General features: G+C 34.4%; 7 protein-coding genes across 8 annotated transcripts; 5 read left to right on the forward strand and 2 right to left on the reverse strand.

The window, feature by feature from the left end:
* Positions 1 to 1,230: 1,230 nt before the first annotated feature.
* On the reverse strand, positions 1,231 to 50,702 carry LOC100369459 (putative ATP-dependent RNA helicase DHX40). Its single transcript, XM_085502375.1, has 17 exons — positions 50,534 to 50,702; positions 48,055 to 48,201; positions 44,986 to 45,104; positions 43,233 to 43,466; positions 19,101 to 19,299; positions 15,467 to 15,566; positions 14,081 to 14,167; positions 13,093 to 13,164; positions 12,507 to 12,617; positions 10,999 to 11,079; positions 7,351 to 7,508; positions 6,594 to 6,708; positions 5,837 to 5,945; positions 4,246 to 4,413; positions 3,224 to 3,310; positions 2,583 to 2,736; positions 1,231 to 1,717 (listed from the first exon to the last, which is right to left on the reverse strand). Exons 1-17 carry the CDS (start codon positions 50,700 to 50,702, stop codon positions 1,608 to 1,610), a joined length of 2,220 nt encoding a protein of 739 aa, XP_085358501.1. The 3' UTR covers positions 1,231 to 1,607.
* Positions 24,325 to 25,452, forward strand: LOC144349461 (tachykinin-like peptides receptor 99D). Its single transcript, XM_085502616.1, has one exon. It carries the CDS (start codon positions 24,325 to 24,327, stop codon positions 25,450 to 25,452), a length of 1,128 nt encoding a protein of 375 aa, XP_085358742.1.
* Positions 31,095 to 39,527, forward strand: LOC144349462 (uncharacterized). The gene is made up of 4 exons (XM_085502617.1): positions 31,095 to 31,395; positions 33,984 to 34,639; positions 36,981 to 37,278; positions 37,700 to 39,527. Exons 1-4 carry the CDS (start codon positions 31,110 to 31,112, stop codon positions 38,380 to 38,382), a joined length of 1,923 nt encoding a protein of 640 aa, XP_085358743.1. The 5' UTR covers positions 31,095 to 31,109; the 3' UTR covers positions 38,383 to 39,527.
* On the forward strand, positions 40,416 to 43,307 carry LOC144349464 (microfibril-associated glycoprotein 4-like). Its single transcript, XM_085502373.1, has 2 exons — positions 40,416 to 40,714; positions 41,766 to 43,307. Exons 1-2 carry the CDS (start codon positions 40,456 to 40,458, stop codon positions 42,443 to 42,445), a joined length of 939 nt encoding a protein of 312 aa, XP_085358499.1. The 5' UTR covers positions 40,416 to 40,455; the 3' UTR covers positions 42,446 to 43,307.
* A 302-nt stretch (positions 50,703 to 51,004) lies between the features above and the next one.
* On the forward strand, positions 51,005 to 83,673 carry LOC100369608 (uncharacterized). 2 transcript variants are annotated; one of them, XM_085502371.1, is made up of 22 exons: positions 51,005 to 51,175; positions 56,030 to 56,120; positions 64,019 to 64,155; positions 65,981 to 66,020; positions 66,500 to 66,657; positions 67,855 to 67,972; positions 68,754 to 68,774; positions 69,510 to 69,578; positions 70,104 to 70,388; positions 71,144 to 71,280; positions 72,032 to 72,279; positions 72,670 to 72,797; positions 74,021 to 74,227; positions 74,692 to 74,770; positions 75,532 to 75,672; positions 76,017 to 77,032; positions 77,366 to 77,538; positions 77,692 to 77,937; positions 78,454 to 78,651; positions 78,840 to 78,930; positions 79,496 to 79,738; positions 80,564 to 83,673. In XM_085502371.1, the coding sequence occupies exons 1-22, from the start codon at positions 51,138 to 51,140 to the stop codon at positions 80,669 to 80,671; spliced, it is 3,972 nt and encodes a 1,323-aa protein (XP_085358497.1). In that variant the 5' UTR covers positions 51,005 to 51,137; the 3' UTR covers positions 80,672 to 83,673. The 2 variants fall into 2 exon arrangements, with proteins under 2 accessions (XP_085358497.1, XP_085358496.1); XM_085502370.1 differs by lacking the exon at positions 68,754 to 68,774 and having other exon boundaries at positions 56,030 to 56,141.
* A 1,198-nt stretch (positions 83,674 to 84,871) lies between these two features.
* Positions 84,872 to 88,658, forward strand: LOC102801438 (transcription elongation factor, mitochondrial-like). Its single transcript, XM_085502368.1, has 4 exons — positions 84,872 to 84,984; positions 86,330 to 86,815; positions 87,254 to 87,400; positions 88,223 to 88,658. The coding sequence occupies exons 1-4, from the start codon at positions 84,946 to 84,948 to the stop codon at positions 88,649 to 88,651; spliced, it is 1,101 nt and encodes a 366-aa protein (XP_085358494.1). The 5' UTR covers positions 84,872 to 84,945; the 3' UTR covers positions 88,652 to 88,658.
* A 590-nt stretch (positions 88,659 to 89,248) lies between these two features.
* LOC100372214 (cytochrome c oxidase assembly protein COX19-like) lies at positions 89,249 to 101,487 on the reverse strand. Its single transcript, XM_002733310.4, has 3 exons — positions 101,293 to 101,487; positions 97,226 to 97,337; positions 89,249 to 90,760 (listed from the first exon to the last, which is right to left on the reverse strand). The coding sequence occupies exons 1-3, from the start codon at positions 101,369 to 101,371 to the stop codon at positions 90,679 to 90,681; spliced, it is 273 nt and encodes a 90-aa protein (XP_002733356.1). The 5' UTR covers positions 101,372 to 101,487; the 3' UTR covers positions 89,249 to 90,678.
* Positions 101,488 to 101,717: the final 230 nt, after the last annotated feature.

A 101,717-nucleotide genomic window follows, 5' to 3' on the forward strand; every position in this document is an offset into this window, starting at 1 on the left:
GCCCATGGCTTTCGTTGCGTATGGAAGTTATTTTCATGAGTGATGCGGTGTATCCTGCGGCCATACTTTCACGAGCAAAGCGAGTGAAAGTACAGCAGAATACACCGCATCTCGTATTCGCATGTTCAAGCATCCATTTTGTTTTGTTTTTTTGTACATTATAGGTCATACAATGCACATGTAACAGTTTTACAGAGTGTACAGATGATTAGGCTCAATTAGACTTGGAAGTCCTCTAGATGGTTTTCTTCTAAGCTGTTACCTTTAATGAATGTCTTCCATTGTCCTCCAGTTAATTTATTAGTGTAGCCTTGTAATGTACATGACAGCATGTAGTCTGAGTTAGAGAAATTTACTCACTGTTATCACTATATATTCATGTAGCTGTAGAACATAATTCTCACTGTAAAAGCTTCTAAAATCGGGTGAAATTTTAGCTTTTTAGTCTAGCTAAAACAATGAGACAGGCTGTATGTTTACATATATATAATATGTATGTCATGTCATTTGTGTCATGGGTGAAGCTGAACAGCTGGCTGTTGGTATATCCATCAACTCTGCATGGAGTGGTTACTTCTGATCTTATTACTACGAGGCTCTTGGTCTTGGCTTTTTGACTTTTTCACCTAGGTGTTTCTATTTATATTGTATTGACCCACGCTATGAATGCCAACTTCTTTATTGCAGTTCTCCATACTAGTCGGTACCACAACCGATTATTTTTATGACTGGTGAAGTATGGTATTCCTCTAACTCTTCACAATGGTTCAAAGCAACAAAGTAGCAATACTATCTTAAATGTTCAACTCTCTTGTAAAGGGAAACATGAGCTGTGCCGCACTGTCCCATATAAGTTATGGGAACTATCAGGTTTGCTGAGGCTTTTTACTATGGCATAGCCTTTGATCATGTGCTGGTGGTAGGTCAATGGAACTCACACATTTGTTTCATACTACTTGAAAGATCCCTTTGACAGTACTGATATTCGCAGGGAAGGATCATCTCTCACAACTATTTGCTTGCAGCATTAACCTACATTGTGTTTGTATCTAATTTTTAAGACCATTTAAGAATTTGCAGGGCGCTTTTCCTCTGCTCCTTTGTTGGTCTTGATATATAATTTTACTTTGGACAACCTTGTATATAGATTGTCTAGGTTAAATTATGACAACACCAATGCCATACATAAGGAGGCAAATGAGAATCTGCTGCTTGATCAACTGAACTATGTTATTTTGTACATGCACATATAACTTTATTCAATGTAAGAAATATATATTGCACTTTATTGCACTTCAGTAAAAAATCTACATTCCAGATTCTCAGTAAATGTAGTATAAATAAATCGTGATGGAATGTGATTTCCTATGTTGAGCAAAATGTTCACTTGTAATGGCCAAACACTGGTTTAAAAAAATCATTGGACATTGACTTGCTACTATCAATTATACCTTTCTGAATGCCTGAATATGGCCCTGAAATAATGAGATATGTGGCCCACAAGTAGCTTACACATTGGAGTCTCCATCAGAAGCACCTTTATCTAACAATTCTGCTATCATCATCATATAATTGAATTCTCTTAACCAACAACCACATGTACTCTCTCACTGATTGCCAGATAGTTGCATTTGTTTTCTCTCCAAATATCGTCTTCTTGCCTCTGCAATGGATGAATCAGTGTTACGTCTGCTTACCTTTGGAGCAATACTGACATCTACACAGTGGGAGAACAAAATAGATTGAAAAGTTAAAAATAGATTATATTTCATAAAACATTGAAATGTGTGATTATTTTAGATATACATACAGGAAAGTTGACATAATTAACGACCCCAAAACAGTAATATGGTTCTAAATAACTAACTAAAGGGTTTGAATGTATTTAATGAATAACCCATGAAAATATTTTAACATAGAATAACATATTGATCAGAACAAGTCATTGTCAATGACATAGTCCCTGTTCACATTACAGACATGAAATTTACATGACCTGATGTGTTTAAACTGGATTGGTCCAGGCATGTATCAAATATGGCTACATAGAACTGCATTCAATAAAACAAGATGACCACCAGTCAACCATTTACGATTTACGGTGGTAACAAAAATGTATGTAGATTTGACTGATGTATGTGTGAAGTTTCAACTTGATAAGCCCAGGCATGTTGGATATATGAAACCGGGTCATTTTGAACTTGATCCGAAAAATACAAAGATGTTCATCAATGTCCTATTGTGTTCAACATATGTACCAAGTTTAAACCAAATCTGTTCACACACAACAGAGATCTGGTTCCTGATTGGTAAAAATATGTGATTTTTATGTATTTTTAGCATTAGAATGGCTGGTATTTGAAACAAATACATGTGCATATGTCCGATACAATGTCTGATTTATGTATGAAGTTAATCGGCCAAAGCATGAGTGAGATATAGCTGGATACAAATGAACATGCAAAAACACAGACACATAAACCAATGTCTGAACGGGGACTGAATATTAGATTACATTATCTGCTGTACAAAAATGTATGTATAATATGTAATGCAAGGCATGAGCAGTGCTAATCAGAGACATTTTTTCTTACTTTCTGCGGTTAAATTCATTTCAATAGTATCATTTGTTTTTTCTGAGGTCTCTTTATTTATCATTTTCAAGCAACCGCTAAGTGCATAGACATCAAGTTCATGCAGTCTTGGCAGCAAATTTTTTACCCATTCATATCGGATCTGCAACAGAAAAGTATAGTTAAATTACCATACCAGCAACTACAGTAAAAAAAAATACCGAAAAAGAATCATAAATCTTCTGGCTAACCCTACAACTTCAAACAGTCAAACCAAAGTACAATACAAGAATCATATTCATTGGCCACACTACAACTTCAAACTCTAGCCATTCTGGGCGATATACTACTACAGTCTAATCAAAGTATCATACACATACAACATATTCGCAATCCACATACAACTTCAAACTCTACTGATTAGAGAAGTTGCCTGTACACAGTCAAAACAAAGTACCGGCCATACAAGAACCATAACCAACTGGCCAAATTTACAACTTCAAACTTCAATCAGAGAAGTACTATACAAGAATCATAACTTGTACCCATAAAATATTGCTTACCTAAGTATTAAATCATAAACCAATACAGGATCAGCTTGTTTATTAAGAACCCAGATGTTAAAAGTGAAAACATAAAAAGTAACTCACTGGACATACTGTACGGATATAAACTTTACTTGTCCACACAACTTCATAAAATATTAACCAGTCCAAATCTTCCTCTTTATCGAACAGCTTGTATACAAATCAGAAAAAAAAAAAAAAAAATTAATTAAAGTATAGACAAAATTTGAAACCTATCAAATTGATATACATGAAAAAGTTGATAAACATAAATGTCAATGACATTTTTATACGACACACTTTGGATTAATTTTTAATATAGTTGAATTAACTTTTTATATAGTTGCGATATGAACTCAATTAAAACATGTTCCTATATAGGGTTGCGTTTTAATTGGAGTTTAATTAAACTCAATTACAATGCAATTCAACGTAGAATTGCGTTTTAATTAAGTTTAATTAAATAAAAGTTGAATATCCCGAGACTGAACATAGAAATGTTTGCAAAGCTTTAGTAAAGGGGGGTAGATATAGTACAACTATATTAATATAAATTGAATCATACCTCCCCCCCCCTTTACTAAACCTAAGCTTTGCAAACATGACTTAAATTCGATTAAATATTAATATAAATCATGAAAATAGTGAGGTCGTCACAATGTAGGTCCTGTCGTTACAATTCAGTGTAAAGTTAAATTGAAGACGTCACAATGTTGGTACCATACACACACACACACACACAAAACACATTGGATTAACTTTTAATATAGTTCAATTAACTTTTAATATAGTTGTGAAATCAACTCAATTAAAATGTGTTCCTATATAGGGTTATGTTTTAATTGGAGTTTAATTAAACTCAGTGGTACAATTATATTAATATTAATATAAATTGAACATACCTTCCCCTTTACTGAACCTAAGCTACGCAAACTTGACTTAAATTCGATTAAATATTAATATAAATTATGAAACATTGTGAGTCCCCATGTGTGAGGCTCCACTTGTACAAAAGGTTCCACTTTGTTGGTATGTAACCAGACCACTGGCTCTACTTCTATACAAATACACACACAAGTCATTGTAATCATTACATAGTAACTCACAAGAGATGAGGGGTGAATAAATACACCAGTTCCATGTCCATCCATTGTCTGGAATCCTCTCCCAACTGTGCGTTTCCTAGCAGCATTACAGAAATATCCACAACATAGTGCTTTTCTTAATTTCTCACTTTCTGAACCTGTACTGGTAATTTTCTGAAAACTGGAAGACTACATGGATGAAAAATTAACACAATTGCTGTTATAGGTTTATTAGTGAATATATTTACTGTTTGAATATTGGTCTTTTTTCCTAAATGATGATCTGTTACCGGAATATCCTTTTGCTGCAAGGTTTGACCGCCATTGATAAGGCCACAGACAGTTTGTTATCAAATCAAAAATGGTGATACAGGTGATGTAGGCCATCAGATATCTCACTGTAGTACTTTCTCATACAGAGTTTAAATGCTGTTTAAACTGTCAAACCTTGTTCAGAGAATGAGAAAGGCCCACTGAATCACATGACTTTTAGCCAATCAACAGCACACTGACTGTGCATGTGAAAAGAGCAGCAATTTCAAGATTGAAGTAGAGATCTGAAAATTTTCTATCCAGATTCAAGTTTTAATAACGCATTTAATGATGGTTTGGGGACTTCGCAAGCTGCTCATATCACTCAAGATTGTAGTTGAGCAATTTATTGTAATTTAACACTTACTTTCCATCTAACATCTAACTTTAATAAGTAGGCACAGCCCCCCACTGTCACGGTCTACATTTAACGTCTACAGAAGTCCTCGCTACCTAACCCTACCACAGCACAAGCTGCATCCACATCTGTAGGCATAGCCCCTGCTGTGTTTACCTCTGACCTCTACATGCAGCCCTCAGTTCCCATACACACTGCTGCCCTCACTGCATCAATATCTAAGCTAAGCAGTCTCAGCCCCTGCTGTGTCTACGTTTTAACATGTTATATACTGTACATTAGGTCTGTAATATCATAAATATATAGATATTAATGCCATAACTAACAAGTAAATAATGTGCGCAGGTAACACATGCATAACAAGAAAACAGTTTGGCATTTATTCACTGGAAAGGGCTATATGCTTAGGAATTTGTAAACACAAATAGGTAAACTCAGCTGATAAAACAGATTTGTTGGGTTGTCTTATTGTAAATTCTATATAGGGACTACTTTCTTCCTGTTGCTTCTCCTTATAGGTTTACAAAATGATTTGTGCCATTTTATGGACTTGTGCAATATATACCAGGGTACCATCCCTTTACTTAGTGGGAGAGTCGGTATCCGTAAAATGTAGGTAGAATGCTGCTCACGAGTCACATTTGCGCATATTTCAGTGCATATGGTAGCAATATTGTGTGTCAAAATTATTCGTTTTAGTATTAGTGAACAGTAAGTATGTGAACACTTTTTTCATTCACTGTCAATCTGTATTTTGAGAAAAAGTGTAAAATATATGCATAAAATGCCATTTTAGCAGCATTTTCCATAGACCACAATAAAAACACAGTTATATTATAAAAACCCACTAAAAGTATTGGAAATTACAATACTTTTACTTCTGCGTAGCATTCTACCTGAGAGGAAACAGAATTTTAAATTATGTAATAAATTGTAACTGACCTCTGTTTGCCGCTTCAGTATTTCTTGTAACTGTTGACAGATACTGGATGCCATTTTAACAGCTCTCCAGTGAATGTAATGATCCCGACACCATCGAGCAGGAGAATCACTGCAAACAATAACATTATTTATTTATTTACTTCTTAATTTATTCAATCATTTATTTACTTAACATCCATTAGAATGGATGATACAATGCACACAAAAAACAAGACAAAAGAGGAAAGAAAAAAATCAATTAATAAAAATGAAAATGGCAGAAAATCCTAAGATTTGGAAGGTCATTAACTGACATCAATATCTTGGCGTTGTTGCTGTCTAGGTTCAAAACAGATTCACAAATATTGGCCTAAAGGAATTGACAGGGATTTATTGCTGAATTTGTCATCATGGTTTATTTTTTTGAAATTTGTGAATATTTTAATTGTCATCATTTTCAAAACAAATTATAATGTTAAAGAAATTTATTTGTTTACCAGCAGCACCGTCTATTTGTTTTTGATGCAAATGCAATAATTAAAGCGACAACAATTTTATAATTCAGTGACGTGGAAACAATATATGCACAAATTTGAGGACATGTTCGATGAAATTATGTTTCCTATTAGAAACTCATTTATGAATAAAGAGGAAGCATGCCAAAATATTTTTTTATTTATATTTTTTTTATTTATTTATTTTTTTTCATTATTCATTATTTTATATGCCAAAATATTAAGTAATGTCAGATACGCACATTGACCGTTGTCTTTCTCACCTACTATTACACTGTTGGTAAATGTAAAGCAATGTAGCAAAGTCGTTGACACCACCAGCTATCTCTCCAAGAGTTCTGTGACAGTTAGTAGCAGCAACTTGTTTTTTCTCATCACCTATATTGAAAAATATCAACATATTTAAAGCATCATGCAGTCGTTGCACAGCATGGCATTTTGGAAATGTTTTGGAAATCTATTTCCATGAACAGTGATGAATATTTCCAACATAGCAGTATTTGTTAAAGGCAGTATCGTAAAATCTGTATTAGAAGCCACATCCCATTCTTTTTGAATAATTGAGAACCAAAAATTCATCATTTCTCATATGTGTAGATGCTCACTAATAGAAACCGCATCTCCTCAATTGCATTGTATCATTTCAATACGAGCCACGGTTTCTAATACAGATTTTACAGTATTGTCCCATCACCTTTGCTTCATGGATTACCCTGACCCATGATGTTATTTGTATTAACCAGCTCTACGAAAAAGTGATATCAGGTTACCATATAACCTTACGTTATTTAACAAGAAATCAAAGTATGTGCTTTGCATGAATACTTTGAGATCATGAATAAGGCAACATAGCAAATGTACATAGTTTCATCACATCTCAGCCAAACTTTTCATGTAAATAAACAATGTATTTTGCATGCGTTGTGTACGTCGCTATGAGTATCGAACAGGGCGCGGCACGATGACTACCGTCCTTTAATGTGTTGTCAATTGTAGATAACAGATTGATGATCGTCTTACCTGGCCTAATGAATACACTTTCAACTGATAACATAGCAGCAATAGGTAGCATTACATCGGAACATCCTAGCATACCAGAATATATAACAGATCTGGATAATCCAGGAGGTAATGGATAATCTACCATATGATGACCTAATCCAGTAATACAACCATCCCTAAAACAGCAAAATACAATTCTATAAATAAATCTGGATAATACGCTAGATAATGGATAATCAACCATATGATGTCCTAATCCATTAATATGACCATCCCTAAAACAGCAAAGTACAATTTTATAAATAAATCTGGATAATCCGCTAGATAATAGATAATCTACCATATGATGTCCTAATCCATTAATATGACCACTCCTAAAACAGCAAAGTACAATTCTATAAATAAATCTGGATAATCCGCTAGATAATGGATAATCAACCATATGATGTCCTAATCCATTAATATGACCATCCCTAAAACAGCAAAGTACAATTCTATAAATAAATCTGGATAATACGCTAGATAATGGATAATCAACCATATGATGTCCTAATCTATTAATATGACCATCCCTAAAACAGCAAAGTACAATTCTATAAATAAATCTAGATAATCCACTAGATAATGGATAATCAACCATATGATGTTCTAATCCATTAATATGACCACTCCTAAAACAGCAAAGTACAATTTTATAAATAAATCTAGATAATCCACTAGATAATGGATAACCAACCATATGATGTCCTAATCCATTAATATGACCACTCCTAAAACAGCAAAGTACAATTCTATAAATAAATCTAGATAATCCACTAGATAATGGATAATCAACCATATGATGTCCTAATCCATTAATATGACCACTCCTAAAACAGCAAAGTACAATTCTATAAACACAAAAAGTCAAGCATCAATTAATACAGCACATATTGCTGTATAAATAAACAAATACAATGAAATTCAAAATAGTCAACACTTGAGGGCAGCATAACATCAAGTGTTATACCATGCAGTGCATTATGTTTTTGAGGCAATTAATTTCATTATTTTCATGTCCTTTGAAATTATTTTAAACATTAAAGCATCAATTACTGTAAAATACTTTATTTCCACTTGGAATTAATTTTCGCTATTTTCGCCGAAGGATTGATTCGGTAAAAATAAAGTCCAGCGAATGTATCTTTTTCCCTATATTTTAAATTCAAACACCCAAAAAGTATTTTCAGCGAAAATTAAATCCAGCTAAAATAAAGTATTTTACAGTAACTGGTATACTATGTAATTGGATGGACATAAAGCACATACAAAAAGCCACAAATACAAAAAAAATCATCTAATAATACGGATTTTCAATGCAAAATGCCTATACCTTGTGGTACCTTCAAGCGGAAATTTGATTCTATTACATAAAATTTCAAAGTCATTTAAAATGATAATGTGTTTGTTGAAACAGTGATTCATTTAGAATATAGTAAATCTCTGAAAAACATTGTTTTATTGACGTACTATGTGTACTATGGAACAAAACAACATCAACACCGAGCACAGCCATCCATTTATGTCACAGCACTTCGTTGATAGAGGGCGCTATAGGAAATACATCTTATACAGTAAAAGATTCTGAATTGCATAGATGTGTCTATCTTCGGGGGCGGACATCCGGGCATTTTCAACGCCTGGCAACCCGCGGCGGTGAAAACAAAGGCCCAAAACTCGCAGAAAACAGTACTTTGGGATGATTGTTGAGACTCCCCTGAACAGTGTAACAAGATTAGCCCTACGTGTGTAACATATATAAATTTGGTTGTTCGGGATTACTTCAAAGTTGAGTTTGTGTTGTTTTCTCGAATTTTCACCGGCTCGACCGGCGTTCCACAGCAGCGCGCACAGAGCCCATAGAAATGCATGGTACAGTGGTGCGCGTCTTAGCAACGTGGAACGTCTGTGACGTAGCTCCGCCCCCGAGGATTCAGTATTTCCTAACTTAGACTTAGATTAAAAAACTCTTCTAATTTATTAACCCAAGATTTAAGAAGGTTGGAATAAATATCTTTTTATCACAAACACATTTATTTCCAGTGATTTCTCTGTCTCATACTTGTTCTAGTCTCAATAGATCTTGTTGGTCTGCAAGCACAAGTTAATGGAATTTTGTTTTGATTAATCATGAAGATGATAATCATTTATGTTTAGTGACAGTTAGAGCGGAAGATATAGAAGCCATTTTATGTAAAATTTCCATTACACATCAATAAAAGATTTATTTTTGTAATTGTTAGCGAATAGTGCCTTGAAACGTATGTGATGTTTCATTTTGATAACACTTTTATAACGATTTTATTTTTATTGCAACTATCAGATATGCATAGCAACCACACAGGAAATATGTACACGATATCAACATGGTCGAGTTTATAAAAATAGACAACAGTGTATGAAAGATTAATTTTATATTATATTCTTGTTGTCATAACCCATACCAATAGCAAACAGCTCTAAATAAAATTTTCTCAGAACAATTATCCATTGTTATTGAATACAATAGTATTGTCATTTTGGCCATGCTGCTATAGGCCAACCCACTGTGATTTCATATATTTACACTTTTGCTGACTAGCTTGCAAATGTCTAATAACAAATGTCACTTACCAATCATCCATACCTAGCGATCTGATATGACAACACTGTCCGCATGTTGTTTTTTAACAGGAACACATTATATATATTTAATAACAATGAATAACGCCGCTATTTTATCTTCCAAAATGAAGGACCAGTTCTTGCCGACCAGACACGCACATAAAACAAGTGTAACGATCTACGGCTTGAAAGCAAATCCTTGCTACGCAGCATTTATATTTTTATTTGCCCATGCAAAGATTTAGTCGCTATATAACTCAATCTTATATTTACAAAGAATGGTTAAGCATAGTTTGGCAATTTGGTATTTTGTACTCATTATCATAAAACATACTTTTTTCGTGTTATCTGTAAAAGAGCATTTCACCAAATTTTTAATGTATTTGCATTCAAAGCTAAAGCTTTTTTGTTAGACTTCAGCAAAATATGGATTTGAGGATTAAGTACTTGCAAAATGAAGTTCACATTCATCGGTATATTTCGATTTAATCTAATAAATATGGCAGTTTAAGCCTAATTCTAATTTTGAACTACTGAGCATGTTACAGCACATATTGGAAAGTGCAAAGCATTGTGGGATATAACTTGTATATCCATTGTATATGATAACAAATTATTAACTCACTGGAAACTCATTCAATTAAATGTAATTTTTTTTAAATGATATTAAGTACCGGGGGGGGAAGGGTATTAAAAATATTAAGATTTATATCAAAAATAATATATTATTTTTGATTTGAATCTTAGTATTATCCTATGTTGCCTAGCAAAATTATGCAATTTAAACCATTGCAAAAATGTCAATTTTGACCATTATTGAATACATATCACACTCTTATTTCATGGGGCAATTCGCGTCTTATTTCACATTCCCAACATTTGTCACTGTCAAGTATTAGCAAAATGCTACCAACTAGTACCACATGTAATCATAGATAAAACAAAACAATAGCGTATTCTCAAATATGATGGATGATAATATAAACTAGAAAAAAAAAACTCATCCAGAGGATGGATACTTACTTATTTATTGCTTCAAAGTAATAGAGTTGACGTAAAGCTTCTAAAAGCATTCTTTCCTCGGGTGGATCAAGATAATGAAATCTATAAAGCATGAGAAGCTCATTAACCAAGACAGATTGATGATACGCTTACCACATGCTGTGATGTGTTCAGGTATGGAAGCTTTGTAAGTACAAAGTAATAACATAGAAACAAAGTAATAAAACAGCAAACAGAATATATCATATACAGTCAAACCTGTGTAAAATGACCATGTTTAGGCAGTCTCAAGGCATAACGTATGAGCAACATGCATATAATGATGACCTGTCGTATACGTGACCACCCTTTCTGCAGTATACTTGCAGATTCACCTTCGTTTAGAGAATAAGTCAATTTATTCGATTTCAATTTTGGTCAACTCAAATAAATGTGGCTTTGTTGCAACAGTACCATTTAATTTTCTGGCAATCAAAATATAAATACCGGTAATCCAATTGTAATACAAAGACTACCTGTCTATAAAGGCCATTTTTAATGAAGTTCTTGTGTGATCGCTATACATATATATATGACTGGAAAAAAAATTCTTCAATACAAGTACACAGGATAAAACACTACAATATTGTAGTACAATTAAAATTAGAATGCAAGATAAAAATCGATGTACTTAATGCATGTTGCACCAAAAACCTGTACTCATGATTTCCATTAAAAAAGCACACTGTATTGTGGAAAACCAATGTTTATCAACACAAATGTCGCTCATACAGTGTGATGACCACTGCCCTTTCATATTGTTTCCTTAATTTTAACAACCAATATCTCAAAGGTATATCACAAGATTTTGCACAAAATTATGACATATATACACAAGCATCAGCAATTGTTTTTCTGTTGTACTAGAGTATTTAATTTAGCAGATTTTGCTTATTAGGAAAAATAGCGAAGTTAAAAACCAATTAATGCACTTACATAATTATTCTACCAAAACATCATCCTCTAAAAAGATAACCATAAAATTATGGTGATAGATTATATTTCAATTTTTAAAATATTGCAATCTTGCCATGACCTTTGTGGAATATCTTCTTCCTGTTTGCCAAGCTAAACTGATTCATATTTGGCTCCGAAAAGTAGTATACAAATGTAGTTACAGCCACCATGGCCAAAACCTACTGTAAAACATGTTAAAAAAGCGACATGCAATTTTAGCAAATTGTGGTAAAATGACATAATAGCGAAATGTTGATTTAGTGAATGTCTATTGTCATTGTTGCCAAAACAAATGCGCAGTTATCACCTCCATAAAAACAACAAAAAACTGTCAAGTTCCGGATTACTGTATACAAATCCTCAAGCCTTGGCCATTTTGAATTTATAATAAAGTCATTAGCGACATCTTGAATTAGCCAATCAGGTTTCTCGCTAAATTCGCTAAAAGACATGCTCGCGAAAAAGACATGTTTTACAGTATTTGACCTTAGCGGAATATATGCAACATATATATATAATAGCAGAATACTTACTGTAATACATTATGTATACCCATACACTTCAACTTGAGTACCACCGAAGTGAGACTGGTACGCTGTATTTCAGGAATCATATTTTCAATCATAGTGTTTTTATAAAAACCTCTAAATGAGACCAAAAAAAAATCATTTATTGAATACTCTTAAGCTATTTAAAACATAAATTGTTACATATTTGGGATCCATATGCCATATAGTTACAATTATGTAGTTTGAAATAGAAAGTAAGAGATAATACAATTAAATATTCAAATTTTCAACAAATTGAATTTAATAAGTGAATTTCCAATGTGATATTTTTATCATATTCAATTAAGTTATCTCACAATGTAGATATCCTCAGTAACTTAGTAGAGTGAAATCTAATTTCCTCTCCCAACAGACATTGCACATTTGCTCAGAAACACATTCAGATAGGCAAGATTTGAATTTATCTCCCATAATTCATGAACATATGCTCAGTAGTTCAAAATTTAAATTCAGCTCAGAAATCTTCAAACTTCTGTAGGTTACAGTGGCAAACAAATTTACAAAAAAACATATATCGGTAGCTTATTATTATTCTGCAGTTGGTACTTACTTTGTATAAAGTCTATAACATTTACCAGGAGCAGTTCTTCCAGCTCTACCAGTTCTCTGAATGGCTTCTGATCTGTCAATGAAATAACCACAAAGAGAATGTAATTTGAATATCATAACTACGAACCATTGAAATTCTATTATTTAATGTGGTTTGTATGTTGCAACTTGAAAAATGATTTCAAAACCTTAAAGTCGTAGTGCGGTTTGTTGAAAAGTCTAAAATATTTAATATAAAAGCTCTGCTGTCTTTGAAGTGTATTTCTCAAAACATGATGAGATATTAACAATTTGTTAATAGAGTTGCAATATTACAATTATTAGGTTTTTGCCATGCCAATTACAATTGTTATCATTTTGTTACAAATCTTATGGAAGTCAGCCCATGAACTCCACATATCAGAGTAATTGAACTGGTAGTTTTTAAAAGGTCCAAAATAGCATTTTTTACCCAAAATGACAAAAATATTCGGTAAAAATAGAGAATTGAATATATCTTCACAAAATGAACAAATCTGATAGCTGTCCACTTAAGGATCAAAAGGTTTTTGATGGAGTGATGATGAATAGCTCCGCTCTGTAATCTTCAATGACAGTAAGGCTAATGGTTTCTATAGAATGGATTTTGTGATGTAATTGTTGGAGACAAATGCCATTCATTCACAAGAATGTAATTCTGTATGAATTTATAAAGTGGTTGAAATAAATGAACAGGGCTGAAAGGGTGAATTTATGTGGAATCTGTAAATACAAAAACCATGTCACGAAACTTGGACGTTAACCCACAAAATATTTATTGTTCGCTATTTCAACTGCTAAGCAAATTCTTTTGAATCAATGTGAATATATAATGATTACTGTACCAATAGAATTTATTGTTCTTATGTGAAATTGAAATACTTTGAATATATGCTCAAAAATATATACAAAAATATTTAAAAAATGTAATTTGCGTAAACATAATGCTTTTACAGTACCATAATCTTTACCTGGATATTGGTACTACTTGCAAAGCATCTAATCCAGTCCTTGGATTATATGCCAACTGTTTAACAAATCCACAATCAACAACATATCTATAAACAATGAAAAAAAATATCATGATTTATTATAATAATAATATACATGTATGTAATATAACAGAATCATATGCTGCATGTATAAAAAAAAATATAGAAACAAAAGAGTTCAGTGACGACTTTATTTTTACATTACACTTTGAAGCTGGAGTTTCAATTTATGATTTCAATTTTTAAATTCTTCAAGTAAAACCTACATATTTGTTTGTTGCCGCAGTATTGTGTTGTTATTTTCTGGTTAAACATTTTGTCAAAATTATGAGTTTATGCATGGTGATGAGTCTGAAGTGAAGAGGTGAAGTGTTTTAAATGTTTAATTGCAATCAGTATTAATAAGAACATGTGAAAGTGTAACTTGTATGAATTCAAATCATGTAAATTAATTAATTAATCAATCAATAAATCAATAACATGTATATCTCAGCCTACAAATCAGAACAGGCATACATTACATAGTCCCTGTGAGTTATATAATATATTATATAAGTTTGAACACGAACAGTCAGGACATGTCAGAAACATAGAACAGCATTAATAAAAACAAAATGGCTGATCTGAAAAACAAAATAACATCAAATAAAGTCTGACAATGTTCAAGTATGTATGTACCAAGCTTGAACAATAATCAACCAAGACCAAGATCAGGTTCCGGAATGGCAGAAATGCTTGACTTTAATGACTTTTTGCTGCCATACCGTACCACCATCTAGAATCTGATCGCAAACGAATATACCAGCTACATTATGTGTGTCAAAATATACGTTATATATTTAAAGTTTCAAGCATTATCTGTCAAGTCATCTAAGAAATAAAGCTCTGGAACTGTATTCATTAAAAACAAAACAACCACCATTTGGCCATTTTCAATTAGTTATTAAAAACAAAATGATGTACATCAAGGTGCCACTATGTCCAATGTCTCTATAAAAAGGTATGGTTCGAAAACAGCATTCATTACAATAAATTTTTAATTTGATTAGAAAATCCAAACGACATGCATCAAGGCCTTATATTGTGCAATGTATATATAAGGTTTAAACAAATTCTGCCCATACACAAGCAAGACCAAACAATGCTTGATTTTGATGATTTTTTAATAACAAAAATTGCCGCCATTCGGCCATTTTGGATCGAATCATGAAGCGAATTGACATGAATATGCAATATGTGATCGATACAGGCATGTCAGAAATACAGGTTATTACATACCTACAGACACACACAGACACATGCAAATATTTTCGAACTTATTCCAAATGTAGACTAAAGAAACAAAAGTAGAATACACATACTGACCTTATACCATCAATTGTCAAAGACGTGCCAGCTATATTTGTTGCTACAACACATTTTCTAACCCAAGGATCAGCTGGTGAAAATATCCTCTTTTGTATTTCTGTGTATAGAATAAATAAAAATTCCTAATGTCATAAAACTTAATATATAGAATAAAGATGATAACACAGATATGATATACATTTAAACAAAGTTGCAGAAGAATATTTTTAATGATTGAAAAAGTAACTGTAATTGATAGTATCCTGCCCGGACAGTAAAAGATATTGATTTGTATCCTGCCCGAACACCAAATCATACATCAATGGAAAGAAACATACTATGAAACTTAAATTATGATGCTCATAAAATGACCTGACTATTAAACTAACAGAATTCAATCATAAATAGCAATCAATCTCTAAAAAAAACATTTCTCAATACTCTATTAAAAGTAATTTATTTTCTAGAGACCAATTTGTTATTTATTTCAAAAACCTTTAAGTTGCATTTCCATGATGTATTATTATATAGAACACATGAACCCAGTGATTATTATGATCACCATGAAAATAATAAAATTAGTTGGTTTGGCAGCAAATTTGTATGTTTGCATTATTGCTAAATTTCAGGATGATTCTGTTGGATAAACAGAGAGCAGTGAGAGGTTTTAGTATATCATACAAAAAGGGAATTTAACTTTAAGACTCACATGAATGAAAGTACTTAAATGGTCATAAAAATTGTTTAGTTCCTCCATTAACGATATAAAGCTATGTGAAAGCGGAGGAATTCTTTGATTATTGATTAGGTGTTATACTGAAACCACGATGTTGTCTCTAGAGTAGATGTATCAACTGATATAATACTTGGTACAAGGTATTTAGTCAGGTAATCGATCAACCATAAAGTCAGTGTTAATCATGTGTTTAATGGACTTCAGTGTAAATCAACCTTGTCTGCTGGAGAGTTCAAGATCGAAATCATTAGTAATGCGCATGTCTGACTTCTGATATATTAACCTATATATATGCAATCAGTTCAATGGCACACAAGGGAAAACATGAAATAGCAGTTCAATTGGTAAAATTTAAATGTACTTGCTATGTATGTCCTGCCCGTTTGTGAAAGACTGTTTACCATTCACACGTAGACATAATATAACTTCTTCCCCCAGCTCTCCAGAAACAAAACTGTATGCAATTTAGGGAGCATTTCAAATTTGAACACGATTGGTTCTGATAAGTTTAGATATTCATTCAAATGCATGGACGGATTAGTAACCACAGCAGAAATCTAATCAATCAAACTGAGTCTGGTAAATCGTAATTGTATTGCAATTAAAAGTCAATGAGAATCGATCCTAGTAAGGCTTAGGTAATCAAATTCACCAATTGGTTGTGAATATAAAGAGTGATTCAACATAATGAATGTAACATAACATAAGGGATGGATTTTTACAGCATACAGAAAGCAGTATATTACTTTTTTTCCATCCCCTCCCCCTTTGAAGTGGCTAGGGAATTAAATGGCATTCATGAAGACAACATTTCACGAAAGTCACTGCAATCTGTGTCGTACAACCCAAAAAATTCCACGATTTTCACTGACTCACGAAAACTTGTCTCTCGTGGGATTAAAAATGGTTCAAAATTCAAAATGATCACAGAAGAGAACTACATTTTTTTTGTAATTCTTTTTAAATGCCACACAAGACAAAATAAGACTAATAAAATCCAAGAGAGGTTATTATGTTTTGATTTAAGGTAGCGAGACTATTATTTGTGTTGAAAATTACAATTTTCACATTTATTTATTAATTGATGAAATGCACTATAAACTTTCATCTGATAAAGTCAACATAATCTAGAATGTCATGTAAGTTGGTTAAAATGTAGATTTTCTGAAGGGAAGCAGGCAGCTTCAGTAGTGTTTTCCAAAATCAACAACACAGGTTTAATCTGTGTGCCTATAAGTTTCAAAGATTAACTCAAGACAAAGCAATGGTGGGATGTGTTATCAGTGGCTATCTGAAACACAATGAGTGTTTCCAAACATTTGAGTTGTTTGTCTCCGCCTCTGTTTATTTCACAGATTAGTCATTTGCATATGAATGTGTCAGACACAAGGTCACACAGCCACTGAAAACAATCATTGATTTGGGTGTTTTCATCTGCCGATTTTATCGAATTATAGCTACCCCATTCCTTTATTTTTTGGTTTCCAATAGCCTTATACATTTGAATGCCCCTACAACACGTTAAAACAGACCTTGATGTGAAAACAAATCGCTTGTGCTGATAAACAAGCTTGAAATCTTTGCTGTGACTTCATCGACGTTTTCTAGGAGTTTATGTTTTTCAAAATACAAGGTCTTTAACGAAAAATAACGTATACTTATTGTCGTCGGATTAACACCAAATTTTCACAGCTCTAAGGTTACAATGAGAGGAACTTGATTGTGTCCAGACAAACTATTTCATGGTTTATTTACCAATGTGTTGTGGTTTGACTTGGGGGCAATGTGAAATTAAAATTCAGGACACTACTTTTCAAAACGCATTGCTTGAATAAAACTGACCAGACACATTCAATTTACCAAACTATTGAACAACTAGGAAAAGTGAAAAAAAAAAAAACTTCTTATCACCAGCATAAATGCGTAATTATTTTTTTTACAAAAAAAGTAATTTTTCACTTTTGATTAAGTAATGCAACGTAGAATGCAGATACGGGCATGACAAACACGCCTTTGTAAAGCTTGAATGAAGTCTGGCGATTCAAAAAATATATACTTTCCTAGGTATATTTGTAGTCATTGGTCACAATTAGAAGATGAAAACAAGCATGCAAATAATAGTCCCGCTACCATAAGGTTTTACACCTGATAGTGTAATTGTACATCTCAGGTTCAGATGTATGAAGATTACAAACAAATCAACTTTGATTTTATATACTAAAGTATAATAAAATTATAAGCAAAAGACATGTTGATCATCAGAAAGCAGGAAATAGTGTGATGTTGATGTTCAATAAGTGAAATAATATATATTAAACTCTTGCTCACTGTCCGATTCATTAAAATGGCCATGGTTGTCACAACAAGCGATGTAATTTACACTCATTTTGTACGTCACTACAAGTCCCATATCAAATAAGACATGGTGCGATAACCATCGCCCTTTAACCTTTTCACCACCAGACTTTCTCACCCAAATTTTTCTGCACTTTTTTGTTTATATTCTTCAATATTTCTGCAAATGAACCCTAATTTTGGAGCCAACAGACAAAATTTGAGTCAATTTTAAGTTTTTACTCAAAAAATTTGGCCATATTTGTCCTATCTCAAAAGGAAAGTGCAGACTATAAACTGGACCATTCTGTGAATTTGTGATGAAAATAGGGAACCGGTGGTGAAAAAGTTAATAAATACTGTACTATTTGATGTTCATGATGTAATAATAGGATTAAAATAGCAAATTCATTTTTCAGCCATCTTAAGGAACTGTTACATATGCATAGCTTAACATCCTAACCCCAAGAGTGGTAATTTACCATCACAAGATCATCAAAGCTCACTAATCCATGGGTTAACAAAATATGAAAACATTGATTAAAAAGTATTTCATCTTAAACACTTAATGTATCCACCTACCAGTAGGCATTGATCCATAAACTGGTAATATTAATAATGCTTTGACACTGCTATCATGTACATCATATTCATAATCCAGTCTTTCCGATTTCTTAAACAAAGCATCACATGCTTTCTCTATTTCTGCTTGTCCAGTCAAGAAAACTAATATGTCACCCTGGGTTTGGTCAAGATGAATGTCCATTACAACATCCACAACCTAACGCATGGATTAATAAGAAAGTAGACAAGGATGATTAATGACACGGTAATACCAGTATCATACTTTTCATGTGCATGGCCAACTAGTATCCTACTTTTCATGTGCATGGCCAACTAGTACCCTACTTTTCATGTGCATGGCCAACTAGTATACTAATTTTTCATTTGCATGGCCAACAAGTATTCTACTTTTCATGTGTATGGCCAACTAGTACCCTACTTTTCATGTGCATGGCCAACTAGTATCCTATTTTTCATGTGCATAGCCAACTAGTATCCTAATTTTCATGTGCATGCCCAACTAGTATGTTACTTTTCATGTGCATAGCCAACTAGTATCCTAATTTTCATATGCATGGCCAACTAGTATCCTAATTTGCATGTGCATAGCCAACTAGTATCCTATTTTTCATGTGCATGGCCAACTAGTATGTTATTTTTCATGTGCATAGCCAACTAGTATCCTAATTTTCATGTGCATGGCCAATTAGTACTCTACTTTTCATGTGCATAGCCAACTAGTATCCTAATTTGCATGTGCATAGCCAACTAGTATCCTACTTTTCATGTACATGGCCAACTAGTATCGTATTTTTCATGTACATGGCTAACTAGTATCCTACTTTTCATGTGCATGGCCAACTCGTACCTACTTTTCATGTGCATGGCCAACTAGTACCCTACTTTTCATGTGCATGGCCGACTAAGTATCCTACTTTTCATGTGCATGGCCAACTAGTATCCTATTTTTCATGTGCATGGCCAACTAGTAACCAACTCTTAATGTGCATGGCCTACTAGTATCCTAATTTTCATGTGCATAGCCAACTATTATCCTACTTTTCATGTGCATGGCCAACTCGTACCCTACTTTTTATGTGCTTGGCCAACAAGTATTCTAATTTTCATGTGCACAGCCAACTAGTATCCTAATTTTCATGTGCATAGCCAACTATTATCCCACTTTTCATGTGCATAGCCAACAAGTACCCTACTTTTCATGTGCATCACCAACTAGGATCCTACATTTCATGTGCATGGCCAACTATTATCCTACTTTTTATGTGCATGGCCAACTAGTACCCTACTTTTCATGTGCATGGCCAACTAGTACCCTACTTTTCATGTACTTGGCCAACTAGTACCCTACTTTTCATGTGCATGGCCAACTAGTACCCTACTTTTCATGTGCATGGACAACTAGTATCCTACTTTTCATGTGCATGGCCAACTAGTATCCTACTTTGCATGTGCATGGCCAACTAGTACCCTACTTTTCATGTACTTGGCCAACTAGTACCCTACTTTTCATGTGCATGGCCAATTAGTATGCTACTTTTCATGTGCATGGCCAACTAGTATCCTACTTTTCATGTGCATAGCCAACTATTATCCCACTTTTCATGTGCATAGCCAACAAGTACCCTACTTTTCATGTGCATCACCAACTAGGATCCTACATTTCATGTGCATGGCCAACTATTATCCTACTTTTTATGTGCATGGCCAACTAGTACCCTACTTTTCATGTGCATGGCCAACTAGTACCCTACTTTTCATGTACTTGGCCAACTAGTACCCTACTTTTCATGTGCATGGCCAACTAGTACCCTACTTTTCATGTGCATGGACAACTAGTATCCTACTTTTCATGTGCATGGCCAACTAGTATCCTACTTTGCATGTGCATGGCCAACTAGTACCCTACTTTTCATGTACTTGGCCTGATAGTACCCTACTTTTCATGTGCATGGCCAATTAGTATGCTACTTTTCATGTGCATGGCCAACTAGTATCCTACTTTTCATGTGCATGGCCAACTAGTATCCTACTTTTCATGTGCATGGCCAACTAGTATCCTACTTTTTATGTGCATGGCCAACTAGTATCTTACTTTTCATGTGCATGGCCAACTAGTATCCTACTTTTCATGTGCATGGCCAACTAGTATCCTACTTTTCATGTGCATGGCCAACTAGTATCCTACTTTTCATGTGCATGGCCAACTAGTATCCTACTTTGCATGTGCATGGCCAACTAGTACCCTACTTTTCATGTACTTGGCCAATTAGTACCCTACTTTTCATGTGCATGGCCAACTAGTACCCTACTTTTCATGTGCATGGCCAACTAGTACCCTACTTTTCATGTGCATGGCCAACTAGTATCCTACTTTTCATGTGCATGGCCAACTAGTACCCTACTTTTCATGTACATGGCCAATTAGGATCCTACATTTCATGTGCATGGCCAACTATTATCCTACTTTTTATGTGCATGGCCAACTAGTACCCTACTTTTCATGTGCATGGCCAACTAGTACCCTACTTTTCATGTACTTGGCCAACTAGTACCCTACTTTTCATGTGCATGGCCAACTAGTACCCTACTTTTCATGTGCATGGACAACTAGTATCCTACTTTTCATGGGCATGGCCAATTAGTATGCTACTTTTCATGTGCATGGACAACTAATATCCTAATTTTCATGTGCATGGCCAACTAGTACCCTACTTTTCATGTGCATAGCCAACTAGTACCCTACTTTTCATGTGCATGGCCAACTAGTATCCTACTTTTCATGTGCATGGCCAACTAGCATCCTACTTTTCATGTGCATGGCCAACTAGTATCCTACTTTTTATGTGCATGGCCAACTAGTATCTTACTTTTCATGTGCATGGCCAACTAGTATCCTACTTTTCATGTGCATGGCCAACTAGTATCCTACTTTTCATGTGCATGGCCAACTAGTACCTTACTTTTCATGTACTTGGCCAACTAGTACCCTACTTTTCATGTGCATGGCCAACTAATATCCTAATTTGCATGTGCATGGCCAACTAGTACCCTACTTTTCATGTGCATGGCCAACTAGTACCCTACTTTTCATGTGCATGGCCAACTAGTACCCTACTTTTCATGTGCATGGCCAACTAGTATCCTACTTTTCATGTGCATGGCCAACTAGTACCCTACTTTTCATGTACATGGCCAATTAGTATGCTACTTTTCATGTGCATGGCCAACTAGTACCCTTCTTTTCATGTGAATGGCCAACTAGTATCCTACTTTTCATGTGCATGGCCAACTAGTAGCATGATTTTCATGTGCATGGCCAACAAGTATCCTACTTTTCATGTGCATGGCCAACTAGTATCTTACTTTTCATGTACATGGCCAACTAGTACCCTACTTTTCATGGGCATGGCCAATTAGTATGCTACTTTTCATGTGCATGGACAACTAATATCCTAATTTTCATGTGCATGGCCAACTAGTACCCTACTTTTCATGTGCATAGCCAACTAGTACCCTACTTTTCATGTGCATGGCCAACTAGTACCCTACTTTTCATGTGCATGGCCAACTAGTATCCTACTTTTTATGTGCATGGCCAACTCGTACCTACTTTTCATGTGCATGGCCAACTAGTACCCTACTTTTCATGTGCATGGCCAACTAGTATCCTACTTTTCATGTGCATGGCCAACTAGTAACCTACTTTTCATGTGCATGGCCAACTAGTATCCTACTCTTCATGTGCATGGCCAACTAGTATCGTGATTTTCATGTACATGGCCAACAAGTATCCTACTTTTCATGTGCATGGCCAACTAGTACCCTACTTTTCATGTGAATGGCCAACTAGTATCCTACTTTTCATGTGCATGGCCATCTAGTAGCATGATTTTCATGTGCATGGCCAACAAGTATCCTACTTTTCATGTGCATGGCCAACTAGTAACCTACTTTTCATGTGCATGGCCAACTAGTATATTACTAATCCTAGCTATGACCTAAAAGTTAACATTGATGGAAGTAGACGTACACTGATGGACTTTGCCATGATGCAACAATTGAGGATTCCACAATTACATTAAAATGTGATTCTAATAGAGCAAATAGGTATATATGTTCAACTGAGCAATTACAATTTACTACTTATTTGGTGAAAGGAAATCATTCGTTCATTCATTCACTCGCTCGCTCGCTCATATTGATGGTCATTCAAACTACATGTACATACACAAGTCAAAATAAATGAAATGTTGAGTTTGATGACTGACAATCAATGTCCAGCATACTTCAATGATGTACGTAAACTCAATGAAATATGTATGATAGCCTGAATATATATACACAGTATATACCCTCACAATTCAATAAGCAAAAGAGTAAGAGGAGCGTTACCATGGTATCCACCATCCCAACATTGAAAATTCCAAATGTTTACTCACACAGAAAAAATACATATGATGTGACGTTCAAATTGTTATTATTTTGCAATTTCATTTGATTTTATCAAAAATGGCTGCCAGTCAGCCAAAAATAAATTGATGTGCCAAGGTAAACTCTATTAAAAGTATTATGTTCTAAATCAGTGTAGTACATCTTTGATCAAACGATGTCTGAAAAGAAAAAACATTGGATTCACTCATGGACAGGCGTGTTGATGAACAGAATATAACCTAATGAGAACATATAATTGTCAAAATCGATTGTCAGCATTATTTCAACACTTGATTACCCGATACATTTGTGCAGCTACTGAGTCAAGTAGGTATGTTTAGAAAACACGTTAAAGAGGAAAGACTCATCTAACTGACATGAAAATAAATTATCAGCGGTAATAGGAAGTATAATTAGACCACCTGGCAAGAATATTGAATTGATTGCGAAGCGGTCTTTCAGGTAAAGCTTTTATTGTAACACTCTGACCACAATGCTTCTGGGGTACTTTGATTCATTATGCTCATCACCATGAGTAGTGCACATCTACTGCGTCAGCCTACTGCGTCAGCCTACTGCGTGCCAAATACATCATCATGGTTAGACGATCCGAACAGGATATGGACAAAAGGAAACATGCTGAGTCTGCAAATCATGAGCACACTCACTTTCCTGTTTTGACGCTTTTATAACGCTGTTGAGATGTGGAGACACCCATTTCAGCTTGAGCATCTCAAAAGCTGTGACATACAGGATATATATTCTCTCATGTGGGTGGATTGATCAAATAATGGTGGTGATTCTGGCTAACGATCTACATCAAGGTATGGATATCACAACATTACGCTACATGTACGAGGCAATGAACATGAGCAACGCCACAGCAGCCAACAGTACCGCTGAGGATCAGACGTTACATCAACATTTGATACCCGCTTATGTTTACATAACAGAGCTAGTTCTCGGAATCATAGGCACATTAGGAAATGCTCTTGTTATTGTGGTGGTTTTGAACGCCAGAAGAATGAAAACACTGACAAATTACTTGATATTGAACTTGGCTGTAGCCGACTTGTTGACTTCTATGCTGTTAATATTCAATCGGTATATGATGCATGTAATATCACCTGATATTCCCGCAGGGATTTCCGGGCAGTTCTACTGCCGCCTGTATTACAGCGCGCAATTCTTCTGGGCGACTATCAAGGCATCAACTTTCAATCTGATGCTAGTAACCTTCGAACGATATTTCGCTTTAGTGAACTCCCTGACGTACAGAGAGTATTTCACTAAATGTAAAGTATTGATCATGGTTGCAATATCATGGGCATCCGCCTGTATCCTAGAATTGACATTCGCCATTTTTCACCGATACCATCAAGGGGAGTGCCAACTGTTCAAGTGGCCGTCTGCAATCTGGGGAATGGTTTTTGGGACATTAAATTTCATCATAACTTACTTCATACCAGTCATATTCATGACGTGGGCTTACTTTAGAATTATTTCCAGTTTGAAATCCAGGGCTAGAGATTCAAATCCATCAGGGCAGACAAGAGCTAAAGCCAGGAGGCGTGTCATTAAGATGCTACTGTTGGTAATGCTAGCATATATCATATGCTGGACACCGAATAAATTTCTTTTTTTACTGCATAATTTGGGAGCTTCTGTTATATACATCTCTGATTACTATAATGTTTTTGTATTACTAGCATTTGCGAATTCCATATTGAACCCATTTATTTATGTTTTCAAATACAAACAGTTTCGTCAGAGTTTTCTCGGCATGTTTTATCACTGTGTACCAAATGTGGATCAGGACAGTGTGAACCAACCAAATGAGATACCTCTGGAATCTATGTCGTTAACATTACTTGCACAAGCTAATCAGCGAATGTTGCAAAACTTAAACGAAAAATAGCAACAGAGCAATTTGTAATACAAGATGATGAAATTATTAAATTTTGTATTTTTTACTCATTTCGAATGGTGGGAATATATGATCAAAATATATAAGGAATTTTACAATAATTTGCGAGATAAATTTAAACGTCAAAACAGTTTCTATCAAAAGACAATCATAATAATCGTTACCTAATATTTCATATAGTCATTTTGGGTCTCATACTGAATTGTTTATTATATTACCATATATTATATTACTGTTAATGTTCATTCATATATTTCTCTATCTTTCTTACATATTTTTAATTGTGTAAATTAACCATGATGTTTGTACCCCTAGCTACAAATCATGAAATTTTTTTTTTTCAAATTCCAAAAAAAAAAATAAAAAAAAATAAAAAAAAAGCTGAGACGCATACTTTTTTATAAAATGATGTGCGTGATAACCAGAAACATATTTTCTGGGCCAAAGAGACTTGGCATTCAAGTTAAACTGTCCAATAGATGGTCACAATTAGCTATAAGAATATAATTATTTATTTTGTGATTTGTTTTTGACGATAAAAAAATTGTTAGTCAAATAAAATTCACAGCTATCTTGGTAAGACTTAAACAAGTGTTTTATCATTGTTTAACTGAAATCATCTACTATGGAATACTCTATTTTCAGTTGGAATTAATTTTCGCTAATCTCGCTGAACGAATGATTCAGTGAAAATAAAATCCAGCAAATATACATTTTTCCTATATTTTACATTCAACTTGTCAAAAATCAGTGAAAATAAATTCCATACAAAACACCAAAAATGTATGTTCAGTGAAAATTAATTCCAGCTAAAATAAAGTATTTTACAGTATATTCATCTATATGTAATGTAATATGAACACATAACCTGCTGACCCATGTTATTTTCCCTACCCATGGAGGCTTACAGCAGACAATGCGTTAAAGTATAGTGGCTGTCATACAGCACACATTCAATATGTGTCCCATAAATGATAAATCTATTATCTCTTATAGAAGACAGGTCTAAACACAAAAAAAGTACAATAATTGGATCATTCAAATTTGGCCATAGACATACCTCTTTCATTTATCACAGCGCATACACTACTACAGTAATAACGATTTTAATTTCGTCTGGGGAATTTAAAAATGTATGTAATTTACAATTATCTTAAATAATCAAGAAAAAAATTTCTGGTTATTAAATGACAATAGTTTCCATGTAACAGTCATGTTTTAAGGCCAAAATAGATAATACAGTATAGGAATAATATATCTTGAAAAGCGAAGAGCTAAGATATCTAGGCAATAGCTTTTGATATCTCTGTGAATTTAAATCCCTGAATAATAAAATATTGGAATATTATATTTGAATATACAATGTACAAGGTAATTTTCACAATATGAATACAATCAAAACATATCATTAATTGTCACCAACATTTTTCAAATACAGTGCCTGTGTCTGTTGAAATATATTTTAAACATCAAACATATTTTATTCAATTTTTTGTCTGATTTTTTTTACATTTATTGAATCTACCAACTGTCTTAATAAATTATCATAAAACTGTAATAGCCTACATTTCTGCTTATAAATGTAGATAGAAAACTGCATGTATGTGTAATTGTCTGAATATGTGAATTACCCCTGAGCAGACTAAGTGTTTGATGTAGAAGTGTTGTAATCTCACTTGATTGATAGTGACACTGTACAGTATATACATCCAGTTTATCCCTAAGGAGGTAGTTACTCTGACAGCAGGGATTCCACAGCAACCTTCCTACAGAAACCTTGTATGTTTTAGTAATATGCTGCTTTACTCCTGCGTAACTGATTTCTTTACTGGAATAAAGTTTGACTGCGCATAAAAAAGTGAAATATTTATTTCTATTACACAATACACCACATTGATGTATAATGATCAATTTTACTGATCAATTTTTCACTTTAATTGTTTACTTGTATGTATTGCAAATATCATGTCAAATTTTCCTCTGTACAATAAACAAATACAGTTATGTTACATTGTTGTTTATTTTTATCAGAAATGTAAGATTCAATCAAGTATACATGTACATGTGAGATTCATTCATTGATTCATTCATTCATTTATTTATTTATTTATTTATTTATTTATTTATTTATTTATTTATTTATTTATTTATTTATTTATTTATTTATTTATTTATTTATTTAATATTCGTTCATTCAACTATTGTCAATTATTTATCATACTGGGAAATTGCTAGATTAAATGTGATTTTTTTGAAAATTAGGATTCATATCAATAAATAATTTATTATTTTTTCATACAATATGAAATGGAGCACAATTTTGTGATATGAAACAAATAAATAATAAAAACCATAGCAAAAATTCAAATTATGACATTTTTCCATAACATTTGGGACTATAGTCTCGAAAAATCTTGTCTGGTGACCCCAATTTTCTTATCATTTTCGATATCCTGATGAAATGAAAGTATAATAGAGCTCCTTCATAAGTGTTTTTTTTCCAGGAAAAATTGATGCTAGATGATAAGACCAACTAATCAATCATACCACAAGGTTCACAGTAGCAGATCAGTTGTAAACTAAATATGGTCATGAGTGTTGATATCAGGCAGTGACACTCTTTGGTTATCAATGAGTACACATACAAACTTGATAAACAAAATATAAACAAAAGTACAATTATTCTCTGTATCAATTTTCATTTAGAAAAGAATTCCTGTGATCTGAGAGAAATGAAAGCACATGATGTAAAATTATGGAATATTTAAAATGAATTCAAAATTTAAGAAGACTGAGACTCGTATAAATCGCCCAGTGGTATGGTACTTAAGATCTGTGGAATAACTGAAAATTGGCTAATTTATTTTAATAATTAATATGCACGATTTCAACCTTAAACTAATCACTTCTAGGGATTACCCCCTGAGTACTTATATATCAAGTTTCTATGAAATCTGATGAGCTGTTATTGAGATCTATGGAAAAGCTAAAAATATGCTAATTCACACAAATTACACAATTAATATACCCAGATTTCAACCCAAAATCAAAGAAAGCTTAGAAAGAACAGAAGGAATACATAATTTACTATATTAGAATCACATCTCCAATACAAATAAAACGTAACCTGCATTTATTACATGCAAAATCACTAAAGTATGTCTAATTTTGACCACAGACTTTGACACTTATATGTAAGAATGTGTGTTTCTCAAAGAGCAAATACAGCATTTAAAAATATAACTGCAAGCAGTGGTCAAGGTGGTTCCAAGAAGCTAATATGGTATAACAATTATAAATATTTAATAAAATCATGACCATATGTGATGACTTAATATTTTCGTCATAAATCTTGTCCAACAACACAATTATCTGCAACAGTGCTTAAGATATTTAGTTAAGCATACTATTGGGGTCACTGTATATATTAATCTGATACATTAGTCATATCACTTGTATGATGTCTACAATACTGCACTGGTTGCATGTCAGTATCCACAACAGTTCCTTAAATATTACAGGTATGCATATTAATGACATTGCATGACTATATATCATGGTCATTTAATATGTTAGTCATATTGATGCCTTCATTACACCACTGGTTGAATGTCACTATCTGCAGCAGTGCTTAATACATTAGAACAAGTCATTGAAAATGACACAGTCCCCGTTAAGTTCTCTTTGTGCTCGTCATATTAAAGCAGAGGGGTTGTCGCGAGCGTGTCCTTGAAACTTGAGTTCCAAGTGGTGTATACAACAGATTGTTTATTTACATCAAAACATGTGTTCCGTGTAGTAATAATATGGCCAAAAATATAAACAGTCGTTATTCAGCCATCTTTGATCTGATTATGAAACACACTGATATGTATTATGTATGTGCCAAATACGAATGAAAATGGTACATAAATTATGGAAATATAGTAGTAAGGCCAAAAAGTCAGATGGCTGTCAATCGGCCATCCTTGACCAGATTTTGAAACAAATTGTCATGGACATGCATCCTAACATGTATAAAGTACATGTATGTGCCAAATTTGAACGAAAACTGACAGAGCACGTCCAAGATACCGCATAAAAAAACAAAAACAAGATGCCTGCCAGTCGACCATCTTTGATCCAATTGCAAACTAAATCGTCATGGACATGTATCCTAACATGTATAATCTATGTACCAAGTTTGAATGACAACTGACAAAGCATGTCCAAAATACAACATTTTCAAAAAACAAGATGGCTGCTAGTCAGCCATTTTGAATCGAATCGCTAAACCACTGCATGTGCATATGTCCCACATAAGGTACTAGGCACATGCAAAGAATGAACGGAATCGGTCCACAGGATTCTGAAATATGACGTTGCATAGACTGACGCACGTACAGACGGACACTCGAACAGTCGGACGAACAGACTCAGGAACTCACCGACAGTCGGGGACATGTATCCTAACATGTATGATCTACGTACTAAATTTGAATGAAAACTGACAAAGCATGTCCAAAATACAACATTTTCAAAAAACAAGATGGCTGCCAGTCGGCCATCTTTGATCCAATTGTGAAATAAATCATCATGGACATGTATCCTAACATGTATAATCTATGTACCAAGTTTGAATGAAAACTGACAAAGCATGTTCAAAATACAACATTTTCAAAAAACAAGATGGCTGCCAGTCGACCATTTTGAATCGAATCGCTAAACCACTGCATGTGCATATGTCCCACATAAAGTACTAGGCACATGCAAAGAATGAACGGAATCGGTCCAAGGGATTCTGAGATATGACTCCGGACAGACGCATGGACAGACGGACGGAGATCGAATTATAAGTCCCCGTTTTCGAACTTCGTCCGAACGGAGACTAATTATGCATATTAATCAGGTCACATGGCCATATAAGGTCATCTGATGTGTTAGTCATATCTCTGGTCTGATGCCTTCATCATAGCATTGGTTGCATGTCATTACCTACAGCAGCGCTTAATACACTACATGTATGCATAATAATTAGGTCACATGACCATATATGGTCATCTGATACATTAGTCATACATGTATTTCTTGTCAAGTGCCTCCATTATAGCACAAATTGCATGTTCTTATCTGCAACAGTGCTTGAAATATTACAGTTATGCATTGATTTCAACCCTTAAGTATTTAGATCTGTGGTTATCCAACATCACCGATGAACCAAGTTTTATTGAAATTTGAGTACTCATATATTAGTTTAATCTCAATAGAATTTTATATCGAGACACAAGTTAATAAAATAAATCTGCCAAATTAGCCACTTAATTAGAACAGATTTGCCCCAAAAACTAATAAGATATTGGATTTTGGTGATATTATACATTTGTGTATCATGTTTTATCTCATTTAAATTATATTGCATCAGTATGCAGATTCAAAAATCTTAAATTTTTCAATTATGTAAACAAGCTGCTTAATTAGCTCGGCAGTTGATTCCAAGTCTAGAAAATTATATTCTTGACTTCTGAAGCTAAAAGCAGTAAGGAAACAAAGTAAAACAGGTCATTGTTTGATACAAAAAGGACTGAAAGAATGAATAAACCTTTTGTTACGTCCAGGATATATTAACATGCACTTCCTCATTGGAAATTACACCACAAAGACCTTTCAACATGGAACGTGCACCAAGTACAACAGTAGTTTTCATACTAATACTGGCTGTATCAGTTTACACACAGCCTACATTTGTGAATCAGAAAAACTGGATTGCTATGCGAAGCCAACACCTTGGACATACTAGTAGGTGCGTTTATACATTGGTTCTTCCGGCTCTAGATGAGATGTGTGTAGCGCAAAGTAACTCAGCTGTCCAAGAACTATTGAATAGAGTAACTCAACTAGAAAGTGGGTCACAATCCAAAACAGGAGAAAACAACACAACCAAACACCTACCACAAGGTGAGTGTAAAATACAGGTTGCTGGAGGTCTCGTACGGATAAACCATTTGGGGTTCTCTGGCCATCAACTCCAAACAAAATTGTTGGTATATATTTTTCTTACAGGTATGAGAGTGCCTATCTACCAAATATGGAAGCTCCTATTGACTCTCTTAATAAATGTTTGTATCTTTGGTCCTCACGTAGTCTGAGTCTAATTGGCAAAATTCAAATTATTAAATCACTGGTTATTCCAAAATTTCTCTATATATTTAATCTCATAATTGTCAAAATGGCGGATATTAAAAAAATAAATAATAAACTTCATAAATTTATTTGGAAAGGCCCAGACAGAATTGCACGTAACACTTTGATTGGGGATGTTGGCCAGGGAGGTCTAAATATGCTGGACATTTTTGTTCTTTATCACGCTTTCAGAGTTAAATGGACCCAGCGCTTTCTTAATTCAAAAATTAATCATCCCTGGAAACTTTTTTTATCACACTATCTGCTTCCCCTTGGTGGTTCATTAATTGTTAGATGTAATTATAAAATTGAGCTATTACCTGTTACTTTACCCCTTTTCTATCACAGTCTATTGTGCAGTTGGTGGAAATTACAATCCCAGCATCAAGTTCAAACAGTTGCTCACAATATAATTTGGAATAACGCCAACATTCTCATTGATAACAAGAGTGTGTGTGTTATATAGATTTCATTTTAAAGGGCATTGTCTATATCTCGGACCTTTATATTTCAAATGGGAAAATATTGGGCACAACTACAAGAAATTGGGTTTACTCCTAGACAATATCTCCTTTGGCACTGCATAATTTCCACTATACCACTAGAATGGAGAGGCTGTACTCCCTTTTTTGTTTGACCAGAATTGCCTATTGGTTTGTACATTAACAACATATTTTGTCCATTGAATATGGTAACATGTAAAGTAATACGGAATGCTCTTTCATCTCTTTATTTTATTCCACCAAAATGTAAAACTTATTTTCAGCAGTTGTTTCAATTAAATGAAATTAAGTAGGAAATTATTTTCAAGTTACCATTTAGAATTACCATTGAAACAAAACTCCAGTGGAAACTAAATCATAACGTTTTATTTACGAATACTACTTTTTTCACCGTATGAGACCTCCTCTCGTCACCTCTAGCCTTTGTTCTTTTTGTCATAATAGCACATTTATTCGTTACATGCAACTATGTTACTTACTGTCTTTTGGACATCAATATGTAATAGATGGGGTGAATTTTTAAATACCCCAGACACTTTCACAGATATTAGATTTTTGCTGGGCGATGATCAGTTCTCAAGTTTATTGAACCGTATCATTATTATAACTAAACAAATTATTTATTCCTGTAAATTAAATGGCACTTCACCTTCATTTCGTAAGGTGCAAAAAAAGTTATGGAAACAAAAGAAATGGAATATTGTATATGTAGTAAAAATATCACTATCGAATTGTTTCAGGTGAAGTGGAGAAACTTTACCTAATGTTGGTTTGTGCATCTTACAATCCACAATTTTTTATTACAATTGGAGTTACTTGGTAATCTGTCTTCATTATTTATTTTTGTTTTGTTTTCTTTTTTTTTTGTAAATTACCGGGTACTGTTTATTTTTGTAATTTTTTGTTTATGGGTAATAAAAAATATTTATCAAAAAAATACAAAAAAAAATACAGAATTCTGCTATATTTTTATTTAATTAATCACTTGACATCCATTGGAATCGATAATAATGGAAACAATGCACATTATAACAAGGCGAAGTATAACAAAATAACGAAATATAACAAAGCAAAAAACACACACTAAAAAAAAAACGGGGGTAAAATAGCTTTCACCATATCGGAACTACTTACACTATTTTCATTATCCAATTCCCAATTTGTTCGTAATCACTTACACATTGTCAACTGACAATTTAGTATCCTTTTATGTAATAATTACAGTACTATAAATTTGCATTATATGAAAACCACTAGGAAAGTCCATGTATGTAAGGGGGTCTGAAAACTAATGTGAGACTCACCAAATGTTGATTATTGCGAGTTAGTTTTTATACCCCCTTACATACTGTAAAGGGGTTAATTATTCACTTGGTTTTAATTTTGCTTATTTCACTGACTGGAAAATGCGCTAATTTAAAACCCAGTCAATATGTAAAATTTAGCATAGAACACATTATCTAAATGATAAAACCGTGATTTCAAACTCACTGAATATGCCTGAAATGGTAAATCAGCGAAATTTAAACCCAGTGAAAATTAGTCATTTTACAGTACCTCAAAAGTCACCTGGATCAACTCCCAATCTTAAAGTAGTATTGTGTCATGAAGTATTAATTGTTTTTTTACAAAAACTGAAAATAGTTGCACTGAATTTTGGGTGGAAAAACATCTAGCAGTCAAAGGGTTATAGGAGGCATGGACTGGTTAACTTGATCCTCCAAATCTACCTCTGCACTTATACAGTACCGGTACTGTGCATTTAGGTGAGATTTTTGGAGACAGATATGTTCTAAATCCAGAGACATACTCAGAAACCCTGGTGGCATATTCAAATTACCTTTAATGTAATGTTTTCAGATTGTCAAGATGCCTACATTCAGAATGGAAGCTCATTAGATGAAGGAGTGCATATGATCCAACCTGATCCAGACTCGGAACCATTCCCAGTCTACTGCCAAGTGACCGAGACAGGAATATGGACAGTTATACAGAGGAGACAAGACGGTTCAGTGGATTTTGATCGGGAGTGGCAAAGCTACAAACTGGGATTTGGAGACCTAAATGGTGAACATTGGCTAGGAAATGAGAAGATATATCGATTGTTAAAAGGAGGTCAGTACAGACTCCATGTCGATTTAGAAGATTGGAATGGAGCAAAGAGATATGCCGATTATACTTTTATTGAAATAGCGAATGAAACTACACAATATACATTATCAGTTGGTGGATTCTCCGGGAATGCTGGAAATTCGCTCGGTTATCATGATGGAATGAAATTCAGCACAAAAGACCATGACAATGACAACTCCATACACTGCTGTGCATGTAATCATGACGATGATATTCCAGGTTCTGGAGGATGGTGGTATAATGATTGCCATAATTCCAAATTGAATGGAAATTATTATGTGAATGGGACGTATAATGGTGATTATTTGTATGGTATTGAATGGTATACATGGCATGGTCATAATTATTCACTCAAATACACAATGCTGAAAGTCGCAAAAGTTTAATTTAATGCTTTAAAGTCCACCACATGCATTCAATGTATTAAATAACAAAATTATCTTTTGTTTTAAAAGTTTTACATAATTATCAATTTAGATACAAGTCATAATTTTTTTACTCAGTATGATATATATTTTTTTGGAGAAAAATAGTTTGAAATTATGCAAAAATGGGCTGTTTTGGAACTATTTTTTTAAAACATTATTTCATAAAAATTAATAGTATTCATCATAATTCTGGACAACCATAAGTGACATTTCACAACTACATATGATATTTTCACCATATGTACCCACAAAAAATGTTGGTGTATGGTGAAATATGATAGCAAATGGTAAATTGCCATTTTCATGGGTGTATAACACATTTTGTAGTTCAGTGACCATTTTTTTTTTATTCTGGAATTTGTGAGTAACAGCATAAAATAAAACCATTTGTTAAAAGTCAAAGAAACTGACACTTAGTATGATATCCAACTATACCAGAACCTAAATGCCAAGTCTAAATTTTTTACCTTTCACAAAATTAACCAACATAGTGTTCACATATTTTTGATAAAAAAAATTATCAGGAACTGCAGGCAATGAGAAATTATCTTAATTTGATTCAAAATTCAGAAAAAAAGTCATAGAAAAATACATCAAAATGTAGAACCAATATTAATTGAAAACAGTAATAGATGAAGCAGTGTATACAAATTTATTCCAGCTACCATATGTAATAATTATGTTACAAAGGTAGGTATTACTATTATAGTACCAGACTGATTTCCTGTCACTTCCCTGCAAGAAAATGCCACAGCAAATAAAATACTTTCTGTTCCTATTTAGTGTCTTCATGATATTAAAATTATATAAACTGTTGTGTTTGTTTTTTGTGCCAAGTTTCAACAAAATTGGTAAAAGTCTGACTGAGAATGAAATTTTAAAAAGTCACCAGTTAACCATTTTCACGCTAATACTTGAGGTAGTTCACTGCCTTTAAAATCACATAGTCAGAAATCGTCAAAATCCAGCAAGAAGGATGTACAAGTAGAACTTAATTGGTGTAAATCCTCCAGCTGCACTCCTAGTAGTGGGTACGACATACTAAGCGATTAGTGTGGTAGTACGAGGCCCAACATTTCCAACCTTTACACATAATGATTTCTCCATTTCATTTCATTTCAAATTGTTGATGGTTGACGAACGGACAATCACCTACCATATATATGACAGGGAAGCTAATAAAACTGATAAAGGTCAACCCAATGCATGTGCGCTATCAATATCAGCCATGTAGACGAAATAGTGTTTATAGAAATAGTCATTTAAGCATTTTTATAGTTTTTGGTAGCTAATTTGCATAATTTTTGGCAGATTGACTTCCTACATTTGTGAACCCATCAGGGCAGCTCCACAACAAACGGTTCAGCAGTTTTTGAGAAGAAGTCGCCCACACCCATCCAAACAACTCAAGACGACGGACACAGCAACATTGGTATAGTAGAGCGAGGGTCTGTTCTATTTTGTGACAGGAAATGACCATTGGGGATATATTTCAAGTTTGAATTAAATGGTAAATGCAAAGCTGAATGAAAAAAAAGACATTATTTGCAGTCTATTTTTGACCAAAAACTTTACCTAAAATACCCCTGAATGTGCATGCGCCACTGTACATGACACAAATCAATTTGTCCACGAAATTTGTTTTCAAATCAGACAGACTGATGCACAGACAGAACCAAATCCATGAGCCCAGTCTGTGCTGCAGACTAAAAATAACAAAAAAGGACCCTATTTTTTAATATAAATGCCCCAAAATACCCCTTTAGTATACATGAATCAGAAAATTAAAAAGTGCCTGAGTAATACTTGGTAAATCCATGTGTACCAAGTTTGAATGAGATATGGCCCCATTATAATCGTTCATCCAGGCACATTCGTGTCCACCAGGGTATTATTACACTGTATTACAATTTGAATAAAGAAAAGATAATTATTGTCCTTGGTAAAGACTCAGAGAATTCCATCTTTCATCATAAAGTATCTGAAATTGAATTTGTTTTTAGGGGTGTACGTACTGCACTAACCTCTAAACTTTTTTTCAGCCGTTGAGTCCCCTCACAGCACAACTGCCAGGCGTGATTATTCAAATAGCTTACGCGCAAAAAATCACAAGCTGTCATTGAACTTTCAAAACAAAAAGGCAACATGCAAAACATTATAAGCAAACCATGCCCTACTACGTCACTAAAATACCCCTACTGACTTGACAGTTTTGAGGTTCAATCAACTGATTGATAGCCCATAAAACAAAGTTCACATCTGGCAACTAGAGACTGTAATTCTATAATCTAATCAGAGAATACTAAAAAGCCAAACTAAAAAGATGCTGTGTAATCGCCTCTTCATTGTTCTGTTGTTTTTAACTGATAATGCATTTTCTCAACAAGACGGTCATACTCCCTTCAATGTAGACTGCACGAAGACATTCACGCTACCAGAGACTGGCAAGTCTTGTGCCAATAGATCAAGCTTCACCAATGAGCACAAACTACTGAACACACTAGCAATTCTAGAACATAGCCTGGATCAACTGCATGAGACAGTGAGTGATATACCAGTAACACATTCTGTGACACCTACAGCATATCCAAGAGGTGAGATTCATCCTTATTATTTACTGTAAAACAAAACTGTAAAAAATACTGTAAACAAAATATTTTTTTACTGGTATTTAATTTCACTATTCTGATGCCTTGAGCAATTTCATTAAGTTTTAAGTTCACAAACTGGCAGGGAAACAATGAATTCTATTGTTATTTTACATGTTCATGTAAATTTAACTAGCAAAATTAATAACCAGCTAATAAATAATGTGTTTTATATATATATATATTATATATCCTGCATGGGAGAGGACAAACACTAAAAGCAACATTTCTATTTTGAATGTGGTATTTGACTCAAAATTCATCATTTATAAACCCACTTTAACACATAAAATTACATATTAATATGCAGTGATTGTTTTATTACTGATTACTCCTGATATCTCATATCTACATGATTTACTTTCAGACTGCCAGCATGCACATTCTTTGAATGGCCAATCTCTTGTCGAAGGGATACATATGATCCAACCCGAGGACTATCCCGAACCATTCCCAGTCTACTGCCAAGTCACTGACAACGATGTATGGACAGTTATACAGAGAAGACAAGACAGTACAGTTTCATTTGCAAATGAATGGCAAGCTTATAAATTCGGTTTTGGGTACATAAATGGCAATCATTGGCTGGGAAATGAGAAAATATTCTACCTTTTGCGGGCTGGGCGGTACAAATTACGTATTGATTTAGGTGACTGGTCGAATAACAAAACATATGCTGAATATGAATTCATGCAAATAGGAAATGAAGCCTCAGAATATACTTTATTAGTTGGACAGTATTTTGGAACGGCTGGGGACTCTTTCAGTTACCACAATGCCATGAGATTCAGTACTAAAGACAATGATAACGATAGAACTAGCCATTGCTGTGCATGTAATTCAGGTACATCAAGTCATGGCCGCGGTGGTTGGTGGTATGATAATTGTCACCAAGCTAATCTGAATGGCATGTACTACACTAGTAACAATGGCAAGTACAATGGTGGCTATTATAGTGGTATGGAATGGTACCATTGGCATGGACATTATTATTCACTCAAAGAAACTACAATGAAAGTGCAACGAGTACATCCATGCTGGGATGATTAAAGAAATATAACTTTCACAAAAGACAAATTAACAACCCAAATGATACTTAACTCATAGCATATGGTCATTTATATTTGATTCCACTATAGCCCCTCACTAAATATTTTAGCGTCTACACTACAATAGTTCATATTTTACACATTAATGACACAGTCATTAGTAGTGTTCACACTAGACAAAGTACAGGCTAATATTTAAGCTGATTTAGGCTTATCTCACATGTTTGCATTTCGGCTGGACCCAATTGCGTCCACGCACTGGGAGGACAAGTCCTTAGCACGGGCCATCAGTCGGTGACCCTTGTTAAGCTGCTGTTTCGAAAAATCACATCATTTCTAATTTAGCTTGCATATCCTGGTAAGCATTTGTTCTGTTCAAGATTTCACTGTCTTTCTATATCCCAGTGGAGCTTTTGTCTCTTCATCGCTCCAGTTTTTGTGAGGGAACGAAGTTTCGTACACACTGAGCTTGGTTGTCATTTTGGAAATGAGAACGCTGCATATATTTGATCACATGCATAATATTCACATCCAAAGGTCGTCAAAGAGGGTGCTTAGCCCCGTGCTAAGCGTTCACGCTAAGGAACTTGACCTTTTAGCTCGTGCTAAGGAGCTGTGCGTGAACGCAACTAATATACTGTTATATAGGTCATCGCACTTGTTTACATTTTCCATGCATACATGAGCGCAGCGACTGCTTGGCAAGAACCGGTCTTTCACATCCAAAGATAAAACAATAGTGTTGCTTGCTGCTGTTGTTTTATATACACATGTATTTGTCCTTGTCAATAAAACAACTCACAGGCAACGTTGTCGCAACAGATCGCAAGTGCTGATCAGTAAGTGACATTTGTTATCAGACATTGGCATGCTGGTAAAGTAAAGGAATGACGTAACAGTATGTGTTTGTAGTCAATTAAACAACACAGAAGATGCCATGTCATTTAAAGTCACATGTTATTATTTTCTTACCATTTTCAATCACTCAAAGGCATGTTAAGCATTAATAAAATTATTATTATAAGAATTACTGCCAGTAATTCACTAGTGGATTTATCAGCAGTTTTTTTTAATATTATTCATGTTTAACATTTTTTCTTATGTACTTTTACATTTTATATTAAAGTGTTGTCTGGTTTCTTCATATCTATTATTTGTGGTGTATTAGTATTCACAAAACAAAACAAATGCCATTATGTACCAGTATTTCATATTTAGTATCTGACATATGTTATCATTCTGAGCATCTGGTGTGGAAATACATCCACGCTATCAACATCAAAAACTGTACCATACCCCTATCCCAAATTCAGCATTTATATTTTGTCAATTAATATCACCTACTATATCTTATATTTGGACATAGCTGTATGTCATTGCTGTACATTATCAGACCATAGTGTATTACTACTGCATTCCATCAACCCTGATTCAATCTGCATACAATTTTTAAGTTAAGTTTAGGACATAAAAATCAAAATCATATTAAGAATATACAAATTTTTTGGGGGCACATATTAATGAAAATTAACTTTTTATATTCTATAGAATTTATCAGTATATCTAATTCTTCTATGAGAATTAACAACCCACATTGTTGTGATGACTAAATTTGCACATTCCCAGTCAAATATGAACAAGTTTTAGTACATCTTTAAATGCTTACCTATTATCTACATTTTAAGACGTCAAAAAACTGGTCAGAAGTTTTTCAATCACACATTAATAAACAGAGCACTTTACACATGAAGCATGTATCAACTTAAAACACTTAGCGAATATTTCAAAAGAAAATAGGATGTACAGAAAATTTGATTTCTCAGTCAGATGGTATATATTACCGGATAAAGTGATTAAATTTTTGGCATAAACATTTACAAACCATTCATCATCACAGTCTGACATACACTATTGACACCAATTGCTTTCTCATAAAAAAGTTCCCATAAATAAGTTAACGTAGTTCCTGGTATGATCCAAACAAAATATCCTGTTTCTGCAAAAAGTCAAACAGTAAGCTAAACATGTGGGACTTAAGTACAAACATCTGGAAGCTGAGACAGACTCCATAGCCATGTTGTTGTTCTCATTCACTCTTCTATCGTTTTGTGGGTTTGTTACTTTACAGCAAGTATTAGATAGGAATCATGACTTTCAGACTCCTGGCGGAAATGTTTGTACTTATACGTTTATTGTACCACAAGGACAGGCCCAACAGAGATGTGAAAACACATCAAGCTTGGAACTTCAAAATAAACTAACTAGAGTGGAAAATATTCTATACAACGTGCGGTCAGCTATCAATCGACAGAATTCTGCAAGATATCCTCAAGGTAAACAATATTACATTCTAAAATAACAGAAATTCACCATTCAATATGATGTAGCGTTTTTTTTGTTTATTCGGTTTCTCATGTATTTTCTGCATTGTATATCAGTTGCCTTCATATACGGTAACTATGACTAAGAGAAAACAAAGTAAATCGGCAAACAAGACAAGATGTCATTTTAAATATCATAAGAAGACCCACTCTAACTTTTCTCTGACAATTGGTCAAATGGTTGAACTTGTTACCTTTGTATGGCTATTGTTTGCATGGGGGCAAAATTCTTCCTTCTACACAGGGATTCAATTTCAACTTTTGTGTGGGAAACAAATCAATAAAAAAGTCAGGTCTTGACGAAGGCCACGCAGGTGAATGCCGAGAAGTCCCTTGAGGCAACATATATATTCTTCACCATTTCAATCAGTCTGAGGCATTTTTTACAAATTTAGCCCTTGAAATTTAGGCACCCTCAGAAAACCTAAATGTAAGTCTTGCAAAGAAGTCACAAAAAAGTCTAGGTGTATCAAATGGTAAACGACGTACCAGGTTAGGACATGGTTACTTATGAGCTTTGTCACAAGTGCTAGGTACGAACAATATTACTCAAAACCAAATACATGTCAACTATGAAGCCATACAAAAATGATGTTTCTTGTATAGTTGCTATGGACATGATTCTGGTTGCAAGGGAACACACCTACCAATCATTTCTTATCAATGTTGCCAAAATTCTAAGAACGTATGTCAGACTAAAGTCAACAAATTGGTCTTGGTCATTTAATTAATTACCTTGCATAATAATTAGTAAATTAACAAAATAAATATAATAGGATGAGTGTACAACACAAAACCTCATAAAATAAAATCTCGTAACAGTTTCCAGAAATGCATACGAGTCAGCAGGCACTTTTGGCATACAAAACATTACAGTGATAACAGTAAATATATACAACTTGAACACGTTGAAATTTTACAGTTAATTGAATATTGTCAGATTCAAAAAATACAATAGCCACAGTGTTTTTTATAGAACAGAATCATTTTTCCTTTATTTCAGACTGTGAGCATGCATACATACTTAATGGTGATACTCTAGTAGAAGGGGTACATCTGATCCAACCTACAGATTACCCAGAACCATTCCCAGTCTACTGCCAAGTGACTGACACTGGAGTATGGACGGTTATACAGAGAAGACAAGATGGTTCGGTTAATTTCTTCAATGAATGGGAAACATACAAATACGGATTTGGTTACATAACCGGTGAACACTGGTTGGGAAACGAGAAAATTCATTATCTGGTTCGTGGAAGCAAATACAAGCTACAAATCGACCTAGAGGACTGGACTGAAACCACCAAATATGCGAAATATGATGCGTTTCAAATTGGCAGCGAAGCAACTAAATATCTTTTAATACTAGGAAAATATTCAGGTAATGCTGGTGACTCGTTGGGTTACCACAACCTACTTAAATTCAGTGCAAAAGACCAAGACAATGACGGTATCAGTTCCTATTGTTGTGCATGTACATCAGGTTCTAAGCGATACGGACGAGGTGGATGGTGGTATAAGTCCTGTCATCAAGCAAATTTAAATGGCATATACCATTCACAGACTAGTACTTATTCTACCAGCTATCAATATGGCATTGAATGGTATGCATGGCATGCACACAGAGTATCACTCAAAAAGACATTAATGAAGGTCCAAAGAGCACAGTCATGTTGGCTGTAGATAATCTTAAATACTTGTAATCAAATGTTTGTAATCTCACCAATAATGGTGTCTAGTTATAGGCGATATTCACATGTTAGTAGTTCAAGTTTCACTCATAAGAACAATACTAGCCCAACTATGAATGTTTTCAATGTGAGAGCGCCACCTAGAGCATGAAACATAGTTTTCAGTGCTTTTGTTTTTAATGTGATACATTCTTTGACAAGCTTGCAAAAATATTCATTTATCAGTTTTTTCGTGCTACCATTATCATAAGTTTTACACATTCTAGATATCCATTATAGGGATATGAGTAGTAGTCTTTAATACATGTGACATCAAGCCAAAATTACCTTTGTAGTAGAAAATGAGTAAACACATAGTGATATGTCATGTAACATGGAATATGATTAGATATATATTTATTTTTATCAAAAACAAATTCCAGCTGCTTGTGTGCTGTTATCCCATACATGTTCATTTGGTACCACAAAGGAATTACTCAGTATTACATGAATTATAAAATATGGGAAGACAAAAAAAAAAACTTATGCTCATTTCAAACAGCTGGTACTTATATACTGTATAACCATTTATTTTCATTGGCGTTTAATTTTACTGAGTTCTAAATTCACGGACTTGGTAGAGAAACAATGACTATTATTGTCAATTTAAATGTTCATGAGGATTTAATTTAGCATATTTTACTTATCAGCGAAAATACAAAATTAAAAAAAGCAAATGTTTAATACGTTTACAATAGTTTATCTTGTATTGTAGATGAGATCATGCAAATTGTACAAACCTTTGATGCATAATGTGGATTCTTCACATCCTCTTCATTTATTAAATTACAATAAATACTTTTCACTGGATACAATCTACCAGGGATGTTGATTATCTCACAGTCGTTGAAAAAAGCTGAGAACCTTCCAGCATCCAGCGTTGCAGACATAACAATTACCTTCAATGAGTATTTTCGCTTTGAGTTGATTTTGTTGTTGATAAATAGTTCTTTCATCAACCCAAACAAAATATCCTGCAAGAAAAAAAAAATCACATATGGAGATGTATCCTTGACTGCGGGCTGAAGTCATGTTTTTCAACTTCGTTGTGAAAGCCTATGGGGATCTTATGCGCTGAGGTACAGTTATTAAAACAAAACTGTCGCTGAGGAAAGCATGATGAAACCCACTGGTGAAACATGATTGGTTGATTTACTTTATTCTGTTGGTAACGTTGTGAGTTCAAATTTTAGAATACGGACACAAATATTTGTTTACATTGATTTCAAAATGTTTAGATCTGAAATGAACATGATTTTATTCAGCATATCATCACTAATATTTCATAGCGTTGTTCGTTTCACAACAGCCAGATGTTTTATGGTCATGAATAGAGCATAAACTACTGCAATATATTAACTATATGGGCGCATTAATTCTTCCCACCAACAATTAGTTGCAACATATTTCTATGCAATTTTCTGTCGTTTTTCCAATAAATTTAGACCAAGTGACCAGGTTCTGATTACAATTTTTTTGAGAAATTATAATGCATGTTTAATTTTGTGAATGGCGCTAAACGTTGACTGTATCGAAAGGTTTAAAGTGGAACATTCCAAGCCCAGGGTTTGCACCAAAGAATCATGGGACACTATTGTTCATGTTATTTGCAAAGTTAATCTATGCGCCCATAATATCATATCACGAAAAGGTCAAAAGGTTTTTCCTTGTGTTATTACGCTCGAGAAGAAGGGAACGACGATCGATTAATCAAGATTTCAAAGAGCAAGAAATCACCAAATTGTTAGATCGAACGAGACCAAGAAATTATCGGTTCATGTTCACGCTATTCGTGTGTATGACTAACGCAACAATAGACCCAGCAACCCGAGCGATTTGGACTTGACAATGCAGAAATAACTGGTGGGAAGAAATAGGATATCAGTAATCTAGTTTCTTCGACTGACCAGTTCGACATTCGACTTGTGACCTCTGATGCCATCTTGCGTAATGTCAAGCAAGTAATGTCAAAATAAGTCGGTGATAGAGCACGTTTGGCCGTCATATTGTATTCACACAGCACATTCTATTGTGCAAGAGCCAGTGTGACATCAGCGTTTAGGATCTGGTTCACCCCTTTTAGGATGATGTTGAAAACGCCAACGCCACAACAGCGTATTCTGTTCACACACATTTTAACAACGTTCTCAAATAAAAGGCGTTGGGACAACGGCTTATTTCGTCTAGTGAGAACACCACTTATGTGCGAGTTGATTCAATAAAGCAAATATAATCTGATTATGATGTGTTGACTCAGGGACACACAAAACATCAAAAAAAAAAACATGGAGTTTTCACGACAGACTAAGAAATATCAATACGCAAACAAGTGATTAGGTGGCATATAACAGCATTACAAAATTATATATTCTGACACATCAAATAAAGTAGTCTCAAAAATGTCGAAATAATATACAAGACATCGGTATTAACTGTTTTCGTCACTGTCTCATGAAATTAAAGCATTTTTAATACAATGCTTTCCATACATACCGTATCTAAACTTCTTTCATGAGCTTCATCCAAAACAATGACACTATATTTAGAAAGTTCTCTATCTTCTAAAAATTCTCGCAACAAACATCCATCAGTCATGTATTTTATCCTAGTTTCTGAAAATGAATCAGTACCATATGTTGAGTCTAAAGTGATTAAACATGCATGTTAAGGTGTGCCAAAGTGATGTGGATAATTTGCATATGAGGTGAGCGAGGTGGTGATCGATTATTTTGCCTTGATAATTTATTATTTTGATTCAATGAAATTCACACATAGTAGTTAGTAGAGTACTAGTAACTAGAAAAGCTCTGAGGAAAAAAGCTGCAGTAATGATTGTCAATAATAAATAAATTGATTTCAGTATTATATGTGCTCATAATGTAAAAAAAATATGCCGTCACTCTATAAACATTTGTAAAAATAAAGTACATGGCCCTTTACAGCCGTTCTGAGAATTATTCGGACAGTCAGTTAGCAATATATCTTGGAACTTTGCAAAACACTTGGGTTTTTCCAATCTAGACTTGATGGTGCCATTGTACTGGCACGCCCACAATTGGAATCATTCCATTATCTTGCAAGATGCGGGTGAAACGCAGTTTTCAAAACGAGATACGTTGGTTACAATATATTAACAGGTTATATGTTGTATATGCATTCAAAGTGCTATTGACTCCCGTGTGCGAAGCACAAAAAGGGAGTCTTTGCAGTTAGTGTGTCTGTATGTGTGTGTGTGTGTATGTGTGTGTGTGTGTGTGTGTGTGTGTGTATGTGTGTCCGTCTGTTCCACTGATATCTCAAGAACCATACATCAGTTTTTGATGAAACTTGGTGCATAGATGCTCTGGGCCAATGCGCAGATTTGATTAGGTTTTGGTAAAAATCCATGCATATTAATTACCTAATTTGCATGATAATTAGCTGATTTTTAGCTGTTCCATGACTGTTCCACTGATATCTAAAGAACCACTCATTGGATTTTGATGAAACTTTGCACACAGATGCTCCAAACTAATGCGCAGATTTGATTAGTTTTGGGTAAAAATCTATGCAATATTAATTACCTAATTTGCATAATGATTAATCAATTTTTGGCTTTTCCACTGATATCTCAAGTACTAATCATCACATTTCAATAAAACTTGGTACATAGATGTCATAGGACACTGCACAAACCTGATAGTTTTTAGGGTAATATCAGTATATATTAATTAGCTAATTTGCATAATTAATTAATTTTCAGCTTTTGATATTTCAAGTAGTAATCATCACATTTCAATGACACTTGGTACATAGATGTCATAGGACACTGCACAGACCTGATAGTTTTTAGGGTAATATGAATACATATTAATTATCTAATTTGCATAATTAATTAATTTTCAGCTTTTGATATTTCAAGTAGTAATCATCACATTTCACCGACACTTGGTACATAGATGTCATAGGACACTGCACAGACCTGAAAGTTTTTAGGGTAATACGAGTACATATTAATTATCTAATTAGCATAATTAATTAATTTACAGCTTTTGATATTTCAAGTAGTAATCATCACATTTCAATGACACTTGGTACATAGATATCATAGGACACTGCACAGACCTGATAGTTTTTAGGGTAATATGAGTACATATTAATTACCTAATTTGCATAATTAATTAATTTTCAGCTTTTGATATTTCAAGTAGTAATCACATTTCAATGACACTTGGTACCTAGATGTCATAGAACACTGCACAGACCTGATAGTTTTTAGGGTAATATGAGTACATATTAATTACCTAATTTGCATAATTAATTAATTTTCAGCTTTTCATATATCAAGTAGTAATCATATTTCAATGAGACTTGCTACATAGATCTTCTAGGATTATGCAGACACCTGATTAGTTTTAATTGGATATTAATTACCTAATTTGCATAATGTTCCACTGATATATAAAGAACCACAAATTGGATTTTAATGAAACTTTTAAAGAGAACTATGTAGAAACCCAATTAGTTTTTGGTAAATATTTATGCTTATTAATCACCTAATTAACATAATTAATTAACACCGATATCTCAATTACTGATCATCACATTTGAATAAAATTTGGTACATAAATGCTCTAGGACAATAGACAGGCCTGATTAATTTTGATTAATATTAATTCTCTAATTAGCATAATAATTCATATTTTTTTGTTCTGTTCTGTTCATATTAGTTACCTGATTTACATAATTAGTTTTCAGCTTTTCCATCAATATCTCATGTACAAGTAATTTTGAATTAATTTTTAATGTGTCTTCAATACTCTCAGCACACAGGAGTTCTTTCTAAGCTTTCTTTGATTTTAAATTGTTAAAACCATCCGAGTCCAACTGACATAGCGCATTTTACAAAACAACTCCCGAGTGTTGAGTAATAATGAACTAGTCGTTGGCGGGAAGGCTCAAAGTAAAGATTCTTAGCGGGACGCGCTGCAGTTTCGCAACAGTTTTGGGCCAAACTAAAAGTTGTTTTTACATTACTGGTGCATTATGTATCAAATTCAGATTTTATACCGAGGTGGGAGAGTACAGTACATCAGGGATACATGGATGGAAAACTTGATTATAACGGTTTGATGGGCTTTGTCAAATCAAAAGTGCCTTCCTTGAGCGAATCACTTTTTCAACTGCAGTTTGAAAAAGACGGAGTATAACAACCGTTATTATGTCTAGTCCATTTTTGTAACAGGTACAACTGACTAAAATGAGCGAGAGGTTGACATTTTTCGACAGATTTAAGCAACACCCAACTTGTGATTTTCAAAATTACTGAAAATAATTACAATATAATTATAAAAAAATAAAGAATGGTTGCTGTAAACGCACGCTAGATAATACTTGCTATTCACCAAGCCGACAAATAGTAATCCCAAACCATGTGCCCGTCACTCAAGTGGCGCCGACAAGTCTAGATTGGGCAAAGACCAAAGTGTTTTGCAAAGTTGCAAGTCATTTTGCTAACTGACTGTCCGAATAATTCTCAGAACGGCTGTAAATATATTACAGACTGTAGACTGGTGTAATTACCTTGAGAGGTACAATCATCAAACCGTACTTGATAACCAACTTTTTCTCCTACTTCACACCTCATTTCCTCTGCAACTCGTGAAGCAACTGATACAGCAGCGACCCTTCTTGGCTGGGTTATACCTATCAATCCGTGCTTTCCATAGCCTACAAACATGTTTTTAGAGAAACATTAAACATAATAGCAGGGTTTTAAATAAAGAGAGGCTAATGCTTTTAGCAATGTTCCCTTAGAGAGCGACAAAACTCTAGGATTTTATGTTACATTCATACTATCTGATGCCTCTGGATAAAGTATAATTAAACTAGCAGCCTGTCCGCTATCAATGTACATTACAATTAAAGAACTGAAGATATCATGAGAAAATGAACAATATGTATAGTACCGGGTATTAAAGCAATCAGACTTTTTACAACTTTTTAACAAAAATATTCATTAAAATTAGATAATTGAAGAACAAAATCATCACGAAATGAACAAACCTGAGAGAGGACTACCTGTAGTAACTATGTAGTATATATAATATCAAAGCAATTAGACTTGCTTAGAATTAGAATGTTTGAAGTTCTAGTGATGAATCAGAAGTCAGTGTTGATGTGGACAGACTGAAATGCAGAGAATAGTGTTCGTGCCAATTGCCAGTTGATGCCAACTGTACTGGAGTACATTTGTTGCCAAAGAAATATCGGGATTAGATTTTTTGTGGTGACAACCCCTTGGTTTAAGACATAGCAAAGAAAAACATAGATTACAAGTGAAAGCATGCATGTCCAAGTTATCACAATTCAAACAAACAAGATGGCCGCCAGTTGGCCATATGTGATCAAATTGCAAATTGAATTGACATCTACATGTATCCATTTATGACATGCTAAATATCAATGAAAATGATACATGGGTGACAGAGATAAAGTAATATAAACAAAAATATAAACAGCCGTTATTCGACCATCTTTGATCTGATTATGAAACAAACTGACATGTATGATGTATGTGCCAAATACGAACGGTGACAAATTACCACGAAAAGAACTCACATTCTTTGAGAGTACTAGTACTTGTGATAAAATAGTTGTCAGACCACAAGACACGCAAGACCACAATCAAACAGCATTGTTTTACCAATCAAAGATGTGTGAAAGTATGCCCATTGTTTATAATCTGAACCCAATACACCAACTACAACATGAATCATTTCCTGTATTGAAACTATTGTAAATTCTCGTACAAAGAATCATGGCAGATATTAGGAGTTCTTACTACATTTCATGATAGAAGTGTGGCCAATTCAGTGTATTCACAAAAGCACCATGTTCGATTCAAATTAGTGAAAATGTTTTCTGGCAGAGAAAACAACATAATTCAACCATCAGTAAGATGCCATATAGACTACTAGCACTTGATAGGGGATAGGGTTATGACAAAACAAATGTAATATATACATTTAACATTGCAATTATTGTTTATTTGCCTCTACTGTCGATTGTAAGTTTATATGATGGTACTAGCTGTATTAACACATTGGTTGTTATGATCAGCGCACTACCAATTTGCATAATATCGCAGCATTCTTGTAATAACATGATATTTTAAATGGTCGCGTCCCTTCACGAATTAACATGGGAAGAATTGTGCAGGTGTGACTATTCAGGGTGCTGACAATGGCCGTCTGTTAAATTGTTAAGACGATGTATAAGTAAATAAAGAAAACCTGCTTATAAACAGATAACAAAAGGTTAGTTTATTGACCATCTCCGTTGGATAACAGTGATTGAAAAAAGTTTATTCACAAAGACACCTTTACTTTTTTCTTGCCTGTCTTCATATTGTAGGTTTTCATGGAAATCAATAATGTTCAAGTAATAATCTTATAAACTTGAAGTAAAATCAGTACTATTACTAAGATATTCACAGTTGTAAATTGTCTAAAAGTAGACAGGTTTTAGGGCTTAGAAAAGTGAAATGTGCTGGTTTACTGGTTCTCTCATCAGAGGTATAGACTGTATGCCGATTGGAGACATTAGGAGAATCTTTGTTTCAGGCCCATACTACTGTGAAATGCTTTATTTTAGCTGGAATTAATTTTCACTGAAAAGACTTTTTGGGTGTTATGTATGGAATATATGTTCACTGATTTTTGATGAGTTGAATGTAAAATATAGGAAAGGTACATTCGCTAGATTTTATTTTCACTGAATCATTCCTTCAGCGAAAATTAATTCCAAGCGAAAATAAAGTACAATGTAGTTAGATTGGGGTTTAATTTGGTTATGCAGAGCGCCCCCACACGGATTACGACCAAGGAGTATTGGTAAATATTAGAGCAGATTTTTTGATAAATTATATCACGTTAATCAAAGTAATGATATACTGATTTGATGATTTGCTGTATCAGTAACGCGTGCGTTTACGTTAATCACAGATGCATGTCTATGGCCAATATGTCAAGCGCACAGTTTCACATTCTCAGATTCGTACCTGCTTTATAGAGGAACTGGGGAAGTTGTGTCGTTTTTCCGCTACCCGTTTCACCAATAATGACTAGACACAGATTGTTTTCCACTGCTTTCAAAATATCTGATCTGAATTTCTCAATAGGAAGATTTGTTTGAAAACTTGTTTTCATTTTCGACTTTTCCGCCGCCATGTTGAAAAGTCGTATGTGTGTTCCAAATTTGTTAGCTCCAGATTTTTAAAAAAGTAGTTCTGTGCATGGAAACGATGAGACGTTTAACTATTATTGATTCGTCCGCACATATGGCGAATGGTCGTCAAGCGTGTAGTAATACTCTTGTTTATTAATTTTATTATTTGTCAAAGTACTTTAAACGTAGATAAAATAGCAATAACTAAAAATATTTGAACACAGACAAATTTTAACTTCTGTTTGACCGATTACTTCTGAGTACTATTTTTCTTAAGCTACCCTGGCGTAGTTACTCATTGTTATGAGCAGCTGTTAGAAGTCCCAATGTCCTCAACAACAAACAGTAATCGGGGAAGCAACCACCTTGTGTGGTAATACCTTTTGGAATCAGACTATATATACGTGCATAAATGTCTTGAATTATTCGAGATAAAAATGTCGAAAGAAGTCGTGAAATCAACGGCTAGGAAACTGTGAGTATTCGTTCTTGTTATCTTAACCTTGAAACTGTTGTGGATCTGTGGTTAAAAGTGGACTGAGATTGTACGTAGTACGATGGAGCCTTTCCTCGCCATGAGCACATTCTGAACTTGCTCCATGCTACGTAGGTGTCATAATCTAGCCATTTTATCTAGGAGTTTGGCACGACATTGTTATAAATGGCGTTTTCAAACTTTATCTCTCACACGTCATTATATTTTATGACACTTTCAGTTTCACGAGCAGACCTTCGTTTTTTTATGCCTTTGATAAAAGGATGTTTGTTCCCTCTGGAATTCGAACTCATACTATTGAGGCTCAATTGGAGATTTAAGTTTGGATGCTTTGAAAATAAACTGACTTCGTCTTTATTAGGGTATTGTGAGACAGTTGACTTAAAAAGGATGGCCCAGAAATTTGAAAAGCAAATACCAACCAAATTCTGACAGCTTAGTGACTTCCGTTTACCACTGTTAGTGTTACTGGTATATTAGGAAGAGTAAGTATATATTGGTCGTTAGTGTTCATAGAACCATGGAACTAAAACATGATAGAACTGTTCTTCTTTATCTCTTGATCTTAATATGCCATTCTCTATCCAAAAATTATTAAATTACTTTTAATTTTAAATTGTGACATTTGTCAATAGAATGATGATAAAATAAGTAACAGCTACCTGGTTGAGTCTTGATGAAATGCTTGTTACATTTCCTGTCAGCATCACTATACTGTAAAACTATTTATTTTCACTATTTTAGAAGTCTGAGTCTTTTCACTGGGTTCAAATTCACGACAGATGAACAATAAGTTCTATTGTTATTCTATTGGATACAATTAGCAGATTTACCTATCAGCGAAAATAGCTAAATTAAAAAATTGTAGATATTTCTCTTTTTTAATAGACCCTTCAATTTCCTCACAGCTGTAGAGGGACTGTGGTTTAATCTCAGACAACTAACAGACCGGCAACATGGCGTTTTCTATTGAAGTAATGCTGCCACGCTTGTTTAGGTTATCAATTCTTATATCTAGTAAACGTTGCGAAACACCGGATATTCTGCACACTTCTCACAAAATAACACAAGATCAATTCATATTCCAATCAACTATCGCAGGACATAGCTAATTCTTATTACCTCCATGACCACACCGGAATTCGAAAATCAATTTTATGGAAGAATCCAGTGAATCTGAGGACGGTAGTTATGAACAACGCATTTATCACTTACTAATAACACACCCCCAGTTTTTATCGATAACCGGATTACGCTGATACACTGAGGGATATCATGTATATGACACCAGCTATCCCATGTTTCAGCACCCCTCAACACAGAAACACACAAAGTGGTATGATCACTCGAAATGCAGCGATATGCCCTTTCCGAAAAAATGTCAAAAACCTTCCGCAAAATCATTATATATTCAAAAACTATTTGAGGTATATACTAAGACATTCAGTTACTTGTAACTCGCCTACATGTTGGCCGATTCTTAAAATTCTTATACAGCTGCAAAGGTCAAAATGTTCAGAACGCATCTCCTGTTTTGAAAATGTCTAGATCCGTTTTTACAGAGAAATAAGCAATTTCCGAAGAAGCGCGAAGTGTACAGAATATCTATGTTTGGTAAACTTTGACAGTGTCTATGTCAATATTGCTGAGCTTGGCACACATAGAATATACAACTAAGGCGATTAACACCTTAAACAATAGGCGTTGCCAGTTTGTTGTATTAGTAGTCTGAGGTTTAATAGGACATCCAAATCTCACTACAGGTTTATTTCCTGGATTAATATAACAATGGCAAACAAAAGACAGATGCGTTAGGTAAACTTCTAATAGTGTCCCATAACTCCCTGGTGCAATCCCTAAGATTGACAGCTCCCCCTTTAAAAATTACGTTTGGATACATAATCCATGGTTTGGAATTCTAGGTGGTACAACTCTCTAACAAAAAGGAGCAGCAACAACACAATGGCTTCCCATTCATTATCTACTGATACTTTGTATGTACTACAAAACCGTCAGTGTTCTCCCATGTCCGCAACAACTCAAAACTATTTAGTTAGGTCATAAGGGCATGTCAGTGTCAAAAGTCTTTTATTCCAGATAAATTACAAATGGTCTTAGAAGGACTCAAAAGTTACGTGAACAAAGTAACAGTTGTGTCATGAAATTAGTTTTACTAGTACATTGTACGCCCTTAAGATTTATTGATCTTAAAACAACATCATGTATGGTTCTTGGGGTACGGTATGAATAAGCCAATAATGAAACACACTATAACAGTGTTGGATATCAAATAGAAATTCATTATATAATTCTACTAGTAATTGTACTAATTGTAAGTGAAAATTGCTAACAATTCAATGCCACGTTGCTTTTGGCGCAACTGTAAACCGCTTCAGTTTAATTTTGTGCGGGACATACAAGTTTTTTGAATCAGTGATATTCATTAATATTTGCAGTGTAAATATTTCACTGAGGTCCTGAAGTTACATGGGATCACACTGATTTTCACGAATGCCATTGTATCATCAATCATATATTTTAAATGATTTATAATTCTTCCACTAGAATGCTTTGCTGCTGTAACTCTAAATGTACTGGGTTCTGGTCATCATTCTTTTGCATTGTTGGCCTGATTGAATACATATAACAATGCAACCCTTACTTTTTATAAATGATAATTGGCATACTTGTTGTTGAAACTAAATTAATTTAGTGTTGTGTGTATATCAACAAAATAGTTCCACCCAAGTGCCTGCCAACCAACCAATTGGAGGGGATACAACACATGTTTCTAGACTATATTATTATAATATAGATATAGAGCTTTTTAGCTCTATGCTTCAACTAAATACATGTAATTTAGTTAACCCACAAAATCATTATATGTACCAGAGAGAATGGGATCTATTTCTGAAACTATAAAAAAGGCACTCATCATTATTGCAACACTCCCAGAAAGCTGTATAATGTGTTTTTGCTTATTCTACCACCACCTATGGAGAAATGTGATACAGTGAAGTCACAGCTAGTGGTCTCAGTCAATGCTGTACCTACCATATCAGACTTACATGATAGTATAGGCATGAACATTTTATAGTGCATGGGTACAAACTGTGTTGCCATGGCTACTTTATGTGTCGCTGTCAACAGATGATCTGCCAGCGTGCGAAGGTTGTGTTGGTAGCTGACAGTTGCATAGTGTTGTGCTGTGCAAAGGAATGGACAATTAGTGGTTTTCTTATAACATAGAACTACCGGTATAAATGGTTTATAGTTCCATGCTTATAATAAATGGAACTCTTGACCCTAAATGGAAAGTCACTTTGGGAGGAAGTTATGTTAAGTTGGGTTTATTAATTTGATGGTAACCAATCATGCAGTACTGTAAAATACTTTATTTTACCTGGAATTTAATTTTTGCTGAAAAGACTTATTTGTTTTGTATTGATTTTATTTTCACTGTTTTATTAACAGTTCAATCAAAAATATACGAAAAATGCTGGATTTTATTTTCACTAAATCATTCCTTTGGCGAAAATAGTAACAATTAATTCCAAGCGAAAATAAAGTATTTTACAGTACATCATGCATGTGGTGCTTTACCGTATACAAACTTTGACATAATAGTTTGACACAAATGACAGAGTAAACTGTGCCCAAACATTATTGTAACTGTAATCTTTTCAATGAATGTTTATATCAGATGTTGTCTTAGGAGAATAATGAGACAGGGGGAAAGATAAGCATTAGTTTATATCATTGATTTTTTTAAATAAGCACTTATTGCAGACCCCAGGTTATTGAGAGGTTCTCCTCTATGGTGCTTGTAGCCGATCAATGTCATATCTCGCCTAAAAGGTTAAATAATGTAGTAGTTTGTTTTTAACATTTCTTATCTGCAATTCGATTATCTAAGCTCTTGGCTACAAACAAACACTGCTATTATTTTATTTATTTATGGCATTATAATCTGTTTTCCTACAGCTTTATATCTTCAGATTAGTCACTTTGAAAAGACCATTTGTTTCAATTTCCTGTGCTATTATTGCATATAGCTATAGAGTCATTGTTAAAACTGCCAACAGTCAAGTGTGAGATTTATTGCATTATACCGTATTGTAATTGAGTTCATTGCAGTTGTAAGGAGGTTAGTTCTTACTGCAATTCATAAGTATGCACTTGAGTGGCAGTCATGAGCAAGTGATGGTAAACATTTAAACGAAAATCAAATTGATTGGGTGTAATTTTAACTATGCAGTTGTCTTTATGTGTGTTCTATTGGTTTCTGCCCACCAGCATATACATATAGCTATAGGGCTCAAATGTAAATGTGGTTGAAATAATTTATTACCGTAATTTGCTCTATTAGAAAATGTATATGTACAAATGTATATACAAATCAGTGATCACAATGCAACGTAAATTACAGAGGTGTTTCTATGGTAAAAATAAGTAAAATTTTAATGATTCAGTATACAACAAATGTGATTTTATTTTTATATACGCTGCTATTGAAGATGCTTGTAATAGAGCAAATACAATATATGTATAATTTTATCATGCTGCATATTCTAGATAAAATAATTTTAAAATAAATTTGCATACACTAGTATTTTGCATATGGAAGCCATATCAAACACAGCACTGTATGACACAATTTGTCTCTTTCTTGTAATCGATGCGAGTCAATTTGTATTGATTTCTGCTAAATTCATCAAATACAAGAATAACACTCTTTTGTTTTATTATTGATTTACTTTGTCATGGAGACATACAGTAGTCAGCTCTATGTAACATTATATCATCAACTTTTATATTTCTTTTTTTTTTCAGAAAATATTATATGGAAATTAAAAGATTAGAAGATGGATTTGATTTATCGGGTCCTGAGTTACCACGACAACATTACCCAGCAAAGAAGCCAGTAAGTGAGCGTAGGAAAGCGGTAAGCTAAGAATTACAATATATCTGACATGCATGGTGCACTTTGGTGTATAAACAAAGATATGATTTTATTCGTTTGGCGAGCCGAGAAATAAACTCTAAAATGCTACGACTGGAATTTGATTTAAAAATTCAAAAAGTAATTCTTAGCATTATTACTGTCTTTGCCATATTGTTCTGAACACCAAAACAGCAACATTGTCAGCTGAGTTGCTGATTGGTTTGTTATGCACGTCTCAAGATCGTTACATGATTAGAACTGTTTAGTCCAACCACATTTACGTTCGGCTGAATCCTCTCATTCACGAGCATTATGACATGCACCAGTCTCACTATGGACCGTGTTCTGACATTTCCTACTCTGTTAGTACATACATTTTAGTTGGATAACTTTGCCATTTATTATATACAAATTTATACGATTGAATGGAATAAATTGAAAGGCAATCGCATCGTGATCTTCTATTTTTATTCAACATGTCTGGGTCCCCCTATATTAGATTGACCTTTCCTGTTGAAGTTGGTTTAAACGTAACGATCTCCAGGCACGCATAGCAAACCAGTCAGCAACTGAGCAGGCAATGTTGCTGTTTTGATATTCGGAACAATATGGCGATGACAGTAATTTTAAGTAATAATTAATAGAATTCCTTTTTTTATTATTTAATACTGTAGTTAATTTAATTGCGTTAGAGTTTTGTTCTTCAGCGCCTTATGCACAGAATATGCATATTTTGTTACGGTACATGTTATATACATTTTTATAATGAGTTGATATACATTTACTAAAATTTGCAATTTTTATCATCACAGTCATATACTGGAAAATTATCAAACCCAAATCTCCCAAAAAATTTACAAATAAAACCAATTTGCGTAGAGCTGTGGCACATTCTGTATCACTTCTGTGAAGAACACTGCAGATGGTTTCATTTCAATTCCCGGTCAATTTCATATCTTTTATTAAACAATTTTTACAATTAATTTACAAGTATTCATTATCATTTTATAACTATTGTTTTTGTTTGTTTGTTTGTTGAAAGTTTGAGTCTGGTAAAACCACCATGGTCAAAGATGCCTGGGGAGACCACTGCAATTTATGTACCGTAGTTAAATAATTACTATCATCTATTTTCTTCATTGTCCATGATTTGAAGATTTTTAGACAATGTTGTAGGACCCAAGTGGTATTTTCATTGTTGCAAAATTTTCACTTACTGGCTAATATTTGTCTTGTTTGAAATTACGGTGGTTTGCAGTAATATATTGTAAAATACTTTATTTTAGCTGGAATTAATTTTCGCTGAAAAAATTTTTTTGGGTGTTTTGTATGGAATTTATTTTCACTGATTTTTGATGAGTTGAAGGTAAAACATAGGAAAATAGGTATATTCACTGAATTTTACTTTCACTGAATCATTCCTACAGCGAAAATAGCGAAAATTAATTCCAAGTGAAAATAAAGTATTTTACAGTAATCTGTCACAAATTTCATCCCTAGACCTGTTCGTAATTTGACTACTTGACTACTATTGTGTTCATAGTGACTGTATTATTTTCCTAAAAGTCAATTTGACTTCCTGTTTAAAGAATCGCTGTAAAATTTTCACTACTACCAAATTTCCCAGAAAATGAGTTTCACAAAATTAATGTTTGTTTAATGTGTTTTTATGAGATTCCATTATGTGACCTTTTACAATATGGCTTTATTTTATGCGGTTGCTCACAAAATCTAGATAAAAAAGAGTAGGCATGGTCACTGAACTGAAAATCGACCACCTGTGTTCAAGTAAATTATGTAACAAAACAAAAAATGTAATATTTTAATCACTTCTATTTAATAGGTTGTATGCTGCTCTTGTATAGCTATAAATTACACTTAAATTATACTATATGATATGGGGTTTAATTTCATTATTTTTTTCACTGAGAAAATCCAGCAAATTAAAACCTGAGTGCTATCTCATAATAATTGAGTGCATTTATGCAAAGTCACATGACTCAGTGAAATATTAACTGGTACAAAATATCTAACATTTTACCAAATTTCCTAAAACTTGCTTTTCACAAAATTAAAAACAATTCAGAGTACTGATAAATTTGTATCGAAAATGGTGTTTGATTCTGGTATCTACTGTTGGCATGGCAATTCAATCACAGTGATAACACTTCAAAACTATGAAAATAATTATGATATTTAATTCTTGGTCACTGTGTCACTGGTAGCATTACATGGACATACTTCATAGTAGTCATGGTTACAGGCTGTTACTTTGTTGTTCAAAGAATGCCAAATCCATTAAAATAATTCACTCCTGATGTCCTGTCATCTAGTTATTGGTGCATAATTGGCATATGGAGCCAACATATAAATGACTACATATTTTATCTATTGTTGATGTCTTAGCATTTCAACAATGTGGTGATTTTTTAGCGGAAGTCAAATATTGCGACTCATGATTATGATGATTTTTGTTAATCCAACAGTTATTGCAGTCACAACGCCAAACATACGCCCAGAAAATTTGTTTTCCATCATCATACACATCAGATAAAATTGTGTGTGACACAAATTTGTTAGATTTTTAGAAGAAAAAAAAATATTTTTTTTATGAAAATAACAATATTAAAAATAAATTAATGCATGTTCACCAATTCTGAAAAACAAATCAAGCAAAAACTTGTTCTGGGACGTTAGTAAACAAGTTCATTGTTTACCAATAACTATGCGTGTTTGTCCCAAAAAAAATTGATTTGGATACAGCAAAGAATTCCTTTCTTTGCTCATAGAGCCTTGGGTCTATGCTTTACTCTAGTTTGTTTTTGCCTTTGTGATATATATATTAATAAAGTTAGGTATGCAATTTCTACAAATAAAGGCACCTGTTGAGATGTACCTGCTCTCAATCTATTTATAAGTTGTTTTACTCTCATAATTAATTTATAATGAGTTATAAATACAGAAAATGTATTTTATTTACAAAAAAAAAAAATTTCCTATACTATACCACTATCTATACCCATTCCATTTTATTTAAAATTAAGGTATACCAGTACTGTGCAAGGCTTAGTTTTTAACATGGTTTTATTTTCATTCATTTTGCTGATATCTTCTTAACATTTAAGCTTCTACAGTATTAAGCTACATTTAGGTAGTTAGTACGCAGTAACACTATTTAGTTTTGTGCTGTTAAACATTGTTTCATTGTAGTACACACCTTAAAGTAAACTTACAATGTGTGGTATTACTGTTGACATAGTTTGAGTGAAGTGTAAGTTGCTAAGGTTCCTTTTATTTGATAGTACATGGTACAATACCTAATCATTGGTGGCCACCAGCCTTGACTTAATAGTTCATTCAGAGCTTGGAATTTTTATATTTATATTTAATTCTCTATATTTAAAAACCAATTATTTTAGTATTCATCCAGTGGCGAATTTAGAAAGGGATGTAGGAAGTGCGCATCTCCTCTAAAATTGTTGTTATGCAGATATATTCCACAATACAGAGCGACAATGATGTCATTGTAAAGGTACACCAACTCTTACTCAGCATGTTGCATCCACTTCTGCATCTATTCAGATCTCTCGGGTAACTACATGTAGTTATGATATTATATAGCATCAATAGGAGACAGATTCTGCAATTATGAATATACATGAGGGAGAATAATCGAAAAATGTTTGTATTGACACATGTATACAGACATAGCATTCAGTCCAAACAAATTATGTTAGCTTACTAATTGCCATCAATTAACATATTATATGAGGTCATTTAATCCTAGCAACAACAGTTGCTAAGTTATACAGTAGTATTTGATATATTCTAAAATTTTGCTAGATTGCTTTGTAAATATTCCTTCTCAATCGGCTACACCCACCCTAATTGATACTCAAAGATGCTAATACATTGTATTTAATTTTGTGTTCATACCTATTCACATTTCATTTAAAATTTGGTCACCGTTTGAGGTCATGTTCACATCTATCTCATCGCAGGGTTTGAACACTATCTATATTTACACATCAAGTTTTTCAACAGTGGGTTAAAATGAACTCTGAACGCCACAATTTGCTACCTGTGTGATCACAGTATAACTATCCCTATCTGCATGAAGCAACAACAAATTGGGTGTAATATTTTGGGGGGGGGGTACAGCATTTGGAAGTCAACTAAGGCAGATTCTTTGACCTCAAAGCATAGATTTATTGGTATATTTTCATGGTAGAACTGACAAGTTTCAGATACACTGGCTGATGGCTGAAAATGATAAATACTGTTCAAAATGGCAAATATTTAGATAGCAACAAATTTCTCTTCGGGTCTTCAAGACTGCATATTATATTAATAATTCCCTGGTGGTTCATTCAAACAAATATGGCAGAAAGGAATAAATCAAAATTGTCATGACTTCATAAATAATGATAATTTTTATTGAATTGTATTCTTATTTGAATCTTGATAAATTAAATTAGTAAAATAAAAAAAAAACAGAACAAAATAATTGGGTAAAACCTAATATTTTCATGGACCTTATTACCTATAATTGGCTCATAAAAAGACTGTACAATTTTCACTATCTTGCTTATGTACTGTAAACTGTATATTTTCACGCTTAGAAATTTTGGAGATTCCAAGATTTTATGGCATTCACAGAATTTGTTTGAATTTATTTCTTGCAAAATTAAAATAATGATAGTACCATATGTGCCATATCATTTTCACACACCTGTTAAAAACATTATATACATAGACGAGTTTGGAGTACCCTGGACTACATTACAAGGTGCATGAGCAGATTTACCTCAGTTTTTCACAAGCTGAATAGGCATACCATATATCTCCCGAAAGATATGTCTTACAATATATATGTATACCAAATTGCTAGAAATAATATTTTATGTCAAATTTCATGGTGTGTGTATATAAATAAAAAAAACGTATATTCAATATTTACGAAAATGTGGATAACATTTAAAATCAACTTTGTTTAAAAATTGTGAATATTAAGCTGGTATAGTAAAATATCTGCCTAATCTGCATATTCCTGCTGCCTGGAGGTGAATAAACGTTGATTGCGCAATGTTAGCTATACTGAGTAACCGGAGAAGCAAAATGGGAGAATCTGAAACCCACTATTGCTATGTAAACATTAATGTTACCAAAGACTCACACACACAGACAGACAGGTATGATGACAGTGTTCATAACACGCACAGACAGACAGGTATGATGACAGTGTTCATAACACACACAGACAGACAGGTATGATGACAGTGTTCATAACACACACAGACAGACAGGTATGATGACAGTGTTCATAACACACACAGACAGACAGGTATGATGACAGTGTTCATAACACACACAGACAGACAGGTATGATGACAGTGTTCATAACACACACAGACAGACAGGTATGATGACAGTGTTCATAACACACACAGACAGACAGGTATGATGACAGTGTTCATAACACACACAGACAGACAGGTATGATGACAGTGTTCATAACACACACAGACAGACAGGTATGATGACAGTGTTCATAACACACACAGACAGACAGGTATGATGACAGTGTTCATAACACACACAGACAGACAGGTATGATGACAGTGTTCATAACACACACAGACAGACAGGTATGATGACAGTGTTCATAACACACACAGACAGACAGGTATGATGACAGTGTTCATAACACACACAGACAGACAGGTATGATGACAGTGTTCATAACACACACAGACAGACAGGTATGATGACAGTGTTCATAACACACACAGACAGACAGGTATGATGACAGTGTTCATAACACACACAGACAGACAGGTATGATGACAGTGTTCATAACACACACAGACAGACAGGTATGATGACAGTGTTCATAACACACACAGACAGACAGGTATGATGACAGTGTTCATAACACACACAGACAGACAGGTATGATGACAGTGTTCATAACACACACAGACAGACAGGTATGATGACAGTGTTCATAACACACACAGACAGACAGGTATGATGACAGTGTTCATAACACACACAGACAGACAGGTATGATGACAGTGTTCATAACACACACAGACAGACAGGTATGATGACAGTGTTCATAACACACACAGACAGACAGGTATGATGACAGTGTTCATAACACACACAGACAGACAGGTATGATGACAGTGTTCATAACACACACAGACAGACAGGTATGATGACAGTGTTCATAACACACACAGACAGACAGGTATGATGACAGTGTTCATAACACACACAGACAGACAGGTATGATGACAGTGTTCATAACACACACAGACAGACAGGTATGATGACAGTGTTCATAACACACACAGACAGACAGGTATGATGACAGTGTTCATAACACGCACAGACAGACAGGTATGATGACAGTGTTCATAACACACACAGACAGACAGGTATGATGACAGTGTTCATAACACACACAGACAGACAGGTATGATGACAGTGTTCATAACACACACAGACAGACAGGTATGATGACAGTGTTCATAACACACACAGACAGACAGGTATGATGACAGTGTTCATAACACACACAGACAGACAGGTATGATGACAGTGTTCATAACACACACAGACAGACAGGTATGATGACATCATAACATCATAATTTTAAACATGACGAAGGAATAGACATTTTTTGGCAATGATATTCTCCGCTAAACTTCAATTTTTCTGTTTGTCCATACAGTTTTTTGATATGCTCTAATTTTAATTTGTTCAACTGTCATTTATAAAAAAAAATTTTGAACACCATATTTTTTTTTTCTTATTTTGCACATTGACATTTTTCCATAATTTCTTAGTTAAATTTTTGAACAAATGTCCTTACTTTCTCATTAATTGCTATGTAGGTCAAATTTTTCTCATGAAAATGGTTAAAAATTATTCTAATTTTGTAAATGATAACAATTACCAGTCAACTTTCAGTTTGTTAAATAAAATGAATTTTATCTGTGAGCATTGATTTATTACTACACAGAAACTGAGGTGTAATTCATGATAATGCATGTCCTTAGCAACCCATTGTGTTGCCTTCAGTGTACAGGTAACTAAGCAGTGTCAGGTAAAAGTGTAATGAGACAGCTATAAAAACAATCCACACAATACAAGGGTTATAGGAGATATAAAGTGGACTGAATTCCACAATGGTATATTATGTGGCCACTAAGTGAACCTCTTGTGCAAATGAAATAAAGGTAGTTATGCATATAACAACTAGAAGGTTGAACTGTATACAAATGTGATTTTACTGGTTTATTTAAAAACTAATGAGTACAGCAGCTCCATTTGTTGATGGATAGATTTACTGGGTGTTATGTGATAAAATATGGAGAGCATGAAATAGTTAACTCTAAATAAATAATCTGTTGTATGCCATGTGTTTATTTAATAATTTATTTTGAATAAAAACATCGACAATAGTAATATTTTATATGTAACTGTCAACTGCCTTATTTACGCAGAAGACAAATTTTCGTTTGTAAAAATTCTGAAAGTTTTTACGTAGAGTGAAATCACAGTGACTTTTACACAATACTCCCTCACAAATTAAATTAAATGCCATCCACGCACAGAATTCCTTAAAAGTTTTAAGTACACTGTAAATTATTTTAATTATTTTTCTGGAATTTGTAGCAGTGAACATCGCTTTGGAATTCGTAAGACATGCGATGGTCACAGTGACTTTCCAAAAACTGTTGACCTTACTAATAATATCAAATCATTAATATTTCTTGCAGCAAAAAAAAAGAAAAAAAAAAACAGGTACCATGTGACACAAGTCCGATGTGTATATTATATTTCTCTTTTTTTTTTTTCTCTAGAAATCGACACTTCGATATGATGGCCTTCATGACCGAAGTCTCAAACATTATTTCCATGACCCGAAGGTGAAACAAAAATTGAATCATTTAAACGCCAGGGACTGCGAGATTGACTCAGAGCGAGAATTTTATATCAGGTACTTGGTGATAATTTGTATAACACTTATAGTTATTGATTACAGATTCAGTTGTTCGAGACCTGTACTCTCTGATGACCTCTGCGATTAGGGAACAATTCCTCAGTGTCTGTGGTCAGCCAACCAAGCAGTTTTATTTTGTTCATATGCTGCCATTAATATGCATACCTTTAAAACCCAAAACAAGTGTCAAAATACAGTAAAACAAGTTATTTTAGCTAACTTTGGTAATCTGTAAATTTGATAATTCAAGATATCGCTATTAGATTTGAAATAAAGTATATTCTCACAATGAGATTGTTGACACTTTACAGTAGCTAAATTAAGATTCAGTTAATTCGTGCATTGAGACGAATTTGCTAAAATATATATCTAGTTAAAGCACTAACTTTGTATGTTATACCACAGTCCCAGCACACCATGTGGAGGGACTGTGGTTATACATAAGACAACCTTACATGAGTCTTTTAATTAATTGCTGGGTGAATTGATGTCTGTTTATTCTCTGTTAAAACCATTTGCTTTGGATGATAACTGTGTGACTTTGTGTTCACAGCTATAAGCTTTATTACAAACCAAAGATAGGTAAAAAAAAAAAATTACAACGTACAAACATTTTTATTTTTTACCTATTTGGGTAATGTTTTTTTGGGTGTAATTGTAAGGTATGCAATTGAAATGAAAACAGGTTCAGACACTAATGCATGCAGTTCATGTTATTGAATGTAAGTTTGTTACGTCCTTGCCCCCAAGGTACAATAGAATTAGTCTGAGGCTATAGAGGTGATATTCCATCACTCAAAAGTGTTTACTTAGCTGCCTGTTTAGGCTGAATACAAATTGTTTTACTGTAATCTGCTTTAATTTTGTGAGAATCATATAGTCATGAATAGATATTAAATGTTAGGCCACCAAGAACTTGTCCACTTTTCCTAGCAAATGCTGTGGTCATGTGAACGGAATAAAACACAACTTGAGATGCAAAAACAAGGATTGTGTGTGTGTGTGTGTGTGTGTCTCTCTCTCAATGAAATCTCAATGGCCATTTGCATCCAAGGTCTGTTTCACAAGTACCAGTAACCGATAAAGAGAAATGTTACTGCAGTGAAAATTTTATTTTAGATTTTTAAGACAGTGAGTCACAATGACTTTCTCAAAATGTTGTTCTGAAGAAAGCACACAAATTGCCTAGTCTCGAAAATTGTTAGCAGCATAAATAGACCATTTTCCGTACACTGCGAGAATCACGCGTTATGCGTAAAAACGAACGTAAAAACAGGACAAACAAAGGTCGTAGTGGCGTAAAACATCGCGTGGGATTCGACAAACGCGAAAGTATTTTGGGGGATATTTCCATGCTTAATAATGTGCTGTCCACATTTGATGATAGGCAATTTCGATTAAGTAAGGGTATTCGGAAGCAATATTCTTCTGTCGAAGATCGGCCGGTCGGTGTGAGCTACGAAATAAGGAAATTCGAGTTCAAAATCAAATCGTTTGATTTTTGCGGCAGACGTTCGACGCGTGTCTTTCATGCATCTCACGAGATCTCGCAATTGTACGGAAAATCACCTATTGCACTACTGATTTACAGTTTGTGTATAGCATACCATGATACCAACAAATTCTGTGTTATATATTTTTATTTTATTTATTTTCTACCCAAGATTAGTGAGAAACAGTTTGTGTAGTTTTCTCTAAACTGAGTAATAATCTGTTAATACTTTGTAACAGTAATGATTTTGCTAAAAGAACAGTGGTAATTTTTCACATATTTTATCATATTTCATACAAGTTGTCTGTAACCTTTTTCTTTTTATTTCAGAGAACAAATAAAACGTCACATGAGAAATTCAACATTTACAGTAAGTGAAATACAAAATGTATATAGTGTATATGATATATCATAATCAATGTTAAAAAATACAAGTCCACAGCACAGGCTGAAAAGAATGATTCAGTGAAAATAAAATCCAGCGAATATACCTTTTTTACTTATATTTCACACCCAACTTGTCAGGGAAAATAAATTCCATGCAAAACACCCAAAAAGTCATTTCAGCGAAAATTTCAGCTAAAATAAAGTATTTTACAGTAACGAAGCAGGCTTTTTTTCAGAAATAGATCATATGTTAGTGATACGAATTACAACATTGATTAGAAAGCTAGTCTGCGTCACTGAGGGCGCATGCAAGGGATACAAGTTGTTTGTTTTTTTGTGATCATTCCATCATTTCCCATTAGTATTTTCAGGATTTTTTTTTCAATTTCTTCATTTATTTTCTCAAAAAAGAAAAATCTAGTCCAATGCAAGCCCTTATAACTGGCTATTCTTGTGTTTCAGCATCCTTATTTACCAGAGGGAGTTTATGTATATGACCCAGCAACTGAATCCAAACCTGTCGGCAGACCAAAGAAAAATGCAAAAACATGGTATGGCAGTAGTTCTAGACCATACTCTGCTGGAAGTAGATCATACTCGGCTGGACCATCTAGGAGAAAGTACGTATCATATCGACAATTATGGCCATCAAGTATTAAGTGTGAAATTGAACATAATACACTTACATCATGACTGGAGCTCTGGTAAATGTTCCATTTACAATGTTTAGAGATCAAGCTGTGATTTCAAATACATTTCTACGGGGCATGAATATGTATGCTAGCATTTACACTTATCTGATTGGGCTTTTGATGTATAAATGTTGTTGTTTTTGGTAGAAACGTGCCGCGACAAGTAAAAATCCTAATTTTAAAATGGCGGCTAATATATGCAAAATGCCTGTCAATCACAGTTTGAGTAAGCAAGCATAATAAGCATTCATTTACTTTGTGGACAGAGGCGGAGTTAATTACTCATGAGCATGTGGTGCAATCCATCGGATTGAGCGGTTCCCCTTTAATAATGTGCTATACACATTTGTTGGTTGTCAATTTTATTGGTATTACCTTCTAAAAGATTGGCATTTCAAAATTGAGCTGTATAATTAAGAAATTCAAAATTGAATCATTCTATTTTAGCATCAGACGTTTGGCTTGGTTCATGCCTTTCACACAATGTGCAAGATCATGTAGTGAACGGGAAATCAACTATTCAGATAAAAAATAAAAAATGTTTATTTTTTTCAACATGATGTGCTTGCACGCTATTTATTGAACAAACAAAAATTGGACAAACTCGCCAATTACATTTCTTATGAGCAGGCATAACATACAGTGAATTGTGAAAATTACAGAAATTGCAATTTCTGTTGTACTCAGACATCTTTCCCATCATGTACAAAAATTAAACCTTAAAATGTACAAATAAAAATACAACATCTGTCTAGTGTTTTGACAACTGTGTAATATTTGAGAACCATGATGCTGAAATTGCCTAGCCATGACAATATAATCGTATCTGAATGACATCTCCTAGCATCAATACATTGCCATGACAACCTCATTCTCACTGCTTAAAGTACTATAGTCCAGTGGTCCAATCTGTGAAATTAGAAGTGTGTTTTCTTTATTAGTAAACCTTAATGATTTCTTGCATTAGTGGATTCTAGCTAGGTTAAAAAGTGAACCTCATCTCAAAATTTCATTATCAGAATCAGTTTACCCGGTGTGCTCACTGGTCTGTTAAAATTACAGCCACTGGTGAGACCTACAGTGATTACTGTGTTTGTAACAATTTTAACGTTTTCCCGTCCACAGAAAATCAAGTTCGCTGCGAGGTGGTAATGTCCAGTTACGAAGCAGACCACCAGGTTATGTTTCCAAAGGTGAGGCCGAGAGGATTATAAACACAGCAACCAAACTACTGGCAGCTACTGTAAGTATATACATTAACTGATGGATAGGATAAACTGATCATACAGGTTTATGTTACCGATATCACTACAGTAGAGCCCATGGTTGGTTTTGTTGCAGAAAATTTTTTAACTAATTTATATACAATACCATGTGTATTAATTAATACTAAAATAATGAACTAGGGCAAATAAAAAAATTATTTTGTTGTTGACGATGATTGTCCATTTCTTTTTCAATTTAATAGAAATGTTGGCTCAAATATTTAGATTCATAATGATTCATAATATGGCGCTGTGAAACCATTACATGGTTTTGTTTCATTACACACCCATTTATATAGGATGTACAAAAGTTTTGATATACATACATTTATGGATTAGAATTTAGAAATACACAACGGAACATGTGTCACAGTGTTGGTGTAAATAAATTTATCTCTAGCAATTGTGTTGCATGTCATCGTAACACTTAGCCTAACTTTTCTAATTTAAAAAAAGGGAATGCTTTTCACACCCAATGAATTAAGTTCATAATAATCATTAACTATAAATCACTTAATTTTTACTGTTGATAATTTTCACAAATTTCAAGATTCATAACATTTGTGACATTCCATTTCGTAGGACCAGTGTAATTTTCACTGCCAACAAAATTTATAATTTTCACTGGTGATAGAAATTTAAAGCTGTTTACAGTTAAATGCATGACACTGAGACAGTACTTCGTCACAATACACATATAGTATCTGAGTTGTGACTATTTACTACTCATATTGAAACAAATTCAATTTTGCTTTCTAGACAGAACCAGGTGAAACTACGGTAAAGCACATCTCTTTTCAGCTATTTTAGATATATTTAATAGGAGCTTGCTAAGTCCATTAAGTTCAACATGTAGTTAATTTAGCAAAATGGATCATTTGGGTTGAATTTTTTTAGTTTAATCAAAGGTTTTACATTAGAATGCTGGGAATACATGCACGCATAGTGGGAAATGACGGTATAGAAATCACTATTGAAAGTCGTTACTGTGATACACTGACAAAGTCAAATGTTTGTTTGTTGTACAATCTGAATATGGTGAAATGAAGGAAAAGAGTTCTTTATATACCCCCACTCTAGCCCTTACCCTCCAGCACACCCCAATTTAATTATATATGCCCATCGTATATAATTGAAATGTATAATTGAATTGGGGGCTAGGGGATGAGGGTTAGAGAGCAAGGGATACAAAAGGAACTCTTTCCAAATAAAGATTGTAATGGTTAAGCTCTTATAAGTTATACATTCACAGGGAGTTTTGTATGTACAACTCTCTCAAAATTGTTGAAACAGTTTGATCTTTGCTGAGAAAACTTGTTGGGTGTTTTGTATAGAATTTATTTTCATAGTTTTTTGATGAGTTGAATGTAAAATTTAAGAAAAATGGTATATTCACTGGATTTTATTTTTCAGCAAAAATAGCGAAAATAAAGTATTTTACCGTATGCGATATTATGTGTCATTTACACATGTCACATGGCTGTTATTATCATGGTATGTGTTGTTTCATTTCAGGAAGCTGTTACAGGAACAAAAGGAAGGGGGAAAAAAAAACAAGCTCCTCATGGAAGACCATATGATTCTGTAAGTACAAAATTGTAATATATCCTGAGTTGGATAACATCCATGAGACAGAGACTCCAATTTATCCAATTCCACTGTAACATCATTTGTCATTGGTATAATTAAAAAATGTATGAGTGAAATATTAAATCCAAAGTGTTTACAAAATGTTTTTGTATCACGTTTACCTGCTTGCTGTAACCCAGTGTGTCGTCTGAGTCGAAAGAACACACATTGCTCACGTGTACAGATATTTTTGTGATGCTGCAAGATAAGCTTATTCCCTGGAATACAAAATGATGCCACAGGAAATCATACATTGATATAGACATTCAAAAACATCTTAACGAATATTATATTCATGGGATTTGTGAATTGGTAATATAAAATTCACATTTTAAAACAAAATAAAAGAGGAATCACAACATTTTAGTTTATGACTCCGTACAAAACCAGTCATGTTAGAAGGCATATCGTTTTCAACAAAACACACTTATTGAAATATAGACAAAGTTTAACATTTTTATCTCCTAATTTTTTTTTAAGTACTATGGAATTCAACATGATGACGATGAAGAGAGCTTACCATACATAGACAGTCATCCCGATGATCATTATCATCGACATGGTTACCATAGTGATGATACTTCTACTCGTGCATCCAGTAGCCAAGTTGCAGTACGGCCACGGCCAAGGACAACCGGTGGGTATATACGGAGACCCAACAGACCAAGGACCGCTAAAGGTGCACGGCCGAGGCCCACCAGACCAAGTAGTGCTAAATTTGCCTATGATCTTAGTGGCAGAAAATATAGAATTTCAAGAGTTGATGTAAGTTTTCAGGTTTATCTTTTAATGTTCTTCTGTAATTTATTTCTCAGTATAACCTTAAACTTTTCACATCCAGTTTCCTCTTTTCATCACAAATTTACAATATAATCTTGTTTATAGTCTGCATTTCCCTTCAGAAGGTTGGGTCAAAAATAGCCACCTATTTTGAGTTAAAACTAAATTTTGACTCAAATTTTGTCTGTTTGTTCAAAATTAGCATTCATTTCCAGAAATATCGAAGAACATGAGAAAAAAGTGCAGAATAATTTGGGCAAGAAAGTCTGGTGGTGAAAATGTTAATGTACCTTTAGTCAGTAAAATCTATTCACACATTTTGAGTTGGTCGTTTATCAAGCAAAAGCATACAACAGGGTTTGCGCTAATGTCTTAGCAAGACGAGTCTTACTTACAAAATTTTAATAAATTGAAATTTGACCCTGGATAACTTTATTAGAGATTGGACCCCAGCTTGCCTGAAAAATTGGGTTTCTCTTCAATTATTAGAGTCTGGGAAGCAAAATATGGGGTTAACGCAATCCCCGATACAACATTGTTGAGAGAAAAAACTTGCTTCATTGAATCCACTGACTGTGGATCAAGCTACTAATAAGATATCTGTTCAATATAGTGTTTACCGGTAGCCTCTTAGAGCGGTGCTATTGATTTCAATTTATTGATGGACTGTGATTTTTACCACATATTATCTGTATATCCAAAGCTGACAAATGTGTTTCAAATATCTATTTACTCTGTAGGAATCATCAGGGCCATATACAAATGGCAGATCAGATTCGGAAACAGATAGAAGTTCTGATAGAGTTCCTCACAGACCCAATGGTATAAAAGTCATTGTACCAAAAGGAAACACTAAACATTTACCCGAATGGCTCGCGTAAGTAACAGTAATTGTGATTTTGTAGAAGTCTCTTTATCATCCGGGTATATTTAAGAGGGCGCACAGCAAATATCTGATTGTTTTTTGCATGCTTCGGAACTGGATCTTCCCTTGGACAACACTGTTTGAATAGGTCCTCTTGAGGTAGTATGCTCTCACTAATGAAGATGCACATTCTGAAAGTTTTGGTGCATGCATGGTTAAACAGATACAGATTTAGAAAACTTGAAAATGTGGAAATATAAAATTAATACTAAAATGGTGGTGAATCATTTTATGCAAGGTCCATGTAATGATCAACTTACGAATACTTATAACTTCATTATCATCTGAAACATCATTTAGCCTCAAACTGCAAATGACCAATACTGTGTTCCATAGAATTCAATAGGCAGCATATCAGTCACATCACCTTTTCTGTAAACTCTGAGTTCAAAAATACAAATCATCGTGTGTTTTTTTAAGCACAGTAAAACTTGGTCAGTGTTTCATTTTTGATGTTGCAAAAATCTGAAAGAAATTTATGAGAACAAAGGGATTTGATTGAGAATATGAGTCAGACTTGAAAACAGGACATTAGTGTATATTAAATGCAATAGAGCATTATCATTGGTGGAGAAGCACTACGTGCATTTTTAATAATAGATGTGTTTTATATGAGCAATAATTGTATTGAGGAGGGACTGAAATGACGTTCAAGTTCACGTACTGTACCGTATCTTTAAGTTTAATGAATTATTGTACACAGACTGCAAAGAGCAAAAGCAAGGGATCAAAAACCACCCAAACCAGAAAGAAGAACACAGAACGGTCATCGGCGAGAAAGAAGCCCAGTTGAGAGAAATGGTGATCATAGACGAGAAAGGAGTCCAGTTGAGAGAGGTGGTGATTTTGTCAGCACCGATATGTCTACACAAACTGACGTGACGCAACAGACGCAGACAATTAGTTATGCTGGTGCCAAATCCGTCCAGACTGTAACCCATGCTTCCACTGGTAAGTAACAATATATAAACATAATTTTTTTTTTTCCTCAAAAATTTTAGTGCAATTCTTTGCCTGTTTTTATGTATTTTTCTAAATTTGTTGTTATAATTTTGGACCAAATGAACGTATTTTCCTATTGATTGCATGTCCTGATCGTAATTTGGAAAAAAAGTGTGGGTTTTATTTTGCGATAGCTTGCTGACAAAAGTTGCTGACAAAAGTTATTATAATGATAGGCATATTCCACATCAATCCTGTTTTGAAATATGTTGTACATGTATTAAATAAACTACAAATGTTGAAGTTGAAAAAAAAAGTTGAATATAATTTCTTCAAAATTTAGCTAGAAATTAAAATATCTGTGTAAATTTGGTTTAATGATGTCTCACCCTGTTGCAGGTATTCAGTTGGTTGATAGCAGTGCACAAGCTACAGTGAATACTAAACCAATTTATGCACAAACTACTGAGATGCCTGGCATAGCAATACAGGCTGATATACCCAAACCTGCTGATCCAGACCCAGATGTGAGTAGAATATCCAATGCCAGGACAAATATAGTTAGCATATCATTAGCATATGTTTGCATACTGATCAGTCTTCTTCAATGAGAAAGTTCATAGGACAAACTAATCCGCATATCATTAGCATATATTTGCATACTGATCAGTCTTCTTCAATGAGAAAGTTCATAGGACAAACTAATCCGCATATCATTAGCATATATTTGCATACTGATCATTCTTCTTTAATGAGAAAGATCATAGGACAAATCTAGTTTGCATATATTCAGATACTGAACATTTTTTTTACTGAGAAAGGTCACATGACAAATCTAGACTGCATATTGTTAGCATATATTTGCGTACTGATTGGTCTTCTTCAATGAGAAAGTTCATAGGACAAACTAGTCTGCATATAACCATATATTTGCATAATGATCAGTCTTTTTTAATGAGAAAGTTCATAAGACAAATTAGTCTGCCTATCATTAGCATATATTTGCATACTGATCAGTCTTCTTCAATGGGAAAGGTCATAAGGCAAACTATTCTGCATATCATTAGCATATATTTGCGTACTGATCAGTCGTCTTCAATGAGAAAGTTCATAGGACTCACTAGTCTGCATATCATAGCATATATTTGCATACTGATCAGTCTTCTTTAATGAAAAAGTTCATAGGACTCACTAGTCTGCATATCATTAGCATATATTTGCATACTGATCAGTCTTCTTTTATGAGAACGGTCATAAGACAAATCTAGTTTGCATATATTTGGATACTGATCAGTCTTTTTTACTGAGAAAGGTCACATGACAAATCTAAACTATATATATTTATCATATATTTGCGTACTGATCGGTCTTCAATGAGAAAGATCATAGGACAAACTAGTCTGTATATCATTAGCATATATTTGCATACTACCAGTAATCAGTCTTCTTCAGTGAGAAGGGTCATAAGACGAACTAGTCTGCATATCATTACCATATATTTGCATACTAATCAGTCTTCTTCAGTGAGAAAGGTCATAGGACAAATCTAGTCTGCATAATATATAAAAACTAAAAATATTTTTTGGGTTGCAAATTTTGTGAAAGTGAAAAATTGTCTGAATGTTTACCCCTAATTTAAATTGCAATAAAACTTTCATTCAAATTTACTAAACCAAGTATTAGTTTCTTCAACATAGTGACTATATTGATACATTATTTCTAATAGCATAACATTCTTTTTGTTCTGTAGAATGAGTTAGAGAAATTAAAACATGGTCCAAAACTAAAATCTGGAAAGCGGACCATCTATGAGATTCAAGTTATGACCGGCAATAGATTGGGGGCCAGCACCAAAGCTGATATATACCTAACTATATACGGCATCAAAGGAAACACCGGTAAAATAAAACTCAAGCAATCAAAACTTGGAAATAAAATTAAATTCCAGAAAGGACAGGTGAGTAAATAAACTTAAATTGCTGTTCCCTGAACATGATTGGTAGACTTTGTGTCTACATTTAAAAAAATTAAAACCAAATACACACGGGAATTGAGTCCCAAGCGATGATGACAACACACGCTAAAACCGCAAATGCTCATAGGTAGACACTTGTTTTTAAACAATGACACGCTATGGCCATCTGACACATGCGCAGGTGACGACTCCCCCGCCTGTTATGTTTGAAAATTGATACAAATGCTGTACCGTAAAATCTGTATTAGAAGCCGCATCCCTAATAGAAGTCACACCCATTCTTTTTGAATAATTGAGAACCAAAAAATCATCATTCCTCATATGTGTAGATGCTCTAATAGAAGCCGCATCCCCTCTATTGCATTGTACCATTTTAATAGAAGCCGTGGTTTCTAATACAGATTTTACAGTACTACTCATGTTACATATTGATTCTTTCTTAACAGACTGATTTATTCAAAGTCGACACGTACCATGTTGGCAGACTGGAATGTATAGAAATTGGACATGATAGAATAGAACTAGGTGAGGATACGTAAATAATTTTTATTTGATATTTCTAAATTCACAACTTTGTTTTTTAGTTGTATCTAGGTGGCAGCTTTGGATATAGTTGTTTCCGGAGTACATTACTATGTGACCAGTTTCTTATCATAATATAAATATCAAGAGCATTGTATATACATGTATTTACAAATAATTTAAATGTGTTTGTCATGAACACCTCCTCCCCCTCTAATATTAGGAGCAGCATGCATGTATCAAGTTCATGACTTCAACACCTCTTCCTCCCTCAAATATTGGGAAGTGCATGTTGCGAGTTGACGACTTCAACACCCCCTCCCCTTCAAATATTTGGAGCAGCATGTATCAAGTTGACGACTCCAACACCTCCCTCTTTCCTCAAATATTTGGAGCTGTTTTTATCAAGTTGACGACTTCAACACTGTTTGTTACTGCTAGTGTAGCAATTGTTTCATCAAATTCACGAACCGTAACCTGACCAGCTCGGTTTAAACACCAAAAAGTAGTTAACCCTTACTCTTGATTAGTGTGTCACAGACTCAATGGGAAGGTATTATTCCACTGGCTGAGATTCATTCACCAATAGATGCCACTTTGTTCGATCAGGCCTGGTTGATAGCACATTACAACCTTTTTTGTCCCATTGTAGTACAACTCTGTCGCATAGTCTCATACATGGAATATGTTTTCTGTGAGACACAGCGATATTCAATGTCAGGCACAAATGTATTTACAAAAATGATTTTGATTACTTGTTATAGGTATGGGTTGGTATCTGGATAAGGTCATAATTAAGGAAGCCGAAGGCACAGTTAACGAGTTTTTATGTAATAGATGGTTATCGGCCAAAGATGACAATGGACGGACAATACGAGTATTACCGCTCTCGAATGTTACTTATGGTATGTTTGCATATATTTATAATTATCATATGGTTTAAATTATATTTCAATAGGGCATCTACCACCGTGTTTTAACTATATTAGTGAAGTCAGGTTTTATCTGATAATTTATTAATGGTGTTTTTAAGTTGCTGTGACTTTATTTTCATTTTCACTTATCTAAATTTCAAAACATTTGGTTCACAGTATCTTGTGTATTTTATACGATAAAAAAGTAAACTATAATAAATTATATCTATATGATCTAATATCAACAAAAGAGTTATAAAAAATATAGTTGAGAAAAATTTGTTTAAATTTAAATCTTGTGTAACTTAAATTTGTAATGTCTGAATTCATTGTAGAATCTTCAAGCGAATCTGAAAGCGAGGATGATACGCAGACAGAGCCCGAAAGTCTGGTCGAGAAAAGTGAAGCAAGTACACATTATAGTCAGCCGTCTCTTGATGGAAATGTAAGTGACACCACGGAAACACAGGAAGTTAGTGAATCTGAAGATGAGAAGAAATATGACAGCAAAACTAGTCATACTAGTGTATCTCGTGGTCGCTCTGGTAGTGAAAGCGAAAGTGATAGTGCAACTGATACTGATACTGCAACTGATACTGACAGTGAGAGTGATAGTGATAGTGAAGGCAGTGTCAAAGTCGTACGAGTACGCCGCGGTGATCCGGCTCCTCAACTCTCATCTGCATCCAGCAGAACAAATTCTTTGGCTTCTGAATCCTCATCGTCTGATTCAGATACTGTAACAGAAACTGAAACCGAAACTGAAATTGAATTTAGAAGTAAACCAAAGTCTTATTCGGGAAACGAGGAAGCACCCTCAAGGGAAAGCGCTAAGCCTTTGGGGGTGCGTGGGGATCAGAAAAAAGAAGCCAAACATAATGATGGGTCGTCTTCTGATCAATCAAGAAGATCTTCGGAACATAGGCCGGGGACTGCTTTGCCCACAATTAATGAAAAAGATCGTGAAAGCAAAGCCTCCTTATCATCATCTACGTATTCATCGTCATCATCATCGTCGTCGTCGTCCGAGTCTGAGTCTGATGATGAATCGGTCAAGGAGAGAGAAAAGATGACAACCAACGATGACTCAAAAAAACAAAAAGAATCAACAAAGAATAGATACTCCTCAGATAGTGAGTCTCACACCGATAGCGATTCAGATAGTGTGACTTCATCCAGTAGTAGCTATAGCAGCGGAAGTGAAACAGAGGATGATAGAAGGAGAAAAGAGGATGATAAATCGAAAGATATCCCTCCGAGACCATCATCGCCAACACCACCTCCTTCAACAACAACAGTAACGTCAGACGAGGATAAAAAGACCAGCGAGGCTTACATGGAAGGGTTTAAGGTAAATCAGAATATTTGGTTTTTAAAGCATCACAGTTTGTTATGAGTCCCATGCAATGTATAATCACATGAGAAATGCACATGATTTGAATGTGCGATGTGTGACGAATGTTTTCCCCCTTTCTACATTTGTATGTCTGCATTCTTTGTCGCATACTACTTTTACTGGTAAAATCCAATGAACATGCTTAAATCCAAATTGTGACATTTACCTGGTAACTCTGACCATTTTTCACTGTTCTCATTTTATAAAGTTAAACAGATGAAACATAACAGAACACAGTTACTGTATTGTATTGTATTTAAAATGACTTAACCTTCTTTTTAATTAAAGCTTGGAATAAAAGCCAGCGAGGATTCTGAAACTACTTTAAAGGCAACACCATCCACTTCTCAGAACGAAGAAGAGAGTCATCAACACCGTGGAAAGTCCATACATGAAGCAACAAAAGCTGGTGATTTGGACAGAGTTAAAGAGCTTGTAGGAAAGGACAAAAGCTGCATCAAGTAAGTGTCCGGTATAGACGATGTTATGGCACTGTAGCGTTAAATCTCTAATTTAGTTTATAGTTTTGCTTTGGACATGATTCACTGTCGCTTATATATTTTGATTTATAAAAATGCATATTTATAAGTATTTGTATTTACATTATTTTTTAGCAAAACTGACGAGCACGGCAAGACTCCATTACACATAGCAGCTGAGATTAACCAGTTGGAAATATTAAAATGGTTGTCAGTCAACGAAAGTGATCTGACTAAGGAAACTAACACAGGGTACACAGCAATGCACTTGGCGGCATTGAACGGGCACGTCAAATGCGTAATGTCGTTATCTGCAATGGGTGCATCTATATACAAATCGACCGTTGATAAACAAACACCGATGCATTTAGCAGCCATGAGGTATGAAAAAGCTCTCTGTTGATTAAGTTACTGTAAAACATGTCTATTCGCGAGCATGTTTTTTTATCAAATTTAGCGAGAGAACTGATTCGCTAATTCAAGATGTCGTTAATGACTTTATTATAAATTCAAAATGGCCAAGGCTTGGGGATTTGTATACAGTAATCTGGAAGATAAAAATTTGGGGCGCTTGTGAAAACAGGAAACCAACAATGACAAGAGAGATTCGCTAAATCAACATTTCGCTATTACGTCATTTTACCACAATTCGCTAAAATTGCATGTCGTTTTTTCAACATGTTTTACAGTATTACTGTGTCTGATCGCTTCATGAATTACACATGATTACATTACATTATGATGAATTTGTTATTATTAATGTCCTGGCTCTACCCTGGTAAGATAAAATTACACCCAAACTGGAAGTTGCATTCTAAGTTCGGAAAAGGGTCACTGCGTCTTTTTATGTGGCGTCTTCGATTTTTACTGACTTATTCATTGTTATCATTATTTCAGTGGAAATTTAGAGTGTTGTAAATGGCTAGTTGCAAACAGAGCGTCATTGAACGTCAAAGACATCATGGAACGAACACCGTTAGATTTAGCTGAGCAGTATAACCATGAAGAGGTAGTGAAGTTTTTAAAATCTTGTCAAGACGAATTAGAAAAGAAAGACAGCAGTATATCACAGTTAAGAAGTCCCACAAAATCTGAGTGAGTATCAGTTCATGGAAACCATCTGAGTGCAAATAACAGTTAAATTGCAAATTTGTTATCTCTTGTCTGATGCTTCAAAGTAAATTTTTTATTTGTTTTGAATCTGTTTTTTACTTGTCTTAAAAATAAAAACAGATGTTGCTTTTTATTAATGTTATTTTTTTGTGTCTGTTTTCAACTTCCAGTAAACCCCAAGAGACAATCCAAGTGGGTTTCAGTGATTTAATGAATGCAAAATTATCATCTTCTGGAAGCAGTTGGCAAGACGACCAAAATGTAAGTTGATCAACTTTTCAGTGATGTATACCATAAAACGATTTATTTTTACTATTTTGAGCATATTCATTTTAATTTAATTTCACAAATTTGTCAAGGAAACAATGAATTTTATAATTGTTATATTACGGTACATGTTCATGTAGATTTAATTTAGCGAATTTTGATTATCAACGAAAATAGCAAAATTAAAACCCAGTGAATACAGTATTTGTCCAAAATGCACAAAGAAATTATAAAAAAACGAATGTTTAAATAAATGATCAGTCAAACTGTTTTGAAGTGTTAATGTTATAAAAAACTCTTTGTATGGTCCAAAATGATGATGACATTTAGTGAAAATTTTACAAAATGTAAAATATTTGCACTGAATTAGCGTCGGGAAAAACTCTAGCACTGAAAGGGTTAATGCCTTTGTGTACTTGTAGTAAACATGTTGTGTTTGATGTGGGTTTCATGCGAAGTATACAAAATATATTCTTTGTTTAACTGAAATTTAACATGTGCTAAACAATGACCACAACACTCCCTAAATGTAACATACTAACATTCACTTATCTGTCAGGCTCGGCAAGCACGTGGTAGGGGAAACATGCGACAACGCAGCGACAGTGGTAGTAGCTCTAGCAGTTATACGAGCAGCAGCTCAAGTGACAGCAGCCATTATCATAGACGTAGTCGAAGGCGCAGTAGCAGCAGTACTCAGAGTGGAAGTTCCTCTGGTAGTATTACAAGATCTGAATCAGAGACTGATGTCAAAAAAGTGTTACCTGAAAAAATGAAAGAAAGGGAAGACATGGCACTTAAGGTGAATACACTATAAATGGTTTATTTATGGTGCTCTGTATTATCTGTTAGCACCCTGTGAATGTTTACATCTGTTAGCACCCTGTGAATGTTTACATCTGTTAGCACCCTGTGAATGTTTACATCTGTTAGCACCCTGTGAATGTTTACATCTGTTAGCACCCTGTGAATGTTTACATCTGTTAGCACCCTGTGAATGTTTACATCTGTTAGCACCCTGTGAATGTTTACATCTCTATTAACTACATAACAATTCTGAAATGCTGTAAAAAAATCTTGCATAAAAACAACCATAAATTAGTAAAAAATCATTGAATCAGGTGTTTTTTACTATCCAATGCACTGATACCAGTGAATTAATCAAATTCTGTATGCAGTACGTGTTGAAGTCAATGTTACTGTATTAGAAGTACATACACCTAAAATAGAAAGACCAATAAATGTAATGGAATCACACCAACTGAACACTGCTGTGTTCTATGTTAACTGCTTGCTACAGCATTATTTCATAAGCGCCTATGCTTACTATACAATTTAACATACATACAATTTAACAAAAATGATGAACAAATTTGTTTTTTGGTGAATGGTTTACTATTGCAAAAACACAGAAAACATGATATGGCCACTGAAGGTCAAATATCTTGGGGTACTTACCAGTACTCAGGTGACTATAGTTCACTGTCTATGAATACCCCCCAAAATTGGAATGTAATACCGTAACACAAATAATACATCAATACCCCCAGAAGTGAGGTTGTGATAGAAATCACCATTTTTCAATTGTCATTGTAAACAATGTTTTTTTTTTGTTTCTTTGTTTTAGGAGAGACAGAAATCTTTCACAGAACACCATAAAAAGATGGAGGAATCAGGAGCTAGTTTTCTAGATGCAATACGTGCAGAATACGATGATAATGAACAGAAACAGTAGTCATAGCAACCAATGAAATATGTACATGCATGCGAAATATCTCCAAGTTATTTTTTTCATCTTTCTGATTCAGTGCCAAAGTATCTGACAAGTTCTGCATTTATACGTGCCTGACTTTTACGCTTTGTTTCATATTTACCTGACAAACATATCATTTATTTTTTTTAAACACAGCTTTTTTATAATTTTAATAATTATAATAACTGCTCAATGTCTTTCAAAATTGTTTATCCTACTTGATGATTATTACTGTGTTACCAAGCAACAAGTTGAAAAAGCAAAAACAATGCTGGTAAATACACATCTGGTAGATTCAGAAACTAGAAATCTTCCCCAAAAAAATCTGGTTTTTCAGATCCTTGAAATTACTGTTAAATAATATGTTATCATCAGTATGTTGTAAATTCTTAGGAATTTCATAATATTAAAACCATTCTTATTATTACAGTCCGACCATAGCGGGCTTAGGTCAAAAGAGGCCCATATTTCAATTTGGATTTTTTTTTCAAATCCTGAATGTCAGGTTCTCAGAAGCTAAACTCTTAAATAATGATGACTTTATTTCAACATCGATCACGATAGAAGAATTAGCATAATATCATCGTTCTGAACGTTATGAAATAATCTTCCAACCTTTATATGAGCATTAAAAATACTGCGACTTGTGTCATGTTGATATCCTTCTAGAAATAGTATTACATGCACTGAAGTCAACATAGGCATGTTTATACTTACAAAAATGTATATACCCAATTTTCATTTGAAAGCAGGCCAATTGAATTCAAATCAAGACGGTTGCATCGGCTCAGTCAGTATTCACCCTCCATTCAGCTAGTGATCACACATAAATAAGAATGTGTTAGAACCCTGGTTAGAACACTGACATCACTGCACAAGCTTAGAAATGGTATGTAAATAAATTGTAAATATGGTATGTAAATAAATTGCCTTTGCTGACTTCAGTGTTTAACACTAATAAATCACAGAGTTTTTTTTCTTTGATTGAGGCATTCTTCACATGAGACCTTTGACCAGTGGAAAATTATTTCCATTTCCATTCCATTGATAAATATGTATTATATTATTAATTTTACAAATGGCATTTGCATGGCTACAGCTACCACAAGTTCAAATACATTATATCAATTCATTGTGTATTGCTGTTCCCCAAAAAACTCTGAATTGAAATTTTCCAATCACATTCCATTCTATCATGCTACATTCACACTTTTTCTTCAAATTAGAAAAAAAAACAAAAAACATTTTTTTTATCATTTTTAACAATTATGTGCGCATTATAATTTTTATTATACATAACTGCTCAATGTCTTTCACAATTATTTTCCCCACTTGATGTTTATTACTGTGTTACCAAACAACAAGTTAAAAAAGCAAACACAATGCTGGTAAATACACCAGACATCTGGTAGTTTCAGAATAGACTGGCTAAATTAAAAATAGACATTAAAAAATAAAATCTATGCATGAGAAATAATTTACAATATAAACAGAATACAAATCTTTTTGCAGTCACCACTAAGTTTGAGAGTATCATTAGCATGTTTACTTGAGTAGAGTTGCTTTAGACTACACATTGAATTTATTTTATGGTGGATTGTTGAAATGGGATTTATTTTGACCATCCACACACACCTGTCTTGTAAGCCCTATCTATAGATCCAAAATGATACTGTAAAATACTTTATTTTACCTAAAATTAATTTTCGCTAAAATGATATTTGATGATTTTAATGTAAAATTTAAAAAAAAAAGTGTAATCACTGGATTTTATTTTCACTGAATCATCTTTTCAGTGAAAATAAATTCCAAGCAAACTTAATGTGTTTTACAGTACTTATTTGTCTGACTTATGATCCTAACTGCACCACAAGACATAGTTGAATATACCCAAGTTAATAAAACAAATATGCAATTATTTTTTTTTTTAATAAATTTATTAGACTTTTAAGCTTTATTTTGACCATGATTTATTTATGTATGTTTGGGTATGGTTAGCTTGCATGAGATGTATCAATTGTTTGTTTATCACTCTGTTGTTGTTTTGTTTTTTTTATGCAATATTGAAACATTTTATAGTGTTTTTCTTTGACACTGAAATTGTTGATGACTCTTGTACTCAAGTTTATATTATAGACAACTTTTTAAAAATAAAATGCGTTTATGTGGGTTTTTATATATATAAAAAAAAGCATTTGGAAGGTATAATTCACACTTTAAATCATACCAGTACCTGTAATTAAGTATGATCAGTGGAACAAATTTAATTGTAATTGTGCATAGCGCCCTCTAGTGGCATATATTAGATTCACTTTTGAGTAAGAAAAAAAAAATCCTCTACCATGATTCTACAAGTACATTTAAAATTATTTTTCATTGTTACTTTGGATATTAAATACTGACTGATACTATATAGTTAACCGGCAATAATACTTTCTGTGTCATGTCCCAGGGTTTTGCTGTTATATAAATAAAAGAATTAGATATGAGTTATATTATTCCATCGTTTATTTTCCGCGATTACTTTGAATACGCAATCTAGAGTATTTCACTGAGCAAGCTGCGAATGATTCATCACATGAGCATTCTTACAGTAAATCCATTGCGCTATTTCAAACCTTGTCTAGATATTGTATTTGCTCTATTAAGAAGTTCGTCTTCAAAAGAGACGCAGTTGAAAATATTTGGTGTAATTTCACATACACACCCCTCTCACACCAATACATTTATGCTACCTATTTCATCGACTTGTTTATAATAGAGCAAATATGTTATTTTCAGGTGTGTTAATGTTTAGCTGTACGTTTTCTAATCAATGTAGAGTCTTTCTGGTATTGGTTGGGATTGTGCATGCAACGATTCTACCAAGACCTCTACACAGCATTACCGGTCTAAATGTAACATTCCATCACAATGAACTTGAAGAATATAAGACTGTATCAATTTAATACAAACAATAAAATATGATATTCTTTGGCATAAAACTATTCTTTGTGTATTTTGATGTTTAACTGTAAAAAACTGTTGGGGTGGACCGTTTGAAATTATTGGGGTGGCTGGTAGGTTTGTTAAAAACGGAAAATTGCAAGATGAACACCAAGAGAAAATTGCATACAAGGTGTTGCAAGGCACATTAAAAAAAATTAAAATGTTCACATAAAACACTGCGAAAAAAAATCTGAATAATCTTCCAACCACCACCACCCTTCTCAACTTCAAATGGTTGACCTCCTTATTACACAAAATGTTCATTTTGTGTTATTCATCAAGGAAACTGCAATGGTAGATCAACACATTAAAGCTCGGCGGCCGTCGCGCAGCGCGTGTTCGAATTTCATGTAAATAAACAATGTATTTTACACGCGTTGTATACGTCGCTATGAGTCCCATATCGAACAGGACGCGGCACGACGACTACCGCCCTTTAAATAAAGATAATCTGCTACACAGACGATCAGCTTTTTTATTTGTTGATAATGAGATCAAATACTATTATATAATAAAAATGAGGAATATATATATCCCACTTTCGTTTACAGATTGTTATATTTAATAGTGAGTGGAGTTGAATTTTTTTTTTTTTACTATTTTTCGTGTTCTCAAAATTATAATATTGTTATGAAAGGTACAGAGCACATGTAGTAGACTTGAAAGATTGGAGACTTCCCTGGAAAAAAGTAAGAAGTATTTGGGCAGCAAGTTAGCAAACTTGCTCACAAAATCGCTGAAAACTGTTTGACAAAGCAGATTTGACGAACTTTGGATATGTTTCCGTACTGTAAAACCTTATAAAATTAAAAATATTTTTTTTTAAGAGATGACTATTATTTGTTGAAGACAGAATGATTGAAGGGTAATATTCAAATTGTTAGTTATCTTCTTTAGTCAAAATCAAAGTAGTTTATTTATTGCTCTGGAACTCAAAACTAAAGAAATCCCACATCGTTGCACAAGTATTATGTTTACCCCCTCCTCAATCTTACAATCCCTCCTTGAATTTTAAAATGGTACTGCCCTTATACGCTCTGTAACTGCTGTAGCGATTTTTTTTTATTGAGAAATAATTCACAAAACTGTTCGATCATTTTGACACCAGCGTCTAGTTTGTCATCTTTTTTGATTATTTGTTCGGTCCGGCGCCCTCTATGTTGAAATCTATGTTCAGAGGATTCACCTGTGACGTATTTATCGCCATGTTGTTTCCGTTCTGCTGGAAGTGATCGTTTTTGGAACTCGGACTGTCGTCGTCTGTAGACATGTTTTGCGTGTGTGCATTGAGATCGGTCAGAACTAAGGTAAGTCAACTGTTTGAATGGATATGACTAGGGAAACTAAACTCTTAAAAGTGCAATTTTTGGCGTCGTCCGCACGCACATGTTAAATGTAGTTCACGGACTCGTACACATAAAATCAGACAACACGAATTTGACTGATGCGTTGCAGTAAAATGTGTTTGGTGCATGTAGAGGTAACAAGTAGGGGGATATCTTTAGTACTAATGTGTTTAAATTGTCAGCTGATTACAGCAGGCGCCAGAATAAACTGATCATGAAAACTTCTATCTCGCTACCAATGCTATGAACGTTCTATTGGGAGCAGGGACCTGTAATGCTCATACAGCTCCCTGATTGGGAGATAGCGGTTTTCATTTTTACTGCTGGAAAATTTTGCGATTTTTACTGGCTCATGGAGTGCACAAATATTTGTCAATCTCAAAATTAAAGTAATTTAAAGAATGTTATGTCGAGTTAATCAAAATAAATTATTTGAATTTATAAAGTAAGGTTCAGATTTTTTGTCACACACTGTAACATGCATTAAACTGTTTAACAATGTTGAAACCGTCACTTTTACATAATATAACCTACGTAATTTGTTTTTCATATTTCTACAAACATTTTGACCAGTACATATAACATGTCCATTTATTCCAAAAATTATGAATAAAATTGATGAGAAATACATATAAAAAGACAAAATATGACACCCAAATAAAGCCCTACGTAAAATATCAGGATAAATTCGCAACCCTGCTAGAGATAGAAATATTTATATAAATATTAACAAACCTAGTACGTCAAATATAATTATTTATTTAATATTATTGAAAGTATATTCTATATGTCCAGCTGATGTCAATATTATTATTTTTTTCATAACACAAAGTTGTGATGTAATAAGTGAGATGCACCATGGAAACCCTGCCATAATAATTGTAACAATTGCAGGGTTTTTCTAAAAAATAAACTGCAAGAGGGAGCACTGCAATTCAGCGGCGCCACCAAGTGGGGGAGATAAGGTTCTCCCTACCAGGGTGTGGAGTTTTTGATAATTCTAAGTTAAAATGGAGCATTCAATGGCTTCCTTGGGGCTAAGATTACTATCAGACAGGTCACAGTTGAAGACTGTTGGCCACATGTGATCCCTGTTCAATCAGAATTTTATGGTTGCCAGAGGATCTGCTCCCCAAGGTAAGGGGGCACATGGCCATGGTATGAGGGTGCTGCGCCCGTTCCCTTAATTGTTTATAAAAATCTATGCAATTGTATATTTTTGTTACAATTACACACTTGTATAGAAGTTAGCTAACATCATTACAGCAACGACTTCCATATTTACAGATTCTGTTTTTCTCATCAGATTCGTTTGCATCAGTGCTTGGCAACAAGATACAGACAATGCAGCACTGCCAAGGAGTCATGCGAAGATACTGAACATCCCACAATAACAGAAGACGATGAGGTGACTCAAACGAAAGAACTTAAAATTCGTCGTAATAAAGCACAGAAAATCCTGACAAATTTATATACAGAGAACGAAAGACAGTTGCTGCTGGATCGATTTAACAACGCAGACGAGGCCGAACTATGTAATATCAAATATTTACGAGTCCGAACGGCAAAAAAGATTATAGAACACAGAGAAAAACATGGCTTATTTAAAGACATACATTCTTTGGTTGGCATCTGCGGGATTGGGGAAAAAATGATGCAGTTCTACTGCGTCGATATCATGGACAAAATAGCCGGAAACCAGTCAGCGACGCAGAAGAAATCAAACATTAAAACCAGTAATAAAATGAATTTCTTTGCAATGAAACCAAATCTGTCAGAGGAAAGATTGCAGGTACGTTTTGATCATGAATATGCTTCATTTCCTTTTGGTTTTGTCCATGTGGCATTCATATTCATCCAAGTTGTCACGGTTGCGACAACACAATCACCTATGCACTGTTCTTGAATGGTTTCGAAATAAATTTATTTACCTAACACCATTTACAATCTGAGTTTCAGAAATACTCAAGTTGCAACTGACATCAAATAACCCAAAAAGCATTGTTTTATGCAACACACACAACATTTAGATTAGCTTTGGAAAATTTAGCCCATAAATGCGAACAATACATCATTGTACACAAAATTTTAAATCGAATAAGAGTTGGCTATTGCCTTAAAAAGACTTCATTTGACTTCACAACTGTCATTACTGAATGTGTTCACAATAACTCCTAGGTATAAATAATTACTAACTTACTTTTGTCTAAATGGTTTATTTACTTATCAGAGCCTTCAAAGTATTGTATCTATCGATATAGCATTTAAAAGTATAGCTTGGATTCACATGGAGCGGGATATGAAAGTATGTGATTGGAAACACCAACAATTAGATGTAAAGCCCAGTCGACATGACCCAATTGCTTATGTGGAGAATGTAAGTATTGAACTTTCATGTGCGCAGTTAAATGTTGTCTGATTTCTAGAACATATTCTGGCATCCAACCGTATAGCCAACAAAAATATACTACCTACATTATGATTGGTCAGTTTAATACATGTGACTATTCCACTTGCATTGTTATTGGTCACTGTACCACATGTGGAATTTGCCTTATAGTGTACTTGTGTTCTTTGTTTTCATTTTGACATACATAAGGGTAACACTGGATGCACCAAATTCTTTTCACCATTGGCATATGTTGATCACTTGGTAGGTCAGCCAGTCGTGATACAGGTAATCATAAAAAAAAAAACATTTTAAAAAGTAAGGTTGTCCAACCAGAGCAGCAAATTCCCTGTGGAATATTGTTCATTCAATTTAGAATGATTTGGTGTTCAATGGCACATATAATCATTGTTACTTGTATAGAGAAATGCAATAAATTAAAACGCCATTAATTTATATTCGTGTTAATTACTATAAAATGCGAGAAACAAATATTTATGCAAATCGCCAAATTTTGTAGTACTGTAAAATCTGTATTAGAAGCCGCAGCTTCAATACAACAGAAAGGATGCGGCTTCTACTACAGCATCTACACCTATGAGAAATGATGAATTATTTATTCTTAATTTTTCACAATAAATGGGTGCGACTTCTATTTGGGATGTGGCTTCTAATACAGATTTTATGGTAGTAAACATTTTTCATAGGTTTTATGTCTTCACGAATGCCATACAAACCCCAAATCATGAAAATTTCTTGCGGCAAAAAATAAATGCTTCACAGTATACAATGGTTTCTATTTCTTCACAGGTATCGTCATTGATAGAAGAAATGCCAGTGGCTGATCTTTATTTATTGGAGTACATAACATTTCGGCAGAAAAGTTTAAGTTTAGTCTCCGCCATGCTCCACATACGGACACTGGAAAGCATGCTATACGGGATGTTAAACGGTCGCTATCCAGATACACACGAACACAAAGTCGTCAGCGTTGGTAGAATGACAGTGGGGAAACACTTCGATCTATTTGTCGGCCTGAATAGAAAAAGCGGCCAACCAGTTGCGATGAAATACGTAGAAATGGCAGCAATGCATCGTAATCCTCTGATCGTCATACCGCCGTCTTTGATTCAGATGTATTTGGCGGGGTCGCAGATTGACAAAGAGCATTTAAGTAATTGTTTATTGCAAGCGATTGCTTTCTATGAATTGGCAGTCTATAATAAAGTTGAGAATTAGTATTCTAGCGTTTATATCCTGCTGATGTTATTTATGCAATACGTTTATGTTTCTCGTGCACACAAAACAAATCAACCCTAACCACAGTAATCAACAAGGAATTGACTCTAGGAAAAGTTAAGAGAATGGTTACATTTTGCTCTCAGTTTTTCAAAAAAAGTTGAAAGTCACAGTATCAGTTGGTAAAGGATAATTATAAATGACATTCGTGACATTTACGCACATTTCTGAAATGACAATGTCTCCTTAGGCGACCAGTAACACTGTTTCATCAGAACTGATTGGTCACAGGAAAAATTTTCTTCACTGCCTGTGCCAGGTTGACCATTAATCATCAGTTAAACAAAAGGAATGAAATGAACCTAAACCTTTTGTGACATATGGGTTAGTGGTAGTACAAAGATTACAAAAATTAAATATTCCCCGAGGAAAATTAAAATAACTTTCATCTATTTCTATGTACATCCCATCCTCGCCTGATGACTGCTGGCCAAACTTAAGCCATTGTGAATCATAATGTTGGTTATTTTAATAATATACTTACTAGAATTATGTTCCAGGAGAGAGGGATGATAAATAAAGCTCAAATAACAAAAGTTATTTTGTACACAAACATGTAATTTAATTATCACTATATTGGATGAATACATGGCAATCCATTTCCACCATGTCGTCCATGTCAATAAATAATAAAGATTGTAATTTTTGTACAAAATAAATCTTACATTCAACTTTTTTATTGGAAATATTCATCATGTATTAACAGGCTGTATCTTGTATAGTCCAGCATTGAATAAGACTTTCCATTGTACCCCCAATCTTAAATCTAACCCAACCACAACACTCCATCTCCCCAAAAATTAATTGTATATGTCCCTCACCGCGACACCAGGTATCTAGAGGGGTATATACAATTGATTTGGGAGGAGGGTTAGAGATTTGTCAGGGTAAGGGGTGGAAGTATAACTAAAAGACTGTTGCACAAGACAAGAAGCCGAGATTCCACCTGTCAACTACTGATGGTGATTCTTGCTTGATTTCTTAGCTTTCTATTTCAGCCTGCTTATATTGTTTCCCCAGTTGAGTACTACTGCTAGGGAGGCGATGAGCCAAAATCAGGAAAATGATTTTGACAATGCATGCAACAAGTTGAATATAGCGAATATGCTAACCCTTTACAGGTACGATATGTTTTAAGTTTGACATTGGACCCAACATAGTTAGTCTTTCGTCCAACTTGTTACCCACTCATCACTAATGTCTGGGCCAATATTTCACCTTTGGTACCATTTACGCTGGTTATATCTCGAGTTGCTGATAACATTTCGCTTATTAACCCAAGCTAAATGTAATGCATGAATAAATAAATAGAGCAATTACATTGTACAATCAATTTGAATTACATTCATTAATGTATTTTTATTCAGATACCTAGTCAGAATACACTGGAGTCAACAAACCCATGTATGTTATAGATTAATTATGAACCAAAATGGCAGTTATACACATTGCACGAGTTCATGCAGTGACATCATCGGATAAACCAGCTGTTGTAATTTGCAAAGAAAGGAGGTGCTACTGACTGAGCCAATCATCTCAGTTGAATGAGACTGACTTCAGACGAAAGCTGATTGTTTATAAATATTTCTAAGTATAGTATACCGGTATATACAAATACAAAACATGGGTTTGTTAACTTCAGTGTACTGTGCTGTCGTTTGTTGTAGAGGTATAAATAGGTGGTATCCCAGAGATATTCACTCGATCTCAATGATTATTTTCTGTACATCTTCATTTCTACATTACAACATCAGTACAAAATTGGAGCTGCATAAAAAAAATAACATGTGTATTGGAAATCAGAGGATGCATTATCCAGTCAATTACACTAATGTATCTCGTTGTACGACATCTTACAGAGAGCCTAAATTTAGGCCTGAATATTTTGATATACGCTAGGACAGTCTTGGGTGGTGATAAAAACAATGTCATCTGATCAACAACTCCACTGTCATGTCATCTCAACACTATGATTCATCAACTTTACTTTTTTTGTCCTCAAAATCGCTGTATCCCAATTTACTGAGTGGTTCTTTGGCCATGAGTTGTCTGAAAAATGACAAAATAAATTAATGTGGAAGCAAATACAAAGTACACGACAAATGGCCAAGTTGAGCAATACAACCAGGTGGTTGGTTATTCTCACTTTCTTATAAATTTCTTGAAAACAGCAGTACAGCATTTGTATGTCACTTTTAAGTACTACTGTAAAATCTGTATTAGAAACCGCGGCTTCTATTAAAATGATACAATCCAATAGAGGGAGTGCGGCTTCTATTAGAGCATCTACACATATGAGAAATGATGATTTTATGGTTCTCAATTGTTTAAAAAGAATGGGTGCGACTTCTATTAAGGATGCGGCTTCTAATACAGATTTTACGGTACTGTGAATGCTTTAATTATTTACTGGTAGTTTGTTATTTTTCCTGATAAGCAAATTCCACTAAATCACTTGAACATGTAAAAATCATCGTCTGATTCATACAGTTTTGCTGAAGATGACCATCAATGGCTGTCCCCATGAACGAATTCATGATTGTGTTAGGAAAAGCTGTATTTAATTATATGATTTGATTGGGCACGCCAAGGAGCTGTATCCTTCAATCAGCATTCCTGTAACGTTATGCACTGTTGTGTTTGATTTCGTTGACGGCGAATACAGGTTCATCGTGGAAATCCTGCCAAGGCATAATAGTGAGCCACATCCCAGTGAATTTAACATCTCGTGAATATCCCTGCAATTCAAATCCGCTAAAATCAAATGCAGTGAGTGTATTTTCGTGGTATGCATGAGGCGTTTGTGGTGAACCAAATCTATGGATCGTTGGAGGTATGCCTATGGTCAAAATGGGTCATATTTTAATAATCCAATATATGTAACAAATGTAATTTTGGCGATGTGCTTTGAATCAAGCACATATGACTACTAAACAGAATACAGTACATGGCACCGTTATTATCCAGGTAAGAGCCCGTGCCAGGGCAAACTTCTACCCCCCCCCCCCCAATTTTGATACAATTAAGAAATTGAGCTTGTGTCCGGACATATGCCCAGGGGTCTTTTCCCACAATAAAATAAAAATAAAATATAAAAATATTTTTGTTTGTTGTATTAACAGTTGACTTTCTTGCAGTCTGTTGTGGTTCTGATAAAAATTCTTAAAAAATAAATGTTGACTGCGTAAAACAAGGAATGAACGGGAAATAGCTGTGACAGCAAAATAGGTAATTTCATGTCCTGCATCCAGGGCAGCGCGTTCATCGCTGTTTACCGAATTTACATTTATTGGTGAGACCGACTGGACAAGAACGCATAAAATTACACCCGTTTTTAATGTATGAAAGATCTTTTATTGATCAACCATTCAATTCTGTGAATAACAATAAACAGAAAACTATTTTCAGTTAAAAATACATCACAACAAACTCATTCCCCTTACTCAGTATTATTTGTATTGACTCACATATCACACATGTCTAAATTTGTCTCAACAAAATGACCAATGACATTAAAATTACTAATAAATTTTAACTCACTACTGTGACCGGATATAATTACAGGTTAGACGTTTCTGGCTAGCATCTGAGTAGTATCAAAGGTTAGCAGCATTGACTATCGTCACAGGTTAGCAGCATTGACTATTGTCACAGGTTAGCAGCGTTGACTATCGTCACAGGTTAGCAGCATTGACTATTGTCACAGGTTACCAGCGTTGACTATCGTCACAGGTTAGCAGCATTGACTATTGTCACAGGTTAACAGCGTAGACTATTGTCACAGGTTAGCAGCATTGACTATTGTCACAGGTTAACAGCGTTGACTATCGTCACAGGTTAGCAGCGTTGACTATCGTCACAGGTTAGCAGCATTGACTATTGTCACAGGTTAACAGCGTAGACTATTGTCACAGGTTAGCAGCATTGACTATTGTCACAGGTTAACAGCGTTGACTATCGTCACAGGTTAGCAGCGTTGACTATCGTCACAGGTTAGCAGCGTTGACTATCGTCACAGGTTAGCAGCATTGACTCTCGTCACAGGTTAGCAGCATTGACTATCGTCACAGGTTAGCAGCGTAGACTATCGTCACAGGTTAGCAGCATTGACTCTCGTCACAGGTTAGCAGCATTGACTATCGTCACAGGTTAGCAGCGTAGACTATCGTCACAGGTTAGCAGCGTTGACTCTCGTCACAGGTTAGCAGTGTTGACTCTCGTCACAGGTTAGCAGTGTTGACTATCGTCGCAGGTTAGCAGTGTTGACTATCGTCACAGGTTAGCAGCATTGACTATTGTCACAGGTTAGCAGCGTTGACTATCGTCACAGGTTACCAGCATTGACTATTGTCACAGGTTACCAGCGTTGACTATCGTCACAGGTTAGCAGCATTGACTATTGTCACAGGTTAACAGCGTAGACTATTGTCACAGGTTAGCAGCATTGACTATTGTCACAGGTTAACAGCGTTGACTATCGTCACAGGTTAGCAGCGTTGACTATCGTCACAGGTTAGCAGCATTGACTATTGTCACAGGTTAACTGCGTAGACTATTGTCACAGGTTAGCAGCATTGACTATTGTCACAGGTTAACAGCGTTGACTATCGTCACAGGTTAGCAGCGTTGACTATCGTCACAGGTTAGCAGCGTTGACTATCGTCACAGGTTAGCAGCATTGACTCTCGTCACAGGTTAGCAGCATTGACTATCGTCACAGGTTAGCAGCGTAGACTATCGTCACAGGTTAGCAGCATTGACTCTCGTCACAGGTTAGCAGCATTGACTATCGTCACAGGTTAGCAGCGTAGACTATCGTCACAGGTTAGCAGCGTTGACTCTCGTCACAGGTTAGCAGTGTTGACTCTCGTCACAGGTTAGCAGTGTTGACTATCGTCGCAGGTTAGCAGTGTTGACTATCGTCACAGGTTAGCAGCATTGACTATTGTCACAGGTTAGCAGCATTGACTATCGTCACAGGTTAGCAGCGTTGACTATCGTCACAGGTTAGCAGCGTTGACTATCGTCACAGGTTAGCAGCGTTGACTATCGTCACAGGTTAGCAGCGTTGACTATCGTCACAGGTTAGCAGCGTTGACTATCGTCACAGGTTAGCAGCGTTGACTCTCGTCACAGGTTAGCAGTGTTGACTATCGTCGCAGGTTAGCAGTGTTGACTATCGTCACAGGTTAGCAGCATTGACTATTGTCACAGGTTAGCAGCATTGACTATTGTCACAGGTTAGCAGCATTGACTATTGTCACAGGTTAGCAGCATTGACTATTGTCACAGGTTAGCAGCATTGACTATCGTCACAGGTTAGCAGCATTGACTATTGTCACAGGTTAGCAGCATTGACTATTGTCACAGGTTAGCAGCATTGACTATTGTCACAGGTTAGCAGCATTGACTATTGTCACAGGTTAGCAGCATTGACTATTGTCACAGGTTAGCAGCATTGACTATTGTCACAGGTTAGCAGCATTGACTATCGTCACAGGTTAGCAGCGTTGACTATCGTCACAGGTTAGCAGCGTTGACTATCGTCACAGGTTAGCAGCGTTGACTATCGTCACAGGTTACCAGCGTAGACTATCGTCACAGGTTAGCAGCGTTGACTATCGTCACAGGTTAGCAGCGTAGACTATTGTCACAGGTTAACAGCGTTGACTATCGTCACAGGTTAGCAGCGTTGACTATTGTCACAGGTTAGCACCGTTGACTATCGTCACAGGTTAGCAGCGTAGACTATCGTCACAGGTTAGCAGCGTTGACTATCATCACAGGTTAGCAGCATTGACTATCATCACAGGTTAGCAGCGTTGACTATTGTCACAGGTTAGCAGCGTTGACTATTGTCACAGGTTAGCAGCATTGACTATTGTCACAGGTTAGCACCGTTGACTATCGTCACAGGTTAGCAGCGTAGACTATCGTCACAGGTTAGCAGCGTTGACTATTGTCACAGGTTAGCACCGTTGACTATCGTCACAGGTTAGCAGCGTAGACTATCGTCACAGGTTAGCAGCGTTGACTATCATCACAGGTTAGCAGCATTGACTATCGTCACAGGTTAGCAGCGTTGACTATTGTCACAGGTTAGCAGCGTTGACTATTGTCACAGGTTAGCAGCATTGACTATTGTCACAGGTTAGCACCGTTGACTATCGTCACAGGTTAGCAGCGTAGACTATTGTCACAGGTTAGCAGCGTTGACTATTGTCACAGGTTAGCACCGTTGACTATCGTCACAGGTTAGCAGCGTAGACTATCGTCACAGGTTAGCAGCGTTGACTATCATCACAGGTTAACAGCGTTGACTATCGTCACAGGTTAACAGCGTTGACTATCGTCACAGGTTAGCAGCGTTGACTATTGTCACAGGTTAGCACCGTTGACTATCGTCACAGGTTAGCAGCGTAGACTATCGTCACAGGTTAGCAGCGTTGACTATCATCACAGGTTAGCAGCGTTGACTATCGTCACAGGTTAGCAGCGTTGACTATTGTCACAGGTTAGCAGCATTGACTATCGTCACAGGTTAGCAGCGTTGACTATCATCACAGGTTAGCAGCATAGACAGGTTATTGATCCTTTAATATAATACTATTTTCTAAATACCAGAAACTAAACTATCAACACCTCAACATAAATATTTCCAGTTATGCATCACAAACTAGTAAACTTGCTGGATTAACTATGCAAAAGTTTGTTGCTTCAACATTAAATCACACCGAACGTTTCTAAGCGTATTCTGTAGTAAACATCATCCTTTAAAACTCCTTTAAAATTACATGTACAACGCAACTGATCAACAAATATAACATCACCATTACTCATTATACAGCCTCTGTAACCATCCGGCAAATCATAACCACATGTCTTTCAATATTGGAAATGGCATATCCACATCAGAAAAACGACAACAATCATCTACAATGTATATGCCAAAAAACTCACTCAATACAGCATCATATAGATGATAAATGTTTCTATAAAATGGTGATTTCCATGACCTTCAAAGCAACACCGTTCGCTACATCAGTGCGAGCTGCCATTTTGAATCTATGTTTTGATTCCTTTGGCGCTCAAGGGCGCCCTCAATGCTCAGAAATTAAGTTTCGCTCGAAACACCTATTTTTCAAGATTTTTTATCAGAATCATAACAGTCAGCAAATCTACAAAAAACGTATATTAAAGCAGAAACAGTTTGTGCTTCCTCAGAAACGATCCTCGTACTCGTTCGGCTTTAGCGTCATCAACAATGAAACCAATGTTGTAGCAACCCATACCTGGGAGAATGGTTGAAATCACGTTGTTTTGGCTTTATAAAATATTTGTTAGCAGCTTGTGAATCCATAACTGGAGCCAGCAATTTTGCAATGTACGCTGGAGACTGACAACATTTTTACCATCTTTCATCACAGCTATTGCATTTCTGTTATTATTCTTCTGCCGTTGGAAAAAAGAAAACTTATTTCAAGCCCACCGTGATATCCATATAGTGAGACATTCCAACCTCCGGAACTTGCTGAATGATAACTTTCACCATGATTGATGAGCGTCTAGTCTGATAAGATGATGATGAAACACTAGTAGTGATGTCATTCTTAGCCAATCAGTAAAGCAGATGCTTAAAGGTCAAAGATGATTGACAGACTGTAAACAAAAGCATTGTGTTCCATTGGAGCAGAGCGACCCCATTTTTCTTGTCCCATTATTGTAGTTAGGCATGAATTAAATGTGCCAAGCTTACAATCAGCGAAATCTGTGGATTAACAGTGCTAAGTCCAAACTGTGTGTGGTGACATCGGCGAACTTCAGGATGACACTATAGGGATTTTGTTGGGGTTTTGACTTTGACAAGATGGCAATGAAAGTACAAATAAAGTTTACTATGGACTTTTGATATTTCTACTGTGTAAATTGGCAAATTATTATTGATCTTGTATGACTGTTGATCCAGTATTTGTCAAAACCGGGAATAATTTTACCTCTGACATTTTTGTTCATTTTGAATTCACACATATTGGGCGTGTTTTTCAGCGGGGAAATCCTAATTCAAATGATTCCTCACTGTCATTTTTATTATTTCTGGTTTATTTGTCACATTATTAAAGCAATAAATTATTTTTGTTTTACTTCTAATGTTGCATACTGTTCATTTACTTCTGTTTCATGTTTTCATTTGCCGTTCTATTCCCTGCTGCAGTTCGATCTGCGTGTTATCGTTTTTTTTGCAGGAGATGTTAGGGCATTGGCCCAACACTACTTTTTGTCAATTTTCTATGTTCAGGAACCTGGGTTCTTACCAAGATAAATACGATATACGGAGTTGTTTGCTACAAAAAATATGTACTAGAAAATTACATACATGTACAAGAATAAGTATCCCACTCCCTAAATGTATGAGACCTTTCAAATTTTGCTAGGCATCCCCAGGGGTGCTACTGAGTTGTTGTTTTTTCATTGTTTTTTTGGGGGGTGGGGTGTATAGGAAATATCTTGTCTTACTTGTCCATCCTGCATTCAAGATATTCTTTAGATTGCTGTCGACATTTTGTATTTTCAAATTGATGTCTTCTTAAACACTGCATGTAGACAGTCATAAGGGCTTTACACTCCCCTAGAAAAATCAATAAAAGGTTAAGATATATATTACAAAAAAACGATGGGCAGAATTGAATTGAATTTATTCACTTAATTACAAGCAATATTGATAAAAGAATACAATACAAACAACACTAAAATACATAGTGAATAGGAAGCTGGAAAATAGTGTAAAACACTAGTTGAGTCCACCCCCTTTTCTAGGTGAAATACAAACTACAATAATAAGTGAACGCTAACAAAAATTTACATACAACTCAATTATGCATAGTGTAATAATCTTTTCATTTCTTTTTTGAATGAAATTCTTGAGCTCATAGAACAAATTTCTTCTGGAAGTTTATTCCAGAGTTTAGCCCCAGCATATTTTATTGAATGTTGTCCCGAATTACCCGGTAGTATGGTATTTTGGAATAATAAGATTACCTAATGCTTTTGATTTTGTGTGATAAGAGTGTTCGATGGAAGAGAAATATAGAGGAATAGAGAATAGAGTACTGACTATAGCAATTGCTTGACATGCGCATACACTGAAGTTGCTATGTGACCATTTTTTGTACCCAGTACATGTTATGATAATAATCATCAAAAATAAAAAGCTGATATTTCACCAAAATGAAAAACCCATCCTGAGGACAAATATAAGCTATTGAGAAGATACGGGGAATAGGAGGGGGTACCCCTAAAAAAAAGGTGCTTAATTACTCTATACTGTAAAATACTAAATTTTAGCTTAGCTGGAATTAATTTTCACTGAAAAGACTTTTTGGGGGTTTTGTATGGAATTTATTTTCACTGATTTTTAACGAGTTGAATGTAAAATATAGGAAAAAAGGTATATTCGCTGGATTTTATTATTATTACCAGTAATCATTCCTTCAGCAAAAATAGCAAAAATTTCAAGCGAAAATACAGTATCTTACAGTAATATGAGAATATTTGGTCACCTGCTTAGTTATAACAAACAATGAACATATACACGCTCAAACCATTGGAAATGAACTTCTCATATTGGTAAAAGTAAACTTGATACATACAAGTTTATATCTATGTGTTTTGTGTGAAGGATTTTATTTTGTTCACGTTTAGACATGTACAGGGGTTTTTCTAGATAAAAACTACAAGAGGGAGCACTGCAATTCAGCGGAACCACCAAGTGTGGAGTTTTTGATAATTCTAAGTTAAAATGGAGCATTCAATGGCTTCCTTGGGGCCAAAATCACTATCAGACTGTTGAAGACTGTGGCCACATGTCATCCCTGGTCAATCAAAATTTTATGGTTGCCAGAGGATCTGCTCCCCAGGGTAAGGCGGCGCATAGCCATGGCATGAGGGCGCTGCCGCCCTTGTTTCCGTGTTTAAAAAAACTCCTAATGCAAATAAAACACGTGGCTGTATTAATTTGACTACCAACTGTCTAAGTGAATGAATAATGCAAGTTTATCTACATATATAATACCACACATACTATGTAAGCTGCCATAATGTATACAGCTTACACACAAGCAGTTGACACAGGAAATCAAATTTAAAAAATTGTAAAATCATAGAATACGAGGTTATTACGAGGATACCTCAAAGTATGCACAAAGACAGTACAGCAGAGGTCGATGCGACGGCGTACTGTCTGAGGGGCAAATTTTGCTGGCACAAAGGGTTCATCTTTATTGGGGGAGACGCCCCCCGCCCCAGCATTTTCTGGGTGGGCGACCGCTCCCTCTCCCCTTTCCAAAGCGATGTAGAAATGTGTACAATACTGTCGTGTGAACTGAATCGACGCATTGTAAAGTTACAATAATAATAACTTTATTACACTACTATGCCATCAGAGGGCGCAGTATGGTAAATAAAATACAAATCATAAGAAAAAATACAGTAGCTAGACTATAAGATAAAATTTAAAATAAAAGATGTTAAAAGCTTAATAGGAAAAACAAATTAAGGATAGTTACAGGATTCTCCCAATGTAAAGGTGATAGCTATCATATACCTGATTTCTGTTTTGCCTTATTTAGAAACTTTGCCAGGGGTATGAAGCACGTCATTATTTTAATGAAATTATCTGTTTTATTTAGTTTATTTTTAATTCCTATTTCCTGAAACAGCTCCCCTCTTTCTTTATTGAGAAATTCACAATCTAGGATAAAATGTTGTTCGTCCTCAACTGAATTTGTATTACATTTTTTACAAAATCGCTCATCCGCAGGAATTTTTGGTCGTTGTTGTCTGCCTCTTTCAATTTCTAAATTATGATCACTAAGCCTAAATTTACTCACAATTCTCCGAAGGCTGAAGTTTGTTATTTCGGTCAGGTAAGTTTCTATTTTCAAAAACGATTTAAACAATTTATATGTTCTCATTTTATTGCCATGTTTACCATTTTTACTGTGAGGAGAATTTAAGCTTTCTTTCCATAATTTTTCATAATCTTTTGTGAGTTTTATTTTAACAACATTTGAGATTTGATCAATGTTATTTACTGTATGGTTTAATTTTATTGTTTCAAAGTCATTGTGGCCCATTATATTTTCAATATGTTTTATCCAACTAGAATTATTCTTAACTGCTTCATCGAGAGCACATTTAAGTATATGGTTATCAGGTAGGGTATTTAGCCTGAACCAATATTTAGTTGCCAATGTTGACGCCTTAATTCTTATTGGCGTTCTGCCAAGTTCTCCTTTAATACCGATTACTGATGTAGTTTTACTTACACCAAGTATGAAACGATAAAATTGATTACAGGTGTGTTCAAGATCATTGTCATCTTTTAATAAATCACATGCCCAGATTTCTGCCCCGTACATTAAAATTGGTGAGATTAGTTGGTCAAATAACTTTAAACACAGTGAAGGGGACACCATTTTGTGATTTAATATGGTTTGTCGTATAGAGAATAAAGCTTTCATTGCTTTGTTTTTTAACGTTAATAAATTTGATTTAAATTTTCCATTTGGTGTGAATATAGTGCCTAAATAACAGAATTCACCCACTGCTGTAATATTTTGGTTATTAATTGAGAAATTTTGATTTTTAAGAATTCTGTTGCCAGTATTAAAAACCATCACTTTTGTTTTCTTTATGTTTACTACAAGGCTCCATTTTTCACAATAGTTGGCTAGTTTATTTAAACAATTTTGTAGACCTTCGGGAGTCTTAGACACCAATACTAAATCATCTGCATATTGGATACAATTTATATGTTTTTTACCAATCGAGACTGGGTCATCATCCTTTTTACCAAATAAATCGGGTAGGTCATTCAGAAATATATTAAATAGTGTTGGAGAAATATTGCATCCTTGCTTAACACCACAAGTAGACTTAAAATCATTTGATACACCATTAGGTAATTTTACTTTGTAGTTTAAACCTGTATACATTGACTTCACAATATTATAAAAATTTCCATTGACCCCTAAGTTTTGCAATTTAAGAAATAATGCATCTCTCCAAACATGATCGAATGCCTTTCTGAAATCTATAAAACAACTGTACAAACGTTTTTGTTTACTGACATTTTCTTTAGTGTATAATGTTTTATTTACTATTGTTTTTAGTAGAAAAATTGCGTCAGTTGTTCTTCTCTGTTTTCTAAATCCAAATTGTAGTTCATTTAATAATTTATTGCTTTCTAAATAGGATGTCAGTCTGTTATTCATAATACTAGTAAATAGTTTTGATAAGCAACTTGATAACGCAATCGCTCTATAATTATCTGGGTTAATGGCTATGTGTGATTTCCCTAATCTACTGAGGCTGGGGCGTTAACCACAGCCAGCATCCGATGATACAGTGTTTGGGTCACTGATCCTAACCCCCGGCGAACACTCTTGTAAGCAGGACTATTTCTCTGATGGCTGCTATCGGGGGATATTCATCGTGACGTTGCGACTAGATGGCACCACGAGATGCCGTCTAAATCACAACGAAACACATTCACATATCTGTAGACATAGCTGTTCACCTACCGTCATGATCAAGGGGGAAACTGCCCTTCGCTGGAGCTCTTGGCGTAAAGCTTTTCTGGCCAAAATTCATCGACGACATTTTTGTCAATGATATTGTTTCTCCCTTCTATTGAAGCGTTCGAATTTTTTGTTCATACGATCCTTCGAGACACCATATAAATAAAGGCTGCAACGACGTGAAAACAACATACAATGACCTTTGACACTATACATATACCCACTAATTAGAAGCATGTACCGACTAATTCAATTGGCTATTCCGCATATGTTGTTAATATCTTAGCCAATCACCAAAGCGTATATATCTGTCTGACACTGAATAATTAACAAATGCTTGATTGGTGGCGCTATATTTAGATTGAACATGCCCAATGAATACATTTGCAAATGTGTGTTTCGTTTCAGTATTCGGGCCGCGACGTGGA

Source organism: Saccoglossus kowalevskii, chromosome 8 (assembly GCF_978046115.1).
Source record: "Saccoglossus kowalevskii chromosome 8, keSacKowa6.1, whole genome shotgun sequence".
Lineage (NCBI taxonomy): Eukaryota > Metazoa > Hemichordata > Enteropneusta > Harrimaniidae > Saccoglossus > Saccoglossus kowalevskii.

Bases quoted from the DNA above. Each gene is read 5' to 3' on its own strand.
- LOC100372214 (XM_002733310.4), bottom strand. From the start codon at position 101,371: ATGTCGTCGATGAATTTTGGCCAGAAAAGCTTTACGCCAAGAGCTCCA. The intron at 97,338-101,292 runs GTAGGTGAACAG...TGATTTTTCTAG, and splicing joins TTTCCCCCTTGATCATGACG to GGGAGTGTAAAGCCCTTATG. The intron at 90,761-97,225 runs GTAAGACAAGAT...GTCATTTTTCAG, and splicing joins CTTGAATGCAGGATGGACAA to ACAACTCATGGCCAAAGAAC.
- LOC144349461 (XM_085502616.1), top strand. From the start codon at position 24,325: ATGGTGGTGATTCTGGCTAACGATCTACATCAAGGTATGGATATCACA.
- LOC100369608 (XM_085502370.1), top strand. From the start codon at position 51,138: ATGTCGAAAGAAGTCGTGAAATCAACGGCTAGGAAACT. The intron at 74,228-74,691 runs GTGAGTAAATAA...CTTTCTTAACAG, and splicing joins TTAAATTCCAGAAAGGACAG to ACTGATTTATTCAAAGTCGA. The intron at 74,771-75,531 runs GTGAGGATACGT...TACTTGTTATAG, and splicing joins ACATGATAGAATAGAACTAG to GTATGGGTTGGTATCTGGAT.
- LOC100369459 (XM_085502375.1), bottom strand. From the start codon at position 50,702: ATGGCGGCGGAAAAGTCGAAAATGAAAACAAGTTTTCAAACAAATCTT. The intron at 13,165-14,080 runs GTAAAGATTATG...TTTCATTGACAG, and splicing joins CAAGTAGTACCAATATCCAG to ATCAGAAGCCATTCAGAGAA. The intron at 5,946-6,593 runs GTGAGAAAGACA...TATTGTTTGCAG, and splicing joins TACCAACAGTGTAATAGTAG to TGATTCTCCTGCTCGATGGT.
- LOC102801438 (XM_085502368.1), top strand. From the start codon at position 84,946: ATGTTTTGCGTGTGTGCATTGAGATCGGTCAGAACTAAG. The intron at 86,816-87,253 runs GTACGTTTTGAT...TTTACTTATCAG, and splicing joins TGTCAGAGGAAAGATTGCAG to AGCCTTCAAAGTATTGTATC. The intron at 87,401-88,222 runs GTAAGTATTGAA...ATTTCTTCACAG, and splicing joins CAATTGCTTATGTGGAGAAT to GTATCGTCATTGATAGAAGA.
- LOC144349462 (XM_085502617.1), top strand. From the start codon at position 31,110: ATGGAACGTGCACCAAGTACAACAGTAGTTTTCATACTAATACTGGCT. The intron at 34,640-36,980 runs TAATTTAATGCT...TAATCTAATCAG, and splicing joins TGCTGAAAGTCGCAAAAGTT to AGAATACTAAAAAGCCAAAC. The intron at 37,279-37,699 runs GTGAGATTCATC...ATTTACTTTCAG, and splicing joins ACCTACAGCATATCCAAGAG to ACTGCCAGCATGCACATTCT.
- LOC144349464 (XM_085502373.1), top strand. From the start codon at position 40,456: ATGTTGTTGTTCTCATTCACTCTTCTATCGTTTTGTGGGTTTGTTACT. The intron at 40,715-41,765 runs GTAAACAATATT...CCTTTATTTCAG, and splicing joins TTCTGCAAGATATCCTCAAG to ACTGTGAGCATGCATACATA.